The sequence below is a fragment of the Poecilia mexicana genome, unplaced genomic scaffold (genome assembly GCF_051168715.1).
Source record: "Poecilia mexicana isolate PSO_F unplaced genomic scaffold, ASM5116871v1 scaffold_20, whole genome shotgun sequence".
Classification (NCBI taxonomy): Eukaryota; Metazoa; Chordata; class Actinopteri; order Cyprinodontiformes; family Poeciliidae; genus Poecilia; species Poecilia mexicana.
In genome coordinates, this window is record NW_028263389.1 from 2,696,911 (window position 1) to 2,841,089 (window position 144,179).

General features: G+C 41.0%; 4 protein-coding genes and 1 long non-coding RNA gene across 10 annotated transcripts in view; 3 read left to right on the forward strand and 2 right to left on the reverse strand.

The window, feature by feature from the left end:
* Positions 1-819: 819 nt before the first annotated feature.
* Positions 820-25,912, reverse strand: waca (WW domain containing adaptor with coiled-coil a). 2 transcript variants are annotated; one of them, XM_088001169.1, is made up of 13 exons: positions 25,673-25,912; positions 25,443-25,473; positions 24,069-24,261; positions 14,972-15,063; positions 14,491-14,606; positions 14,285-14,400; positions 9,762-10,016; positions 7,230-7,352; positions 6,975-7,123; positions 5,920-6,044; positions 3,201-3,390; positions 2,333-2,460; positions 820-2,246 (listed from the first exon to the last, which is right to left on the reverse strand). In XM_088001169.1, exons 1-13 carry the CDS (start codon positions 25,711-25,713, stop codon positions 2,177-2,179), a joined length of 1,629 nt encoding a protein of 542 aa, XP_087857295.1. In that variant the 5' UTR covers positions 25,714-25,912; the 3' UTR covers positions 820-2,176. The 2 variants fall into 2 exon arrangements, with proteins under 2 accessions (XP_087857295.1, XP_014838664.2); XM_014983178.2 differs by having other exon boundaries at positions 3,201-3,393; positions 25,673-25,910.
* A 1,637-nt stretch (positions 25,913-27,549) lies between these two features.
* On the forward strand, positions 27,550-105,404 carry mpp7a (MAGUK p55 scaffold protein 7a). Of its 4 annotated transcripts, none has more exons than XM_088001469.1 (17): positions 27,550-27,890; positions 56,661-56,811; positions 64,200-64,318; positions 69,083-69,160; positions 71,933-72,013; positions 78,128-78,259; positions 84,650-84,731; positions 85,254-85,339; positions 85,547-85,621; positions 86,609-86,805; positions 87,322-87,386; positions 95,583-95,753; positions 98,256-98,336; positions 98,483-98,576; positions 100,627-100,735; positions 101,278-101,421; positions 102,940-105,404. In XM_088001469.1, the coding sequence occupies exons 2-17, from the start codon at positions 56,775-56,777 to the stop codon at positions 103,117-103,119; spliced, it is 1,731 nt and encodes a 576-aa protein (XP_087857595.1). In that variant the 5' UTR covers positions 27,550-27,890; positions 56,661-56,774; the 3' UTR covers positions 103,120-105,404. The 4 variants fall into 4 exon arrangements, with proteins under 4 accessions (XP_087857595.1, XP_087857598.1, XP_087857597.1 ...); XM_088001472.1 differs by lacking the exon at positions 27,550-27,890 and adding an exon at positions 28,380-28,691; XM_088001471.1 differs by lacking the exon at positions 27,550-27,890 and adding an exon at positions 50,596-50,694.
* Positions 76,280-77,412, reverse strand: LOC106908924 (uncharacterized). 2 transcript variants are annotated; one of them, XR_015761702.1, is made up of 3 exons: positions 77,203-77,383; positions 77,063-77,133; positions 76,280-76,746 (listed from the first exon to the last, which is right to left on the reverse strand). It is a non-coding gene; the product is annotated as an uncharacterized LOC106908924 (long non-coding RNA). The 2 variants fall into 2 exon arrangements; XR_015761701.1 differs by having other exon boundaries at positions 77,063-77,412.
* Positions 105,405-120,341: 14,937 nt separating the features above from the next.
* Positions 120,342-128,545, forward strand: LOC148153308 (outer dynein arm-docking complex subunit 2-like). Its single transcript, XM_088001619.1, has 6 exons — positions 120,342-120,358; positions 122,461-122,641; positions 122,722-122,783; positions 124,940-125,054; positions 127,534-127,722; positions 127,899-128,545. Exons 1-6 carry the CDS (start codon positions 120,342-120,344, stop codon positions 128,157-128,159), a joined length of 825 nt encoding a protein of 274 aa, XP_087857745.1. The 3' UTR covers positions 128,160-128,545.
* A 7,269-nt stretch (positions 128,546-135,814) lies between these two features.
* The window catches only part of mkxa (mohawk homeobox a), a 13,961-nt gene continuing 5,596 nt past the window's right edge, over positions 135,815-144,179 (forward strand). The window contains exons 1-4 of the mRNA XM_088001370.1: positions 135,815-136,036; positions 138,267-138,426; positions 140,370-140,523; positions 142,347-142,694. Of these exons, the coding sequence (XP_087857496.1) occupies positions 135,861-136,036; positions 138,267-138,426; positions 140,370-140,523; positions 142,347-142,694 (838 nt within the window). The 5' untranslated portion in view covers positions 135,815-135,860. The remainder of the gene's footprint in view (positions 136,037-138,266; positions 138,427-140,369; positions 140,524-142,346; positions 142,695-144,179) is intronic.

Sequence of the window (144,179 nt, forward strand, 5' to 3'; positions counted from 1 at the left end):
CAGGTGTCGCCAGAGGAATTGCCCCCTTTATGAAGGTGGGAAGCAACAGCGCTGCCCTGGAGAGGTACATTTTAATGTATTCACTTTACATCCGGAAACGATACATAAAGCTACAACGGCTCGTATATTCCGAATGTTATTAAAGGGGCAGCATAACGTAAAATAAACTTTATAAAGTTATTCCCTCATAAAAAACATTCCAGTAGTGTTACCTTGATTCGTTAATTCATGCTTGAGAAACCCTCTAATTTGGCAAACATTCGGGTTTGTAGAAGGCTTGATGGGATCGAGCATCGCCTTCCAGGACGAAGGTCCTCCTGGGAGCTGCAGTTTCCGCCTCAGAGCAGCCCTTCCTAGTGACTCGCCCCACACAGCTCCTTCAGACTAGCCAGCAGCAACTAGCAAACACCTGGAGGAACTATATATATGCTGAGCTTAGTATACCACCAGGTACTTCTCAGTGCAATGCTGGTGAAAACGTTAAAGGGTTAATAAGAGAGATGTGATAACTTCCTGAAGGCAGAGTAAAAAAAAAAAAAAAAAAGCAGGAGTGTCTAAGGAGATAGAGGCTCAATAAGTAAAATTTCCTTAGTCATATTTTATATACACAGCATTTTTATAGCAACTACAGGTAAGAGGCTATAAAATTATACGTGGCTGGAAGCCACACAATACTGCCCCTTTAAGAAGAGAAGCTGTTCAGGACCCAGCTCCATATTTACAGATGACAAAGAAGTGAACTCCCAAGTGTCTCTCATTAACCTGATGGCAACACAGAAAAGCTTTCCAACCAGGCACCAATAAAACATACAGACAAGCTTTAGTTTAACATGTTTATTACAATACGTACATTTCACATTTGAGCTTTGACCTCTTGCTGCCCTGCGCTGACTGAAGAGGTGCTCCACATGCACCCACCCTGGACCTGCTGAGGCCGTCCTACCGCTCCTCCACCGGGGCGCTGGTGAAAATGTGTGGCCATCATTGTGATTTTCCGCTTGTCACTACAACTCTTATAAATAAAACCTTTTTTTTAATTATTATTATTTTTTATTCCGTCTCTCTTAAAACTCCACTGTTATGTTAGCAACTGTACAAAGGAATGAAAAAAACAAGAGGTACAACCCTCAACTTGAAAAGTCAAAGAGGTGTGGGAGGGGGAAGAGAGGAACAGAAAAACAGTGGGAACCCAAAGGAGAAGAAAGTAAAGCACAACACAGAAAGGTGGGATGTGTCAGAGAAAGAGGCGTGGCGGGCGGGCAGGTAGGTGGGCGAGTGGGTCAGGAAGCCAGGGAGGGGTGGTGGAGGTTACCGGGAATGGTCCAAAGCAGCACGCCATCACATCCCACAATGGATTTTTTTTTTTTCCTTTTTGCATTTTTTTTTTTAAATAATCACTCACTTCACCAACCACCAGGCACTGATTTTTTTTTTCAGACTGGGTAATGCAGGGCCACCAGAAGCTGCTAGCAGATCACTAAGCATTGGGAGCAGGTGGAAGTCTGCCACGCCTGCACATGACAGTACCCCTCCACTCAGGGAGGCTGGAGGGAACGGGTGAGTTTACCGAGATTTGACGAGCTGAAGAGATTGTTCTGGTTGATTCCATGCCTCCAACACCTTCAAGTCAGCCTGCAGGCCACACACACACGCACGCACGCACGCGCTCACACACACCAGCTGACTCAATGGTTCAGAGATCTTGTGAAGTGACAGAGTGAAGCCGGAGATCTGCAGATGAGTTAACGTGAAGGACCGGAGGCGCCGAGGCGTTGATTAGTCTGGATGTCCAAAAAGCTTTGATAGGCATGGCTTTCCATGGCTTCAATCTACAAAACATATTTACAACATAGATAATAACATCTACAAGAAATCTACATTTTTTTTCCACCCTCCCCCACCGAGGGTTTTTCACAAAACCAGAGTCTTGTAAATCAACCCTCCTCCTCCAACAGCAGCTCCTCGGTTCTCCCTTTCAGGTCTCCCAGTCCAACGGTCCAAACCAACCCGACTCAAACTCCTCTGAGAGAGTGTGTATGTGTGTGTTTATGTGTGTGTTAAGACTGGGTTCAAGAGGAACCGAACAACTGCTTTCTTTCCAGCTTTCAACTATGTGCAATGGGTTTCCCCCTTCCCCTCAAACCCCCCAAAAACAAAACTCTCGACCCCAAAGTTCTCAGACCATGAAGGAATTTTGATTCTTCAACTTTTCAAGTTCTTTGATTTGCTGTCTCAAAAACAATATCCTGAGGGGAGAGAGATGAAGAGAGGAGAGGGTTAGACGTGTGGATGTTTTGACCGAGTCGTGACCGAGGGAGAGCGGCGGTCTCACCTCTGCTCCCGCAGCGTAGCTTGGATTTCACAGACTCTGACCAACGAGCGCAGATTCTTGAGCTCAGTGCAATTCTCGGACATGCAGATGCTGCCCATGCTGTGGGCCTCTTCACGTAGCCTGGACGCCTGGAAGAGTTCACGCCACAGGTCAGCTTGTTGGTGTTCCCCCGGGGGCCATTCCAGGGCCACTACTATTTTCCATTTACACATGTTGCCACTTGATCAGGTTATTCATGAATTCCAGGGTTTCCCCCGGTGTTTTATCAGTCTGGCAGCCCACCAGACTTTACTTGAGACCCCACCAAGCTAAGCTTTGTTTAATTCTTTTTAATGTTTCTTTTTTTTTTTTGAAGACTTTATAGTTGGTGTTTCTGTTCTTTGAAAGACATCAACAGTCCCTCATATCTGGTGAAATTTTTAAATATCAACTTTAAACTTTAGTTTAACTCAAAAACATGCTAAGCTGCTGGATGCTACCACCAGACTTAGCAAGTTTTCTAGAAGAAACCCTGAATTCAATGTCTCTTCATTTCTGTGCAGATGATTCCCAGATTTATTTGGCTGTCAACCCATCAGAGCTCCTTACTTTTAAACTTACCCTACGTCTTTCAGACATCAAAACCCAGATGTCTGATAATTATCTGTTACTCAATAATGATAAATCTGAGTTAATGGCATTTGGACCCAAGGTCAACATTTTGAGAACATTACTAAAACTAGTGAATGCTTTTCCTCTGAATATTAGACCGGGCTCTTGACTGCCTCTTTTTAAATCATTAGTTAGGATGTTTGGTTGTGAAATAAAAAAAACAACAACAAAAAAAACAAACAAAAAAAAAAAACAGAAGATTTTAGGAGGTCCTGACCTGCTTCTCTGCATGTTCTGCAGGCCACCCCTGCACATGTTTAATAAGGTTCTCATTAAAGTGGGTGGCCAGCGTGGGGGTCAGGGAGCAGGAGGGCCGCACCGCCGAGGCGCCGGGGGGAGCCGAGGCCGCGTTGGAGGCGTTGCTGCCGGAGCTGACGTGGTTGGGTCCAGGAGAGGGACTCCTCTGACTGCTGCGGTTCACAAGAGAAAACGGAAAACGTTTATGAAAAAATGTCTCCTCAAAACATCCTGCAGGTTTTATTCAGAAAACAAAGTTTTCATGAAGTTTCGGGAGGAGATTTCTGCTAAGTACTGAAGATAAGAACTTGATTTGCTGTTCACACACAATCTGAAATTACCAAAGAGGGAAAAGTTGTGGGTTATAAAAAAAAGATCCTTTTACTGCAAACTGCATAGTTTGATGCTGTGGAATAGGGAGAACTGCTACATTATCAACAATTTAAAATTTAACGTAATAGTCTGCTTTTGTTTTTCATATTTTAACTTCAAAGATCAAAGTAAAATCCTTTTTTAAAACCACGGTTTCTGCAGATTTCTCACTTTAAAATTTGTTTTAGAAAATTAATTTCTAAAACCATCTGTCAGATTTTAAAATTCTGCAAATGTATGTAGTTGGCTTCAGAGGTGAAGTTAAACCCCCCCCCCCCCAACAATTTAACATTTCATATTTGAACAAAGATTAGAACCACTATAAAATCCAGACCTGAAATCCTGTTTGTAGTTTCTGATCTTTTGGTGTCTTTGTAAAAGTTCAAAGTCATATAAGAATCAAAGCTTTGATGATAGTCTAAGCTTCAGAACTTCAAACCGATTTAAAACCCTGATCTGTGAGAATGTAGAAGCAAAAAAGGCAGCAGAACTGTCCTTTTGTAAAAATTTCTGATTTGGAGTATATTAACTGCTAAATTTTATCAGTACCTCATATACACATGTAGAATTAAAGATGAGTCAACATGTTATTTAAAACACTGTAAAATATCCCCTCAGGAGAGAAACAGATCTAAAGCTCTTTCCAGATTCATGGGCAGCAACAATCTTTATTTGTACATTCAAAATATATCTATAAAAATGGCACAGTTTGATTCTTTGGCTTTAGAAACAGTTTAGAAGATTCATGTGGAGCTAGAGAGTGAAATAATTCAGCACAGACGATGTAAAGTGCAGGCAGCAGGCTGCTACTGTGGAGCAGGTCAGCTCATGCAAAGACGGCAAAAACAGCGATGTTACACTCTGATGAACCAGGTTTCTGCTGGTATCACTCAGCACAACTACAGCTTTAAGAACAAACACCTATGCATTTAGAAATGTCTCTGCATGAGAAAACTATGCTTTCAACTCTGAAGCTAGAAACAAAGTAAACAGAACTAAAAAATAGAGTTAATAAATGTTGGAGCCTATTAAGAATTAGATAAATTTATTCTTTGCTAAATTAATTTCCACAGATTTAATGACAAATTAATGGTAGCTCACTTTTGTATATTAATTATGTATGTATTTAATTGTTCTTTTTAGACCCTCCTCCTTGTCAGTCAGGTTCGGGCAGTCATTAACAGGCAGAAACAGCTGTTGGGGCGGAGCTGATTGTTTGGTGAAGGAGTGAGGAGTGAAATGATTTTTGTACCGCAAACTATGATTTTTTGTTGAAGTCAACTCGGAGATTACTTTTTGTTATGTTTGTAAGTAAAAGAAACCTTTTTGGAAACAGGAAAGAGTCTCCGGGAGTGCTTTATTTTGTTTCGAGCGAGTCGAAACCCTCCTCCTGGACTGCTCTGGCATTTTTGTGTTTTTTGGATATTTCGAAATGCGAGAGTGGACGTAACAATAAAAGACAGAGAAAGTAATGGTGTGGGAAATCGATTGCCTTATTACGGAAACCATTACAACCGTGACCAATCTGGCTATTACATAACAAAATACTATTAGGCTTAGATAAACAATGGGGTACACCCTAGTCAGGTTGCCAGGGCGACTCAGACTCACCATAGGCCCATCACCGTAAGAAATTTTGCTGGACGATTAATTATCCCAGAAGTTATTAGGACAAATGATAATATTGTTTTGAGACAATTTTCAAGTAACATAATAGCAATGGGATAATAATACAAGAAAACATTCACAAAGATCAATACTTTAATTTCTAACATTCAACGAAGACATTTTAAATATCCTAAAAAAAATATGCAAAACAACAAATTGTGAATTATGAAGTCTGTAAATACAATTATCCTTAAAGAAAAGCCTAGATGAGACCAAAGAACCAGACTGAAGACTTTTATCATCCAGTTTTTGGTTGATAAACCCCCCAAAATCATTCATTTCCATGCAGATGGAAATGAATGAGCTGGTTTTAATTGATCATGCATTCAATTGATTTATTGCAACAAGTCTAATACACAAAACTAATGACCTGTGATTATAGGGATCAGTAATGGCTCTGGGAAGAAAGAAATAAAATAGAGTAAATAAACAGAAGCAGCAGCTCTGATGTGGCGCTGCAGAAGAGCCCAGATAAGCAAAACAAAGCAGCTTGTCTTTGTTCCACTGATGACCAGCAGGTGGTGCAACAACAGAACACATTGAGACACTGGATGAGCTCAAACAGCCCTGCCACTGGAGGTAGGAGCAGGAATGCAACAGGCAGTAAGTGAGCTAAGGTCAGGGGTCAACCAGCTGAGTTTGGCAGTGTCGGTACTGACCCTTGGCGCTGAAGTGTGCGTGGGGAGGCCGTGGTGGCGTCGTGACCGTGCGGCTTCTCGCTGGACAGCGACTGCTGAGATGTGGGCTGGGAATGAGGCGGCTGCTTCACCACTGGCGTGCTCACCTGAAACGCAAGTTGGAAACGATGCGTCAGCACAAAACGCCGACCTTAACGTCACTGGGATCAGCTGGTGTCACTGGTACTCTACCTGAACAGAACATCAGATGGCGCTGTGGTGTGGCTAGCTCCCAGCAAACACATGCTCTCTTGTTTGTGCTAAATGCCACTTTGCATAATCATATCACTATTTTTATTTCTTGTAAAGCAAGACAAAAAAATAGCACTTTTGAGTGTCCTATAAAGCACTGTATGAATTTGATGCATTATTAGTTTTCATCTTTAAAAGCAAATGAAACTTATGAAAAGGCATAAAAAAAAGTAATGTTTTAGTGACTTACTTTTAAAGATGCACCAATACGATATTAATATCGGTATTAGTCCCAATATAGAAAAAAAAATCTAGATTGATGACATTTTGTCTGACCCATAATGGAAGATCTATTCAATTTGATTCTACACTTTGTGATCTGAGCAATATCATGCTTTGTTACTTATTTTACATTATATTCAAAATTCCTAATTGCGCTTTCTGAATCATTTGAAAGGTTTGTTGCAGTTTATTTTTACATGTTGGACCAACGTAGTCAAGCTATTATTTAGTCAGTTTCAGTTTCTTTATCATTTATTTTCCATTGGCTGTTCTACTCCTAATTCCACTCAGAACAAATTAAAAGTTGTTGTTTTTACATGTTTGACCAATCTAGCTGGCTTATGAAGCTACTGGTGTTTTGAAGTGTGCTGTACTGGGGCAGAGATATCAAATCACCTTGTAATACAACACATTTCCGTCTGTGTTTAAAAAAAAAAAAAAAATAAAAGAAACATTATAAGTCAATTTAGCACTGATTTGCTGTATCAGATAGGTAAACCTTGGATATCGGTATCGGAAGTAAACAAACAAGAAAAAAAAAAAACTACGTGGATCCTACTTACTTTTGGTTGTGAGATGACGGGCTGTGCACTGAGGTGAGACTTTAAAGGGCCGACGTTCGTTTGCGGCGTGCTGATCCTGGGCGACACGTAGGATCTCGGCGATGAGGCGTCTGACGTTAAAGACATCGGTGACTGATTTGATTGTTGAGCTTTTGGGAGAAACAAAACCGTAAGGGACCCGCAACGAGCCGACGGTGCAAAAACAAGAACTGGAAGCACGGCGCTTCATTTCAGCTGACGTTCAACTTCCTTCACCTTGGTTGGAAAGCTGAGCAGCTTGGGAGAGGATAGTAGTGATGTTGAAAGCCGACGGTCCAGCTGTGAGGATCTTGTGGAGCATCGACTGTAATGACGCTTGTGTGACAGCAGCTGTGAGAACTACAGAAACGAAGAAAGAAAAACCACAAAACATGTTGGTGATGGATTAGTTTCTGAACCAATTTAAGGAAATTGTGACCGACTTATCGGTGCACTCCTTACTTCTCTTTTCTTATCTCTTTTATAATAATGTCGCCGCTACACTTTGTGAACTTCAACATCTCAGCTGCTAAAAATATAGGCTACATCAAAATTTGGCAGTAAAAGTCAACCCAACAGACCAAATCTGCAATAAGGAAATGTTCTCAGTAAGCAGTGCTTATCTGGTTAAACCAGCGAGTTGAAGATGCTGCCATCACTGTTCTGGATAAGGTCTGTGGTTATTTAGATAAAGAAAAGTCACATGTGAACAGCATTTTCATGGACTGGTCATCTGCTTTTCACACAGTTCAACCCCACATTCTTTTAAAGTGTTAAAAAAATATGAATGCAAGTAGTAATTTTATCATTCTGATTATAGAGTTTTTTAGTTTTTTTTTAAAGACGGATCACAATGAGATTGCATTAACATTTATTCCCAGTGCCATGTCTTAAACACAGGGGTTCCGCAGGGCTGTGATTTATCCCCTCTGTTATTTAAATATAAATGAGGTAAACTACAACACAAAAGCTCCTGGATAATAAAATATGCTGCTGATACGATTGATGAAGCTCCTCTGCAGGATGCTAAACACAATGCTTTCAGCAACTGACTCGTCGTCAGGTTGCTCATTTTAAATGCTACACAGTAAAAGTCTTACCCATTGGGTCCAACAGACTTCACTTCCACTTCCATGCAAATTATAAGCAGCTTCTGGCTAACTGCTGTTTATTTACTTTTTCTACATACAACAGTGCCAGTGATAAAAAAGGCAGGTAACAATTCTAGGTTTATAGCACATAGAAAACGTGTCGAGCGTTTTAGTGGTTCACACAAGTTAAACGCAACTATAAAGGCCCAGATTTATTCTGCTTTTAGATATTTGCGTTGAGTGAGACTGATGTGAGCGCATACATCTTTGTTAATAAGGAATAATGTGTGGCAGGTGCGTTTACATCTCAACACGCTCGCTCAATGTGTCTGTTCTGGCAAACTGATAAACAAATTACACCACCAGCCAATCACAGACGGGTCCTTTTCATCCAGAGTTATTCTTTACAAATCTACATTCATTCACTTGGAAAAACAACAACTGATCCCAGCCAACACAAAAACAGCAAGCGTTATTACAGAAATGAACTGATGATGTCACAAAAATTTACTATTTTTGTGACATTATTTTGTAGATCCTACAAAACAGTAGGGTTTAGAAAAACACAAGAAAACTTAATGCAATAAGTTTTGTACCCAAAGAATATTTATAAAAATATGCTCACTCCTCCTACTTCATGTTTTATTTTATTTTATTACTTTTAAATGTGACCAGCATTACATAGTTTGTCTTATGATCCCTTGGCTGATTAATTAGGATTAGTATTGTCAATAGTAACACAATTACAAAGTCAAATTTCCTGTCAACTTTAAGCATTAACACAAAAACATAGCAGGCTGCTGGTGGACTGGCCAACGCCTCTACCACCGGGATTAGCAAGTTTTCTGGGGGAAAATCCTGAAACCTAAGAGTCAAAATAAAGTTTCCCTTATGAGCAAATTGAAAAGCCATAATGCCACCAAGCAAAGGCTGACAGTGGTTTAAGTTATTTACAGAGAGTAAACATCTTGGAACGGTAACTGAACATGAAACATGAAAACAAGCTGAATCAGGGGATCAATGAGGACAGGAAACAACTCCCACCCAGATCAACCCTTCTATAAGAAAGCTACTCAGTTCGATGAAGACAGCTCTCATTCTATTCACTCACTGTTTTCATATAACAATAATAATGAATTATGTTGTACTTTTCAAACTTACTGAGAAAAATCACTTCCATTAATTGGAAAAACTATGATTTCTTCTCATTCACACACTACCAAGCTGCACTATGTGGCACATTTTCAATGCATTTCATTTGACTTGTTAAACTCTCTTATTTTAGCCACATTTCAACCAATCACAGGAGTGACTGAGCTTGAACAGGAAGTTATAAAAAGTGTAAAACTAAATCACTCATTCCTCATTAAGTGCTTGATTAAATTGCTCACCAAACAATTTTGAAGCGCTAAGAATCAGCCTTCCTTCCTCTAACTGAATCAAACATCCCACACCAGGGAGCTTTTCTCATTTAAGACATCAGATACACAAGCTTTACAACACACATTATTTCAAGTTGGATAGAAGCCAATGGTGTTAACTCCAGGGTGAAAACTAATGTTTTAAACATGCTACTCTTCCACTTGCAAAGCAAAAAGCATCACAGCAGACGTTTTGCAAACACAGGCTAAACGACATAACATAAAATTGCATCGTCAAGCTGTAACTTCTCTCTTACCCTCGTTGATTTTTGTCATGTCCACGTTGGCGTTATTGAGCTGCAGGGCCGTCTGAAGCGCTGGGAGAAGCTGGCGGAGCAGGTTGGGGTCCTGGAGGATGGGGGGTGTGGAGGACTGAAGGACTGGGGAGACGGGCACGGTGGACGCCGACGAGCCCGGTGGCGCCGATGAAGGGTTCACGCTCCCCGCACCCGAGGAGGATGACTGCGACTGGCTGGGAAGAGCCGCTGTGGGCTTCTCCACCTGAGTCGACTCTGTGGGGAGAGAAGAGGAGAAGTCTGGTTCAGGCCACCGTCTGCTGATCCACAGAGACTGGAAGACTTCAGTTGAACTGGTTGATGATGGTGGTGCTAAGGGAACAACACCAGCACCACCACATAGTATCATTTTATAGCATAATCAAATAACTAAGTTACCTTCAGTAGTTATAAAAATGTTGTATCTATGAAACATAACTTAAAAGAAGCTTGACTTCGTAAGTTAACACTTTGAAATTGGGCCTCTGTCACTTTAAGAAGCTCCTGCTCTTTCTGAAACTCCGCCTTCAGGAAGTCATTACAACATGGTTCCTCTATTAACCCTTTAACAACATTTTTTTCTTTCCACCAGGAGTTTGTTGATTGCTAGTCAAGGGAGCCTCAAACTTGGTTCTCGGTCCACTAAGATGTTTCGAACATTCGAATGGTTGCTATGGGAGATTAAAGGATTTCTCAAACATGCATGAAAAAGAAAAAAAATAAAATAAATCAATACAACGCTCCAAGCTCATTAATGTTTTTGAGCTTAACATGATGTAAAACTTAAAAAACCCAATTGTTATATAATACTGCCCCTTTAAAATTGTTTATAGAATCCACAGTAAGAATAGAACTTCTTCAACAATACTACTCAAAGTCAATGCAAGCAGTCTGACTTTTAGCCAAGTTGTTGCTTCAGAAACACAATCAGCCTGTTCTTGCTTACAGAGGCTCATCTGAACCACCAAGACAGTCAGCTGCAGCTGGAGCGACCTCAGAACGAGCCTCTGGGACCGTTTAGTTGAGAAGGTGAAGGCTAAAGTTCTGTTCTGAGACAGTTATGAGGAGTTTGGGCTCAGAGGCAGGAGAATAAGAAGAGCCCAGAGGCTAACGCTTAAACCAACACACTAACGTTTGAGAGCAACTTAAAAAGGACAGCCTGGCTCCCGAAGCTGCAGCGGTGAAGGAGTGGACATATCGGATGGTATATAATCACCCGTTGTGACATATAATTATATATATTATAACGGGTGATATATAATGGTATATATAACCTGTTTGAAAATTAGAAATGAAAGAACAGCACAGTTATGAAATTAAATCTGACCCTTATGCATTATTTGTATAAAGCAAAAAGGTCGCCGTTACTAAAACATCTGCATCATTTCACATCAGCTGGGATTTAGTTGGTAAATGTACGCTTCTGGATCAATCTGCCGCTAACAGAACAAACTAACAAGTTGTGGAGAACTAAGTCAGGAGTCTTTGTACAGCTGGCTCTCTGATTTCATGTTTGGGTGGTTGTGTGATTACGTCACAGATTTACACTGAATGTCCAAATTCTTAGAATGCCGATCGGGGAAACAGCTGATGCAGCTCTACACACCAACTTTTTGCACAAGTTGCACCTCACTTTCAGTGAATTGCGGCCAATTTTTTTAATTTATTTTGCTTTTACTTGCCACCAGTAACATTAATCTTTAGACCCATTTTTTAAATTTACCATACGTAGAGTAAATAGGAATGTTACGATATACATTTGTAGATTCATTTGGATCAGCAAAAATGTAACGTATACTCAAAAAGCATCATTTCATACAGAACCAGAGTGTAACATGTTGATTTTTTTTCATACTCATTATTACTTCCATAATTGTAGACAGTTATCAATTTTCTATTTGACTTTATGCAAGCTAAAAACTGGGTTAAACCCCATATTTGCAATATTTCCACATTTTAATTCCACTTGAATTATATAGCATCACTTAGTAATCCATCTAATTTTTTTATTTACTCTACAGAGAAATGCAATATATGTACAGAAATGGATAATCAAAGCTATTAAAACACAGAGTGAAATGAAACAACCTATATGCAATTTCTCTCCCTAAAAAAATTTAGTTAAGTCAGATCCAGCTTAAAATGCCAGCAGGTCAAAGGTCATCCATTTATAAATAACTTTCCACATTTGATGTTTTGTGCAGATTTGTAATGGAAACGCAGATTAAGGTGCTGATCTCAACTCTAAACCATCTTTAAGACAAGATTTTCTTTTACAAAATGTAAAAGAACATGACATTCTTTGCTTTGCACATAATGTTTAAGTTTTTTTTTCTCAAAATAAATAAATAAAAATCAAACTCCTTGTAAAGTCATTCAGTCCTTTGTTGAACCACAGCGCTGTGAAACCTGAACAGTAAATATGAAACTCTTCAACTGCTTTCATTCACTCCATAATGAGACACTTTTTGGATTAATAAATATTAGAAAATTGAACAAGTGGAATTTGAAAAATAATAAAAACAGATCTCACACTGTAGATTAGAAACTGAGATCACCTTACCACAGCTGCTCTAGAAATCTTCATATCTGTAGAAAACAAGACCCTGCTCTCCAAACTCTAAAACCTGAAGCCCCTCATGTGTGCTGAGAGTTTGTATTTTAGTCTGTTGACACACGGTTGTACTGATAAATCCAGAACATAGCAGCTCGTCATGTTCACTGATGTAACAACACGGCCAGCTATGAGTAAGAACCTGCTGAGATAGAGACCGCTAACTTAGTGAGCTGGTCTGGAGAAAACCGTCTCTGAAAGGGATAATCAGCGCTGGACACCATGTGGTAGCCGAGATTTAAGTGTAGCTTAACCCCGGCTCTGAGAAGTGTTACAAACAAAACAGATGACCACTAGAACAGGAAGCTAGGTAGTTAGCTAGTTTGACAGAAAGAAACCAAGAGGAAACCTAACAACTGATTAACTGCACTGGGCGTTTTCATGGGTCGTTTCCATACATTACATGTCCTGACGCTGAACGTCTTCTCGTACTCCAGGAATGCTCTTTTCACCTAGAAACACAGATCTATGCCCAACAAAACATCAGCATCCAGAATGCTTAAATTAACAACAGCCACATTTTAGAAATCAGCATTAATATCTGATTCCTGTGGTTTCAAAGCCGCCACTCCAAACTGTGTGGAATCGTGGGGGATTTTAAATGAGCTACACTCCAGACTGAAGGGAGATCGGAAAAGAATGCTGCATTTAGAAACACAACCTGCTTTCAAAAAATACAACAGCTTCACAAACCTTTGAAAACATCCTGGGATCTTTATGAAGTGAAGTCTGCAGAAAGAAAACGACACACACATGCCACATCCTAAGCAGCAGTGTGTCTGCTCTGTTCAAACTTGAAATCTGTGAATGATCAAAAATCCAGAAGAATTGTGATTCTGATCTGTCCCTTTAAGGAGAAATGCTGTAAAAGCAGCCAAACTTCCTCAGTCATGGCTGGGATTCTACATGCTGAATCCATCATTAAATTGTCCCAGAAATGACTGAGATAATGTTGTTGTTTCAAGTAATTTAAGAATTATAACAGTATAATAATGCAAGTTTGACCTCTCACAGAACACTAAATAAATCATTTTGTAAAGAACTTTCAATACTGGAACTGCAAGATATTTTAAATGATCCAAACTAAACTAAACGACCAAAACCACACAAAACAAAACCCAGAAATTAAATATATTAGAAAGTATCAAACAAAATTGCCCATCAAAAACATAATCAGAGCGGAAATTATTTAACTTTTTTTTTTTCTTTTTTTATGTTTACCTTTATAGTTTGTGTTAGTTGAAGTCATAATACCTAATTACCTGGTGATAGTTTCAAATTTCCTGTAGATGTGAAACTTTATTAACTCAAAAAACACATTAGGCCCCTGGTTACAGTTTAACCCTTCTAGACCGAACACGTCGGCAACAACAGAAAAATGTGCAGTACGGTAATTCTGTGACACTTTGCATTATCTGAAAAATAAGCAAAAAGATCCAGGCAGAGATTTGAAACTTAGGACTCTTAAACCTCTAATTCCTTAAGTCGACAGTTAACAGCCCTTGTTCCCACAGTACAACTTCTCCTCAGATCAGTCAAAAGAGAACAGAGCAACTTAACAAAGCAACATTTTGCCCAACTAAAACCACCAACTCTGAATCGAAAAGCAACCCAACGGCGAAACCTAGCATACAGCTTGGTTTGAAATTGGACCTGTCATCTTTAGAAACCTTGAAACCAAACAACATGGGTTGGATAGTGGAGGTAAAGTGTTTGTTATGAAAACCAAAAAGAACCAGCAGTTCTTTCTGCTGTCACAATCTGAATACATCACCCTTTGAGCCGCCAAAGCAAACCGTCTTCAACAAAGACTGCACAAAACAAAGCATCTGTGATGCAGGCAGATGAAAGATGGAAAGCTTGGCATTGCAGAACCAGACGCGGTACCTACTGGGTCCGGTGAAGCCGGGGGCTGCCGTGGCTTGCATGGCCTCCCTTCTGTAGTCCCTGTCCTTGGGGAAGCTGTTGACAACGGCGCTCTTTGTTGCCTCCTTTTGCCTCTGTTCCCTGCCAAACACAAAGCAACCCGCGTGAGCCGGTGACCGCGTGTGACGGACGGGACGCGCAAGAGTGCCGTGCATCCGTCGCCGCGGCTACCTCTCCAGCCACTCTTTGGGCTTCTCCCACTGGGACACCTCCGTCCTGCAGTTGTAGTAGTATTTCTTTCCGGAGGAGCTGATGTGCTCTGACCAGTCGTCGCCAGGCTCGTAGGGCTGGGTTGGGAAACGCAGAACCCAAAGGGCAGCGAGAAGAGAGAGAGAGAAAAAAAAGGCAAGAGTTCATGTTGTGACAGTCTGATGCAAGAGGCTGTAATATAATATGAGAGAAAAAGACTGTTCCTGTTACTGCTCTTCAACTTCAGTTTACACGATTCAGGATTTTTTGATTAAGATGTCATTTAGGCTTGTTTTTATTTTGCGTCAAGTAATAAAAATGTGTCTGAAATTTACTGCAAAGTGCAGAAAATGAAACTTGTTTTTTTTTTCCTTGTGAAACTATGCACTCAGAAGTCATTACTGAGATAAATTTTATAGCGGTCTGTCATCGGCTCTCGAGCTCCAGCAGCAACAATACTTACTGTGTCTGATGTCTTGCTGGGGTTAGAATGTGAGTTGGAGCTATGGAGGGAACTGTGGTTGTGGGAATTTTCTTGTGGAGAATAACTGGGTCCTGCAGCGAAACACACAGAAATTCAGCATGAATGACCGGGTCCAGTGAGGGACAAAACAGCAACACAACGCAACACAATCCAGCTGTGGTGTATTTAGCTTTATACCCTGTCCTTTCTAAAGCTCCCCGCCTTAAGCATTTCATGACACTGTAGAAATAACCTGTCATTTCATCTGCATGGTGGTGTAGTAGTGCCACTGCAGATGGGGGTGGGGGGGAAGGAGAAATAAACTTCTGCCAAAAAATAAAAAACTCAGAAATTTTGTGATTGGTCTCAGAAATTTTGTAGAACAAATTCTGAAATTTTGAGTTTAATCACAGAATTTTTTTATAGAAGAAAAAAAAAAGGAAGGAAAAACAAACAAACATTTCTGGGTTTTAAAAGTCAATTTTTTTTTAGTTTTTAAAACTTACATTTTTGTGATCTCTCAATTTGAATTTTTTTCTAGCAAATGTTTCATTTTTGGAGCTCAGAAATGTCCTTGATTTCTCAAGAGAATTTCTGACATTGATTTCCAAATTTCAGAATTTGTTTTGGGCAGAAACTTACGCCTCAATTTTTTTTCTCATCTACAATGGCCCCAATACTCATCATACTTTATAGATCTTTGATGACCATTTACTTGACAACAATTCTACATCACATTGCCTTTATTTCTTTACATTTATTTCACACATTTATTCATCTTTAATTCAGGATGCTACAGTAGAATCTGTATTTTTCAGTAAGATAAGGCAACAACTAGCTGCTTCTCTCACACTAAAGACACATTTGAGTTTACACCAGCCCTGGAACTCCAGTTTGTTTGTCTAGGAAGTCTGGTTTGTTTGTGGACATGCAAAGAATGCGTAATCAAACTCTGATTCAGACCAAACAACAGAACTCTGGTCCACCTACAAACCTGGGTCTCCGTTTGATTGAAGTGAACTCTGGTGCAGTTTGAAAGCAAATGTGAACGCCAAGCGGACTGGAGACCGCTCCAATGGTAGGAAGCGGACTAAAGCGCAGGGCATTCTGGGTAAACACAACCAAAACAAATACGAGGGTCTAGTGCTAGCGGGAGAAATGACTCAGACAAACAAGACAAAAGAGAAATCCTCCAACTCCTAAAATCTGATGCTACTCCATTTTTCTTTACATTTTGTGAAAAAGAAATTGCGTCCAATATCTTCTTTGGAGGGTTTGTGTATAATTTCCTTCAGAAGTTCTTGGTGCAGCGCCACCACAGGCGAGGAGGGGAACAGGTTTTTCAATTTGGTTGGTTTGATAGTGTAGTGAGAAAGAAAGCAGCAGCAGATGAAAGTGGAACAAATGTTGCAGTTTTGGCCCCCAATTGAATGAAGCTCCAAATCTGTTTTCCTTTTATTTCTAAAGCCATCCGATAAATCAATAGCGAGTACCTGAGAGTGACAATTCCTGTCTAGATAGAGACAAACTGCATTACATCCTGAAGCCTTTCTGACTTCAGGTTCCAAGTAGTCTGGAAATACTAAAAATATTGTCAAAACCTTCATTTTCTTATTCAGACATGAAAAGCACTCTAATAAAACTTCATTCTTACCAGACTATGAAATCTAGAAATCTATAGAAATTTACACAGAGCCAAACATGCTACTGCCTCACCATCACTGGACCAAATCAACTCTGAGCTGCTGCTGTGTTGAGGATGAAACTTATTTTATCGATGTAATCCTCACAACAGCTTCAGTTCACATTCCATTTATCCTGCTCTGCTTATTTTTGTTCAGTTTCCACCTATATTAGCAAACAGCGTATGTTTCTGCTACTTATCAAAAGGGGAACTATGTCAGGTTTCAGAATGAACGGATAAAAGCAATGTGAAGCTGGCAGGTTATGTCGTTGTCAAAAGTGGCACAATTAACCACCTTTGAGACAAAACTGTCAATTGTACCGTTATTTAACAACATGCAGGCTTCTGGTTTCAAACTCCATATGATGAAGCATCTTCAGATTCGATTGCGATTTTTAGGTTCGCCATTCAATTCAGAAATTACTTTTGTCTCATAATTAATTTTCCTGAACAAAAATAGTTTAGAGATTCTGATTAAATAATGACTTACAATAGTAAAGAAATTGAACATTTAAAACAAATTTATAAGGTTTCATATGCTCTGTGTGTTCTAATTCAGGGTCTGCAGCCTTCGGAGGACGGTGAAGGCTGCGAATATCGAAGACCAGGAGAGAAAAACTGTGAATTCGGACAGGTCTAGCCTTCTGCCAGCTGTTTAGCCTCCACTTCAGTGGAACTTATGTTGCCTATTCAACCGTGACAGCATGAAGCACAGAGCGGCAAAGGAAAAACAACAGAGCCGAAGTTTGTTTTTTTAGCCTCGCAATACTCCTGATGTCTGTATTATTTTTCAACTTTTGTAATAAAACCTGTTCCACAGTGAAAAAGAAATGTTGGTTTGATTCTAAAACGTTCAAACGTGTATATGCATATGCAACGTGTATATTGTATATGCGATCATGCAAACACTTTTTTTTCATCCTGGGTGAAAACAAATGGACCGATCGAACAATCGGAGCGTTCCGTCACTCGTTTCACGGAGGGAAGAGAAGTGGAGAGTTTGCTAACAGTTTTCCTATTTAAACACTACTCACTATTTCTACCACTAAAATATGAGCTGCAGTGCATTTTGTATTTAAAGGCACATTAAAATATTTTTTATTTTTTTCTACAAGGAATGAATAGAAGCAAATTATTCATTTTCATTTATAATACTCTCCAGATGTCAGATAAGACATTAGTTAAATAAAACTATTACATTTGAAGGCTCAACTTTAATCAGTCAAACCAATTTGCTCAGAAATAAATTAGATACTTTAGTAAACCAAACATTTTACTACTAGATGTTACATGACTGAATAATATTGGTTAGAGGTGTGCCGATCGATCGGTCACCGATCATAATCGGGCCGATTTTCGTGAAAAAGTGCATGATCGGTGATCGGCGATCATTGTCTCTTTTACCGATACCGATCATCTCATTTTGCAGCCTGCCTGTGCAGCTGGTCTCCTCTTTACTTCACTCTGCGCAAACGCGCAACAACAAATCCTAAGCGATGTGGAACTATAACGCACTGAGTGAATGGGGAAGTTTGCGTGTTGTGGGGAAAATTGAAGCACGTCAAAAATGCATCAACACAACGAAGCTAATACGACATAAAAACAATGAGATACTTGACGGAGATTGGCTACATCGAGGCTCACTGCAGTAATAAAGACATACGGAGGATCAGACAGCAGGTAAAGCAGCGCACAGCTACAAACACTCACCTGGATTAGCATGACGGTCAGAAAGCTAAACAAATAACCCGCAAAATTATTTAAGTCTTCGAGCTGCGATGTAAGACGCTGGTTCTGCTCTCCTGTTGAACCGCTGTTTCAACAGCTCCAGGTGGAGCAGCAGCTTCTCTTCTGCTCCACCTGGTAGTGACTCTCACACCGAACCTCTGTTTAAAGCTGCAGCATCTAACTTTAAAAAATACATTTTACATACGTATTAAAACTTTCGCTGTCCTAACATGAGACAGATAATCTCTGAAAAAATAATCGATCTCCTCCCTGTTCTGCATAATTACTCCACTCAGTCAGAAACAGCCAATCAGAGCTAGCAGTAATCAGCTAGCCGCCATGCTATCAGGAAGTTTTCATTCAGTAACTCTGGATTGTTTATTGTAATGGATCCTGTTTTTGCCTTTGAATGTTAAGTTTTATACTTGAACTTTTTGGCAATGTTGAGAGGTTTTATTTTGGCTCTTTGTATTATTTATCCTCTTCAGAGCCTTCATATGTTTTCAGTAGAGGTGTGCCGATCGATCGGTCACCGATCACAATCGGGCCGATTTTCGTGAAAAAGTGCATGATCGGTGATCGGCGATCATTGTCTCTTTTACCGATACCGATCACCTGCTTCTCATTTCCCAGCCTGCCTGTGCAGCTGGTCTCCTCTTTCCTTCACACTGCGCAAACGTGCAGCAACAAATCCTAAACGATGTGGAACTATGACGCACTGAGTGAATGGGGAAGTTTGCGTGTTGCGGCGGAAAATTGAAGCAGGTCAAAATGCATCAACACAACGAAGCTAATACGACATAAAAACAATGTCATACTTGACGGAGATTGGCTACATCGAGGCTCACTGCAGTAAAAAAGACATACGGAGGATCAGATAGCAGGTAAAGCAGCGCACAGCTACAAACACTCACCTGGATTAGCATGACGGTCAGAAAGCTAAACAAATAACCCGCAAAATTATTGAAGTCTTCGAGCTGCGATGTAAGACGCTGGTTCTGCTCTCCTGTTGAACCGCTGCTACGCTACAGGTAGTATTATTTCACAGACGGAGCTTCGCTTCTGCTCCACCTGGTAGTGACTCTCACACCGAACCTCTGCTTAAAGCTGCAGCATCTAACTTTAAAAAATACATTTTACATACGTATTAAAACTTTCGCTGTCCTAACATGAGACAGATAATCTCTGAAAAAATAATCGATCTCCTCCCTGTTCTGCATAATTACTCCGCTCAGTCAGAAACAGCCAATCAGAGCTAGCAGTAATCAGCTAGCCGCCATGCTATCAGGAAGTTTTCATTCAGTAACTCTGGATTGTTTATTGTAATGGATCCTGTTTTTGCCTTTGAATGTTAAGTTTTATACTTGAACTTTTTGGCAATGTTGAGAGGTTTTATTTTGGCTCTTTGCATTATTTAGCCTCTTCAGAGCCTTCATATGTCATCAGTCTGTTAAAGATAGTATTATCAATAGCAGTACAATTTGCACATTGCCTGTTTTGTTTAGTTTTCTTCTTGGAAAAAGTTATTAAAAACAAGTTTTTGTCTAAATTAATTTGAATTCATGGTTCCTTTTTCCACATAATGTAACCAGTAGTGTTTATGATAATAATAATTATGTGATCGGTATCGGTGATCGGTATCGGTGTATCGGCCCTCATGGGTGATCGGTATCGGTATCGTGAGGAAAAAACCTGATCGGCACATCCCTAGTTTTCAGTCTGTTAAAGATAGTATTATCAATACCAGTACAATTTGCACAAAGCCTGTTTTGTTTAGTTTTCTTCTTGGAAAAAGTTATTAAAAACAAGTTTTTGTCTAAATTAAGGTGAATACATGGTTCCTTTTTCCACATAATGTAACCGGTAGTGTTTATGATAAAAAATAAATAAATAATAATTATGTGATCGGTATCGGTGATCAGTATCGGTGTATCGGCCCTCATGGGTGATCGGTATCGGTATCGGCAGGAAAAAACCTGATCGGCACATCCCTAATATTGGTAGTAGTGTCATTTAAAGTGTAATATAGTAAAATAATTTGAAGCTCTTCACTGCCATTGCAGCTTTGCCTGAACACCCGATTTGGACCCGCAATGAATTATGGGAAAGTATGGGATATGGTGGGCTGTGAAGGATACACCAGATCCATCCTTCAAGTCTGCAGAAAAGAAGGACGCATTTGGAGGAGTCTTCGAATTCAGACAGGCCTCGTCGCTGCAGTATGACGTAAGCAGCCTACAAATCCGTCCTTTGAAGGATGCAGCCTCTGAATTCAGACACGACTTCTATCAAATTCACCAGTTTGTATTTAAACAAAAGCAGGTTTGTGCACCAAATTCAGTAACTTAAATTACCAGGATTAGGTTAGCTTAGTTAACTGGCTTTTCTTAAATAAAAAAAGAAAAAAAAAATTCAAAGAATTATTCAAAATAAATACGGCAGCCGAGTGGACGAGTAAAGCGATGCGCAGTATACTCACGGCAACTTAAATGCATTTGAAAATTGATTTTGGAATATTCTGAATCAATCTGGAATCCCCAGGACAAGGAGTTGCAATATTTTTTGTCATAGAATAATTTTTTCTGGACTTCTAATAAGATATAGAAAATATCTCACAATCTACTCTTGCTAATGGGCTGTTCTTTGTCAACCAAAAATGTCCTAACATCTGACTGTTTAAAATCCAAATTGCATGTCATGTAACAGATTACTGACATACAGAAATCAATGTTTTTCTGCCGTGTTTTCTATGGTTGATCAAACCAAACGTACTCCTCCTCAGAGAGAAGAAGCTGGTCAACAGGAACCATGGACAGAACCCTGACCCGCTACAAGATCTCTGATCGAGTCATTTTTCTGATTGTGACGATGTACACCTAGAACAGGAATATCCTGCAATACTGTTTATGGTCTAATGTTTCACTACACGCTGTCAAAACGCCCTCCACAACAGGTGCTTTAACAACACAATTCTAAAAATGTAAAAGTGACTGTAATTACATGGGAATTTAAAGTCATTGCCAGAGAAGCAGCTCTGAAATGGCAACAATGCTGCAGCTCATGTGGAGAGCAGCTTGCTCTCTGCATGAGTGATCCAGTCACAGAAAACCAAACATGAAAGCCACAAACTAAACTTTGATCTTCTGAGCCTGACATTCTGATTTGTGCAAATACTCAGGATTTTTATAAGATCTTAATTTTATTCCAGCAACATTCATGAAACAAAAAAGTTGTTGAATCTAAAGCAGCAGTTCTGGCTGCCTCTTTGGGGTCAATATTATTGCATAATTTCGATTTAAACTACAGGTTCAGAAAAAATATTTTTCATTTCAAGAACAAATGTTTTCCAAACTGACTTTTTCTCTTTCAAATCTCTTATCTGACACAACATGAACTTTTTACTTTCATGAACATAAAAAAAAAAAAATCCTACATCAGTTCATCCGTTTCTTCCTGTGCCTCTGCTCCATCTGGCAGACAGACGGCCCGGTTCTGGTTCTGCTGGAGGATTCTTCCTGTTAAAGGGGAGTTTTTCCTCTCCGCTGTCGCTACATGCATGCTAGCTATGAGAGAAATCAAGAACACAACGACTCTCTCCTGTGATGATGTAAACTGCTGCAAAAAACAATAAAACGTCGGGCCTCCCTCAGCTGTAGCATCACCAGCTGAAGTCACTTTGACAAGCTTGCACTAGAAAGTTAAAACTTAAAATCAATATGGGAAAATATTAAACCTTGGAATACAAACCACCAGTGTTGAATTTGATCAAAAACTTACATCAACTCACAAAAAAAGGTCTCGACTTTCAGCAACGTTTTCTGTGGATCGATAACAGGTGATGTAATAAAACACCAACCCGACTGACCATTTCTTCCCGGAGACAAAAAACCAGTAGAAATATTACTGACCGCTCACGGCAGGAAGTCAACTTCTTTGCTAAATCTCACATTATAGCCTGCTGATGTGGCATGCTAGTGCTAGCTTGATTCCTCTCAGCGTCAACCGTTTGCTGGACTGAACTTAACGCGCGTCTTCTGCTTCTCAACGCATGTCACATCACACCGCCGGGACGACAAACTCTGCTCATTCATGTAAATGTGTGTGTGTTGGGGGAAACAGTGGACTCCTCTGTCCATGCTTTCTGCTTCCCGGATGTCAAGTCCTGCCAACTAATTTTCATAAGAATCATCTTTTGCCCGTTAGATCGTCCTCATGTTCGTTCGGAGCAGAAAAGTTATAGTTTTAGGAGTCATGAATGTTGAAAATTCAACTCTGATCTGAGGAGATTCTGTTCAAATATTGGCATAAATTGTTTGTAAGAGTTTCCATAATTTTACTGCTGTTTTTATTAATATGTCCCAGAATAAATCCTACAAATATGGTTCTGTTGAAGTTTTAGATCTTACATAAACAGACTGAACAACCTTAAAACAAAACACATATTTTTAAGTACAACACAGAAACAGTGATTAGACGTTTACCGACTAAACTTGAGTTATGACAAAGTATTTTCAGTCTTTAATCTTTGCAATATATGAGTTAATAGTAATTCTGGTTTGAACTAATTTCCAGTATCAAGTCAATTTAACCAAACATCCAAAATTATAGATTTTGGATTTAACCCAGATTCAGATTCCAGAAAAAGGAACTTTAATTTATTTTTTCAGGCTCTGTCAATAACATAATACATGCAAAGACCATCGTACCTGTATGAACATGCATTGTCTGCAGCCACATGTTACTTTTCCTCCCCCACCTCCTCATTCAAACAATGAGCTCCAGTTGATTTATGAATTAAGTGTCTGCAGAAACGTCCAAATGAAGCTGAAAATGATAGCTGTTCAGGAAGTCCACACAGCGCCTGGAGGAAAGCCCGGGTTAACGAAGGCGACGAGGTACGTCAAACCACCAATTAATTCTGATCTGGGTGTTAAGAGATCGCCAGCGGAGCAGTGAGGAGCCCTGGCTGGGTGGAATTTACCTCAGCTTGGCTCAACTCAAACTGCAAGCATGGCTTCAACAACTTGGATTACAAATAAACAAATTTGAGAAAATGAGAAATGTTCAAGCCAAATAAAACCAAAACCAAATAAAATAAAATAAACCCGTCACATTAACAAATTTTGCTGGACGATAAACGGTCTCAGCAATTATTGCAATAAATGATACTATTGTTGTTTTCAGACCATTTTCAAATAATATCACCAAATAATATCACGATAACTCGGTAATAATGTAAGTGTGTCTTCTCAAAGGTTGAGAAGCTTCCACATTTTAAATATAGAAAATAAAACACAGCAAACAACAAATACAACAGGAATAAAATAGATTATGACATCTATGTAAACAAAACTGCACTTCAAAAAATAGACTGAAAATTAACGAGTTCAATTTAATTTATCATGCTTAATTAGTTCAACATTTGAATACGACTCCCTCCTAAACATTCACATTAATTACTTCCCGTTCAACTCCAAGAGATGCTGCAAAACTCAACAAAATTCTTAAAAAGTAGGTTCATCTGTGGAGTTTTTCCCCCAAAATCTGTTCTGTCGCCTACAAAAGACAAGTGGAATCAGTCACTTCATCCCACTGCGCTGGTGCGTGGCTTTAAAACCCCCCGAACTTGTGTGTGTGTGTGTGTGTGTGTGAAAGCATGTGTGTGAACACCGTCAGCCATCTCACCTCCGTCCCGTTCTCTGACGCGGTGTGTGTGGAGAGCCTTCGCCCTGCTGTGGCCCGTGCCGTCCGTGTGTTTGTTCTCCGGGCTGTCGGACCTCCTGAGCATTTTGCAAGGAGGGGTGACCTCTGTGGGGTCGCGCGTCTTCTCGTGGCGGTGTTCCCCTCCTGGATGGCTTTTGGATGAATATTTGAGAGTCTGGAGACACAAAAAGGAAGGAGCTCACTGTCATCTGGTCATCAAAGTTGCAAACAAGGGTTCCAGTTGTCACAGTGCCCCAGCCGGCTCTGTTATAATACTTTTAAATCAAGTCTGGATGGTTGTTGAAACACAGCTGAAGCAAATGGATTACAAGTCTGATACCCAGCCGTTCTCACAATACTTAGCCCGGTTTGTTTAGTGAAGAGAAGAGCGTTGTAAATTTTAATAAACTCTGACTGGTGAGCATCACTTTAACTTTTACAAATCCACTGCTGTTCTACAAACCTTTGAATATATTTTACCTTATATCAAATGCAAATATGTTTTTTTTTTTTAAATGTCTAAAATTAGGATGCTACAAGCCACAAAACATTCTCAACATGAGTCCAAAATTGAAATAATCAAGATTTCTTAAAATATTAGACCCATTAGCTGAGAGTGCTATTATTCTAGTTTTTTTTTTTTACTTTTTCACTTATATTAGTCAATCACATATTAACAGATATTGTTTTTTTTCTTTGCAACTTCCTAGTAAATTATGAATCTAAGCCTTTTGAGTTTATCTCAAATTAGCAGCTTAAATGATAGCAATCTAATTAACTCTTCAAATTTGTTGTAGATCTAAGCATAATTAAGCGTTTTCAACACTTAAATATATAATTATGATCGGCTAATTATATAATAGTAAAGGTAAACAACATTTCAAAACACTGACGACGAATTGCCTCTACTGCCAACTGAGATTTTTTTTGTGTGTGTTTTGGTTAGAAAATGTTGGTCTTAAGAAGATATTCTTACGACTCCTGTGTTAAAAGCTAAGCTGACTTTATCCTTAAAATGACAGATTGCGGTCGGGCCCTAATCGGAACAGCTAGCAAGAAGGCTAACACTACCAAGCTATCGTTAGCTTTGATCTGCAGTAAAACTCCCTCTGCCCTTTCCCTAAACCTCTTCCTTCGACGGACTCATGTCCGTATGTGTTCTATTGACATTCAATTGTTTGCGTTGTGGATATTTTCCATGCTTTGTCCCTTATTTCGGGTAGCATGCCCACTACTTTTTCGTGTTATTTTCCGCACCGACTGAGGCCCGTGCTTTCTAGAAGCCCGAGCTAGAGTGTCCATTTTAATCTTATTTGCTGCTAGCGAGCTAGCAGGCTACGGATAGCTAACAAGTACCTGATAGGGCTGAGAATCTCTTCGGTCGCACCTGAAAATAGAAAACAAAACAGTAGAGTGAGAAGCTTTCAATGCCAACGTCGAAAAACGACTTTACGAGCCTGCGGAAGCAGCACGTTCAAGTTTTAAAATACTTATTTTGGTTTCGGCAAAAATGGCGGATTGTCAACGCGTAGCTACGAGGAAAGGGGAAAAAATTAGAATAAGTAACGTAAGAGAAGGATGTTTACCCATCGCCGAGTCTCGGTTGTTTCCTTGCATACATTACCATCAATGCCGTGTTAGTGTGTTTAGAGTGGGATGTGAAAGACTTGGAAATGGCACTATGTTTTCTTGTGATTCGACGACCTGAAATCGTCTGTTGGTATATAGCAATGCTATCGGGAGCGCTGGTCTGAAGAGCGCCCTCACTCAGTCCATCTCCCACTCTGAAAACACAGCTCAACCGCTACCAGCGGAACAGAGCAGTTTAGCAGCGAGCCAGGTTGCCACGTCGGAGACAAGCACCCACATGGGATCACCTTCAGAAATCCAGCAAACGTGCATCGTGGTTTATGAATACATCTAATAACAAAGTCCAAACGTTTGCTGGGTACCTTAAATGATTCTTTATACATGCATTCATGAATACAATGCACATGCTAATGCCGTTTTTTAAATTATTATTCTTACAGCTGCAAATAAAATACGGTAAGATATAAGTTTATTGCGGAAACTTAAATATAAATAAATAAATAAATAAATAAATGTTTTGTAATTGGTTACAGTCCAAACTGGATAGCTAGAAAGTGCACTGTAAGAGCCGCAAACTTCAATTATGGGCAAACATGGCAACCTTGTTCCTGATAACTCATAACGCCCCCTCTGATGTCTATGTACTGATTTGAAACAGTAAATTTTTTTGAAAAGTTTAAATCAACACATTTTACTATTAATTATTTTTCAATTCCGTTATGACTACGAGAAAGAATACTTCTTATATAATTTGCAAAAAACGCCGAAAACAGATAGTTTCTGGTTTAATGAATGAAGCTGGCAATGAGGTTTTCCACTCCTGACATCTAGCGGTGGGATTGTGACGTTACAATCAAAATTTGTTCAATGTTTATTGAAAATAATGAAATATGTATACACTTCACTAAAGAATTTTGTAATTAATAATAATAATAATAATAATAATAATAATAATAATAATAATTTATAATTTTGTGAAGACTTCTTTGCATCCTGTTTTCTATTTTGACATATCTGTTAACAAATGTATGAAAATAGAATTAATTCTATTCTGAAAGAATAAGTTTCAAATGAGAGCTGCTTGTCATTGTTCACAAACAATGTATCTCACATCGTTTTGTAGGTTGAGAACAAAAGACGCAATTGGCTCTGGTTCGCAATGCATTAACACGAGGACCTATGAATGGGGGTTGCATCTATTGTCAGCGAAATTCCTGCAACTTGCTCACACAGGCACACCGTGTCCTTCCCCACAAATCTCCTGGGATAACAAGTTTTAAAATTCTTTCTTTCTTTCTTTCTTTCTTTCTTTCTTTCTTTCTTTCTTTCTTTCTTTCTTTCTTTCTTTCTTTCTTTCTTTCTTTCTTTCTTTTGTCTATTTACATGTCTTAAAATTGAATCGAAATAGTCAAGTAATCAAATCTGCATTAATTCCTCAAAATAAGGTCACTGCAGTTTGACCACCTGTTGGTTTTTCTCCTCAGTTGACCTCTAGAGGGAGATATTTCACCATTTTGTAACTCGAGCGCCAGAACTATACAAATTGTTGCTGTCAATTAAATTGAGTTTATTTTTATTTATTTTACAAATAGATATTATTATTATTATTATTATTATTATTATTATTATTATTATTATTATTATTATACAAATTCAATTAAAAATTCTGCATTATTAATAATAATACATATTTTTGAATGATTACACCGGCTCAAATGGCATCTTTTACAAACAAGTTACATTGTTGCAAAAGTTTGTTTTCTTTAGACATATCGAGGAGCCGTGCTAATGGATAGTAAAATCATCCAATCACAAAGAAAATGTTCTTATTAAGCCCACCTCAAATATATTTCAACCAATGAACGCTCAAGGTGGGCGGCATCTGAAAAGAAAACCCGTCACAACGCAGATCTGAGATCAGCTCTTGGAGTAGGCTTATCTCCGGCCCGACGTTGTGTGCAAATATGTAAACCGCTTCCAAGTCAGCGCGTTGGCGAAACACTTTCTCTGCCTTGGGACAGTTGGAACCGTCGAGGCGTAACATTTTAAAAGATTTTTGTCCGTGGTAGGCTGAACCGGGGATAAAATAATGGAGTGGAGAGAAACAACCAGAGACTTTAAAAGTGGGGAATGAAAAAAGAGAACGCTTCGATTTTCGAAGGAAACGCTGGAGTTGCAATACTGTGAAGAAGAAACCATTCAGCTCCGATACAAGTGAGTGGTTTACACGTTTGTTTTTACTTCTGAACTTATATTTGTAGCTGTTAGGACAGTGAAAGCAACAGACTTTCCCAGTCATTAAAAGAAAAAAAGAAAAGTTAGTCAACGTTAAAGTTTTTGAATGTGAAGCTTTGACAATGGCTCAATAAAGACGTATGTGATTTTTATTTGAGCGCTTATGTGATGCGGAGGCTAAAATAATAGTGACCGAGCATTTATTCACTACGAGGTGACCAAATGCAGAACTTCTACTGCGTATAACATTTGACTACTTATGTGCAACAAGTACATATTTTGTTTTTACACACAAAATATGAATTTGTCTTTCTTTATGAATTTAAATTATCCTAAAAAATACAACACAGGGATATTATCGTATGAAACACGTAATGTCAGTTTCCTCATGACCCAGCTCTCTACTTCCACTCCCACACCCTTCGCGCGCAGTTCCTCCACACCAGGAAGTGCACCGGGAGGGAAAACAGAACCGTGGTGCCCTGTCGTGTCAAGTGTGGAGGCACGGAGCTTGTCACTGGCTAATGACAACAAGCCTCTGACCGGTGTTCCTCCTATAGGATACCCAGCACTTGGTCAAATCCCACCGCACCCAGCTACTTCTTCAAACAAGTTCATTTGTTTTTACTTGTTTTACGACACACACGTGGTTTCTGGATAGCGGCATTCCAATTCTGCATCTGTTCACCTGAGGACAACACATTTCAGCAGCGTCCTTGTTCCAACACACCTGATTCAAATGAGGAAACTGCCTTGTCAGCCTAATTCTCCAGTGATCAGGTGTGTTCAGTGTTGCATGTGTTGTAATCAAGTCGAAATGTCTTGCATGAAACAGGCCAATGCAGATCAATAAATGTACTGTTTGTCATTATAAAAACAGTGCATTTGCATTGCACTATCTGTTTTCAAACCTCATTTGATGGTTAACCTTGTACTGTGACTGCTGGTCTTTTGAAGTGTGTTTCCATCATTTTCACATCCAGGCACCAAAATTCAGCAAGGTGTGTGTGTGTGTGTGTGTGTGTGTGTGTGTGTGTGTGTGTGTGTGTGTGTGTGTGTGTGTGTGTGTGTGTGTGTGTGTGTGTGTGTGTGTGTGAGTGAGCATACATTTTCCAATATTTCTAAATTTCCAAACACAGAAATATACTTTTAACTAAACCACGTAACTATAACTTCATGGTTTCAGACTGCTGTTTTTAGCAGCCTCTAACAGGTTTAGTTCCAGATTTTGTCATGTATTTAACTATAAGTACAACCACCTTCTTACTAGCTCTATCCAGCTTCCCTGTCTCTGCAAAAGAAAAGCATCCCCAAAAGTGTTACTACAAAGGTGCATGGTAGGAATGGTTTTCTCAGGGTGACTGTGTTAGTTTAGACTCTTTACATGTAGACCAAAATGTCGTTTTTTGGCCCCCATCTGACCAGAGCACCATTTTTCCCATGTTTGCTCTGTCCACCAAATGAGTTGTGACAAGCTTCAAATGTGAGTTCTGATCTGGATGGGAGTTCAACAATGCATTCTTCTATAAAGGAGAGGGTTGTGGAATGTATCATTAAAGGTTTTCCTGTTGACACATTCTTTTACCTGAATGAATTTCTGTTGCACGTCTTAGCTCTTTCTATAATTGGCAGGGTTGTTGGTTTAGGTTGACGGTCATAACTTGGGAGGTCTGCAATTATTCCATATTCTTAATGTTTGCAGATATCCTCCTGACTACCAGTAGTTCATTTTTGTCCTCTGTAGAGGACATTTCTAAACTTGAATATCTCCCACTCCCTGCATTCTACTGAATTAATTCCTTTTGGTATCTGGAGAGGACATTTAGGGCTTTTCAATGATACCACATATGAAGGGGTGGGACTTTTGTTCGTATCTTTTTCTAATACATAAAAATTGTGTTCATCAGTAATAATACATTCTATGGGACGAGACAAAGTAAGTGCATAAAACCTTTTATTACCTTACGAAGAATGTGGGATTTAAAAAAAATGGTGATTGGACAATATTTTTTTTCCTGGTAGTCAGGAGGATAGTGGACTAAACCTCTCCACAACTTTCGACCATGTCCGGCAGTGTTCCTTGGTCATCATAATTCTGTTTATTCTCTAACAAACCTTAGGAATGGATTTTATTTGGGGTTATCTAAGCATAGCATTTAACATACACAACAAATGTATGCCAAATTTTTCCTATTTTTATTTAAGCAATTAAAACCCCTTATTTTCTATCAATCAATCACATTTTATTTCACATTTCAGCAGCAAGGCATTTCAAAGTGCTTTACATAATTAAAATGCAAACAGCATGTGACATAGAATAAACGGTGAGAAAGAGATTTTGAGAAAGATGAAAACAGATAAAAACATTAAAACCCCCGCCCCTTTTAGGAGTTCAGTTAAACGTCGTTTAACTGGGACTCAAACCCTCTGGGACTTTAGTCAAAACCACCGTTTGACAAGGACTCCAACCTCTAGGTTTTTAGTTGAAAAGCCGTCAACTGGGACTCTAAACCCTGTAGAAATTTAGTTAAACGTCATTTAACTGGGACGTTTTCCGGGGGGCTTTACATCATTAAAACGTAGACAGTGAGAGAGAAATAAAAAGAACTTAATAAATAGATAAAAAGAAAAGATAAAAACATCAAAAACATTGAAGAATTCAATACCCACACTCTAATCCTAATTTAGCCATAAGCAACTCTAAACAGGTGGGTTTTAAGTTGAGATTTAAAGGCACCCAGTGTTTCAGCTGTTTTACAGACTCAGATTCCCACACAAAACGTAGTCGTTTGTGGTTGTAATGCAAGGAAATGTGGAAAAGTTCAAGGGATGTGAACACTTTACAGTAGTGAGAACAGCTCTGTGTTGCTGTGACTGTAGACGATAACAATAACACCTCGTTTCCACTGGTCCGGTCGGTGCAGTGTGGCGTTTGTCTGTTTCCATTGTAAAAGTGGCCCATACAACTGACCCGTTCTGTACCCTTTCTGGGCCCCGTTAACCCCGTTAAGCTGTAGGTCCATGGGTCAATGGTACCGTTAGGGTGGCGCTACTGGTGTCACACAATACAATCCATTGACTAGAGCACAAGAAATACCTGTATGCCACATTTTTCATTGCAACATTAGGTGTTTGGTGGCAAACCCACCTGGCCACTGAGAGTCCAGATGGTGGTGGAAATGCTGTCATGAATACGCCAGTCCATAAAATAGCATACTGAATCACACTAACCCATGCCATACTACTCAATGGAAATGAGGCATCAGACCCATATTTCAAACAAATATCTACACTGGTTGGTAAGAATATCAGAAAGAAGAGTATTTTCAGAAGTAGGAAAAATGTTTTTGAAAGCTTAGTTGTACTGGATATCATGTTGTTTTCTTTTCAGGTATGGTGTCCCAGTGTCTGATTATATTTTTCAGTAAAGTAATTTCTAGGTGCCTTGGTACCTTGTTGGCGATTGTAAATACAGAGATAGAGTTCTGTCATGTATGTTTGAAAGCCTCTAAGGATAAGAATGTGGAAGCCTTCATGTTTTAGCTGCTGTTCTGCTCACCCAGTTCTTCCTCTGGATCTTGACTAGAGAAAGGTGGGAGGCCTTTAGTCTGCATTCCAAGAGGGTAGAGAGAGTCTCCCAGGAGACTTTGATTGTAAGTACTTAAGTCAAGTTCATTGCTTGGGTCTGCCAGTGCGGTAAACACCCCAGCATCCTGGCATGGCTGTGATGAGTTCATTAAGCCTTACACTTAATTAAAGAGTTCACTAATGGGCGAGGGTGTTGAACTGCAAAGGTTTACTGCCTAGAAATCAGCTTGCTGGCTCTGACCTCTGTCACAGCCAGTGGCAAGAAAACACACACTTATCTGTTGGATATTTTTTTTTTTTTTTTTTTTTGTCCTCAGTGCACACAGTCCTAGAATATGTTGGGGTAGGCGGAAGTCAGGATGGGTTGTGGCCCTGAAAAAACCCCAGATAAGGATAATGTGCTCCTGCCCGTTGTCTGTACAGCTGAACAAGTGTCTCAGAACTTTGGTCCTGCATAGCTTTCATTCCCAGAATTTGCTTCCAGGTTTGGACAGTCATTGCTTGGTGTAAAAGGAGGTGTGTGAACTCAAAATTCTATCGCAGCAAGGATTAAGTTCACCCAGGGAACCTGCTGATAGAGTCAAATGCCTCCTGTCATTGCTACATCCAGGGTTATGTTGATGAGAATAATCTGAGCACCCCTGCTGCAGAACTCATGGCAAGGGAATAAAGCTAAAAGCGGGCTTCCATAACTGCTTGTCAGCAGGAAGGCCATTTTCCTGGAGCTTAAGGGTGGGTGGGATTCAGTGCTATAAGACGCCTAATCTGAGTATTAGTTTGGATCACTATCGGCTCACTATGAATCATGAGAAACTACCTTTGTCTGAAGAAAGAGGTTGACACATTACCCTTTTGAAGACTTTCATTCCATATAAACATTATATTGTTTTACCAGAACCTTCTAATAAATCCAATTTCGATTATAAATAATGTCATGAGAAGTAGGTAAAAGCTTCTCTGATCTACTGTCACTCTGGTGAAATGAAACCGTAACTATTAGTTATGTTGCTGTCTCTTTGTGAGTCTTAAAGAGCTTTTCCAGCACCAGCATGTGAGGGGTGTCTCTGAGATCTTAGTGAATTTTACTACTAGCCACAGCTAAACATGGCATCACATGAAATATGAATACCAAGAAGCTACCACTGAAGTGTATATAAAGTCTTAAATGAGACGCATGAGAAATTGTACTCTACATTCACTTGACTGAAGCCCTGAATGTTTTCTGTGACTGGACTGGCAAACTGTTTTGGTCTCTGCGAGTGATAAGTTTATGAAGGCAAATTTCAGTGAGTCTAAGCTATGTTTTGCAAGTCTGGTGCCAGAACAGTTTGGTTACTGGTACTTAGGTATACCAAAGTGTTCATAGTTATGTTTTCATACACTGCTAAAGTTTGTATTGTACTTGCAGCTTAAAATCCTTTAAATGAGATGACTTGAGACTGCAGAATAAAGTAAGACTGCTGTGTCCTTTGGCCAGTCGTTGCACTGTTGGACTGTTCCCTCACAAATAAAATACAATATCAGGTGGACTAGCGGTGGGACTTAATTCATATTTTTAATCGAGTTAATTACAGAGTCTGTACTCCCACATGTTAATCACTAACTGTGTATCAACGATGTAAGCATTTTTCATTTCAAAAATGTTTTTTCTGCTAAATTGGTAAATTGTCTTATTAGCTCACCAACAAAGATCTATTGTTTTTCATCTGTTATTTGGGTTATTCAACCATCAGATTGGATCATAGTGTTATTATACATCTTTTCATCTTTCAACTATTTCAGGAACCCCTGATCATTCATGGAACATCTTTGAAGAAATACTTTTTTAGAAATGTGGACGGTGACATTAGCATTGGGGACGTCTGTCCTTGCTGCAACATGTTTAGCACGGAGATAATATTTCAGCCTTGAATAGCTTTATGATAGGCTAACTCCTTTTTGCACAACTTGCACACAATAGTCTTTAGCCCCGTCAGAACATTTTTTTAAGCGAAAACTTACCCCAACTGTGAAACAAGACAAGCTGCTTTGTTCTCAATATCTATTGTTTGCAGATGTTGCTTGTGCATCAGATTTATTAAAAATGCACAGATATGAAGGTTCCAAACAGAACCTTTGTATTATAAAAAAATGTTATTACTTTTTTTTTACTTGTTAAAATGTATGTAATTAATTAACAGAAATAATGTGTTAAGGCCCTAGCCCTTAGCTGGATATATTCTGGTTGTGGAAAGCATGGATAGTCACTGTGAAACTAAAGAAGGTCCACTCACTGTTTCAAGATACTGTTTGCCAGCTATGCAGCCAACCGCAGACTCTTGTCTACTATGTAGCTCAAGCAATTAACCAGCCCATATCAACCTGTCATATTTGTTAGTCCATAGAGAAAACAAACAGAAAAAGGTGCAATATTCTGCATCAAAAGCATTTAGAACTGTTATTTAATTAAAAATTTCCATTTAGTTTGGTTGTTCTAGTTCAGTACTATGAATTTAATCAAGTCAGTCCAACTGTGTTTGGTTAAGTCAGTTTTTAATCTGTTGTTTTCCCCTCCTTTTCATTGGCCTTTCCAATCCATTTATTTATGTATTTATTTATCTATCCATCACACTATCCATTCATAATCACCATTATTCCCTATTGCTGCTAATCTCTGAGTCGACAGCAGAATTGGGAGCCTTCTGCTGCTCTGTGGATCCCAGATGGAGATTAAAATGATGGGCTTGTAAGGGTTTCTGTAAAGGTCACGGTTGAGGGTGATGGGCATCAGCAGTAGTGATGTTGTGTTGTGTTTTGCCCCGGCCTACCCTGCAGAGGTGTAGGGTTGCTCCCAGGTTCACCCTAGCCTCTGCAGCGCTGCGGTGGAATGAGCCCACCCAGCAGATGCTGGCTATCAGACACCAACTTTGGCAGCGTAGCAAAGTCCGGCTCATATACATGAAACTGCTGCGCTCACTGTTCATACATGCCGGCCTCCTGACTCACAGTAGGCTGTGTTTTCATGGAGAACGCAGTGGGACCGAATGAATGGCAGCAGCATGAATATAAGTGCTTGTTGTGGGGTGACCAGTCAGGCACTGAACCCTTGGAGAGAAGAGAAGATTAGGCTATAATGTGTTACTTACTGTGCTGGTCCTGACACGAATGCTCTCAAAGTGTGCTGTTCTTGTCTTGACAAAAGTTTCATTGCTGCTTTTAAGGCATGCAAAGTTATGATGTGAAATGGGCCAGTGATGTTATATATTTCTTTACTTTTCTATAGAACCTCATTCGTCTTTAATTTCATAATGAAAGGCTTTGCTGAAAGAATCAGGAATTAGTCAATTTCTTCAAATTAAAAAACACAGCATTCAACATACTTTGTCAATCTACGAAGGCTGTCTATCAGCATCTATCAAATCTGTCAATAGACTACTACTTAGTTTTCATGGCTAACGTCAAGCTTATTTGTAAAAATGCTGACTAATAAATGTTTTTAGATCATGGCTCCTGGATGTTTCCAGTATGGCAGCGCTGTGAATAATTCAGCATACTTGGGGCAAACGGAGTCAAAATAGCTCCAAAGTGTGTCCATGTTTGTTGCTCACTCCAGTAAATCACATCCGCTAATTAGTATATCTGTATAAATAACAGAAGTAGAACTGGAGTAAAGGTTGGGAAGATTTCCATTGTGACATTTTTGGTCAAGTTAAAGCTGCCAGTCAGAATTATTTCTCTTCTAAGCATACAATCAAACAGTGCTGTAGATCTTTCTTTTTAGTCTTTTTACTGTGAGTGGTTGTATCAAGTTGTGTGTGTGTGTGTGTGTGTGTGTGTGTGTGTGTGTGTCATGGTATTTGAATGTGAAATAAACTAAACCTATTTTAGCGAGGTTAACGTTGCTAACACTGAGCACAAGTCTTGATAAGTGGACAGTGAAAGTCAAGCGTACCAATCACATACATTTCTCATGACAAATTCATTCATTGTCCTCAAACCAAACTGAAAGCACAATATTTGATGACCTAGTTGGGTGTTTATCCCTGTTTCTTCTCTACCAAACCAACCAACAAACAAACAGACACCTGTTAGTGCAGCACAAAGTGGCAGTTTGGCTGATGTGCATCCTTCTGACTGCTTGCACCGATTCTCAACATTATTGCATACAAAGCAGTTCGATGCGACTTCGAGTACATGCAAACAGTTGTAGAAATGCATCTTTGCTGGGACACGTCCAGAAAATGTCCACTTGGTCGTACCTCATCCTCTGGACCAAGTATGGAGGAGAAGTTAAAACGACCAACTTTAAGTGATTTTCCACAACTTCCACACCAAAGAGAGTTGTTGTCTATGCAGCCTCGTAGCAGGTTTGTTTGATCCATTGGAAATAGATGTGGTTTTGGAGTTTCTGACCAGCCAGTCACTAGTGAGACCCACTCAAGCTGGAAATTGTCAATTCTGGACACCAACCAACTACTTTGTGCATATGTGAAGCTTGAAAAATTAAAGTTGAGGAGCAAAATATCGCTTTTTCCATCCACCTGACCTAATTTCTTATTGTTTGGATCATCTGTGGATCTATTTGTGGTTCTTGTCCTGTCAGTGATGAGCATATAGCTCTCCATTAATGGTCTAGCACAGGGGTGGGCAACTCCAGGCCTTGAGGGCTGGTCTCCTGCAACTTTTAGATGTCTCTATTTCAACACACATAATGAGGTCATTAGCAGGACTCTGGAGAACTTGACTGCACTGAGGAGGTGATTCAGCTATTGGATCCAGGTGTGTTAGACCAAAGGGACCTCTAAGAGTTGTAGGACACTGGCCCCCAAGGACCAGGATTGTCCACCCCTGGTCTAGCAGGTTACAGAATCTTTTCGCTTGTGTTGTCATTCAGAGTTTTTCTCTGCTACCTTGCATCAGTCCTGACCTCTGGCCCATGTTTTCCATCTCTGCCTTGATCTTTATAGATGACAGCAATTTGAACACAAGTTCCTGACTGTAATTTATGAAAGGGTAATTTAAGCTGACTTGCGGTTTAATGACAGATTCATGCCAACACCATCTGCCTTTTGCGTGTGACTGAGAGTGCTGCAAATGACAGAGGTCACAATATTTTCATGACAAGTTCTGATGCTGAGGTTTTGAACAACTTTTTGTCCTTTTCCAATTCAGACTTACTTTTGTCTTCACTCTGCTGCATTCCCACTTTGATCAGCATCCGTCAGCTGCTCTCTCTTTTATTCCATGACTTCCTTTGGCTTTGGATACGTTTCTACTTTTTGAGAAAAAATACAACACATAACCAATGCTTTCAGGAGATTTTGCTTGTAACTTGGTAATGTACCATGGATATGTTCTCAATAAACCCATTCTTATGAAATTAATCATTTGATGTTTCAGTTTGGGCACATTAGACCAAGGAAGAATTGCCTTTTTCTAATCATTTGGCAAGCAGTGTTTTTACACAGCATTCCAGTTTTTTTAAGAGTAAATCCTGTGTCAATGTGGGACTTCCTACTTGTTGCTATGCCTCCGGTCACCACCTCATTCCTCCACAGCCACACAGGCTGTGTGTTCATCTGTCTTTGACTACTCAACCCCTTTATTTGACTGTCCACTTGCTTATGAAATATGAAAATCTTTTTTGGTGGTCAAAAAGAAGCCTGCGCTTGGGTGTGAATACATGCTTTTGCCTCTGGTGCTAAAGGCAAGTTGTTGAGCATACATGAATATGGTTGGATGTTGATCTGCCTCCCTGGCATCCATTCATCTTTAGATCACCAGACAAAGCTATGCATGTATTCCCTTGTTGCTCGCTGAGTGAAATTAGGGGAACTGGGGAACAAATACCACTTTTAAAAACTTCTCTTGTTTCATTTATGGCTAAGTTCCTCCAAACAGTGGAAAACTGGGGTTTAAATTTTTTAGTAAAACACCTTCATTTTTTTTTCTTTATCAATACAAACAGTACTTCCTTTGTCAACCAGGTAGTTTGCTTGGCTATGCTGACCTGGTTTTCCAGCTTGGCACCAAAGTTTGCCTTCGTACAGTGAAGACATAAAACAAACACGTGCTCAACATATTTGGAACCCAACTTTGCCACAGATGTAATTTGGCATTTTCCCTTTAGTTGAAAGGCATCCTAAAATTCAAAACAGCTGTAATCTCCTGCATATTTTAGGGTGTGACGGACATCTGTGGTGTAGCCACCCGTAGCTCACCACTAATTGCTAAGTAACCTTATGTTGGTGCCTCTTGAGCTAGGGTCAGATTAAAGTGTTGTATTTTTAACTTGCTTGGCTTTGTTGGTCCTTGATAACATAAGGCAGATGGCACTCATGCAGAGATGTAGTGTGCATTGAGAGGTGGTTAGAACCACGTTAGATTTGAATAGAGTTTGAATAGATGTGCAGGGTGGAGTTGGGGCTGAGTTTGAAGGTTCACTGGGTCACATGGTTCCTTTAGTGGCTCATTGTTCAATACAGTGAAGAGCTGCTGCTTTAACATGGTGTTATGTTGCAACCATACAGAACATAGAGCCATACAACTTCAGTTATTACTGAAGACTACCCCTAACATTAAGGCGTGATTTCTTCTTATGAATTAAATGGGATTATTGCTGCTGTATATTTATTAAAAACAAAGCTTAGTTTCTCAGCTTTCCTGTTTCAGTGTTGGCAATCAGAATGTCTCTGTTTTTCTATGTCCCCAGTTTCCTCTCTGTGTTTCTGGGGTCATCAGAACTAGAAAAGAAAAAAAAACCCTCAAAACAAATCAGTTCTTTCTTTTGTGTGTTTTGAAGTGGTTCTCTCAGTGGCTGCATGCTAATCTGACTGACCATCAGCAGCTTCTCATTCAGAGAAAGACGGATACAAAGGGAAGTGACTGAGATGGACCGCAGTGAAGGGAGGGGGTTAAGGGGGGTTGCATGGAGGATGACTGGACCGTTTAGCATTCGGTGAACAGAGAAGTATTGTGTGGCAAAAGGTTATGAAAGAACAGAGTGATTTTATATACATGTATAATTTTTTTTTTTTTTTTTTTTTTTTACAGAATGAAAATAATGTAAACATTCTCGGATCTTAGGGTTACATTACTCTAGCATTACTGTAAACACCAAGTAGTGTCATGGCAAGTCTGACAGAATGCTGCTTTTCATGCCTGAGTATATTTGCTTAGTTAGCATTTCTTTAGTTTCCTCTATATTTTCATTCACGAGTGGTAGCAGTTTGTACCGTTTGGCAAGTTGTTCACTATTGTTTTCCATCAGTTCCTCATTTAATCCTAACTGCTATGCTTGAGCAGTGGTGCCTGATAAGGCTTGAAAAATGATTTACCTTTCCCGGCTGACTTGGAGAACTGCATGTGTTTACAGGGGGTCATAAAGCTCTGGAGCTCTGAGAATTTTTGTGAGTTGCTTTGTGTGTCGATTCCCAAAATAATTATTTAGCCAACATTTGTGTGTATTCAGTCATCACAGAGCATTCACCGGTCACCAGGCAGCATTTTTTTAACATCATCGTATTCCCTCTCTGAGTAAAGATAGCAGCCAGGTACTCCTCCACTAATCCCTGCAGTTATCAGGGGATTTTTAGTGTGAAGCTGAGGTCATTTCCAAGAATAATCTCTTGGAATTTTCAAAATATTTCCATGTTTTGCAGGAATGTCTACTCCCATTTTCATTCCAAGCTGTTGGAACTTCGGATTGAAGTTGTGTTTTTGTAGAGGTTTTGTTCTTCCTGAAGTTGGAAAGTTTCCTGATCTTTGAATTCCAGTCTGATTTTTAAATAGCTTTAGTTCTTTATCATAATGGAAAGTTAATCAACCTGGCAGTTCCAGTCAGGTTTGTGCAGTCGCTTATTTCACAATATGTCTAAATGTGGTTTGAAAATCCAAGTCTTCTGTGGTCAAGTCATTAGATGGCACAACAGCAAGGCTCAGTTTTAAAGGTGACTGATTACGCTTTCTTGAACATGTTAGGATATGTCTTTGGGTGATACAAAACATGCTCTTTACATATTTTGCACAAAATCATTCTTTGATAATGAGACTTAAGTCTGCTCAGTTCTACCTACTTTGAGCTCCTTTCAGAATGAGCTGTTTTAGAGCCTCTTGTCACTTTAAATCCAAATACATTGCCGCAGTCCACACTACCTCAACTCAAACTGGCTGCAAACAGATGTGCAATTACACAACTCTATCTGTGAAAAGCACAGAGGGTGGAGCAAGTGCTTTCTGAATGGTAAGTCAACAGCAAAACACTTGATTTTTCCAGAAGCCATTGTGCAAAACCAGCTGACCAAATGTACTGAAGCTCTGCTTAGTTTGCTTGATAATGGGCAATGCACTGGTGGGGTTGCTAGGCAACGGGCTAGGCTTTGCTGAGGTTGCTAGATGATGGACAGTACCTTCTGATTTGTGATATTATGTTCAGAAAGTTTTTGAAAATTTCCAGACACCAAAAAACATAAACTAACTGTGTAGACAGCTGACAGCACAAGTCTGAGCAAGACTCTATTTCAGCTTAATCAGAGTATCTGTTGTATTTAGTGCCATTTAATATCATTCCTTAATGCAAAATCAAGCGTGAAGCATAAGTCAGTGTTGCATCACATCCTGAATGGTATGCATTCAGGATGTTCATATGCAATTTCTAAATCCAACATGAATAATACTGCTGGAGATAGGAGAAAGAGAAGAAAAAATAGACAAAACATAAAACAGATGAAAGGTTAGGTTAATATACATCTACATCATCAAGCCTCTAGATTGATTTTCTTTGAGACTAAAACAGGAGATTGCTTCATAATCCATTGTTAGTTTTTATTTTAACAGAATCACTTGAAGATTAGGGCAGTACACTGAAATCAAACCCAGCTCTGGATGAATTCTGGCATGTAGTAATTGGATAGTGAGACGCTGCTTAAATTCAGAATGAGAATTTATTCTCATATCCAGAGGTATTGATTAAGGTGATGTTTCCTCCACCTGGGATTTCTGTAATATTTCACAGAAACTTATTGGAGGAGCAAGGGGAGCATTAACCAGAGAAGCAGCTCCCATTGTAACTCTGGATGGGCTGCAGAGATTCACTGCTCAGATGGAGGAATATGGTAATGGTAAATGGACTGAACTTATGTAGCGCTTTTCCAGTCATTTTGACCACTCAGCGCTTTACACTGGAGCCATATTCACACATGCTCACACATTTACACACCACAGATCGGTAGGCAATTTGGGGTTAAGTGCCTTGCCCAAGGGCACATTGACAGGAGGAAGGAGGAAGCTGGAATCGAACCTACAACCCTCTGATCGCAAGACGACTACTCTACCCACAGAGCCACAGTCACAGCAAGTCAAAACTGAAGGTTTTGCTCCAAGTCATTTAGAGAAATAATTCGGTGATGGAAATCTTAATATAACTCAATGTCCTGAACACACTTTGAACACATGGAGGTGGCAGCATCATGCTCTGTGGTTGTTTGTCTTTATCAGAGACAAGAAAGCTGTTCAGAATATGCTTTCCCCCGCTCCCCACTCTTGTTCTTATTCTTTTCCCTTTGTCTGAGTGTCTTGTAACCCACTGGACTCAGATTTCAGGGACAAAGCAGCAGGGCGACGTGAGCCAACCCGTGGTAGTAGAACGAGATACCGTTTTGCTCTAGTGGAGGAGGAAGTGCTGGCCACATGTCGCAGTGTGTGTGGAATGCACAGAAGAGCGGAGATGAGAGCACTTCAGAGTGAACGAAGGAGGCAGGGACGGTTCACACAGCGGTCTCTCTGTGCGATTACGGAGGTGCTGACAGGTGCTGCTCAGCTTCTCGGAGAGGCTGTTGTAGACAAATGGGGATTATTATTGACCTGAAAATGTCTCACAGTTCATGAAACTCTCCACCGTGGAAAGACCTGACAAAGCAGGGAACAAATAACTGAAAGAAACGGTAACTAATTACTTCAATAACAGGAAAGCTGAATGGAAGGTCTGAATAGCAAAGCAGATTTACCGACATTATTGACTCTGCGGTAGAGCTCCATAATGACCCTTTTCAGCACTTTGATAACAGTTAACTACTGAAAGGCTGGTATTTAAATGGGGTGAGTTAAATTTGGAGTTCAGGGCACCACTCTTGATTCTCAATTGAGGCATTGTTCTTCCCATTTCATGCCTCCTTCCCCCCTTCCTAGCAACCTATGCCAAGCGAGGTACCAGGAAATGGGGCTACACCCAACCATGTTTCCAGACAACGGTCCAATATGTCCACACGTCGCCTTACATGGCGAAGGAATGCGTTAATTAGTCGATCTAACTAAGAGTAGGAAAAGTAACCCAGCTAACAGGCTTTCCCATGTGATCCACTTACTCTTTAACCCTGCCTCAGGTGTGTTTAACCTGCACAAATTCCCTGCTGGAGGAAGCGTCACCTTAACTAATACCTCTGGTTCTCATTCTCTTTCTAAATTTAAGCAGTGTCTCACTCTGCCCAATTACTGCATGCAAGAACTCATCCAGAGCTGGGTTTGATTTCAGTGTACAGCCCTAATCTTCGAGTGAATCTGTTCAAATAAGAACTAACAATGGATTATGAAGCAATCTCTGGTTTTTGTCTCAAAGAAAATCAATAGAGAGCTTGGTAATGTAGAGATGCATATCGATCTAACCTTTCATTGTTTTATTCTTTACCTTATGTTTTTTTTCATCTTTCTTTTGTCTTAAGTATTATGCATGTTGGATTTAGAAACTACATATGAACATTTGAGGATGTGATGCAACACTGACTGATGCTTCATGTTTGATCTTGCGTTAAGGAATGATATTAAATGGCACTAAATACAGCAGATACTCTGATTTAGCTGAAATAGAGTCTTGCTCAGACTTGCGCTGTCAGCTATCCACACACTTAGTTTATTACTTATCTGAGAATGTTCAGTCACATGGGAACTCTCACATCGCACTTAATCCCAACATCATTTCATCTTTTAGCTTCAACCCTGTTACCGGACTCTGAACTGCCCGAAGCTCTAACCAGGCCAAAGCCTCCCTGCAGAACCCTGATCATTGCTCATTACAGAGGATATTTACATTTCTTGTTAGTTTATGTTGCTACGAGGGGTGATCAAATGAAATGCAATAATTGCAGATGTATTTAAAATTTATGCTAGGACTGAAATGTTAACTGCTGTGTTTTAGCTGAGTCACAGAATAACCTGTTTGCATCATTTCAGTGAGATTAAGGGAAGGTTTTAATATGGCTGTGGTTGCTGTTAGTACAGGGTCATCATGCAGACTGAACAATAACACCTAAAAAATTTTTTATTTTTATTTTTTTTAAAGATTGTACTTGAAAGTCTTCTTTTTAGGAGGAACTTTATTCGGAGCTGCTATGTAGAAAGAAAGGTTCAGGGCGCCCAAGAAAATCAAGCAAGTGTCAGGACTATCTTGTAAACAGGATTTAACCAAGGGATTGAGTTGCAAGTAATGCCAGCAAGTAGGTGTGTTTTAGCTTTTGTGTGTGTGTGTGCGTGTGTGTGTGTGTGTTGCAAGCACAGTGAGTTGGAGACTTTTGTTGGCTGTCCTCGTTTCAGCAGGGTCAACTATGAACTCATCTCTCTACGTGAAAAGCATGAATGATAAACCGGCATGCTTCCTTTAGCTTGTCACTTTATCATTGTTCTTGTCCCAACGTTGACCTGTGAATGACTGTTAAAATATTTTATCATACTGAGCTCTTTAGGACATCTATAAACAGGAATTTCCATAGGGAAGTAAGAGATTCCTACCTCAATCTGATCTGGTATGTAGAAGCATTCATAGACCATTGATGTATGAGTTTGCCTCACACTCAAGGGAGAAGGTCAATCATAATTTAGACCCTAAAGTTCCCTGGGGAAAAAAATTTCAAAAATCATCCTCCACAGCAGATTTTACCTTGCAATTTGGCGATAAAGAACGCTTGTTTGTTCTAGCGTAATTGAGTGCCATGTGACATGGGTAATATGCTAAGTTGCTCAGGGATCAAAACATTGAGATTTTGGCTTCAGAAATCTTAATCCCGCATGAACATATAAAATGTACCATTGAAATGTGACAAAACGTTTCTAACATTGTTGAAGCAATAAAGTTTGTGAGACGCAAAGTTTGTCTCAAAATGTTACTGAAACAAACAGAAAATGACACACTTCCATGACTCTAAAATAACTTATTTTCAAAACTCAGAAAAAAATAGATGCCCACTTCAGGTTTCTGCACTAAAAAGTGCAAGATAACACAGCAATGCCAGTATCATTTTTAGCAGTGTTTCGTTCTGTGGTTTGGCTGTGATTCTCTGCCTCCTGGAATTTTGGTGTCTTGATCGTTGAAGATGATGGGATGGAGTGTGATCTGGGCTTAATTTGCAGTGATCTGGGCATTGCTCCAAACTGTTTTGGTAAGAAAAGGAGTAGAGTGGATTTAAGTTTCAACTCTTTAGCTATAGTTATGCAGGGTTTCCCCCAGTGCATGGTAAGCCTGGAGGGCCACCAGGCTTTACTTCCCCACCCCACCAGACTTACTGTTTATTTTGAAGGGTTTTCCATACATCAGTAACAGTAACAGTAGATTGATTAAGCTAGGTTTATAATTAACTCATTTAACTGGATGTGAGGATTTGCGCACCAATTGCTCCATCCCTGCAGCCACCCACTGGACTTGCATGCTATTATTTCCAAATTATGATGCCTGTTTGTAACATTTTTTAACACAAAAAATGCGTCTGGACTGCCTTAGCGCCCCTACCACCACGCTTAGCAAACCCTTACTGCATATACATTAGTTTTTTTGTTGTTGTTTTTGGTTTTGGCTTGTGCAATTTAGCACTCCTTGTTTGGAATCTTTGTAGATCAGGAGCTTAATGTGTTACATTTTGAATGTTGGGTGTATGATTTCCACGTCTTATCCTGGTGTATTATAAGGGTGTGTTTCGGTCTCATATGGGCAAATATAATTTTTCATGTTTGAGTTTGGCAGGAAATGCATTATAAACTTACTCCACTTTAAATGCGTTTGCATTATCCCTTATGTCTGAGTCATGACATATTAAAGGTTTCATTAAGCTTTCGGGGGGAACTCCTCTGAGAAGTTCTTTTGAAGTGATTACTCCGCCCTTGAAAACAAACCCAGAGCTCAGGGTGAATGAGTAAATGCCGGGATAGCCTGGCTTTTCCTGTCTGGACTGTTGTATTGTCCTCACCTGCACCGATTCACACAAACTGAATCCTGTATGCCTTAGCCGTCTGAGCTCTAACATCACATTCTCATAGATTTTAAAGCAGCAGGTGTTTGCCAACAATAATAGCATTCAGTTTCCCATCAACATGACCACCATGTCCTGAAATACAACTTCCCAGTTTCTGCTTCCTCCTGACAGTTTATCTCTTACACTGAAAGGTCTGACCAAATGGATTTAGTGCTATTACAGCAGTGACTCTAATCCTTTGTGTAAGTCAGCTTCCCTCGGACAGTGTTGGTGTTCAGTGATACTTCTGCAGTTGTTTTAGAACTGCTGCCTTGTAGGGAGGGGAAGGGAGTGAGGCTGAAGCCACATTCAGGATGCTAGTTGGGTTTTTCTTCCAGGGAAGGAAGAATTACTCACATTATCTGTTAAACTTACACACTGTAGCACTGTATGAAGAGCTTTTTCTTTTCAGTACTACGAGTTTCTATCAAGAATGCCCGATCTTGTTGATTCATTGAGACTCCAGCTATGTTTCCAGTGTTGCTTCAGACTGTTTTCAGGGAGTTGCCAGACTTATTTAGAGTACGTTGCTTTTATAAAATCAGCATTACGCAATCCTGCATCAAATCACAGGATTCTATTGTGAGACACAGACATTGTTTCATTTGTAACTTGGCCCATAGTTTAGCTTAGATAGTTGTGTAGTCAAAGCAAAAGCAACAGTCATTAAGGCAGCTGCAGCTCCAAGTCCAGCCTGGAGATAATGGAACTACTGGCAGAACTGGTAATTATACCAGTTATCTCTTCTAAATGTACCTTCACCATGACTGACCAAACTATTTGGTCTTGACCCGTTATTGACCCTAATTACCTGAAATTAGGTATCACGCAACACAAGAGACTATTTAAAAATATGAATTCTCCCTGAATATTCTTCTGTAATCTCAAATTAAAACATACCTTAATGTGTTTGTTTGAATCACATTATGCATGGCTTACTTATTTTATTTTTTAGTCCCCCCCCCCCCCCCCAAGTAAGGATTTGAAAAAGGTGGTGTGCATTTGTATTCAGACCTCTTAAGTCTAAAACTACCTTTTAGTGCAATTACAACTTCAAATTTATTTTTGGAGTGTCCAATCCATGCTTTGTCCATCTAGAAACAAATATTTTTCCCCATTCTTAATTGCTGAATACAGATATTCCACCACTAAAGCAAGGATTTAAGCTAACCATTGGATTTTAAGGCTTCCTACAGAAAGCTCTGTGAGACGGATTACCATCATGATGTTGAATCAGAGTAACAGTGGAAGAGCAGGCGAGCTGCTTTAGAGTGCATAACTCCAAAGCTGAGCGAGTTTATGATACTTCTGGTTCGACATGACAGCACAAAAAAATTAACAAAGTAACTCGTATTAGTAAACTGAAATTACCTAAACAGCCACGGACTCTTCATCGTTATCGCTGGAGATTCATTTGAGTGTGAACAGCTCATGGTGGCTGCACCAGAGGACAGCAGCCATGTCGAGGAAAAAGCTTCATTCCCATAAAACCACCTCTCTGGGGATTAGTGAAATAATGTTCCTATTTTTAGAACGGGCTGTGACTATCGCATCTAATTTTAGTGATACTCTACCAAATTGTCTGCTTTCAGAGATGTTGATATGCTACTATTAGTGTATGATGTTATCTTTGTATTATAGTGATACTGAAGTTAATCTTTACCTCACATTGGTATGAGAACTGCACATCTAATTTGATTAACATTACAGATAGTCTGTAAATTGGTTCTTTGAACACGAGATGGGATGATGAGCTAGATGACTGAAGTTATGAGTTCTAGTTTGTAGAGTAGATGTGTTTCCATTGAAGATATAAGTGTGTAATTTGACATTTCGAAAATAAATTTGTTTAATGGAATAACTGCAATTTTAAGAAAACTTTTGCTTTTCAGTAAAACCTTCTGCTGCTAGGAGGAGATGGTTTCTTTTTCTTTTCTTTTTTTTTTTTGGCTGGATTGAAATTGATTAATTTCACAAAACTGCAATGGAAACACTTTTTGGCATCACACAAGTCACAGGATCAGTAGCCGGATTTTGCCACTGGCGAAAATCACAAAGAAGATGACAGGAAGTGGTTGGAGGATTGTGGCACGGCAGGATTTTCATTGGCTTATCGTGTGAACAACCTTATTGACGTGGGATTTTAATTTAATATCGTAACGCCGCAATTGCAAAATTGTGTTTTTTCGACATTAGCAAAATGCTGACAAAATTATTACTTATTCGTAATGGAAACGCAGCTATAGTTTCCTGGGATGAGATAGTCCACCACTTAAAATAAATAACCAGAGTTTCAATTTCTTTTAGCAGCTGTACAATTGTTGGAAAGAAATCAGAGGTATTGAAACATTATTCATTTTTAAGGAAAACTTTCATCAAAACAGTTTTAAAATGTGTGCTTAAAAAAAATCTGCATATTGAATTTTCAACTCACTCAGTCATACTGAAACAAATATGTTGTTTTTGTTTCAGTGAAATGTCATGAGCTCCTGTTATCACATTCTCACTCTCAATATTAATAACTCATTAAAAACTTGATTGTTTCTAAGTCCAAAAAAATACCGAGACTCGCATAGAATTGTAGTTTAAACTCAATTATGATCAACTCTTCAAAAATTTTAGGTTTTTTTTTCCATCATGAAATTAGATCTGCATGATACAAAATTCAGAGTTTTTATTTTATCCACCTACATGACAATATTAGCTGGTTTAAAGCAGATTTATTTCCCCACAAGACTGTCGGTTTGTACACCAGAGTGTGGCAGGTAATTAATTTTAGCACTTCTAATTATGTCCAATAAATTTTAATTGCGACGATAATGGAATGATGTTTTGTTTATTGTCCTGAACTGTCAGTAAAATGCAAGTGACTCAGCCTTGTGCCCGGTGAACACAGAGCACTGATTGGTATCTTTGCTTCTTTTTCCGTTCGCTGTTCTCCTCCTTCCTTCTCGGTTCTTTCACTCTCCAGCTCTTTTAATTATTCATCAAATAACAGGCTCACCTTCACTTCCCGCTGATGCCTTGTCCTGTAAACATACAACAGTAGGCTTGTACGTGTAAGCATGCTGCACAAGTGTCCAGAACTCACTTTACCCTGTTAGCCTCTGTGTGTTGCATCACAGCTTTCTGATCTGCTTTATCTCATCTGTCCTTCTGTCAGACCAGCTGTCTCCTTCTTTGTCTGACATGTTTCATTGCTGGCTCTGCCAGTGCACTCCAGGTAGAGCAATGCACTCATGTACTATCTGTCGAGGATGAAGGTTATTAAACCACAGGGACATTTAGGACTTACAGATTAGCGAGGCTTATGCCTCTCTGTTTTAGCCTCTGCCTGCCTCTCATCATTGGGAGTATGTCCATGTTTGTTATAGCTGAAACGTTTTCTGGAAATCCATCATATACTTAATTCTGTAAAACCTGTTTCAGAATGGATATTACACATGAGCTATTTGCTAATTTTTAATAGCTTTGTTCACACACTTTGAATGTTCCAAAGCTTTAGAAACTCAACGGCCCTCGTATCAGAGAGAAATACGGAAGAGGATTAGGACCACTGGAAAAAAAAGAAAAGAAATGACATCGATCTCAGACATTTCTTGAAAAAAAGGAAATTTCTAAGTCTGAGAAGTCTGAATTTTTCTAGAAAAATAACTAAGAACATTTTTGATTAATCTCAGTTTTATAGAAAAATAAGTATACATTTCTGTTTCAAAAGTGGAAGAAAATCAGATTTTTTTTTTTCTAGAAAATTTCTGAGATTAACCTCAACATTTGAGTTTTTGGCTGAACATTACTCCTCTGTTTTCTATCTACAGTGGCCCTGGTACACCTTCATAGGAAGACAAGCTAGAGGGATTTTAATCTCAGAAGATTAATGCCCAAATTTTCAAGTTTATTTTCTAGAAAATATCTGAGATTAATCGCAAAAACTTTGTGGGTGGAAACTTATTTATTTTTTTGTATGTAGAACGGACCTAATATGCCGTCATAACGTTCTGTCTTGATGTCCAAATTACAGAGTAGTGTTTATTTTTTCAATAACTCTATGATCAAAGTAATTGATCAGTAAAATTGAACTGTCTGTTAATCTTGTTTTGGTGAAAGTATTCAGTGGCACAAAAAGTATTCACACCTCTTCACTTCTTTATATGTTTCGTTACATTAAAATATTTATTCTAAAAACTGATTTAAGACTAGCTTTCATTATAAAGAAATACTAAATTGAGAACTAATACATGTTTTCTGACCTTTTACTTCAATATCCTTTTCTATGAGACTCAAATTTGAGGCCTATTGAATCTGACCTCCACTAATCAACCTTCAGATGCTTCTGTAACTTGATAAAAGTCAACTTGTGGAAAATACTGCTGATTCGACATGATTTGAAATGGAAGCAGCATTTGCCTCTGTTTGAGTAAATCGCATCAAGATTGCCCGAAAGCACAAAAAAGCAAAAGCAAACTGACATTGCCTGGCTGGCACCATCCCTTCTGTGAAGCATGGTGTTGGCAGCACCATAGCATGAGAACTCTTTTTTTTTTTTGGCAGGAACTGTGCGACTTGTCAACACAGCGAGTATCATGACAGCAGCGAACTGTGCTGTAAAACTGGGACTCTGTCACACAACAGAGAAAACAAAGCAGTGACGTCAGGAGCAGACTGTTAATGTCCTTGACTGGCAGAGAAGAGTCTGCTCCTAAATCTTGTTGAACATCTTGGGGAAAATACCCAAACCAGTTGTGCTAAGCTTGCAGTGAGTTAACCCAGAAAACACATCTTTCTAAAAAAGCTGTTTTTCTGTCATTATTATTGGGTGCTATGTGTTTCTCTTTAAAGAAAATACAATGATTCTGTACCGTAATAATGTGCGGGTCAACTGAAGGTGTGTGTGTTGCAGACAGAGAGAGGGAGAGAGATGCTGGAATGTGTCAGCAGAGACTGATAGCAACTGTTACTCCCCTTCTTGGTTAATGGGTCCGGGAGAGACAAAGAGCTGCTGTGTGTGCCTGGGAACCAGAGGAGAGGGATGGGGCTGTGACAAAGGAGGGGAAGAGGTGTAAAGACCAGAAACTGACCACAACGCAGAATGTCCAACCGGTGCATTCAGTGACTTACTGTGATGTGGCAGAGTTATTTTTAGAATGAAGCATTTGTTTACAGTTTGAAATGGTTAGAATCGAAGATGATCCCTTTTAGATGTTCCCGTAAATTGAGATTTAATGATTAGTTCAGACATTACAAAGACTGACACTGACAGTCTGGAGATGATGTTGGTGCTGCTGCTGATCAATACTGGCCTCTGAACGTAGACAGGAAATACACACACAAAACATACCGTTTGAAAAGCAACACTGGAAACTAACAAGGAGGCTTGTATTTCTTAAAACAGTTTCATGTTTTATTTAACAGCACTAAAGCTAACATTATTTAGTGACCATATTGCTCCATCTAGTGGTGAAATGGTGTCACTACATCTATCCAATGTGTAAGAAGAGTAAGCAACATGATATGTTGCTCCAGTGGTGTCCGTAAATCAAATTTAGGAAGTAGATAAATAGTATCTTGTCATATTTAAAACTTAAATTCATTCATAAATGGTTTCCTCCGGTGTGGTTTGATCAGAAACAATGTGCCAGGAATCAGTTTGAGAGGAATTATGTGCACTCTCACTGGTCAACTCTATGAAGATGGTTAATCTCTTTCTGTTTACATGTGAGCAGTTAGTGAAGTGAAAAGGGTGGAGTACTACGAGCCTATAGGGGAGCGGAAAATGCAACAGAAACAAAACAAAAAGAACTCGTGTTTCAGGTCTGTTCAGGTGAGCGGAGACTCCCAGCCAGGCAGGCAGGCAGGAAGGGAGGGAGGGAGGATCCGTTTTGTGGCTCTGCGTTTTAGCGCCAGTTCTTGTTGGTGAAGCCGTCTCTTCAAGAAAAAGTGATCCAGTGAGTCGCTGCGCGGGTTCTCTGCCTTTATTCTGCTTGGTCCTAGTTAGTGGTGATCCATGTTAAGAGTTTCTGTGTTCTCCTTCACATCTTTGTGCTTTGACAGGTGAGCTCCTTTATTTTCATGCTTGCTTGTGCTCGCAGCAACAAGTGTTTTGGGTTTTCATTTGTGACTTTTTGAGTGTTCTGGTTGTCCATTTGTAGGTGAAGTTTAGAAACGAACTCCAGAAAACGGGCGCGTAGATATTTTTGCTTCTCAGGCATTCTCTGTAGCACTGTGCCAAGAATGGGGAGGGAAACAAATGTCACCAGACTGTGTTTGTTTTGGTTTTGAGAGTGCCTTGAGTCGTACTGTTCCTTGAATAAACCCTGAGCTCCTGAAATACACCTATCTAGCTGTAAATTAAATTAACAACTTACCACTGATGCTCTTCCACCACTTCGCTGGGTTGGAGAGGTGACTGAAAGGAGGAGTGTTTAAGGCCCACTCTGGAAAAACAGGTCTACCTGAAATATCAATGTCTTTCAAAATTGAGCTCTTTCACGTTTTATGTTCAACCTCAAACTAAAATACATTTCCTATGGGCTGTACATAAGAGACCAGGGGTCTCCAACTGCAGGCCTGCAGGTTTACATGCAATACTGCTCCAACCCAGCCTTCATTACTTGTCCAGCGTGCCATCAAGTTTTCAATCATTGGATTCAGCAAAGCAAAGAATAAATATAATGTGGAAGGAAAATGAGAAATTAATTTTCTATGTATTCTATTTATTTAGTACACCTCTGAAATCTGGAGTGCATAATCAGCCCGCGTGAGGCATTGCTTTGAACTGTCTTTCACTGCACTAACAGACTGCAGGACTTGTCTCCAAAGATGAAGATCTTTGTCCCTGTGTTCATCTGCAAACTGCAATCTGACTTTTCATGATTCATTTGAAGTAAAGGCTTCTTCTTCCTTGCTGAGTGACCTTTCAGCCCATGCAGCCCAGCTGCACGATTCCCTTCCTGATATCTTGGCTGATTTCTTTTGACCTTTCCACCATATCAAACAAGAAAGACGTGGCCTTAAAATGGATCAACGGGTGTGACTCCAGTTAACTCAAACTATAAGAAGTTTGTGGAAGGAAGCTCAAAAAGTTTGACCCAAGTTTTGCATTTCAAAAGACAGTTTTTCAAAATTTATGTCAACTTATGAATTCAAGGAAAGTTACAAAAAGCAGTTCTAAAAAATGTTCTTGCCAATTTTTCTGGCATTTAGGAAATGGAAATAATTTTGTTAATTCTAAAGAAGCTAAAACAAGCAAAGTCTATCGTCTAATTTTGGCTGTTTAAGACAAGATGCACTCCAGAAATCACAGCCTTGTTCCATCAGCGTCCTACACCTACACCTCCTTGGTAAAGAAGGAGGAAATCATTATTTGACTAAGTGTTTTTCCACAGAACTGAGAAGAGAAAGAACAGTGCTGGCATACATTTCACTTTGCTTTCTTGTTTTTTTCTCTTCTTTTTTTTTTTACAAAAGTGTTTCCATCTCCAAATGTCATGCGGATGAGTATTGCCTGAGTAGCTAATTATATGCAGCTCTCCAGAGCAGATTGAAATGTAGTCGGAGTGTGAGCCTGTCTGTGAACAAATGTCGGTCTTCACCGCAGCTGGGTCCTCTGCAATCATCGTCTGTTGGTGTCATGGCTGGTCGGGTGATTGTGGCTGCAACTCCATCTGGTTCTGTCCAACTGACTTAGCATTCTGCGGTCGCTACAAGTGATGATCACGTACAGCAGCTGAAATGAAACCTGATTTTACATCCAGTCTGCTTCATAGCTGCCTCCATAACAAGCAGAGCTGAAGCTCAACACAGCAGATTTAAGTCAAATTCACTTTATTACGTAATCCATATTATAGATCATGTTTCATCTTTTAGCTGTTCTGTCTCCCACTTTTTTTCCGACAAACATGAGATCTGCTTGTGTGTTTGCTGCAGGGATGTGTGCTTTATTTAGCCTGCTAACATATACTGCACACCATTAATCTGATGACTTGGCATATCTTTAGTTTTGTTTCTTCCTGCTCAATCTCTCATGGCAAGCTAAGCATAGCTGGTGGCATCAACTAACTCACTCGCTCGTTGGTTACCAAGCAACAACCTGTTGAGTAACTTGCGCAGCAGCAATTTCAGGTTTCACCAACATGTCTAACTGCTTAAAAATAACATGGCGTGGAGTGAAAACTGGGTAAAACAGGAAAGGTCATATCACCAGTTTGTCAGTATTTCAAAAAACAAATCAATAATTACTGATATTGAGCAGTAGAAAACACTTATGATGCATTTTTCAGCTGTATCGTCCAGCCCTGCTTCCTCTTATCAATGCTCCCACAAAGCAGCTGCAATGTGTGGTTTAAATCAAAAGGCTTTCCCTACAAAGTAGCCTGTGAATCACTGAGTTATTTTAATTATTTGTTAGCAGACATTATTTCAACCGTATTTTAGCCTTATGTTTTTTTGCCAGACTTTTTTGTGTTTAGATTTAAAACCTAGTTTCTATATTTAGTTTTTTTTTTCCATATGTTTTAACATGTTGTTTTACTAGATCACAGCTTCTGAAATACTGAAAACATTCACTTTTGGTTTGTTGCAAAATGCTAAAAAGTAGAAGTAGACAACCTGCAACTCTTGGAGAAGGTGCAGTGGGAGGAGGAGGAGCTGCAGAAAACAATCAAAGGGCATTAGGATGAATCACTTCTGACATGACACATCATATACATGCTAACTTTTTCTGGACAAAATATTTTCCAGTTATCTCAATCAGAAGAAATATTTGTCAGAGAAATGAACTTTGCAGCAGCTTTTGCCGTCTATTCTCTTTCTTCTTGCAGAATTTCAGTCGGTTTGTTTTTCTTGGACAAAAGTTGCCTCATTTTTTTCCTTTTGATGTGCTCACACCCACCTGCTGACCAAGCCCTGGACCCATAGGACACCCCTCTGATATTATGACAGGCCAAGTCACTATCAGGTGTACAATAAAAAAAAAAGGATTCTCTCTATTTAACAGGAAACGCAAATCAACTATACGTCTTAAAATTCAGGAAATGTTGAAAGTGACAACTAGCCAACTGTATTTTCTGTCATATGGGCTTGGAGCACTTAGTTTAAAATAATGAGGCTGAATCTGATCAGCAGACGCTGAAGCTGGCAGACAGCTCGGCATCACATCTGCTTGAGCTGTAACTGGAGCAGGTGAGACGGTTCTGGGTCTGGATGGGTTTCCAGTCATGTGAAAAAGATCATCTCTGCTGTTAATGGTGGGCAAATAAAATCCATCACTCTTAGCTGACCTTCCTGTCAGCTACTTCAGGTTTAAATAGCAACATTGACCTCTCCTGTTCTGTAGTTGCTCTTCTTGTCCAGCAGTAGATGGACGGACCATGAATGTGGATCTGTTCCACCCAGTGGCAGGGACTGAAGGCGCACATGTTTTTTTTTTTTTTTTTTTTTAAAGTCCCTTAGCTACCCTGATGAGGCTCTAATTGTCTTTTGGCTGTTTGCTTTGAACACTCATCATTCCTCTGACCTGTCCATGGAGAGAAACAGGAACAGACTGAATAATAAAACTGATGTTAAGTTTTGGAACAGAGCTTTGAACTGATTGGCTCTTTCAGAAAGGTCTTGCAGGTCATTTACCTGTCGGTCCTTCACCTCCTGACCTTGTTGTCAGAGGAACTTTAACAACATCCAGCTGAGAGCCGAACACCTCCACCCATGTTGTTCCTCGGTTGGATGGACAGGCTTGTTTTGGAAAAGTGAGGAAGAAAAACAGTTTCCTCTGTGTTCCCCATGTCCCATCTCCACCACCTGGAGCTATTTTCTCTTTAAATACTGATCAGACCTTGTGTTTCACACATCAAGGTTAAGCAGGAACAGATGGGGTGTCTCCAAAAGATGTTTTGTCTCAGTTAGGACCAGAGAACTCCAAAGTCTAGTTAAAAATTAAAAACAAAAACAAAATTCCCCACTAGATGGCAGCAGTTTCATTTGCTTCTAAGACTTATATTTCAAGAAGGTGGAATACCCTTTTCCAATGTACATACCATTCCTTTATACCACATGGGAGAGTGACTTTACTTCCCCAGTGACCATCTGATCCTGTGTGATCTGAGCAGACACCGTTGGAGCGTGATGAGGGTGGAGAATGTTTCTCTAAGCCCGTCCATCATGAGCCTGTTGGGTCTTGTTAAAAGTCCCAGGTGTTCCTGAACCGGCACCGTTCCTCCTGACCTTCAGAAAGCTCCACCAGAAATGACAAATCCTTCCTCAGAGTGAAGATTATGTGGTCAAACTAAAAGTGACCAACTGATATTAGAGGGCTGTTAAACTGCTCCACTCTTCATGTCCTCTGTCCTTTGTCTTTCTCCAAGTCTGTCCTTCCAATCACCAAGTTTACAACAGAACGGTGCAGAGTCTCTCTGGGGAACACTGAACTGATTTAACATGGATCAGTTCTCTTGGCAGCAGCTCAGTGGCTGTCAGGTTTGGTCCTCTGTTCAGTATGTTGTAGTCGTGGCTTGAGGCACCGCTGCCCTTCTCTCCTCTTAACCTGTTTTATCGTTGATTACAAAGGCCTGAACTGCAGTGAACCCTGGTTTCATCAGGTTTTCCGTTTTCACTTTAGGCTCAGGCAAAGCTGTTTAAAACGCCCAAGAAATCTGGACCACAAACTGGCATGCAGTTGAAGCTGGGACTGGAACTCTGATCTAGTGCTCGAAAACCGTTTGTCAACTATGTCCTGTTTGATGATCCCACCATACTTCGCACATCTCAGTCCAGAACAACCCACTGACTTGATCACTTGCTTACTTCATCCTCTTCCTGACTGCTTTTTCTGAAAGGTTCCATCAGGGGCCCATTAGGTCCTGACTGATTTCACACCTCGATGTTTCTTGTGCACATTATATTATTTTTCACATCTTGAAGATCCCAATTTTTCCTCCAGCTGTCACAGTAAGTAGCTGAGCAGGAACATCTCTACAGTAGAGTATATGTTTTTTGGAGTTTTTATGGTTGACAGAGGTTACAGACCAACAGACAGTCATTAATTGATCTAATGGATGTTAAATGGTGCATTTGTTTGGGATGTTTCTTTTTATATGTTGCGTGGTTTAGGGTCAGCTGAACTGTGATTTCAGCTCCAGCCATGGATTGGGTTCTCTTTGAACTTGTTGTTCAAATGTGGCGAACTTCTAAAAGCACCCCAAGGCCTTGCAGCTCAACCAGGCTGTTGACGTAGGAGTCAATGTATAACGGACCATTAAGCTGCATGCTGCAAAGAGCTCAATGTCCATTTTTCCATTCCCCATTACCACATAGTGTTTTTGCTGGTTGCGTGACTATAGATGGGCAGGATTTTACGGATGAAATTAAGGCCGACCAGATCTATATTATTTCTATTGCGGCATTTTTAGATGTTCCAGTTAATCAAACTACGAAGCCACGAATCTATTATAAATAATTTGCCAATGTGGCCACAATTATCTGTGGCTGCAGGAAGGATCTCAATCAGTTACAGACTTTGAAGTGATCATCAGATTCTTCTGTTTCCACATCTGTCCGTTTATTCTCAAGTTCCTTCTCCTGAGTGAATAAGGTTCTCCTTGTTTCTGCTAGACTCTGAATGCAGTGTGTGAAGCTGAATGTGTGTTTGGGTTCAGGTGAGGTGTTTTTGACTCATGTTCACAGCAGGATGTTCTGCAGCTTTGGGGGAAACCTGTTGGACCGTAAACACCCAGGAACAACTTTGAACTTAATGTGTACATGCTCAGTCAATCTTTGGCTCACCTATAAAAGCATATAAATTTGCAACATATGTTTTTTTTTTTTTTTTTGGTCTGTGGTTGCATACTGCTGTATTGCCCCCCCTAACATGTATGCAGATGATGTGCTGTTTGACAAGCAGGCTCTTGTTTCCTTGCAGGGCTCCATGGCATAAAGGCCGTCTTCAGCTGCTCTCTGGGGTTTCTCACCACTCTGACACGCTGCTGCCATTTTCCACAGCCTGAGGGGAACCAGGAAGCTGTCGGCAGGAGACATGCCTGCCCTGGACACCGGAGCCGGCCACGAGCCAGGTACAGGACGCTCAGCAAGGAACTCATTCAGTAACACAGTTTTCTGCACAACCACACCCCAGTGCAGTATTTTTAGAAAATACATTGGCAGCAGGCAGAATTTTTTATTTTTTTTTAGCTTTACTGGAACGGTTGACTATGTTTGACAAATGTTTTTATAGAGTTGTATCCAGAAAAATGAGAAACATATCACTGGAAAATTACAGTTTAACAACAAAATTATGTGACAGACACACTTTTTTTTATTTTTATTTTTTTTTTCCCTTTCTCTATGTGCGTGTTTGTACTTTTTTACGTTATGGACTTACAATGTTTCCTGGTATATTAACCATTGTGGCTTGGGTCCAAAAACCTGTCATAAAGTGGTTGACCTGCATTGTTAAAGGTTAGAGGTTAAGGTTGGAGCAACAGTACAACATAAGTTGAGCTTAAGTTCAGTTGAGTGGATGGACAATGAATCAATAACAATTTTCATTGCGGCAGACGTGATAAATATTAGTAGATGATACGGCTGATAAAATATTCAATAATTTTGCTGAACTCTGATCCGAAACTGCTCAGCATTCTGGGGGATGTAGGCAGAGGAAAAGCTTTAGTCGCTCAACTTCTCATCGCTAACTAAGCTAGACTGGTGGCATCAACTAACTCACTTACTCTTTTTTTACCTAGCAACAGCCTGTTGAGTAATTTGCGCAGCAGCAGTTTAAGGTTTTCCCACCGTGCCTCATAACTGCTCAAAAATAAACAATGGGGTGGTGTGACCTTTCCTAGGTCACACCACCAGTAAATAGGAAAGGTCACACCACCAGTCTGTCAGTATTTCAGATATTTAAAGCAAAAAACTAATAAATAATTATTGATATCAGCTGAAATGAAACTCATGTCTCCAGCCCTAATGGTTAGGATGGTAGACTCAGGCATGAGTAGAGTTACTAAATTAAGCTGAAGTCAAATAAAAAGCTAGAATGAGGAACTTGATAAACTTGTCATTACCAGAGAGCACCAACTCTTTCCTTAGAAACTGTATCCTCCTGTCACACTTGCTTAACATTGCACACCCAAACACTTACATTACCATTTGAGTAACCCCATTTTTCCTAAACCCATAACCAACCCTAATCTTCATTTTTACTAGTAAACAACAAACACTACACATTAAAACTTAATTCACACCAAAGCCCTAACCCTAAAAACTGATTTCTGACCAGGCGTAGGTTCACAAAAAGCCTGTTGGTCTTGATAGAGATGATTATACCATGAAACAGTCCTAAAGAGGGAACTTAAACAAATGCACTCCCTTTAACAGTTGAAGAGATCATAGCCACAGCAGAACAACAACAGGATATATAGGACCTGTTCTGATGAATGCAATGTGTGTAATACTGCATTATCTCAATAGACTGACAAAAGCCCCATCATTGTGGAAATCTCTCCGGGCAAATTAGAATGCCAGACCGTCACTTTTGATTACGATCATTGTGGGCAATTACCGGCAGGGACTCAGATTTCCAAATAAACCCCATAAAGACTCCTCCAGCCCATCTCCTCTTCTTTCTCCTTGATGGTCCCGTGAAGCTGTGTTTGCAGAAGAATCTCGGTGAACTTTCTGCATGAGTAGTGAATCACTGATGAAGTCACGAGGTCTTGTGCCCCGCATTGCACCAGGACGGTCTGGTCTTAAATCGAAGAATGTACAGAACACCGGTAGTGTCACGCCTAATATCACATTATACCTCTGTCTGGATTACTGGAAGTTTCTTAGACCTCCGGCTCAGTCAGACCTCTGCTTCGGTTCGGTTCCCACTCTGGGAAATCCAGACACACAAACCCACTGCTCTGTTTGCTGCTCCTACCTGCAACTTCATTAGCTCAAAGGTTGAGTTTAAGGTTAGTTTCCCCTTTACTTTCTCATACTAATGTTGCGGCTGAGACTTTGACACCCACATCTGGTCTATGCCATTTAGTAGACACTGAGCATCCTGCTGTGAGAGTATTGGCTCCTTGTACACCCATTTCCTCTCAGCATGTTGATGTCTGTGATTCTAGTTTTGTAGTGGAGGTGGAGTCTACAGTAGATCATTCTTGCATAGATTATGTGAAAATACTTTTTTTTTTTTTTTTTTTTTTCAGGGGATGAAACTAGCAGATTTTCCAAGATGGTCTGAAACAAAGTGATCTAAATCTAGAGCTAGTCACTGTGTTTCCATTGACCAAAGTATTGTACAAATTTTAAATAAGAAAATAAATTTGCTTAATGGAAACACATCAATTTCGAAAACACTCAAGTGCTTTGATTAAAACAATAGGATGAGGTGTGTGGGTCTTTTTTTGGTTGTGTCTAAACTAGTGGATTTTGCAAAATTGCATTGGAAGCACTTTTTTTTTTTTTTACATCACAAGTTATGAGATCAACAGCCCGATGTTCCTGCTGGCAGAAAAGACGAAGGAGACGACAGGAAGTGGTAGGAACATGATATAACGGCATGCTTTTTCATTACATTTTTTTAAACAGATTTATTCACGTGATTTAATTGAAACACCGCAATTGCGAAATTGTTTTTTTATTTATTTTTTTTATTTTATTTTATCGGAATATCGGCAGAATTTTATGCACATTTGTAATGGAAATGTAACTAATATTTACAACAACAAAAAAACCACCAAACAAAACAGAAGTCATAGAAAATCCAGAGGACATGAACACTTATCTGCTGCAGGAAATGTACATATAATTCATCAATTCTTGTAAGAATGCCTCCTAAAAAATCTGATCTGTGCTTTTCGTGTCTTCTCCGTGTCAATGTTTGAACGCAGCAAAGCTTTTAGCAGACGTGCTAATATATCACTATATAAATGATTTATGCCAGCGTACAATTTGTCAAAGCAAGGGCATTGTTCACCTATATATATATATATATATATGTGTGTGTGTGTGTGTGAGAGAGAGATTTTGCAGAATCCTAATTAACCAAGTCTGACAATGAGTCACATGATGAGACTTATTTATTTGCAATATGTCCTGTAGACCATAACATTCTTAAAAATTCATATAGGACTGTAATGTGTCACACCTACTGAGCTCAAATTTAACAGATTTTGACACTAATAACCCTCACACTGGTTCTGCAGGTTGAGTGCTGCAGAACCAATTTTACAATGCAACACTAATTAAAAGCTGGAGCAGAATCGCATCAGAAAGCTCTGGTAGAGAGATCAGTCTAACTAGTGTGAGCACGTCTGGATTCAGAACAGAATGAAAAGGATGAAGGAAAGCAGAGTGTTGAAGACATGATCATAGCTCAGAAAAAGTGGAAAAATAAGACCTTTTGTTGCAGGAGCAGTCACACTGAATTGTTTTTATGACAACGTCTGACACTGCTTTACATTTATTGTATCACATGTCACCTTTTGTGAGAATGGTACATTAGGTTTTCACACGGAATAAACTCAGACTGATTAAATTTTGCAGCTCTTTCCTGATGACAAAAGTTTTGTCTGTGACAGTCGATAATTGCAAAGTGTGAACTTGTAATACGATTTACTCAGTACAAGATGCGAGTGCATTGATGGCTTTTATTTTCAGGTCTTCTTGATGCAGCTTCACTTATTGAATTAACAGTCATCGTTTTTGTTAGGTAAATTGTTGAGGTTCCTGGTGAGTCAAATGCTTATGATCCCTGAACACATGAAGCCGGGCTCCAACCTTCCCCGGTCTCTTCTAAAGACCCCGTTGGCCTTTTATTAACCTCATTAAAGCTGGCAGTGTTATTCCAAGCCGTACCTGCAGGTTCTATCAAGGTTTATGGCTCCCACACAGCAGTTAAAGGTGAGGACGCTTCAGCCACGCACAGCTGCAGAGGAGGAGGCTGAAAGACGACACATGGAAATGTTTGAACGAGACAAAGCTTTTAGCAGACATGCTAATAACCACCGGCTGGATGTGGTAAAGGAGATGGCTGTATAATGACACTGAGTAATGAGATACAGATAATCTGTAAACCACTCTGTGTCTTCATTCTGGCATAGCTATCACAGCCATACAAGTATATGGGCATGTATAGAGAAAAAATAAAAGTTTCCATCCTGACGGAAAAGAATCCCGAGCATCTGGTCTTTGGTCGGTTTTAGCTTGTTGGAGACATTTGGAGGTTTTTGGGGCCGACTTGGTCTGTGCTGAGGGGGCTGGTGGATCCTCTGGGAGCTTCAGACATTTGTCCTGGTCAGTAGCCAGCAGGCGGCTCACTGCCACACTGATACTGTACCAAAATGCTAGGATTTGTTGCCACTGGAAGAGCTCCCAGTTTCCAGTTAGATCAGAGTGGTTCTAAATTTCCACTTCATCTTTACAACTGAATAACAGTATCGTCAAAGAAAGCAGATGGATAAGAAATAAATCCAGAGAGCACAACAGAGAGGGACAGACGAAGATCAATGATATCTTTTATTTGTTTGAATATGCAGAATTCTTCTTTTTATTGAGTTATGAGAGTATTTCCTTCCTCCATCATGCTCTTCCAAACCCTACTGAGTATTAAATCACTTATTGTTGGGCTGGTCATGCTCACTTACATTACAGAGAACCTTAAAACAGCTTCTCAGTATTACACATACACAAATCATGGGACTGAGTGTTATATTTGTTTTTAGCATTTATCGACTACTTGTTCCCCCCCCAAAGGTGAAATGTGGATGCAATAACTTGATATAACCTTATTATAAAGAAGGCTTGTGTCCACAAGTTAGAATTTCTACTTGAAATCTCACAGGTTAAAATGTATACATTCAGATTTTTATAGATATAATGTGTGTATGCTGTGAAAACGTATTTACCCCTTTACAGAGTTGCTATTTTTCAACTCTGTCACTGTATGATCAAACAAATTTTAATTTTGGACATTAATACAAACACATACATGGATATGTTAGTTTTCAAATGATTATTCATTCAGAGGAGAAAAGCTATCCAAACCACCCGAGCCTCATAGGAATAAGTTATTCCCCTCTTAACCTCATAACTAGCTGTGTCATCCTTGGCAACAATGACTGACTGATAAGTCTTTACAGAAGTCTTTTAATTCAGCCGTATTGAAAGGCTTCCAAGGATGAACAATGGGTTTAAAGTGTTTTGGTTGATTGTTCTGCTGCAGAACCAAAGAGGAATTGGGCTTAAGGTTCATGTAATGATGGCTGGACATCCTCCTGCAGGAATTCCTGGTAGAGAACAAAATTCACATTTTTATCAACTATGACAAGTCACCTGGGACACAAAGCAGCCCCAAACCCCAAATCAAAGGCAATTTCGAAGAGATAAATAAACGAGTACAACATAACCAGTCCAGTTTGTTTTGACCATTGTCCGCAATAAACCTGTGTTTAGACTTTGCTCTCATGAGCTGTCCTAATCACCTCACTGTGGTTGAGTTTAAATCTGCAAGTCATTTCCTGATGGTTATTTTGAAGCCCAGTTTGAGTGAGTGTTCTACAATATCCACCAAACTGAAGACTGGAGCTGAGAAACGACCACGTACCTTCTGCTGCTCCTGAAACCACCAGCTCTCAGTCTGGTTCTCTTTAGAGGGAATTTGAAATATTTGTTCCCTCTTTATGACAGCTTGCTGATGTCTGAAAGGCCGTTTGAATTTCAGGCACGCGTTGTTCTGAGATGACTCAGATTCAGTCATGTGCTTCCTCTCACCGCCACCAACGTACTCTGTTTGGTTTCAACTCTGTAAGATTTTTTTTTTTTTTATGGGATTGTGGAAAAATGTCTGCAAAAAGTCAGAAGAGCAACAGAGATCATTTATTCCTAACACTTTCCAAAACACAGAAGCACACATCCACTTCAGTCCAAATATGAGTGTTTAAATGCAAGGAAAAATTTGTAAAGTACAATGACCATCTGTTTAATGGAAAAAGTCTCGGAATGGATGTTTCATCCGATCCTAACAGCAACTGGATTCAAAAGATGAGTGGTGGTGGGGGTTTTATTTGTTTCGGGGGCGGGGGTGTAGAGAGATTGTCGGGACAACAAATGGAAGAGAAATGCTGGATGAACCTTTTAAGTTGACATTAACAGGTGACATTCCTTGAAAAAGTTAATTACATTCTTGCACAAAATCGTTCTTGGATAACAAGATTTTAGTCTGCTCAGTTGCTTTTTTCCTTTCAGAATGAGTCGTTTTAGGGCCTCTTGTCACTTTAAATCCAAATAAGCTGCTGGCCACGCTCCCTCAAGTCCATGTTTACACTCACACATGAAAATGGCAGCAAACATGCGCAATTATACATTGGTGCATTTTTGAAAAGCAAAAGTGGAGCCTCCTGCACAAGAATGGGTAATACTTTATTTGAAGGGGTGTGCATAAGACTGACATGACACTGTCATAAACATGACATAACATCTGTCATGAACATAAAGTCTTTATGAATGTTTGACGGTTGTCATGAAGTGTCATTCGGTAAATAATGACGCTTTTAATGCAAAGTTGCTCTAAAAGTTGCATTAAAAGTCCATTAAAAGTGCCAACTTTGCAATAAATTATCATAATTTACAAAATCATGCAAACTTGGCACTTTTAATGGACTTTCAATACAACTTTTAGAGCAACTTTGCATTAAAAGCGTCATTATTTACCGAATGACACTTTATGACAACTGTCATAAACATTCATAAAGACTTCTTTATGTTCATGACAGATGTTATGTCATGTTTATGACAGTGAACAGTGACAGTGTCATGTCAGTCTTATGCACGCCCCTTCAAATAAAGTGTTTCCAAGAATGCAACAAGTGGTTTCAGGATGGAAAGTCAACAACAAAACACTTGTCTTATCCAGCAGCCATTGCACAGCAGGAAAACAAGCTGACGAAACCTGCTGGCACTCAGCTTGAGGTGCTAGGTGAGGGGCGGTGCCTGCCGGTTTGTGATGTTACATTCAGCAAGTTTCTGAAACGTCTCATTTTTTCAAACACCAAAAAACATAAACCTATTGTCAGAAAATGGTTGGGTTTTTTTATTTTTCAAGCGCTTGTGCTGTTTTTAGAAGCAATAGAAACCTAAATGGAAGTACAAAACTGTGCAACATGTGAGTTTTGCATAATGGGTCCCCTTTAACTCCTGACTTTTGCTTTTCTTGATGTGTGTTCAAGTGCTTTGGTTGTGCTTTCAGCTACTTCTTAAACCTGTGGTGTTAACAAGACAGGTCCTCTGTGAATGTATTCTCATGCCTACATTGTCATTTGATGAGGTACACATATTCATAAGTATACATAATATTCATCCTTTTAAAAAAAAAATTCTGTTGTGTATTAACAACCTGCAAGTATTCACATTTGTGAGTGATTGTTACCGCTCTGTGTGCTGACGCGTTTGTTTTCCTTCTCTTCAGGTCTGTATGCGCTGCTGGCAGCCCTGCCATCCCAGCTGCAGCCCCATATCAGCCGTCCAGAGGACAACACCTTCCTGCAGGACATGTTTGGGGAGAGAGGTCTGCACTCATTGGTGAAGGTAAAGACATACAGATCTCCTTCAGAGTTGTACTTCTATTTGGGTTTTTTAAGACTGACTCCAAGGTTCATCCTAATAGAACTTCAGCAGAGAGGTTTCATCGTTTACGAGCAATTATATCAGATTTTAGGGAAGACTTAATATTTATAGCTATGACTCATTATCTTACTTATGTAGTTCTTACCAAAATACTGTATGTTACCTTCTGGTCAGTGCCTGACTGATAGTTGCTTGGTATTTTATTGTCTCTTGTTGTTACCATCGAAGTTGAGATAGAAACAGTTCTGATCCAGACAGTATTCTGTTTCCTATGTTTTCTACTTGGTGCTGAGATGTAAAGCAGCTGTCAGTGAACCAACCCAATGTTCAGACCTCCAGACACCAAACAGTCCAACTATCTCAGCTTACAGCAGAGACTCAGTCAGAACCAACGTTCAGGAGACCCTGGCTAATGTCAGCAGCGCACTGTTAAAAAAAACATTCTCTTTCTCTTACGCTCTGCCACCAAACCTCCACAAGTTCCAACTGTTATTAGTCAAGGCAGCAACTGGGATAGTTTGCACAACTGAACGTTGCAGAGAAAACACACACATCCTGTTAATCTGACAGATTTCCCATCATGGAAACACTCAGGCCTCACCTGGTTCAGAAAGGCTCCTCAGGTTCTGCTGCTTCTGTCTGGAGGCCAAGAACCAGAGGAGGTGATGGAGATGGAGAGAGGACAGCATTCAGTCCCTGATGAGGACGCGTCTCTGGTCTCTTATCCCCGTCATCCTACTGGAGACTCTATCAGAGCTTTGGGATCAGATGATTTCATCCAGATGAATCACTTCTCCTTGTTCTCCAGACTTTTCATCAGTTCAGGAACAGAACCGACAGGAAATGGGAGCTCTGCTGTGGAGAGCTAACTAGCATAACTAAACCAACACTAGCTAAATTAGCTAGTAGATCTGATCAATATAGCCCCTCTTGATGAAAGCAGGTCGCTGAAGGAAACTTTTTATAAATTTTGCCTCACTCATTGTTCTACTGCCAAGTTCTCACTCCAGAAAAATCCACAGGAAATCTAAAGCAGTGTTCAGTTTCCACCTGCCTCAGGTGGAACTCTTTCCTCTGACCAAGTTTCTGTCAGCAGCCTTTAGGCGGCCTCTGAGATCCCTCATTTTGTGGTCAGTCCGCTTGCCATAAATCCCTCTCCTGTTAGCTGCTAATAGGCTTGGCTCCTGCTTCATTCTTCCTCTGCATCATTGATGTGGCCTCTACAGTTTGTTCTGCACAAAGTGCTGCAGACCTTTAATGATGGCTCACCTTGCTGCTGGGGATTCATGGACCCAAGTGGAAAGTTGAGACAGTTTTCAGTGAATGAGCTCATTTCCAGTCTGTAGCTGTTGGGTACCAGGCAGACCACTCGCCTCCCATATTTGACTCACCCTATGATATTCATCTCTGGAAACTCTGGAAGCCAAACACAGCCAGACCGTTTTCCCATTATGAACTTAATAAATGATTTGACCCTGTTTTCTGCTGTCATGTAGAATCACAGAACAATGAAGAAAATGTATTTTCATTTTGCTGAAACCCTCTAAGTTTTTAACGTATACAAGCAGGAACCTGCATACAGCCTGTTTTCCACCCAAAACACCTGTAAAGTGCTTATCCTGCTTTGGTCACAGGAGAGTCCATAGGTAGTTTAAAAATCCTCTGAGGTGTTTGACCTTTGACCTGAAGCAGCCCACAGCAACGCTCTGAGGTATTTTGACAAAATAAAGATGGATGTTCAGCTTCTGTTCCTTGTTGTAACGCCGTCTAATCCATCCCTCCCCAGTGTTACAGGTTTTTTTTGTTTTTTCAGACCACAGGTCGTTTTTGGAACTATTCTGTTTGTTTAGTTTTTATTCCACAGAACAGATTTTTAATCAGCAGCAGCACTGCCTCACTGTGTGGACAGAAAGTGTTCTGCTCAAAGTTTAAAAGCCATGAATGCGTCATGGACAGAAGCTTGGAAAGCCTCCTGAACAGTAAATAAAGTGTTTGCTCACAGAGGAGAAATTCCTCAGTAAGTGGAGGTGGAGGAGCAGCAAGTAGCTCAACAGATGTTCCTGGGACTGTGGTATGTTGGAGCGATGAACACACTGGCAGCCTCACTCACTCCTTTCACCAGGTTTCCTCCAGAGACAGTGATGAGGACTGATGAAGGAAGTGGAGCCGCTCCTGCAGTAGCAGAAGAGATAGAAGAGTCTTAGCGCAGGGTGGAGAACTAGAGGGTTAATCAGCAGCTACAGAGGAGCTCTGCAGATCTGACTAGCTCAGTGAAATGAAAACTGCAGTAGTCGCCCTTCAGCAGCAGCATTTAATAGAACCTCTTCCTGCCCTCATCTCTGCTTTACTGTAAATTCTTCACTTCACAGCGGCATCACAGGTCCACCTCTGTCTGCTGCAAAACAATAGAAATATAGCAGTGCATTCACACCAGCCCTGTTTAATCTGCTTTAATCAAACCCTTGTCTGTTTGTCTAGAACGTCCAGTTTGTTTGGGGAAATGTGAATGCTCAATCAAACTTTGATGTGGATCAAAAAGTGAACTCTGGTCCACCTAAAAACCTCAGCCTCAGTTCAATTGAAGTGAACTCTACTCTGCTCTAAAGCAGGAAGCAGACTACAGCACAGAGCATTCTGGGTAAATACAACCAAAACAAGCAGGAGAGTCTATAGCTAGCTAGAAATGTCTCGTGGAAATCCTACAACCGCTAAAATCTGATGCCACTCCATTTGTGTTTCTATTTTGTGAAGACGGGAACTACGGTTTTTTTGTTGACACGTTTTTTGTGTCGTTTCCTTCAGTGGTTCTTGGTGCAGCGCCACCACAGGCGAGTAGGTGAACAGGCTTTACCACAGCAGCTGAAAATGGAATAAATGTTGCAATTTTGGTCCTCAATTATAAAGAGTCGGGTTTGAAAACACTCTTAAGTTTTACTGTGTAAATAAGTGCAGTGAATCTTGCACTTTTATCATATTTTTTAGAGATTCATCTGCATGTGTGTGTTTTGTGAATCTGCTGCTGCAGACATGGAGCTCGGAGGCCCTTCTATGTCACCATGGAGCTTTCAGTATTTTCAGCTGGATGCTCCATGTCTGAAACCAGACCTACTCTGTCCACATTCTGGGCAGAGTGGGGATTTGGGGAGTTGCTGCTGGGGGTGGAAACTGGTCCCAGTCTGTTCTGTAATGAGGGCCCACAGCGACCTGCAGGCTGTCATTATAATGACTTCAGTGCTGCTTCTAAATCAGAATCCCAGAGCCATACAGCTCAGAACCACTCTGTATGGAGGATGATGTGTGATGTGCTGCTCCAGAATTCAACTTTGGACTGATAAAAGTGTTTCTGTGAGGACTATAATCAATGTTTGCACACAGTTGCATGTGTTCGCCTCCAACTTTCCATTTCAGTAACTCCTCAGAGAAACAGCTTTGTCTCTCAACATTAAACAGCTGCAGTCCTGAAGGTGATATGGAAAAAATGAGCCTGTTTACTGTGGAAATGATTAGAATGCCTCTGTGGCATATGAGTTTATAATGTGCTGCTGGAAAACTGGTTGATTTGTAAAGTGGATGCACGGGTTGTAAAAATCCACTATTGGAAAAGTATTTTGTTTGTCTAGACTTTTAAAAACACCAGGAGTTTAATTTAATTCCTTGTGCTCAAATGAGAAAGTGAGAAAATCACAACGAGCTACTAAAATAAAGCGTAGCTCAATTAATATAAGGAAAAAACTGCAAGGACAAATAATTGACAACCTATTTCTAATTATATGAAAACATTTTCACCTAATCTGTCTTGTAATTGATTTAAGGACAAAGTGGGAGGAAAGGGTTTGAAATTCTTTCTTCCACATTGGTTCCAGATGCAAGACAGAATTTTTCCACCTCACGTCAGATTGGTAACATCACGTAGTCTGTGGATTTCTGCATAAATTTGCTCAAAAATCAGTTTTAAAACTTAAAAATTTCATCTTTGCTGCTCCTGTTTGCAAGTTCACTGCAGATCCAACCACTTGGTCATCTCACCCACCGTATATATTTTTGAATAATTCTTAGCTTTTTTTTTTTTTTTTTTTTTTTTTAATTTAAGAAAATGTCAGGTAGATAAGCTAACCTAACATTGATCATTTAAGTTACAGAATTGTATGAACAAACCCTATTTTTACTTAAATATAAGCTGGTGGAATCTGATGCAGCGTTGAACCTTTTAAACAAATGTTCTATTTATTTACACTTTTTTTTTTCTCTTGTCAGTCACATCATTTAAACTAAATCTCTAGACCGTTTAAATGGAAAAAATGGCTTTCTGAATGGAAAATTGTGATCCTAAAAATCAGAATTAAGTGGAATTGCTCAACACTGAAAGATTTGCCTCTCCAATCAGGTCTCAGCTTAAAATTCGTGTTTGGGAGATTTGACTGTTGGCTAAAATGAAGCAGGTGGAAGACATGTCTACACAAGACCCCCAAAAACTGTAACATAGTCATAATTAATAATCAAAGCATCAAAACAAGTCAGAGCTTTATCAGTCAGGAATTAAAAATAAAAAACGCAAATTCTAGCTACATTAGCATCAGACCTCAAGGTGTGAAATAACTATGAACATGTATTTTCAGTCTGCTATTAGAGATGACCGTGTTTCTGAATTGAGGAAAAAATGTTTGAAGAATCTCCGCTCTCGGGCGTTTCTTCCCAAAGTTTGACATAAGTGTTTTGTTTTTGTAGATCCATGAACGGCTGCAGCATTACGAGGAGAGCAAGCCGGCTCCAGTCATGGACAGCGCCGCGGTCCTGGCCCAAGACGTAAGCTTCTTCAGCTCCTCTTCGCACCCATTTCACATGGTGATGGCTGCCGGATGGAAGGAAACACAAATGTACAATGGTTGTTTGTTGGCCTGTGATCAACTTTTAGAAAAGTTATTTGGTTTCCATGCCTAAGCCAGAAAACCAAAATTTTGAAAAGGAAAAATAAAAAAAAAAACAGTGTGAATCATAAGCCCCATTTTCTCTTTTGCCAAGTCTCCTTCCTTCCCAATTACATTTTTTTTTTCAGTTGAACTACAGACGGTTACCTTTGTGCTTCCTTGTAAATGCCCTGCAAAGCGTCTCTCTGGGATTACTGGATATCAGGCTGGAGCCCAGAGAGCATCTCTGAGCCCGCCACAGACCCGAGTCTCCTGTCGGCTCAAACATGGTGTGTTTTTAAAAAAAAAAAAAAAAAACGGATTGTTTTTCAGCCGTCACGCCGCTTCGACTGAGCTCTGCTGAAGCTGTGGCCGAGGACGAAAGAGAACGCAGAGAGATCCACGGTTTGATTCATCTCAGGCTCTGGTTTCAGCTAACAGGGGGCTGAATTTACTGGATAACACAAAGCGACACTTCAATCCTGCCTGGCTGCTCGGGGTTCATTTCTCTCTGCTGAGAGAAATGAACCAGATATAATACAGTATGAATGAAGAGATCCTGTCAAAGGTTTAATAAACTAACATCTACTGTGGGCTGAACTCTGGTCCTTTCATCACTGGATGTTCTGCTGGTTCACTCAGTTGAATTCAGTTTATCTATATGGCACCACTTCACAAGCAAGGAATGTTGGAGAAAAAAAAAACAAGAGAAAATGAAATTTCATCATTCAGACTGAATCAAAGTCAAGAACTTACATTCCAACTTGATTCTAGATTTAATCACGATAAGCAGAACTTACCATGACAGACCTAGGACCTAGTTATGAGACTCGTTGACGCTAACATAATCTTTCAGCTGCAGGCTGCAGGTTTCTTTGAGACAAAATCAAATCTGATCCTCACAAGTCTTTGAAGAAAGACCCGATGTTCAGTGAGCCACATTTAGCTGCTCTGCTTTTTGTCCAGTTGAACTGTTATTTATTTTCAGTGGATTCTGGTCTGTTTCTTTTAGGTTGGCTTTTTAATCTGTTTAATTTGGACAAGACGTTCTCCCGCTGGGGTAATGCGTGGGTAGCATTACAGAAGCTGCAGCTCTGCTTCCTGATCTGAACCCTGGCTCATATCCTTGCTCCCTTACAGAAACCTCTGGTCGGCTTCACAAAACTTTCATCGCCTTTCCTGTTGTTGCAGCAAAATCCACTGGGTGTCCTCAGTGACCTGATCTGTAGCACACAGTCAACAGAAGTTAGAGATAAGGCTAATTACTTATTGACTTTGTGGAAATGTAATCTAATTAAACTAACTTTTGCTTTTGCCTTGGTTGAAAACAGCACCTGTTTTCTGTTGATCATCCAGTCTGCTCTTTTATTGTCCCCCAGGTTTTTCCAAACCCACGTGTACTAGATTTCCTCATTCTTCAGCTTCCCTCCTCAGACCTGACTCTGACCTCTGCTGCTATTTATTAATCCAGTGTTTTCCCTTCAGGTAACGGAAACTGCTGGAAATAATGATGACGTTTCCCCTAGTGTTTTCTCCCCCAACACTTCAACCTCTGCTGCCTTGCTCCTGCAGCTGTTACTCAGAAATACTTTCTCCTTCATCTTTATGTCTGATGCTTGAATCTTCTGTCCTCCTGCTTGATGACGACACAGACAGAGAGATAATCCATGTGTCTCTTGGTGCTTTAGGTGCTAAACTTATCATCCTAATGCCAGAGAGAAACTTCTACGGTTCTTTTATTTCCTCTGGAAGGATTTAAAATCAACTCATTCTATTGAAACTACAACTAATTGTATAAACTTTTCACTAAAGATATGGGTTCTCTGCATTTTTTTCTTTGTTTTCTGCCTTGAAGCAAACACATATAAACTTTAGTATGGCAATTGGAGGTTTAATTTTAAACCTTTTCCACTGTCTGAATTGACTGCCATCACTAGACATGTGCCAGGACTTCATCTGTACCAGCTTTCCTTTGGACTTGGCTTTCGTCAGCTATAATCTCCACAACTCCTGGATGTTCCTGCTGCTCTGAAATCTTCCTGTAGTTCCAGAATCTTCCTGCTGGGAGATCGTCCTGCAGATTTCACCTTGAGCTCCTGCTTCCTCACTACAAAAGCATCCAACTAAAATATATCATGGCTTTGGCTTGGAACTCAACGTAAAAAAATATATATATATTATTTTTTAATTCAGAATTGCTCTAGAATTAGTGCCTTAACAGTGTAAAAACAAAAATTAAGCTAGAAAATAAATTGACCTGATTTGGGTGGCTTTTGTAACCACATTAAGTTCTTCATCATGAGGAATTCCAGCTTCTCACTGTGTTGTATTGTTGTTGTTTTTTTTCTGAGTTCAGGACCACGGACAGACCCCGAGAGGTGATTAGATCTGTGAGCCCCGCTGTGATGACAGCACACAGAGATGTTATTCATAAAGTGTTCAGAGAATGCCAAGTTTCCCATGAAACCCCTTTTCATAACCAGTTGTAAATCTGCAGATTAAAATCAATTTACTTCAAATTTCACCTGCTTGTAAGATGTTTGAACCTGAACTCAAACCACAGCAAGTCAAGGAAATAAATTTGTTACGTTGCTGTTTACTATACTATATCATGTATGGATATTGTCTTAAAGCTTATTTGAGTCACCGTTCTGTGTCTATTCTCTTTTAGCTTTCTGAGCAACTCGAAATAAAGTCTGCAAATGGAGACATAAAAGAACTTGCCAAGCTACTGGAAAACCCCCATGTGAAGGTAAGAACCATGCCTGCCTTTTTTTGTTAGAACTGAATAAACTGAAATGATAAATCCTTCTCTGAATGATTAAATTATTATAAAAATTGGCTAAAAAATGAGCAGCTTTGTATTTGTGTCTTTTCTGTTTTTGAGTCATCAATACTAACGTGAACCGCAAACAGCTTCAGGCCTTTTCTTTTGTTTTTTTTCTTGGCTGCAACCGCTGACCTCATTAACCAGACGCAGACGGCTCCAAAATAAATGTCCACTCCTTTTACTTTTTAATCCTGAACTCCAGCCGTTCATTAGATCCTCCAGGTGTCTCAGCCAGACAGAGCTGGCTTCACCCTGGAGGATCAGGCTTCTCACCACGTTGTCCTCAGGATTATTTGGCTCTTGCCACAAACAACACTTCACTCTGAAGTTCTGTCCCAGCAGATCACACACACACACACACACACACACACACACACACACACACACACACACACACACACACACACACACACAGATAGTCAATATGTGTGTCAGACTGTAGGGGTGTGAACAGATCAGTCATCTCCAAAGATTCGAGCTCAGAAGTAGATTTTTCAAGTCTGCACTGATGACAGGAATTCAGTTGTTTTTGATTGATTCCAAAGGAAAACTGACAGTTTCTCAGAATGTATCCTGACCTCTCCTACCGTGCTACACGGAGAGATGGTGATGATCTGCTTTGTCTATGATAACTCCAAAGAGAAAAGAGCTGACAGATGACAAATGACAATGGCTGAGGTCAATCCATCACAGCATAAAGCTGGTAAAAACCATCAGCTGTAACTGATGAGGTGAAAAAAGGTGGATGAGGCCGAGGGTCGGCTTAACACTCCCGCACAGTGAAAATAACTGTTTAAAAGATTGTGTTTCCATGGCTTCCATCCATGTTTTCATCACTTTTTTTGAAGAATATTCTCCTGTTCCCTCAAAGCTCATCAAAGTACTGCAATTTAATTTTCTGTAGATCTATGTGCTTCATATCAATATTTCCCCCAGACTGTTGTCTAATGAAAATAAAAATAAATCTAACATTTTTATCCTTCAATTAAATATGTTTCACAACATTTTCAGCCAGGCTTTATTACCTCTGCAAATGGAAATCTCATCAATCCACAGGAGTAAAGTGCCTTTATTTTTCATGGTAACGGGACGTAAAAATGTTAAAGGAAAACATCATCAGGACCACACTAGCTTTTAATCTCAGTAGTGATGAATATTTCAGCATTATATTTTCCTACTGTGTATTTATGCATATATATAATGAATCAGTTGTTTATTTCTTCCCAGTGGAACAATCACTATGACAGATTTTAAAAGTTGAGTTTAATTTATTTCTCAGTGCAATGATTTTGTTTTCCAGTCAGAAGGAAACAGTTCATCTAAAGCCATGAGGAAATCACCATTATTTGTTTTAATGTTTTACATTTATTATTAGTAAAACTTATTAGATATTTAAACTATTTATTGTTTATACATAAAAAATTACAACCCAACTCTAACAACAATAATAAGACAAACAACCGATCAGCTTGAGAATAATGACATACTCGGTATGTCTTCTGGAAGAAAAGTTCACAAGGAGACTTGGTGGTGGAATGAGGAAGTGCAAATATGGGTCCTGAGAAAGAGAGCAGCTAAGAAGAAGTGGGACAATGTGAGGACTGAAAAGAGTCACCAAGAGTACAGGGAGATGCAGTATAAAGAGAAGGTAGAGGTATCTAAGGCCAAACAAAGTACATACACCGATTTGTATAAAAGTCTGGAGAGTAAGGAGGGAAAGAAGGACTTATACAAGTTGGCGAGGCAGAGAGATCGAGATGGGAAGGATGTCCAACAGGTCAGGGTGATTAAGGACCAAGATGGAACTCTACTGACAGATGCAAAAAGTGTGATAAGGAGATGGGAGAAGTACTTTAAAAAGTTGATTAATGAAGAAAATTAGACGGTGGCAATGACTAAGAGGCAGAGCTGGAGGTAGCAGAGATGAAGATGTTGAGGTTCTCTTAGGGAGTGACAAGGATGGATAAAATCAAAAATGAATACATCAGAGGAACAGCTGATGTCAGACGTATTGGAGATAAAGTCAGAGAAGATGGTTTGGACATGTACAGAGGAGAGACGCTGAATACATCGGTAGAAAGATGCTGAGGATGGACCTGGCAGGCAAGAGACCTAGAGGAAGACCAAAGAGGAGATTTATGGATTGAGTGAAAGAGGACATGAAGGTAGTTGGTGTGAAAGAAGACGATGCGGAAGGTAGGATTACATGAAGATGGATGACTCGCTGTGGCAACCCCTAAGGGGAAAAAGCCAAAAGGAAAAGAAGAAGAAGCTTGAGAATAACGATCCCTTCATCAGAGTCTAATGGTTTTGGGGAAAGAACGCTCTCCTTGGACCAATCCGGTGCTTCCATTTGAAAGCAGAGTGGGCCGCTGACTGGGCCAAGAGGGTTTAATAACAGGATACTGCCAGGAATGCCCAGCAGGTTTTTTTAGTCAAGTTCTCTGATCTGTATTTCTAAGTTAATTATTTATTTTTAATAAAGACAATACAGATTAACAGAGATTGAACCAGATACCTGGAGAACAAGGATGGTTTTCCTTCTCTTCATCTTTCTTCTCCAGGAGTCTAACTCTAGATCTCATTGGTCAGCTAATCCACCAACTCTGAAGTATAACAACGCCCACTGACTCGTATTAGCCCAGCAGGAATGCTTCCCTCTAGAGACCTGAGTGTGTGAAACATTTGGACCCGTGTTCTGCTCCGTGTCGGTGATCAGCAGCCAGGACACGCTCCATGTGCTCCCCATTAGCATCCAGCTGCTGCAACTTCCAAGAAAGTTTTTACAGGGAATCGGTTGTGGCTCTGTTCCAAGTTAAGAGGGGAGGCGGACGGCAGATCCAGGTTTAAGGAGGATCTGTGGATGAACGTAAAACTGCAGGTTCTCTGGTTTGGTCTGTTTGACAGAGTTCAGAGATTCCAGTGGGGAAAGGCTGAGATTAGATGGAAGGAAATAAATCTGAACTTTGTTGGAAAAACAAATCTTCTGATCTAAATTTGAAACAAAGTTTGAAGATTGAATTTTTTAAATGGTTGAGGTCAAGTTGTGTTTAGGTTTGATTTTCTTGTAAATCAGAGGTCTGACTTTCAGCCAGCAGTGGAAGTGGAACAGAAAGGCTGCATAAAACAAAGCAAAAGATGTTTCCAGAACTCTAGGGGTTGATACTGATTACTAGTATGGCTGACCTGAGATCAGCTAACGTGACTGACAGTCTGTCATCATAAAGAGCCAAAACACAATTTAGATCCAACCTGGAACTAAAACAGGACCTCCAGTTTTACTGTCTATTTCACCAGAGGATGTTATGAAACTGGAGCCTGATTGGGATCCAACCTGCAGCTGGTTTCCCTGAAAAAGAGGAAAATGAAACAAAGAAGAGGAGAGCTCTGAGTCGGAAGCTGTTTTCTTCTGATGTGCAGAGATTTTCTTCCTCTCTGGATGGGACTGAGAATGTCCTGCTGCTCTATCTACATTCAGCTGCTGTTCTGGAGCTGCTCCTGGGTTTTACTGCAGATTGATCCCATTCCCATCAGCTTACCATTTGTGCTCATCTGCAGAAACAAATGTTTTCTGGTGATCAAAGAAAATGTTGATGAAATCATCCTCGGAGAGAGAAGAAAGGCCAATGAAATTCAGGAGCACATTTTATGACTGGGGGAAAGACAAAGAAGAGACAGGAATGAAGGTGTAGAGATTTAACCTGGAGCACCAACAGATAAAGAGCTTCACAGGGATAAAAGATTAAAAAAAGAAATACAACTGAACTTCCTTAGATTCTTTTACTAGACAGTTATTTTCTGTCTCTTCAGACATACCTGACAGGTTTCAGCTGTGATACCTCTGATAAAGATGGAAGTATGCCTGAAGAGACATAAGAAATAACGGTAACACTTTATTTGAAGGGGGTTGAATAAGACTGACATGACACTTTCATAAACATGACATAACACCTGTCATGAACATAAATAAGTCTTCATGAATATTTATGACTTGTCATAAAGCGTCATTCGGTAAATTATGACACTTTTAATACAAAGTCGACATTATTCAAAATGTCTTTGTAGCATATCTGTGTAACCAGTATACTATATTTCTAGATAATTAAAAATAGATCATGACCAACAAAGTCAATGGGCTAGTTCTTAGAAGTCTAGATACGGCTCAGGAAGGAGTAGACAGACTAGAAGTTGCAGATGCGAGTGCCTTGTATTCACAGTGATTAATTATTTACATTACAATAAGAAAGAAAAAAAAACATTTAAATGGCCATATTAAAATAAAAGGAAATAATACACAGAGAAAACAAATTAAATTAACAAAATTAAAAAAAACAAATCAGTTCCACAGTTCCAGTAACAAGCCACACCATTCAGTTCATAAAACCCCCCTGAACTGAGGCGGTTCAACAGGATCAGGTGAGTTTAGAGCGCCTGTTACAGTTCATATGCTGACAAAAGTCAGATCAGAGTGGGAACGATTTTGTTCATGGGCTGCAGTTCATATGCTGACAAAAGTCAGATCAGAGTGGGAACAACTTTGTTCATGGGCTGCAGGAAGCCTCCCACCAGCCTGGTGGGGAAACCAAATCTCAACACCACAGGTGAAATCCTTTAGGCTCTTGGACCTGATTCTTCAGCTCGCCATCGAACCTGGCCTGTACAATAAAGCAGGACCAGTCTCAAATATATATATATATAATCAAACATTCCAGTGTGCACACAAAAAATATAATCGGCACTCATTGCACTATGAATAATCCTAATCAATGCATTTCCAAGTACAAATTTTCTAAATAAATCTTATTCATAAAAAGTCAATAAATATGCTCCATACAAACAATGAAAAAATCATCAAGATAAATACTTTTAATATTTAAGGCATCTCATTGTTCTCCAGTTTATTTGTTCAGAGTCGCAATAGAGCATCCGAATTGATATCAATTAACGCCAAGTCTTTATAAAATGACTCACCAATTCCGCTGTTCATAAGGCATACAAGCGGTTTTGTGTTTCTTTATCCCTCAGCTTACGATCGGAGACTCCTAAAATTAGTACAATCCTATCAGCATCATACAAGGTTAAAGAAAAACAGAATGTTGCGCTTAACCGACCTGCAGCTCTGCTCTCCCAAACTTGTTCTAACCCTCCATGCTTTTTGCTCCAGCTAATATACCCAACAAATGAGCTGACGGTGGTACATGTGACTCAAACGCTCAACAATGATTGGCTGCTTAGTAAATCTCGCGAGAATTGCAGTTATATAATCAAACTACCGCGAGATTTTGGAGGGCAATAGTAGCGAACCAGAAAATGGAACTCAACATTTCACTTGGGTTACATCTTTGTTACGACAACTTGACATTAACCAGGAAATCATTACCGTTTAAAATTTACCTTTAATAACATAAAGTTACCTAATTTTTAAAGTGCAATCAGTAATACTTTTATAACAAATTTATATCAGTAATGATTTCTTGGTTAATGTCAAGTTGTCATAACAAAGACATTTTGAATAATGTCAACTTTGTATTAAAAGTGTCATAATTTACCAAATAACGCTTTATGACAACAGTCATAAATATTCATGAAGGCTTATTCATGTTCATGACAGGTGTTATGTTAGTCTTATTCACCCCCCCTTCAAATAAAGTGTTACCGAAATAACTGTGCATAGCAAAATAATCATTAAGACTGTATCATATATAGACGGAATGAATTTCATCAATAAAATTGAACTCGTTTTAATGAGAATTTCAACACATCTTTAAGTTTAAGTTCTACGTCTCACTCTTGTTTTGTTAGGCATATGAGGTGGAAATTGCCCCCAAAAATCCTTTCTATGTACCTCGGTTGAGACATGCAGTCATTAGAATGTGGATTAAAGTTCTACATTGTTCCACTTTATTTTGCTAGCTGGACCCAAGTTCAGTTAACTAAGTAGGACCAAACTAGCCATTTAAGCGAATCAATAGATTTCCAGTTTGACTGATAACTTGAACTTGTGTCTTTTTTCTCTCCCATATTTCTCTCTTCCAGAGCCTTCTGTCCGTCCATGATACAGTTGCTCAGAAGCGGTATGACCCCGAACTCCCGCCGCTGCCTGAATACCTCAATATTGAGCAGAGTTCTGTGAAGATTATAAGACTTGTCAAAAACAAGGAACCTCTTGTAAGTCACTTTTTATTGTGTGCTCAGCTTTACTGTTTACAGAAGTTAAACGTCTGAGGAAAAGTTTGGTCTCTCCAGTCGTTAATCGATTAGCTCATGGAGTCCCTTGCATCTTTTTGTTCCCTGTTGCCATCCTGAATCTATTGAGATGTTGTTGCATAAATAACCTCAGTCCTCTGATGGCATGAGTGAGGTATTTCAATGCAGTGTATGACGTATACCCCATATTTCTCTGAGATGCAGGAGGCGATTGCCTTACAGTTTTAAACCTGATGCTCAGGCCAGTAATGTGTCCCTTGCATTAGCAGACATGTTTTAAGTTAGTAGCCTGTAGCTGTTCAACCCACAGCCTCGGAGTTGTAGCACAGTAAACTAACCACGGCTGCCCTTCTGTTGGCGACGAGTATTTTTAGTCAGTCTACGCTTGACCTTTGTTCCTCCTGTGCCTCATCATTAGAACATGCGAGTCTCATTGTCCCAGACAAAACAACCATTTTCCCACTCTTTTCTCTCATTGTTTAATTTTCTCTGCACCCCTCGACTTACTGTGCGTGTCTGTGGTGTCGTTGCCATTTCAAACATTCCCAACAGCTAATTGGCTGTTTAGACACTTAGAGAAATAGACTTCTCTAATGACTGGGTTTGCTCGCATGCCATACCTCCTTTTTTCTGTAACTGTTCCAGCTTTGTCTCTATTATTGTGTTGACTGACCTCAGTGTCCTACAGCGGAATAAACACTGAGCTTACACACACATGTCCTCATTGGTCTGTCAGACGTCCATCTGTCCTCCCAGACCTTTGTTGTGTGCTGAGGTCCCGTCCGTCTTTGATCTGCAGCGGACATGTCCTGGACCCGGCCGCCTCTATTTTCACTCTGTGGTTTTCACTCTGACCGCCATCTTGGCTCCAGGCCGGCGTTCCTCTCACCACACCCTAGAAAAAGGGGAGGACGGGGGGAACACACCTCAGCCGTTGTGGCTTTCCTGCCTCCGCCTGCTGCATGTTCTCTGGAGCTGTTGGGCTCAACAACGAGGCTCGGAGGAGTTCTGGGTTTCTGTCTCACTGCACACATTGGTGAGGAAACTTCCTGGTCTAGGTTTTCCAGAGCGGGATGATGTTTCAGAAAAACATTATGGTTTTCCGAAACCATAATGTGATGTAGAGCAGCCACAGTCTCCTTCATCATCCAGCTCCTGCTGTTCCAGGAAGGGATTTGATGGGTTTCGTCTCGGTGGACTGAGAACGTCAGAAAAAAAAATTCCAATGTGTGATCTTGTAAAGTTGAGGCTGGGCCATTTCTTTTCTTGGTAATGAATGCTACATGACAGCAGTTCACAGTCCTGATTATATTCCATATCCAAGTCAGTCCTAAAATTCAGCACATTGCTATCCGCTATAAGTGTGGGTGATAAGGACTTCTTCCTATCACAATATTTTGTAGTACTATTGTAGTGACGATAAAAGTGATGAGAAGTTGTTGTTTTTTTCTTTTGGGTAACTGTATGGCTGTGACTGCATGTCACTGCAATTACACAAACACAAACATTCCAATTTGTAATATGCTTCTTTAGGCTTTTAGATAAAAGTCACATGAAGAAGTGTGATTTATATTAAATGGCAAACCATAACATTTAATCATGTTTTCAAATTTATTGATATTCATTAATATTTTAATTGAACAAATGGTTGGTAAAACAATAAAATTAACAATCTTGACAATATGGACACCTTTAGGGGTTTTAGATATTATTAAAGGGGCAGTGTTATATATATTTTAGGCATTTAGTTTCTATTTGTAGCACAATCAAGTAACTATGTTACCAGTTCTTATAAAAATGCTCTATATACATCATAGATGACTTAAAAGAAATGTGACTTTATAATTTGACACCTTAAAATTGGGCCTCTGTCTCTTTAAAAACTCCTGCTCTTTCTGAAACTCCACCTGCAGAAAGTCATCACAACATGGCTTTCCTCTATTAACCCTTTAACGATGTTTGTACCAGCATTGCCCTGAGAAGTAGGTCTTACATTGAACTCAGCTGATTCACAGTTTCAACAGGTGTTTGCCAATTGCTGCTAGCTAGTCTGAAGGAGCTGAGTGAGAGAGACGCAGGGAGGGGTGTTCTGTAATGTCGAAGCTTGGTAATGCAGCTCCAAGGAGGAGTTTTGGTCTCAAAGCTGAGCTTTTAGACTTTATATTTGCTTATATCGCTATAAAGTGAGGTGTAGAAGTGTGTCTGTCCTGCTCTTCGGATCAACCAGATATAAATAACTTGAAAAGTTAAACATGAAGTATTTATAATAATTGGACGCCTCCAGATGGGTCCCCACAGCTGCTGAGGGTCACCATGGCTACGATGTGAGAACATTAGAGGCCAACAAGCTGCTGTGGCCGACTCTGTTTCTCTCATCTGGATCCACTGGAAGTTCTGGGACTCGGATGGAGAAAACAGACTTGGAGCTTCAGGCTGTGTGTGCCCCGCTGTGTCCGCCTTCCTTCTCTACATGACTGTCTGCCGTTTCAAAGCCACTCGGTCGGTGGAGGCTCCTGTTGCTTCATTCACTTCCTGCTCAGTTCATCTTCAGTCATCCTCCCACTGACACACCATCTTCCTCTGGTTCAGTTTAACCTTTACCCATTCTGCTCATTTTGTATTTCATTGTTCTGAGATGATGGATCTGATCAAACCAGAGGCTGAAGCTGAAATATAATGTTTGTTTTGCAACAAAATATCAAATTTTAGTGTAAAATGAGCTCAGTCCATCTCTTCCTTCATCAGATCAGATCAGCATCTGAGGTTGTTCAACATCCTTAGCAGCCAGGAATGTGACGGCATTAATGTCTGACTCTGTCTGCTCTGTTTGTTGTGAACAAACATGTTGGGTTTTCCTATTATAGAGAGTCACTGGCTCCCAGTCAGTGGAAACGGGAGACTGCAGGTTCTGTGGCATCCAACTGGCATCCAGCAGACGCATCGTCCTGCCTGGCATCAGCTAGCACCAATCAATCTGTGCAGCTTCAAGGCCCAGCCATTGGCCACCTCAGCCACTGGGAACCAGTGGATCAGCTGGACTTCTCATTATGGAACCACAACTGGAAGACGTTCAGAGCCGGAGCAGCGACTGCATCTATGAACGCAGACGACATGTTGAACATTATTACTGTCTGAGCTCCAGCTGCAGGATGGATGTCTGTGGATTTTCTGTGTTTTATAATGACTTGATCATTTTGATGAGACGGTTCAGAGCTGGGATCTATCCAGTTTGGTTTTCCATGGATGGCAGTGATGGGAATGAACTGCTGGCTCTCCACGGTTTTCCATCGCTGACACTTTCAGGACAGTCGGATCAGAGCCGCTCTGGTTCCAGTTCATCTGGAGATCTGCTCTAGTCTCAGTCATCGTCTTCCTCCCTTTAACCTAAAAGCCATCCTCATTATTCTGAGCTCAGTGTGGGCTGATGTGGAGACAAAGGAAGGCTTAGAAACGAAGTGGCGTTCCAGTTTGTCTGCTGATCTTGAGAGAAGCTCCTGATTGAAACGTTGTCCAGGAAGAGACCTGATGGATGTCCATGTTTAGAAAAGGAGAATTCTTTGTTGTCTGTTTCCATCTGAATGTTGAAAGAAAAGGAACGACTCGGACTGGAAATAAATGAAGCATCTAATGAGACTCAAGCAGACGGCACACATGTTAGTGTTTTACAGACCGACCCACGAGCTTTAAAAGCAACATGTCTTCCACTTGATGGATTGCTCACAGTGTCTGTGGGGGTGAGGATACCACAGAAGAAGATGGAGAGCTCTGCTGATGTTGACTGTCTCATTTTTCTCAGCCTCGGTATTAAAATTGTGCACAAAACTTTGCCAGTATTCCACTAATGTTGAGAAAACACAATTTTGCAATTGCGTTGTTTCCATTAAATAAGAGATGCAGTTAAAATCATGTTGCGCCATCATCCCCCAACTACTTCCAGTTGTCTTGTCATTTCTGCCAATATTGACATCCAGTTGTAGACCATGTGATGCGAAGAAAGTGTTCCCATTACGATTTTGTGAAATAAATCAATTTCCATATGGTCAAAAAAAATCCTCCTCATTATTATAATTTTTTTTTTTTTTTTTAATTGGAGTGTTTCCATTAGGTGAATGTATTTTTGGAATGTCAAATTGTGCCATTATATGATCAAAGGAAACACAGTTAATGTGGCTAATTTCTCTCCACGATTTAACAGACTGAGTTTTTAAATTGTAGATAACTTTTTTTCAATTAGCGATTTTTTTTTCTTCTTTTCTTTTCAAAATTAATAATAATTCTCTCAATATGAAAATACAGCATAGACAAAGAATTGTTTGTCAGGAGATGCTCTCTATGCACTGTGTAAAAGAAGTATTTTGTAAACGTTAGATTTTTCAAGGTTTCCTATTTACAAAGAATTGGGGTTTGTAGTATTCAATTGCAAGACTCAGAATCTTTATTAAAAAAAAAAAACATCCACAGGCGGTACCGTTTCCTCTTGCTGGATGAACTCTATCTGAGCTCATCCAGCTCTCACACAGACATAAAGAGAAAACCTGTGGCTCTGTCCAGCTTCTAGCAGGGAGATGGCATTTCCACTCATCTTGCATGAATCACTGAGCTCTTCACACAGAGTCATGGCAGCAGCATGGAGACAGACAGACACGCTTGGTGAAATTCACAAACCCAAACACCCCCCACCTGTCTGAAGCAGTGAGGTGGGCTGCCAAGTGTTGTCATAAGAACTGGGTAATGACCAGTTCTAACATTAAGGTGTAAAGATTCAGAGGAGGAAGATAAATGAAGGTGCACCTTCCTGTCAGAGTCGTCTGCGGTGCATCAGATGGCAGCTTCTCCTGGAATCACTTCTGTTCCTCGTAATTATCAGAGCAAGTCTTCAATTGACTTGTTAATGATGAAAGGGAAGGTCCAGACGGGGGTTAAGGAAACAAAAAGGAAACCAGAACCGGTCTGGATGCTGACAGGGAGAAGAGTAGAGTAGCAGGGTAAGCTGTTATTGGTCATAATCCCACCTGATGGGCTGCTGGGTGAAAAGTCTCCCAACAGGGGGCGCTCTGTTACAGCACCCAGAAAATCATTATAGAACTTCATGTATCATAATAGAGATTTATCAAACTGTCCAACAGCAGATATGATTGGAGGTAGATGTATTTTTATGTCCAGGTTTCCCACTTTGTATTTGGTTCCTCCTGGTTTTTAAGATCTGCTGTGAAGGTCACCATCTTGTGTTTCCTCTGTATCAGTGTTTAGAGCTCAGCAGGAGGTCATTGTCGTTGTTCCACTTTTGCTTTAATTCACATCATGTCTAATTATCTGCGTCTCTCTGCCTCGGCCGTTCCTATTTGTTTTTCCTTGTCACTCTCAATCTAGAGGAGAACGATGTTTGTCAGATGCTCCGGTGTTCAGTTGGGTTCATGGCCGATGTTTGGAGTGGTTGTTCCGGCCGGGCGGCTGTGAGTTTAAAATGGAGCTTTGTTTGTTTTCACTGGCAGGTCAAGAAGAGTAAAGTGGTTTTAGTTGAGGCCGTGGCTGAGCTGCAGAGGTTCTAGTGTCCCTGTTTCTCCTTGGTGACCAGTGCTACAGGAATTGAAATTTATCCTGTACATTTCAATTGAAAAAAACATTTGAATTGCTGTGAAAAATTTAAAAACTAAAAAGGAAGATAATCTAGATTCATAAGTGTACACACTTCACCTTTGAATTCGAATATTAGAATTCAGTGTTCTTGTTAGAAGCTTGTCAGCATCATAAATCATAACTTGCCAGTATTCTGCCACTCTGACTTGTATTCATTCTCCAAATCTCTTAGATTCAAAGGATAACTTTTGCACCCATCCCTCTTCAAATGATCCCACAGATTTTGAACTATTTCCAAAACTTTACTGTACCTCTTACAAAGTCATTCTTCTGCTGTTTTTGACATATACTTGGACTTTAGAGTGATGATGAATGAAATCTATAGTCAGTTTCAGCTTTACAAGTGACAATGTTTTTGGTTCAACTCTGACTGAATAAAACTATTCATGATTTCACCGACCTCGGCAAAAAAAAGCCTAGTTCCACCTGATGAAAAGCCATCCAGTAGAATGATGACATCATTTTTAATTTTCACTTTTTATTACCACTCACCTTCCTGGCAGTGTCTTAGATATACTGTTTGTAAAAGCCCCTCTCGGGATGGCTGCTGTAAATTATCTCACTATAAGCATCATGATGCACGCATTGAACTGCTGCTTCCTTCTGTTTGTCTGTTATTATGTCTGTCCCCATTAAAAAAAATTAATAAAATGAAATAAATATAAACTCAGTTTGATGTGACTGATGTTAGCAGCCTCTCTGGTTCCTCTGCAGGGAGCAACAATAAGACGTGACGATGAAACAGGAGCCATCATTGTGGCCCGGATCATGAGAGGAGGAGCAGCAGACAGAAGCGGTCAGTTCTAGTTCTTCTTCTTCCTGATATTGTTCTTTCCATGTGTTTATCTGTCAGCAGGTGGAGGTGTGACAGATCCTGACTCTGCAGCAGAGAAACGATGTGTTTGTGCCGTAGATTAAATCAATCCACTCTTTAAAAGTGAACACAGACGGCAGAGCTCTGCTGCTTGTCCACATGTTTCGTGTGTGTGTGTGTGTGCGCGTGCGTGTGTGTGTGCGTGTGTGTGTGTTCGTGTGTGTATGTGTGTGTGTGTGTGTGTTCACTGCGTCCAGCCTGTGTGTGTCGACTCTGCCAGAGTCGAGCCAAAGGCAAATTTCCACACATGTCCTCAATAACATCATGATTCCTTTCCAGGCCCACTGATCACCGTCACTGTAAACATTAATCTGCCGTTCTGCACACAACCTCCGGCTCCGAACACGCTGCACTTTCACACAGTAGCTCACTTGAGTTGGAAGATTAGAATAATCAATATCAGGATGATCGTAGAGATTTAATTCTGGTGTTTTTATATGTCAGGGCTGATTCATTCTGGAGACGAAGTGAAGGAGGTCAACGGGATCCCTGTGGACGACAAGAAACCAGAGGATATCATTCGTATCCTGGTATGGCTGGTGGTTTTTTTTTATTTTTTCTTTAAATATGTAAAATTTTTCTTGTGTTTCAGCTTCTCTCACTTGGTAAACAAAGAAAAAAAAGTCTTTGTGATGGCAAAAATTGTCTTAATCTTATTAATCCCAACAGGAAATGAAATACTTAACCAAAAAAACAAAACTCTAAAATGTTTTATTTATACTTTATCCACCATCCAGGCCCAGTCACAGGGAGCCATCACTTTTAAAGTTGTCCCTGGTTTGAAGGAAGATGCATCTCTCAGAGAGCCAAAGGTCAGTATTTCATCAGTAAATCCAAGTTAGGATCATTCTTTTTGCACATGGACCCAGGCTGTCCTGGGAGTATTCCTGAGATCCTACTGCATGGGGTAACCACAAACCTTTTTGTTGGTGCTGAGCATTGATGTGCAGCTTCTACCCTTCCTGACAGTCTTAACAACTACACACTTCCAGATGAGCCCTCAACAAAACCCCCTCGCCTCCCATGTGCCAAGCCTGGCTACTTTGATGTCAGAGCATTAATTCGCCAACATGGTGACTTTCTTGGAATCCCTCTCATGTAGAGTAATGTTGTGTTGTACATAAGTTGACGACCAGGTTCTGCACATGGCGTTCCTGGGAAAAAAAAAAAAAAAAGCAGGGCAGGACACCTGGGAAAAAATAGAATAATCACCCTGTGCTTTCATGAGGAGCTTAATTATGATTAGTCATGATTAATTGATGAAATAATCATCAGCTAATTTAGTAATCTATTAATCTTTAAATGGACTACAGACACCCAAAAAAATGCAATTTTCTGGGAAAAAAAAAAAAAAATCCGAACATATTCAGAGTATTAATGAAGCCAATATTGTACCAAAAATATATACTTTTTGCATTTGAGATAAAACCACCTTTTATCTGTAAATATGTTTTAGCCAAAATTCCTCAAGTGGCATCGTTTTAGCTTCACCTGCTTCAACTTTATTGAAGGAATGCTGTACTATGCTAAATGTTTTTCTTATTTAATTAATTCCTTTCTTATCTCTATATTTTAATGTGTTTCTAATATTGCATAGAAATGAAAAATATGTAGAATGCCAATTGATTATTCTGGCTATATCTCATCTGAATAATTATTTGATCTATTGATTAATTGATTACTAATTTAATTGTCAGTTTCAGCCCTACTTTCATTAAGGTCCTCCAGATTCTGCCTCAATAACCAACTTGTTTCTCCCTTCTTGTCTCTTTTGTCTGCCCTGTTGCTGGTTTGTCCAGGTGTTTCTGCGAGCATTGTTCGACTATGATCCCAGGAACGACAGTGCCATCCCATGTAAAGAGGCTGGTCTGGGCTTCAAGAAGGGCTCCATCCTTCAAATAATGAGCCAAGAAGACGCAACATGGTGGCAGGCAAAGCTTGATGGGGATGCTAATCCCCGTGCCGGTCTGATCCCGTCCAAACAGTTCCAGGAAAGGTGAGAAACAACCTCCAGCTACAATTCCCTGATACTTCAGCCTCGTTTTCTTCCTTCTGCTGGCTGTGGACTGCCAAACATAAGCTGGATTTCCACACAGTCAGGTCCGTAATAAGTAATGACAGTAATGATAGTGACGGTACTGACGTATTTTGGGCAGCAAGGGAACGGAAACCTTCCCTTGATGTGGAACACAAGACACTGGGTAGGTTTTCTGTTGTCATTCAGAAGTCATCGAGGTTGAAATGGAAAACGTAGCCTTTCATTTCTAAACGAAGGGTAAAGTAGTTTTTGGGTACTTGACTTTAGCTAGTGTCTCCACTTCTCCTTTCATTAAGTTCTGTTTTTCTAAGTCTGTCCTGACACAATAAAGCTGCTGGTCATTGTAGAACTGCTTCTCTGAAACTTAGCAGAGAAAAGTGTAAAATATTCACCAACTGGCCATGAAAATTAGTGTTTCTACATTTTCTTTGTTTTTTTTCATGTCCTTCTTTATCCTTCTTTTTCATTTTGCAGGAGATTCGCTTTACGGCAGCCCGCTGCAACTCTGCCACTACAACGGACCCTCAGCAGGCGGCCATGTAAGCATTTACCACCTGCTGTGATTTTTACCCAACAAACCTGAACATGACAGTCTCAGTTTCACAGGGTGTGGGCGTGATGGACGTTTGTCCCACACACTTTTTCCGACAACTGTTTCATCGTTGTTAAGATGTGGTAACTTGATTTTCTGAGCTGTCTAAGCTTCAGTAGTGCGTCTTGGTTCTTCACATGTCAGGACAAACGGCTCTATGAACTGAGGTCAGATCGTTTCCTGCCTGATCTCCATCCTGCTCTGTTATCACATGGTGCTTCATTACAGCAGGAATGCTCATGTACAAGGCCAGGAGGCCATTAGACAATGTGAACCATTCCTGGTCAGATAGGCAGCAGATGAAAGCCTTGCACAGAATAATAAGGCAGCTCTGGGAAGGATTTAAGATATCTTTCTCATTCTCCTGTTGTCCTTATTGTTTGCTCTTCAAGCTCTCTCTCTACAATCACATCTCATCTAATGTGCTTTAGCTGCTAGTTCAGTGTTCTAGCTGGAGGAGGAGGGGAACATGAGAGCAGAAAATGATGTGAGCTCTAACATGTGAAGCTAGATTTTATGTGAAGGCAGAAACATTTGGTCCAAACTAAAAATGTGTCCTTAGAGATCAGAGCAGAAGTCACATGACCCTGCTCCAGCTGCTGGTTAGAGATCTTTAACCTGCTGTTGACGCAACTCAGGAGCATCTGGAGGAAATTCAAAGGCTACTTTAAATTATGGTGAAACATTTCACTGTAAGGTCCGTCTGTCTTTGATGTTAATTTTGTTGTTTTTATTTTAATCTCCACTTTATACAGTAGTACCAAATTATTTACAGACATTTTAGAAGCACATACATGTTATATTCCTTCCAAGGTTTCTGAATCTGAATGTTTTTCCTCCTTGTGAAATCACAGTGGCCACTCCACAGCCTTACTTCACAGATTGTGTCACACTAGGTAATGAACTACTGTAGATATCCACCATCTAGAGAAATAGTTGCATTAGATCCAGATTTAAATATATTGAAAAGATTGTAGTTTTGTTATTGACAGTGTGGCAGACATCTAGATTGTTATCTGAAGCAGCATTTCAAGTGATTTCAGGTTGATGAAGGTGGCAGAGTTGGAGGTAAACTTGAATCAAAGTTAATTACAGAAACTGTAGTTTGTGACCAACGTTGCTGAATCGCAGAAAAACTGAAGAGCCACCTTCATCCCTCTGCAGTCCTCCTTGTCACATAAATGCTCAGCTACATTCTTACCTCAGGCTACAGAGGTATGTTCTGTTCTTAAACACAGTGGATGAAAACATAACTTGATTCCCGAAAGTCAGCCGGCCTTTAAACTGTCTCTGCTTGTCATGGTTATGCGCATTTATCTTGTTGTTTTAAGTTTAACCAGCATGTTGTCAGCTGTTTATTACATAGAGGTAGAGTCAGTTACTCACATTAGTGAGTAACTGACCCAAACACATTACATGTAGACGTGTGGATAAAAATATCCCCAACTCTTGTGGCCGGCAGACATTACTGACTTGAACTGTTAAATCAATTTTGTTAATCTTGAGCTCATAATGAAATGTGACGTCTCTTGACACTTTATACACTTTTTGTGCACAAATAGGAAGTTTCTGGGCCACCCTCAGTTTTACCTCCAACAACATTGTCATCAGCATCAGAGGATAGAAGTAGTATCCTGAGCAGAAGCTTCACCACATCCAGCAGCCTTACCCATAATGAGAGCAAGTGTCCAAAAGGCAAATGAAGGACAACGGAGCATGGTTGTGTCCATAAAGCATGCTGCATCGCAGCTGACCAATCAGCTGCAATGATTGGTCATTGCAGCTGAATGATCATCATGTTCTATTACATGTTAAAGGGAGTGCATATTAACACAAACCTAAAAGACTGAAGAAAACCGTGCCAATGGTATCCATGCTTTGGCTGGTATGCTGCAGGTTGTAGTGGGGTCTTCATGTTGTGTGTGTGTGTGTGTGTGTGTGTGTGTGTGTGTGTGTGTGTGTGTGTGTGTGTGTGTGTGTGTGTGTGTGTGTGTGTGTGTGTGTGTGCGCGCGCGCGCGCGCATGTGTGTGTGTGTGTGTGTGTGTGTGTGTGTGGGGAGGTGCTGTATTTTGGTGAAACCCTGGCCAACATATGTTTTTTATTTGCAGCATTATGACTTATTTATTCTCTTTGTCCATTTCTTCTTTTCCCTCTGAAAGATGATGTGGAGATAGAGCTTGGTAGGTTTCTTCTCTTTTTTTCTCACCCCATTGCTCAACTGGCTTTTCATAAACTTTAGTACTTTTTAAAAGCAACTAACATTGCTTCTTTACCTTTTGGCACTCAAAGCTACTGAAATTGAAGGTACTACAACCTTTCCCTTTCCATCTCATATTTTACCCATGTACTTGCGCTGCTGTACGCGAGTCCACAGATCCCTTCTCCATCGCCAACCCCTTTATCAGTTTGGTGTTAAATGAAAGGTCACCCTCTGCTTCCCATCCTTGTGTTTCCTTCTCCTTCCTCTTCTACTTACTCAGAAAAAGAACTTTGCACCTTGTTGAAATATATTGGTTTCGAACTTGTCTAAAGATACTAATTGACAATTTTATTGATAATATAAACTTATATCAGACAAAGGGCAGGAATGAAGATCGTGACAGAGGTCATTACATTATTTAGATTTGGTTTTACATCTATGGTTATCAAAAAATGCATATCTAATAATAATAATAATAATAATCAGTTTGTCCCACTACTCTCCCCATATTGTCCCCCATATATTCCAATGAATGCATCATTTTCATTTTCCCCTTTTCACTTTGTGATTAAAGAGGTAGGTTTCTGTTGCTCTCATGATTGATTCCTATTTTTAATCAGTTGTTGTTACTCTCTTTTGGATTCTTCTTTCCTTTTCTTCCCATCACCAGAAGATGCTGATTATTGTAGCGGATTCCACTTAGGTGAGAGATTCTCATCCTGTTTTCCAGCTTATCCTCTCCTCTCTTGGTGTGATTTTTTCACTGTTGTCATAACTGTGAAAGCTACAAAATCTGTCCTAGACAAAGTCCTTCCCCATTCCTCTAGCAGCTCTCCCTTCATTCATCAACTTTGACCTCCTTTGATGTCACATGTCTTCCACAGGAAACGGTAACTTCCACTTATTGGTTGTTATGGCTGACTTATTTATCAGATATTTTATGTTATTGTTTTCAGTCTGAGGGTTAAGTTATGGAGCCACAAATCACATTCAGAGATTTGTACATTTGTACAAAAAGTCATAATATTGGCACTAATTGAAAATGAATGATTGTTTTTGCACTTTTCACTTTTAGAATCCATAATTAATCTATCTATTGTTTCATTTGGATCAAACCCTCCTAACATTAAAGAGGGTCACCCTCCATGTCTCAGCTATGCCTCAATGTTCCGTTTATTTTCCACTCTCTCCGTCTCTCTGGGGATTCGCTCTGTCACTCTACCCTTCGCACAATCTCAGTGACCTCATCGTCTCTTCTTCCTCTGTTGGGCCCAAGCGACGTCCTGCAGTGTTGTAGGTTTGCAGCTTTTCTTGAAACCCAGTAGCTCTCTGTGAGATTTAACCAAAATGAGAAAACCTCAAGAGTAGGGAAAAAAAACAGAAACCATTCTAATAACACGTCCTCTGGGTGAGTACAGCTGCGTGGCTTCTCGGCCGGTTGGATGTGGTCGTAGGATGTAACGTTGGCCCGTTCTCAAAGGTTTGAAACTCTAGAAGCAGCAGATGTTTTTCCAATGCTACTAAAGCTGAACGGCGGAATAAAGGAGGTGGTGGAAGGCGAGCAGTTCTTGTCCTCAGGTTTTAGTCTTTTTCCTTCCTTTTTTTTTTCTCTCGTCCTCTCCGGCGGTGTGGCACTCAGAGTTGTTTGTGTCAAGGTGAGGCTGAACAGATTTACTTTCCACAAGTGGAGCATTTTGCCATGATACTCCACTGGAGACACTTCATTTCTTTGGGTTTATTTCAAATGTAATTCACACAGAGATGAAAAGGAAGGGGGAAAAGTGGGGAAAGGGTTTTAAAGGAAAGGAGGTAGCGGTAGAGGAGAGAAAGTAAACATCCTTGAAGTCAGAAAGAGAAACCACAACAACAAACAACATGTGCATAAATAGCAGTTATGCCATCATCATTGTTTTTTATTCCTGCTTCTATCAATCTCTGAAAGATTCATTTTAAAAAAAAGGAGGGACTTCTGTGCTATAAAGGCACTGAACTTTAGAAACTGTGGACGACAGAATACAGTTGAACCATTAACCAGCCAACATCAATAAAAACCCTAAAAGATTCAACCTGGTTTTTCCTGTAGCCATCTTGGATTTATTTATTTTTTGTAAATATAACATTTTATTTCTTTGCTTTTGGTGTTTCCAGACTCTTTAGTGTTGGCATCATTGACTGTGGCTTTAAAGTTTCCCCAACAATCTGAGCCACTTATTTTGTCAGTGTGAGTTTTATTCTTTTTGCTAACCTAGCAGCAGCTTCTGGGTCGACCAGCATCGTTCTGAGATGAGACGTCTCTAAGCCCGTAGAGCTGCGGGATGAGACGGAGGGGAAACAGATTGCTTCTGACGCAAATAGACTTTTAGCAGCCTCATATCTGGAACATTGTTCCACCATGTAAGCCTGTAAGAGTTGGGTTGAAGACCATTTTCCTCATCCTTTGTGAGTCTCTTCTCCCCAGATAACCCAGTTTAAACACTGGGATGACCGCTGCAGAAACTGATTAAAGATGTGAAGCATCATCTGGTCTAACCCCAGCTAAACCTCCCTCTGTCAGAAGGTCAGAGTAGCTACCAGACCAGATATGTAGGCTGCTCCTGGAAACAGATGCTGGATGTATTCACAAAGATCAGAACCTGAACTTCACTTCAGTGCAGAACCATAATCATTTCTGCAGACGTCTGTTGTTACAGTTGTAGGAGGAACATTTGGAGAACTCGTACAGTAGAGTTTGGCCGGAAATGTTTGGAGAATGACTTCTTGTTTTTTTCTGTGTGGGGAAAAAAAGGTTGATGTTATGTCTGTTACAAATACAAAATGTCTGCACACTCTTTAAACCAATAGTATGTATGAATGCATGAAGAAAACATACAAGAATTAGTTTTTTCATATGCAAAATCCTTTAGATCAGGTGGGGAGCTATTTTTTTTTCCAGTCTGTAAACACAGTCTGTATCTGAATATCAGATTGGCTGCAAGAGTTTATTGGTAGCTTTGGAAGTTGTCAATATTAATCTGGAAAAATAATAATAATAATAAAAATATATTTATTTATTTATTTATTTATTTATTTATGTATTTATTTATTTATTTATTTATTGTAAGGATGGACAATGACCCACCTCAAGCTTTCCAAAATAACCCTGTACAAAATCTGACTATTCTGACTGGGTCAGAGTATCCTCACTTTCCTTAACCAGAAAAGGATTGACTGCTCATCTTGGATTTAGAACGAGTCCCTGCCTCAAGCAGAGAAGTTATAGTATCATTTGGTTTTGCTTTTGATGAGGAGTCTGGTGGGGTGTGGGAATAGATGTATTGGAGCTTCTTCTGCAAGAAGGAGGTCATTGCTTCTGATGGTCATTGTTTAAACTTTGCCTTTATCTGTTTACTTCTTCATCTATGTTTCTAGCCTCATCTAGAGTCACGACGTATGCATGACTTAAAGAATAGGATCCTGGATATGCAGTACAAACTGAGATTAGCTTCTTCTCTAGGGTTTCTGATTTGGACATGGGGTTCGGCTGGAGCCCAAAGTAGAACTTCTGCTTCTCCACAATAAATAGGTTCAGCTGATGTGATTGGAGGATCTAATCAGAATTGTTCCTAAAAGTTTCCCTTTAAATTAATCCCTTTGGCAGAATCAGAACTCACCATAGAACCATATTTTCACTCTAACCTGAGAACATTTCAAGGTTACAAGAACAGCCTGAAGAGTGCCATCTAAGGATGGATGGATGTTTCATCTCTTTTGCTGATTGTTGATAATTTCTCTCTACTTTCTATTATTTTGTGTTATGCAGAAGCACAAAGGAGATCACATATTAGAACGTTCAAGAACAGCAGTTCTCCTGTCTACCATCAGATTAGAAGAGCTGCAGGTCTTCTCTTCCTTTTCTTCCATCTTGAAATAATAATGGCTGACAGAATGGAAAGCCTCCACTCCTCCCTGGCTGCCTACCATCCCTCCTCCTCATCCTTCCAACCAGTCCTGTAATCTGGACGTGTAACAAGGCAGGAAGAGCTGCTAATGCTTCCCACATTTGGTGCCCACCACCTGGACTAAGTGTTACAGCGTCAAACCGCAGCATTGAGCCGAGAACATAACGCTCACTTCATCCCTCAATGCCATATCTGGTTATCTCCATGGATATTGTCTCCATTCAGTCTGAGGAGCAGAACCAGGATGGTTCTGGAGCCCACAGTCAGGCCCCGGGCCCCTGATGGAGGGTCCCTCACTACAGCAGCTGGTTTCACTGGGAGCTTTTTCCTCTTTGTCTCCCTTTCATTTTACCCTCACCACTCTTTGAGTGAAATAAGTTGTGATTGGAGGGAAAAAGGCTGCTTGTCGTTTACTGATGGCCTCCATGTGACGTCTGGAAGACCTGATGCTGCTCTCTGCTGTCAGGCTTTGTGACGGTTTCTCTTCAGATCAACTTTTCTTTCTGCTTCACAGTTGTGGACATTTGTTTTCCAGATCCAGGGTTGTAGTGGTTCTCAGTACGTTGGAGTCTGAGCGGGTAGTTTGTAGCTTCAGCTTACAGAGGCTGCCGGCTGCTTTCCTTACACACTTGCTAAATTTCCTACATGGCTGTGAGACATTATCAGACTGGAAACTGGGCTCAGAGGAGCTCTGGTGCTAAATGAGTAGATTACTCACAGGAGAGATGGCACAGACCATGAAAGCCACAGCTTGGCCAGAGTGGAACAAAGTCTGCCTCAGTTCAGTGTAAGACTATATCCAGGCCGCGTGCCTTCACTGCTTCTCATACACACACGAGCTTCTCCAAAAGCAGTGTTGCTGTGCTGGTGTGACTTACAGCGTGTTTCATCTGGAGCTCAGCGTTGGTCGGCAGGTCCGTCTCTTATTAAGGGACTGTTTGGAAAAGAACAAGCTGAGAAAAATGTGACTGAGCTGTTAGTCAGCAGAGAAACACAGCTGTCTGAGGATGTTGTGGAAAGTATGAGGCTGTTATTTAGTCTCTCACTTCATTTCATTTTGCTTCATTCGTTCTGCATCATGCATCTGACTTTTATTTATTACTGATTAAAATATAATGAAATCATAAAAGTGAAATAAAGTCTCAGTTAAAGGCAGCAGGCAGACAGAGAGATTTATAACTTTTCAGGTTTCAGCAACATCTAATAAATACGAATGTCTGCTTTTAATACTTTAAATCATTATGAGATCAGCGTTTGCACAATGAATCAGTCTATTAAGAAGTCTTTGTGTCGCTTTAGATACAACAGACTAAGAAATTCACTCTATATGCACATAAAGGAACAATAAAAATCCCAAAAGTGGAAAATGTGAGTGAAGCGCCTGAGTGTGATCTCCAAGCTAAGTGTTGGGCTGAGGGTTGTGCTGCATTTCCTTCACCTCCAGTAAAGATGGCTGCCATCAGAACAACCTGAGCTCCTGGACATGGAGCTGTGTGGATGCAGAAACACACACAGAACGTGAAGCTCACACCAGCAGAGGATCAGCTGGTCTGACAGCTGCACTGGAGTTTACAAAAGTTTTCATTTTGTTATGCTGCAACCACTAAAGCTAGATGCATTTTAGTGCTACATATATATATATATATATATATATATATATATATACACACACACACACACACACACACACACACACACACACACACACACACACACACACACACACACACACACATGGAAGTGGCTCAAATCAGATTTTTTTTTTTCTTTTGGGTGAAAAGATCAAAATTGGGCGGATTCAGACTTATGTGAAATCACAGAACATACGTCGGATTTGCCTGCTGTGAGAATGCAGCCTCAGACTCATTTCACAGTGTTCAGTAGTTGTGTATCAATTTAAGTTTGACAGTGACGAAACGGGAAAATTTAAAGCGACATGATAACTTTTGCATGGGATTGTAATGATGGCCTTCCTTGTGTCTGTGGTTTGTTCCTGACCTCCAGCTGGCTTCAGGAGAAGTTTCCGTCTCAGCAGGAGAGACAGGAAGACCAACAAGTCCATGTACGAGTCCAAGAAGAGCCAGATGTACGACATGGCCGACGTCCCCACCTACGAGGAGGTCGCCCCCTACTGCAGGCAGAGTGGAGCTAAACACAGGCTGGTGGTCCTAGTGGGTGAGTAAAGAGCCCGATGGTAATCAGTGAAATCACTGCTCACCTCTCACTCTGCTGCTGTTAGACTTGGCTCTGTAGAAACTGTTTTAATGAAACTCCTCAAACACTTCTAGATGTGTGACCTCTGGGAGTCCAGAAGCTCCAGATGGATGGGCCTCAGTCTTCCATGATCCAGGAGAAACACGCAGTCCTTAATTTAGCTCTCAGAGGGATAGACGGTGCAGAACTCGCATCAGTCAGTCCCATTAAACGCTTTCACCTCCTGCACCTCTCTCTCTGTGTCCTTTAAACCTGTCCAGATGATGGAACTGGTAGCACCTGCATGGAGCAGCTGCTGCTGCTAGGCTCCCCAAAGAGCTTCACAATGATGTGCCGAGGTCCTGAATTGAATTTAGTGGTTCCTCCTTCTGGGTTTGTGGTTGGAAGACGAGTGTTGGCAGTAAATGTTGGAACAATGAGCTGAGCCAGGTGCAGCAGTGAAGCTTTAAATCTCTGTCTGGACCAACTGGAGCAGCAGGGAGCTGTCGACTTCTCCTTGTTTTCCCTTTTTAGGTTTCTGATGAGAACAAAAATGAGAAGAACTTCTCAGACAAACGGAGAAACATCATTCCTGAAGTTTTCATTGGGAATCTCTTCAATGTTTCCATTAATCAAAGGAAAGCTCACACATCTGTTCCAGCAGCTTCAGTTAGATATTTCAGGAGGTTTTTTTTTAGAAACATCTAATCTTGAAGGTGGAGAACGTTTCCCTCCTTTATTTCTCTACTCCAAGCTGTCGCCTGATTGGCCAGGCCTTGGTACTCAGAGTATGGGCTTCATCAGTTCGAGCTGCTAACAAAGAGCTGAACCCGTCCCACCTGTCTTCCACAGGGTGGAGGGCAGTCTGTGGACATTTGGACACTCAGTGAAGTAGAGGAAGAAAGACTCTGCTTTCTGTCTCTCAGCTGTATAGATTAAAGGCTAAAGGTCATCAGACAGTCGAATAGTTTTATTTATCTGAGTTTACGGATTTTTAGAAGCTTACTAAATGGTATTAATCAGACTCTGGATCAGCTTGTTGCATCTGTGGAGAGAATGAAAGTGCTTGATGAGTACCTTCTGTTTTCTTCCCGTCTGCTATTAAAACGTGACACAACGGACAGAGAAAATCAAAGCTTCAGTGAAAGTTCAGGGTGTTTCTGCAGAAAGTGTTTTTTTTTTTTTTGTTTAAGACCTGCAGACGGGACACGGCAGCTTTCTCTCTAAAAGCTTTTTCCTAATGCCTGAAGGAATTTGTTCATTGAGGTTAAAGCAGCCTCTCTGACCTGACTGGAGCTGAAGAAATTAAGTCTGGGATCATTTCTAAGATGAATGCAGATGCTTATCTGGGCTTCTGCAGCTTTCAGGACAGACAGCTAATGAAAATCAGTTTTACATAATGTCAGCAGAGTTTAAAGAAATCTGATAAAGTTCAGAGCAGACATTAGCAAACAGATCCACAAACAGAACCTTTGGAGCACTTCATTAGAGCTTCTATTGATGAAAACCTGCAGCTCTCTAAGTGGAGCCACAGTATGAACGCTGCTGGGATGTCGTCTGGTTCTGATGAGAGCAGCTGAGAGGCCGGGTCATCGGGTCGGGCCTCGGTCTGTTTGGCCTGGAAGTCGTTCAGCTCTCCACAGTGAAGGCAGTTTCTCTAATGAGAGCAGTAATGCAGACTGACACTTTTAGTGCTGAAGCAAACTGTGAGCAGAGAGAGAAACCCAGGAGCACAGCTCAGAGAAAACAGCAGCACTTCTGCTTTATTGCTGGCTTTGGCTTCAGACTGGAGCTGCTGGTTCTGTTGGACCTCGTCTGTGTTGGTCCCTCTGATCCAGAGGCTCCATGTTTCCCCCTCAGCCTGTGTGTGCAGGTCTGGTTCCTGCTGGATTGACTGTTTGCACCACTGAGATAAGGATCACTACAGAGCCTCCATTACCGCGCTCTGCCACCTTCACGGCTACAACAACAGAACCCGGTTCAAAAGGCAGTGCTGCATTCCTCCCACATTCCTCAACCCAAGTCCAAACGAACTCCACTTCCTGATCTGAATAAATCAGCCGACCACTCAGCTCCTATGTGAAACTGGTTGATTTCTCTGTGGAGGAAGGAAAGCTGGAGACTTTCACTGGAACTGAGGTCAAATTCTGTTCAAGTATTAAAGCATGTCTGGTCATAATCTACAGCCGTCCAACCAGCAGGACGAGTTCAGGACCAAACGGCCCAGTTCTGAAGGGTTCTGTAGGATCAGCGTGAGGCTGCATCAGCAACAACAGAACCCGGCTGTGAACCCATCACTCATTTGACTCCTAGTCACTTTGTGCTTTTTCTCCTGTAACTTATCAAAATGTTTGCTGCTGTATTTCCTTTTTCCAGCTGAGAACTAGAAGAGCCTGAAGAATCTTCAAGGAAACAGACATTTTTTCTGCTGGTTTTGCTGAACATTTATGGGATGTTTCTGTTTTTTTTTCTTTTTCTGTCCAGGACCTTCAGGGGTCGGCATGAATGAACTCAAGAGGAAGCTGTTGATCTCAGACCCTCAGCACTTCGGTGTGACCATCCCACGTAAGTTCCCTGCAGTCGTCTGCTGCTTTTATACAACGACTCATCATGGACACATGAAAGTACTTTACACTTAAAAACATCATACAGTCACCAAAATTAACAGCAAACACAACATGAAACAACCTTTCTCTCTCTCCCTCCCCCAGATACCAGTCGGCCCAAGAAGAACCAGGAGAGTGACGGTGTGGAGTACCACTTCATCTCCAAACATCTTTTTGAGGCGGACATCCACAACAACAAGTATGCAGAGAGAGAAACCCACAGATCACAGTGGAGAAGCAAAGCCTCTGCTGAACCTCCAACTGTTTCATGTTGATCAGACTTGAAGTTCCAGATGCTGCAGGAACTCATCACATCCTGAAGTTTAAATAGAAACACAGCCTTCCTCTGCTGCTCTGTTAGAGAGTTTAACTGTGAACTGAACAATATAGAAACAAAATCAAAGCAGCACATAATGAACATGATACAGATATAGTTTATATCTTTACAGTGAAAAAAACAACAAATCAAAACCTGTTTGTCTCATAGTGATGGAATATGTTATTGTAAATTATTGATCATTGGTTGTGATTATTTTCTGCTACTTATTGCATCTATTGACATGACATGTTTATGTTTCTGCATAAACTTGTCAAAAGTCTAACATCAAACTCAGAGCCTCCAAACTCCATCAGTCCATCTCTTGTGTTTCCTCTCCTGTCCACTAGGGGCAGAGTGCCGCAGTTTGCTGTCAGCTGAGAGTCTGTAACTCAGAGTGAGCTGCTGATGACGGGGCCGGGCCCTGGGCTGGGAACTGATCTCCAGACTGTGGGCCCCAGGTCTCCGTCTGGACTTCCTCCTCTGCTCGGGGCCCTCTCTCTCTGAAACTGGCCCCGGCGCCGTCGCTCTGCCTCCATATTTGTGGCTGACTAATTAAAGTGCTAGTTGTAAAGTTCAGAAGGATGATTGATGCCTTTCTGCTGCTGGAGGGGAGAAAAAAAAGACATAGTCCTGCTGCAGGGTGGACACGCAGGACATTTGTCCACAAACACACACAGTTCCATCCAGAGTTGGACATGGAGGAAGTCTGTGGTCCTGAGTGAACGCAGACAATCCCAGCATGCAGAGAGCAGGAATGGAGGGTGGTGGCGCTGTTGGAGGAGGTGTTATATTTAGGGCATGCTGCGGTGGAGGTGGAGGCATGCGATGTTTTTCACTGAGTCGGAGGGATGAGTGGCAGAGCTGTGATGTGGGCTGGACGAGTGGAAATGTCCACTGTGAAATTACAGGCAGCTCAGTGAAGGAGAGGAGATGAACTTGTTTGTGTTGTGGCTCATTGCAGCAGCAGAACGATACTCTCAGCTCCCAAATAAGAGGCCACAACAACTGTGTGCTCAGCTTGAAGAGCTTTCCCAGAAGAAAACCTTAAACCTCATTTAAAGGGAAAGTATTATGTAAATTTGACTTTTTTTGAGGCTTACATCATGCTATAATGTCATTCCCTCATCAAAAACATACCTGAAGTGTTGCCTTGATTCTTTCACACATGTTTGAGAAATCCTTTAATCTCTTTGGGAACCATTCACCTGTGCAAAAAGCCTTGGGTGGACCTAGCTCCGCCTTCAAAGACAAAGCTCCTCCTCAGAGCAGAAGTTTCCAAGCTTCTAAGATTCCTCTTCAGAGCAACCCCTGTACCCTACTCAGCTCCTTGAGACTAGCCAGCAGAAATTAGCAAACACCTGGAGCAACTGTGCATCTACTAAGCTCATTATACGAGCTTCTTCTCAGTGAATCGCTGGTAAAAACGTTGTTAAAGGGTTAATAGAGGACAGATGTTGTGATGACTTCCTGAAGGCAGAGTTTCAAAAAGAGGAGGAGCTTCTTAAAGAGACAGAGACCCATTTTCAAGGCTTTTGTAATTACAAAGTCTAATTTCTTTTGAGTCAAATTTGACAGAGCCTTTATATAACAGCTGAAGGTAGCATAGTTACACGATTGCGTTGTAAAATGGGAATATTCTTAATAATGCCCCATTAAAATCAGAGTACAACTCTCTAAGGTGGAAAATTAACAGTAGGTCTTTTTAGATGAAATCAGTACCAAAGCATCATAGCAGCAGTATCACAGAATAACTTCCTTTCAACATCTAATAATTTCAAACAGTTTTGTTTGACCTAGTGCTCTTCATATGCTAGTTGTCTTCCAAAGTGACTGGACTAAGTTCAGATTCTCCATCTCCACCCGGGAATTTCACCTCCTTTCCATATGTGGTCCAGCTTTTCAGCTGCCGTGTTGTCCTGTCCCACCTCAGGTTTGTGGAGTACGGCGAGTACAAAGGGAATTACTACGGAACAAGTCTGGACACTCTACGGGGCGTCCTCGCCAAGAAGAAAGTGTGCCTGTTGGACGTTCAGCCTCATGTGAGTGAGATAAACCGTTCTCCTGCATCCGGAGCAGAGCTGGGAGACACGCCTGGAAAACTTGTCACGATATGAGCCTTTCATATCGGTCTGTATAGATGATTATTGATTAGTTTTTTTGTTTTAAATGTCTGAAATGCTGTCAAAACTTTCCTGTTTTAAACACAGTTTTCACTCCACTTTTTTCAAAGCTGTTTTGAGTTAAGGTGGCAGAACCTGAAACCACTGCTGGGCAGGTTACGCAACAGGTTGTCGTTAGGTAACCAGAGAATGAGTTAGTTGATGCCGCTAACCTTATTTAGCTAGCTGTGAGAGGTTCAGCGACTAAAATCGTTCCTCTGCCTCATTCCTCAGAATGCTGTGCAGTTCTGGACTGGAGTTCAGTAAAATGATTGAAAATTCTATCAAATGTGTTATCTATTGATATTGATCATGTGTCTGTTGTAAAATAAATTATTGATTTATTGTCCAGCCCTAATCCCCCTGTGACATAATCAGATCTTCTCCTTCAGCCGTTTTCCTGCTTTTCTATTTGTTCATAGGCAATAAAGCTTTTGCGGACGGCTGAGTTCAAACCCTTCGTTGTGTTTGTGAAACCTCCAAAATTGGAAAGACTGAGGGAAACGAGAAAGAACGCCAAAATCATCTCAAGCAAAGATGACAAAGGATCCGCCAGGCCCTTCACGGTAGGAGACCCAGAGTAATCTGTCAGAGCCCTTTGGCTTTACGTATTAGAATACCAAAAAGTCATCATGATGACTTTGTCTTAAAACTTTAAAATGATTGTTTTAGAAAATATGAACGTTATTTTTATATAACTAAATCCAACAACTGGTGCGAGAAACTGTAACAAACAGCAACTGAAGGCGGCGTCTCCAGAAACTGAGCTGGTCAGGAGTTAGAAGTTCTCACCAGCCTGTGTGTTTGTGTGTGTTCATGTGTTCTGCTCCCACTCAGTTTGAATCCTGCAGGGTTGTTTGTGTCTCTGAGTTTCTCAGCATGAACTTGTATCTTTGTGTGTTTCTAATTGTCTGTTGGGCAAAGTGGGTCTGCATAAAACCATATCTGTCCTCCAGTCTAAAGCTGGATGTTCCCAGTAAAACCAGAAGGCTAAATGAGTGCAGCCATGTTCCAGCTCTGCTGCTGCACTGAGGGGGTCAGGGTCACGGGGGTCAACCAGAAGCCACAAGGCTTCAGTCGGTTTAGTGAGCTGTGCAGTCGGTTCACAAGCTCCCATCTCCCGACACACACAATGCAGACTGACACAAATGTTCCCTTTCCTGTCTGTAAATTAGAGCTGTGTGTTTTGCTCTCTGCCTGTTTGGAGGAGATTTTTGAGGATGTCTTGTTTTCTGAGTGGAGTGGATATTCCTGTGTGTTGAGTGGGAGGAAAAAATGAAAATTCCTTGAAGTTTCAGAGCATTTTCTGTGGCAGGGTTCATGTGTGAGAATCATGTCATGATAGAACAATCTCTGCACTTTTGGAAATCTGTGTTCACAGCAGTGTTCTTGTTTCATTATCTTTAGTATTAAAGCTGTAATATGGAACTTTTATTTAAATTTTTTTTTTTTACATATTGTTTGAAACTGTCACATTGTAACAGTGTGACTGTTACAATGTGACAGTCACACATTGTAACTGGGAGAAAAATAGTGCCTTCTCCCAGTTCTACCTAGAAATAACCAATCAGAGCCAAGAGGAGGATTTTAGCGCTGTCAATCACCCTCGTGTGCATGCTGCTCACTCACCCTCCATCTCTCTTCCTTCCTCTCTGGTACGCTACGGTGACTTCCCAATAGCAGAGGCTGTAGTGGATGCTATGGCTAGTTAGCATAGCCATCAATGATAGCAGATAAATAGTTTTTCTGTAATGGTAAGTTGTTTCTCTGCCATTAGCACATTTAGCAGCACATACACAAATTTGACTGACATCGCAAACACCCTCCTTGCGGGTCTGATTGGTTGTTTTTGATCAGGAGCGATGCATTTCTTCAGATGGCAATAGTTCAGAGACGAGGCAGTTTGTTATCTGTCTCATAACAAACTGTCACAAGATGGTGACAGTTTTAACAAAAAAGCTAAAAACATTCCTTTTTATAAAAGTTACATTGTGCAGTTTTATGCAGATAGTTGAAGCTTTTGAAATCATCTTCATAGAGCTGATTTTCCTCCCCGTTTTCTTTCCGCCTCTGTGACTCTGCAGGAGGAGGACTTCCAGGAGATGTTGAACACCGCTGAGATGATGGAGTCTCAGTACGGCCATCTGTTTGAGAAGGTCATAGTGAATGACGACCTCACCACAGCCTTCAGCGAGCTGCAGTCAGCATTAAAGCGAGTGGAGACGGGGACTCACTGGGTTCCTGTCAGCTGGACTCACTCCTGAGACCCACACTGTCTGGGAAAGGACAAAAAGGGAAAGGTTACAACGAACAATATGCTTTTCTTTTTTTTTTTTAAGTCTCTTTTATACCAACTGATTGTGACACTACTGTGAAGAATTTAAGATGGCACAGATCAGTGTGAGGTGGACCTGCCTTATGTTTTGGGAGGATCTGGATTCAGGAAGTGTATCCGGATCACGGAACACCTACCTGGACCGATAACAATCGGTCCAACGGTTCTGCCAGCAGAACAACTAAGACTCAATCTTTAGTGTATTTAAAAAAATAAAAAATGAAACCTGTGGAAAACCAAAGGGATGTTTTTCTGCTTGGTGGACAGATTTGATAGAAGTAAAAAATAAAAAACTGATGGAAAACAGAGAACATAACAACATGTTTTCTGTCTTCTTTCTGTGCTTCAGTAACAAGTGAAAACACTGCCAGGTACTCTCTCAAGAAAGGGCAATAACTGTCATTTTATTTAAAAGAAATTAATATATTTTCTATATGCTTCCAGTACTTTTGTTGAAATACTTTTGATGACATTTTTTTTTGCCACTAAGGGAAACTTCATCCTAGCTGTAGCTCCTTGAAATCTTTTCTTTCATTGAAGTGTTTGGTTCTCGTTTCCTGTATTTTATCCAGCTCCATCCTGGATCTGTTTGAAACAGCAGCTTTCTGAAAGCATGTCCAGCAGACCAGCTTTGCCATTTATAGACCTGGTCACATTTGTCTTTAACAAGAAAGCTTCACTGTAGTTTCATTAGGGTGGAGTTTTTATTTAATTCACACAAGTGTGGTTTCAGTGAGGCTGCCAACAGCGGCTTTGCGGGACCTTCAGGATGTAGCTGCTCATGATTTTATGAGAATCACAGGTTTATTACTTGTCACTCGTTCTTACCAGCTCATGCTTATTAATTACCATTTTCTTGAATGTGTATCAATGCGATTCTTTCATTTCTTCTTAGCTGGTTTCTCAATTTTCAGTTTTCTCCTTGGCTGCTTTGGCTCAGATGAGGTCACATCTACACACACAGTGGCTTACAACACCAGTTATGTATTTATATAAAATTTAGAAATGATTGATTGTAGAGTTTATTCCTCATAATTATTGAACCATATAAAAACAATGTCCCTTGAATTCAAAATAATAGGAAAAATGGTGGTCTGTGATGCCAATACTCCACTTTTTATGGGTTTATTATTAGCCGTGTCTGTTTTCAAAGATCAGTGGTGGGAACCTCTACCACTGTTTTATGAGAAGCTGAGTTTCAGAACCACTGCTTAGCGATGGGAGATATGGCTGTAAAACTTGGTTCTGTGACTAAAAAAAAAAAAACAGAACCTCACAAACACAGATACTCTGAAAATACAACATCAGCTGCCCACTACCAACTAGACTACTTCAGGATACCAGTAACATTAAGCAGCAAATAGTTTTGCATTTTTTCATATTTTGACATGTAATAATATTTATTCATGCTCTCTGGGAACCAGCAGTTGAAATAAATATTATGCTAGCACAAGTACCACTCTTAACCAGTTTTTGGTCACATTTCTCCATTTGCAAACATCTTAAAATAAAGCTTATGTTTTCTGTGATGAATCACAATTCTTGTCACAATTATATCTCCCAATAACAATAGAGTAACAATTACCGATCTATACAACACTTGTAGACTCATGTAAGAGCCTTCAGCTAACCAATTAGCTCTGCTACTGCTAGCAATATAGGCTAGCTTGGTTCCTCTGAGGAATTTTAGTTGTTCCTGCTTGTGAACAAGAACAGTTTATGTCTAAACTCTCTTCTCCCTAAAGTAGAGCTAATTAGCTCAGTATTTTGCTGGTTGCTTAGCTAACATATTATCCTTAAACTGGACTTCAGAAACTGGGAACGAAGAGGAGAAAAGTACCTAAAATTCTAAAAAAAAATTTACTTTAGGCTTTTTTTTAGCTTTTCAGTGTCAGCTTTATTGTTAAAGCAGTGAAGTGACATCGTTAACTACTTAATGGATTCAGACAGAGGAAAATCTTTTTGTCAATTTGAAGGTAGAGATTTCTGTCTGCAGGAATTATCACCATTTCTTCTTGTCTTTTGTCACATTTAGTCGGTGCTTCCAGAGTTTTTTACTCCGTGTTGTCTTTACCTTTTTGACTCCTGTTTTATGATCAGAATCCGATTTGTACAGTCTAGAAAATCAAGGGGTTTAAATCCTTTCTGTAAATGATGTTAATCAGGCAAGTTGTATGAAATGATACATTTCTTATTAAAGAAATTTTAATTTAACTCTTCTAAAGTTGTATTCACTTTTGCATCTAACAAAGCTCTTGGAGATTTTTGAGGAGGATCATTAAAAAGGATTCCTGTGGTTTAGAGATTTGTCCCACTGAGTGTCACTGGACTCTATTTCAGAGAAAAAAAATATCCCAGTTCATGTATTTTATCTTGTAAATGAGAGCACTAGAGAGCAGTAAGTCATTCAACAAATACTTTCCGTACTTGTATACCATCCCAGCTGAATTTGAAGAACTTCATCTACATTCCAACCTCAGTTATTGTATGAATCCCGTTGGTTTATTGCATTGCAGTGCAGCTCACTGGATCTCCTGTCTCACCTCAAACATAAAACAGACTCATGCATTAAGAGCCAGACCAGAAAGCTAACAATGTTTTATGTATCACACAAGTATAAAATGGTCAAAAATAGTAAAACTCCAGTTTCATGTGAACCCCTGAAATGTAGATACAGGTACCTGTAAAAATGAATTTGCTCCCTTTTTGTGACACCTAAATCTGTCAGGACAATAAATAAATTTGTGTATCAGACAAAAGGTACCCTGAGTGAATACAACATGCAATTCTGAGATAACATATTCATATATAAAGGGGAAAATGCTTTCCAACAAAACTGAGCCATGAGCCAAAAAGCCTCTAATACTGTGTCCGTTGTCGCAGCAACAGCTGCAGGTCAAGCGTTGGCGATTACTGGAATTTGATGTTTTGCATCATATGGGTTGAATCTTGGCCCATTCTTCTTTGTAGAAAGGTTTTTGATTCAGACACATCAGAGGGTCTTTCTGCAGAAAAAGTCAGTTTAGGATCATTTTCAGAATCTGAATGCAATCCAATCTAGATTTTACATAGGACATCCCCCAAATTTTTATTTATTTTTTTTTAATTTCCTGTCTGTTTTAATCAAAGTTCATTCACAATTTAACAATGCTGTTGTCATTTCATTGTTGCAGTGGTACAGAGGGCTTGTAGACAGATATCAACACAGTTGGATTCACAATTAGTGTTAAGCTCTGTATTGTCAGAACTAAGTGGCATAAGATATTCAATAAATTTCACAAATGTTCTAATTAAGTTCTATCTGACCTTCAGTAGTCCCAGAGGTAGACTAGTGCTAACATGGTGTAGATTTAAAAAGCACACCTTAATGTTATAGTTCTGCTTTTAACCTCTTATTTGTTGTTGCCTCTATTGTCCAACTCACATAAAGTTATGTGTTAAATAACCAAGTATTTCATCTGCTCCAACTTTTCTGTGTTTTTTGACTCCGTTTCACTTTAAGGAATCTGAGCTGTGTTTTGATTCTTCCACTCAGATTGCTGTAAAAATGGTTTCTGGACTCTTCAGACATGCATTTTTTATTCCAATGAGTTTCTGATGGACTGTTATCATTGGTACTGATGGACCCTCTGGTTCTGCTTGTCAGTTATTGAAATGCTGTCAGCTTGTTCCATGAGGAGTGTGTTGCGTCGGCCCAGATGTTGCTCTTTATTTACTTCCAGTTGAAGATGACAGAAACATGTGTTCACAGATCAGGTTGGTTAATGAACAGACAGGATCGGCCACATATACCAAGGTACTTAACATGAGCGATGATGCTTTAAAACTATGTGTGTACTTTACATGTAATGAATTAAATGGCACTGCACAATATAAGCACAGGAATGGGAAGCTTTCATAAATCTTCATTTAATGCAGTGAAAGGAGGCCGTCTGGCCTTAACTGAGTTAAGATAACAAATCCCTGTTTTCCCTTTCTTCATGTTTCTCTGATGTCCTTTGAAAAGTGAGCTGCTGTGTGAGTAAAGAGCAGCCAATGACTTCCCCAGCTTGGTCATGAGCAGCCACCAAATCAAAAATCTGACGACCAGAACGCTTTAACAGAACGTGCTGGAAGTCTGAAGATTTATAAGAAGTAAAGCTCTGCTTGTATCTCAGATCCAGGAGATTCATGTTGCTGTGTAGAAAGGTCTGATGAGGCTCTTTCTTTCTGTGTGATGAATTCATATTCATCTCCATAAATCTATGGAAAGCCATTGTTTAGCAGAAGCTGGAAACAGCCAGAGAAAGAGGACAGGAGGAGAAGCAAAGGAAAAGTCTCAGTCTGAGAGAGCTGCCATAGTGGGTCTTTCAGCGTTCCCCTGATGCATTTTAGAAACCATTAAACCGAAATGTCTCCGTCTCCCGTCTCCATGTATGCTGCAATCATTTTTATTTACGGACCGTATCCTAACCAGGGCCCAGTCTGAGGAGCTCTGTCTGGATAATGTGTCTAATTGTTCAGCGTTAGCATCAGAAGGACTCCTGCTGAGAACTCTGGGCTTTTTCTTTCTGAGGCTCCTGCTGCTCTTTCTCTCTTGTTTCTCTATCCTGCCTTTTGCCCAGCCTTTCATGTGGCGACTCAGTCCATTACCTACACTTTACCACAGAAACCAGCCTAGGACGCTCTGTTTTCCTCATTTTGTGGTAAATGGACATGGAGATCATGTTGCTGACAAATGGAGCATCAGGCCTGGAGTTTCCACCACCTCTGTGTTCTCCAGTTGATCAGCCTCAGCATCACATCAAGTCTGCAGCCCTCAGATGAGCTGATGGTCATCTGAAACTGAACTGAAGAGAAACTGAGGAAGGTCAGTGATGATGGGTATCTTAGCTTTCAATTAGCAAAATGAAAGCTGCTGTTCTTCTGAGCTGCAGTTTGTCTTTGAAAATGATGGGAGTCAAATCCTGGCAGGTGTTTAACAGATGTGTATTATTCCACCTGAAGTTTGAAGATCCATCAGGGACACAAATTCCTCAATGGATCATGATGGCAGAGTAACTTACCATCATGATGCATTCAATGTTCTCTGATGCATTTCAGAAACTACTAAATATTAATATTCATCTCCAGTCTTTGCTGGTACAAACTTCAGTCAGTGTTAAACATGTTGTGCTCATGAATGTAGGAGGAAACCCAAGAGATCCATAGAAGATAAAACTTGTCACCAGTGGGACCTTTAGCTTCAGGCAAAGACCTTCTAACAACCATGAAGACTTTATGTTGTTATTGCAGAACATGTTGATGTCAGGAACTGTTTCCCCTCAATGTATCAGCAGAGTCCAGGCCTGAAGAGGTTTATGACAATCAGACAAATCTCTAAGGCCATAAAGTCAAAGTTTGACCCCTGAACCTTCAAGTTCCCTTCAACGTTTCAATCAGTTTGGTTGATGGAAGATGGTACGTATCGGGAAGAGTTCAGAGTAGCTGCATGTACTTTGACTGTTTGCTGGTATGTGGTTCTAATCAGGAACTTGTCCTGGTTTAATGGACCACCTGCCCAAAGAAAAGCATGATGGGAATTCACCTGATAATGAAAACAAACTCAATCATGACAAAAGATTCAGACCATGACCAAATGAAACAGGGCTGTGAGACTTTCTTCTTGGCTAAGAAACCCAACAAGAAGCAGAGTGATTGTGTAATGAGGCCTGTCCCTTTATGAGCTGATGTCATTTCCAGTAAAGAACCGCTGGTCCACAGAGGATGCCAGTATATTATGTGTTGAGCAGGCAGCAGACGGTGCTACCAGGTTCTGTTGAGGCCCAGCTGGTGAACAGAGAACGGATCTGTAAAAAAAAAAAATCGGTTCCATCCAACATCATAAACTGACCAATCAGTCTGACTTGTGAGAGAAACCATGTGGCTGGGTCTGAAGACAAACAAACCATAAAGTGCCAGAGACTTTTATCCTCCAGTGAGAGGACTTGTGAACCTTTGAGGTGCTGATGAGGAAGTACAGCATGAGGTCAACATGAAATGAGTGAAGAAAGAACCTTCTAATGTGTAAAAGTGCCAGAGAGAAATGTTTGGGGACTCATTAGGCAAAGGCAGCAGGACCAAAGGGAATCCTCCGAGCCGACGGTCAGAACCTCCATGTCAGGTCTCAGTAGGTGTTGATGGTAGGGAGTGGTTCTGCAGTAGATGGGGAGCTTTTCAGCTTTTGGCCATAATGACTGATGGTCCACAAGGACTGGTTTACAACCAGTTATATGATGAGGAAGTGGAGCTCTGCCTTCCAGAAACTGGAACTTTCTGAGGAGGAGAAATGTTGTCAGGCTAAAGTCTGGCTGCTTGATGCTCTGACCACTCTGCTGAGGGTCCTCATTCATCTGAAGATCCTGCTTCAAGGCTGAAACTAAGCCCTCTTCACAGGCTGCAGACAGGCTGATCAGTCCTTAGAGCTCTGGGAGTCAGCTAAAGGGCTGGCGTCTGAAAAACTCAGTCTGGATGTCTTGGTTTGTTCTACAGTTGTACAGAAATATCTTCTCACTTTCCAACTTCTTAAACAGCAAAGTGGTCAGAGAAATAGTCCCTAAGAGCTGCTTTTCTTTGTTGGAGCTCTGGACACATTCCTGTTTGGGCCTAATGGGTTACTGACAGCCATTATCTGAGGATCAGGTTTTGCCTTCTTGCCTTAGATTTCTGCCTTAAGATAGGAAAGAAATGCCTCAAGATGCTGAGCTCTACAAGGCTTTTAATGCGATCAAGCATAATGTGTTTCATGTTACTTTTAGTTTTCTCTGCTAATTATAGAAACTTTTTTAAAATTTCACCCTTGGAATTTCAGCTTCTTGGACTTAAATGACACAAATGCCTCATAAATCCAACCTGCTTCAGTAAATGTTTGAATAATTACATTGGAGCACATTGGCTATTATACAGTTGAATGCAGTTTACCATTTGCCAGTACATTTAGTTTTCTTGTAAAACACCCTTCCTGTGCAGCAGCTCAGTCGGCTCCAAGCACATCAAATGAAACGAGGTTTTAGATAGAACGGTCAGACAGAAATGTCTCCTTCTGTAAAACCAACATGGGTCAGCAGAGGACCATCAATGTTTCTCAGTCATGAATTTCTGTTCTTGCCGCCTGCTGAGGCTGATATTGCTGCATACCTGCAGCCTGCTGTGGCTGCATGTTAGTGCACAGTGTGGGGTTAACTGAGGCTCTTAAAGAAAACGACGACTAAGGGTCAAACATGTGAGTTCTGCTTTGTAGAAAATGAACTACAGCTCAGCCGACATGTAGATGGTAATAAGAGCTCACTTTGCTGACTTCTCTTCTGAAACAGGTAAAACCTGCTTGAACATTATTAAGGATCAAAGTTTAGACCTAATAGGTCAAACATCATTTTGCTAAGACCAACAAAACAACGACTGTAATCAGAACAACAGAGCTGCACTCTGCTGGCCCAGAATAAATGAGCTGATGTACAACAGAGTCGTCTCCAGGCAGAATCTGCTCTCAACTGAATGTGTCTGTTTGCAGGAAAGTCTCTTTTCCCTCTTCATGTCTTTCATAGTGATGTGTAATTATTTCCCAGCAGCAATATTCCTCTCCTTTCCTCTCACTGACTGGTCTGGCAGCAGCAGCACTGGAGCTGCACCAACATAAAGGTCTCAGGCCGAAGCTCCTAACGATGGGAGTAAAGGGAACCAGCTCTGACTCACCTCGGACTCTGACATGCTGCCCTCTTTGTCCTCCCATTAGCTTCTCTTCCCACCTTTTCCATTTCCCATCTTCCAAGCAACATCCGTCTCCATCTCAGTCTTCTCTTTTCATCCTCATGTTCTTCTCACTAAACGGGTCAAGATGAATCAGATACATCCTCACTGCAGCCTTCATGTATTTCCTACAAGGTTTTATATAAAGTGTTGTTGCCATGGTTTTATTATCGTTCTTCTATTTTTACATAAATTGACAACCTTCATTGAAACCAGCCAATCAGAGCAGCTGAAAATATTCCAGTTTATGATGATGTGATTTTCTCAAATATGTTTTGTGGTCACATGTTCACATTAAGCTCCACTTTTTCTGAAAAAGGAGTCGAGTTCTGAGCAGAACTAGAACCAGAAAAACACAAAAATGTTTAACTCCTATATGCAGAGTTTGACTTTGGGTTTCTCCACAAGTTTTATGGCCATAAATCTCACAATGCTTCTATATTTGACAAAAGTCTGTCCCCTCCAAAGAAAACAGTGGCACCGAGGCACTTTAAATACAAACGAACCACATTATTCCAAAGCCGCAATTACAGGTTTGTGTGCATAAGAAGTCCAAGCAGTGATATGAAAATCTTCTCAGAAGTATCAGGGTTTGTTTACTGAGACTCATTTAGATCAGATCTGATTGGTTCTCATGTAGCCAACAGTATGTCTCAGTTTGAAGTTGCATGCAGTTGTTTTCGTTTGGGATAAATCAGCATAATGAGAGATTCAGGAAGTTTGATGAGGAAAGGAAGTTTAGACACCAACTGTGTTTCCATTAAAAATGTGTGCATTTTAAAACGGTTGATCAAAAAACAAGTTTTGTTTTCCAAGATTGCTGTGTTTCTATTGAGCAAATTATTTTCAACATGTCAAATTGTGCAATTATGTGACTGATGGAAACGCAGCTACTATTGTTGCTGTAGATCAATATAAGAAGGTAGAAAATTTCTACATCCTTCAGTCACAAATACAGGTTTCATTTCATCTCACTGTCTGATGCATCTTTAAAATAATAACTCAGACATTCATCCAGAATCACTAAATGATCTTTCTACTATTATTAGGTTAAAAGATGCTGAGCAGCTGGACTCTGAGTACAACATATGAAACATAGTGAAGAAAGTTACCGGTCCATTTTAAAGAATCTCTCAGCCCCACTTAACCAAGTTTAAAAGGTTTTCCCATTTTCCCGTTTGTCCTAAATCACAGAGGATTGTGGGAAAGGACAGGCTGGTTTCTGGGAGTATTTTACAACTTTGGGATATGGTCACACATATCTAGCAGCTCCTTCCTACAATGACCAGAGTCACCTTCATATTTCCCTGCTTTAACCACATGAGCCCCACTGATCTGGATTTAACACAAAGCTTGTAAAACAAGTGAAGAGAAGAATGTGACTGAAAAATGACAACAGAGACCCATTCTGACTCTCCAAACCAGGAACAGGAACAGTAGTAGGAGTCTGAGCACCTTATCATCACTCTAACTGCTCACACACTCCCTCTGTGTGTGTTTCATTTGAGCCTTAATGGATTGTTGGACACACTGTGAACTAAAGCAGGCCGCAGTAGGTTTCTGTGTGTCATCCAGCAGTTTCCATGAAGTTTAATCAGAGCCTGAGCTCCTGCAGTGGAGAAACAGTATGGAGAGCAGCCTGTGTTTATTATGCTGTATTAAGTTTTAGTCACAGAACATCTAAGAGAGCAGGTGCTTCTAAACACGCTGCAGATCAGTTTTCCTTTGGAAAAGACCCAGTCTGGGAGATCTTTCCATTTAATCTCTGCTTTAACAAACAGCAATTAGGTCGGCTAAAGAGACCTGGGTTAGATATTTAAAGACCCTCGTTTCTGCTTCTGCTTCCACATTTTCACCCAGTCTTCAATCCATCTTCTTTCTTTGTTTTTCCTGTTCAAAGCCAGTCAGGTGCTCACATTAAATCATGCACTAAGTTAGTGTGTCTGAACTCTGTTGCACACAGAACTCAACATTGACTCCAGCAGCCAGTGGCACATTTTCAGAAACTCCTCCAAGTAAAATACCTGCAGGAGGAGGAAAGCTCATAAATTCACTTCTCTAACAACAACAGCATCAGAAATGATTTGTCTTGTTACTGTAGAAGAGCTGCTGCCTCTCCTCCCCTCAGGGGGAATTTCACTGATCGATTCACATTCTGACCCCATCAAGCCGATTCCTAAAAGCTGTGGAGACAAAGACACTCCACCTGCTCTGACTTTGTTGTCAACGATCTGAAAGACAGAGCTCACCTTCCTACTGGTTCAGCTGGCAGATAAAGAGCCAAACAGGTCAGCATCAGAGGAAATCAGTGATTTTACTGATAATCAGAAAGACATTCTCTGGGTCCGACATCATGACTGGAGAGGATGGTTGACAGCAGGAAGGTTGCGACAGTATGGAGACTGAAGACGTCTCCTTGTCTCTGTGGCAGATCAGTGTTTGGTTTCAGTGGTTCAAACACAGAACACCACACAGAACGTTGTGGAAAATCAGAGAACACTGAGATGAAAGACCTGCAGAAGAACTTGAACGTTCATCTTAAAGCAGGACCTTCCAGGTTGTGGTGAATAACTCTGAACTGAATGAACCTTTGGGTCTAAACAGAGAGAGTGAACACAAACAGAATATTTTCAGTCCTCAGTGTTTGTCTGCAGGACAGAGCCAAACCAGGAGCAAGAGAGGAAACAGGCTCTCAAATATGAGCTGAGGTGGACAATCTTATTGAGATAATATTTATTTATTGAATTTTTCCACGTCCTGTTGTAGCATTTCAGTCCCACATATCAAGAAGCTTGAAGTCTGCATGTCCCAGGGCAGTTCTGCTTTACAAAACACACATCCTAAGTTTTCTATGTGTGAATAAAAAGGAGTATTAAGGGAGACGCAGCTATTGTCTGGATCTGTTCCCCTTAGATTCCTTCATTGCTTTGATCCATACAGCTCACTGTCCTGTTAGTTTAGATTTTTATCTCTGCAGGATATATTAAGGCAGTTGTTTGCTGATGATTCTAGTGAAATGGAACAACAAGCACCATATCTGGGAGATATTTAGGAATCACAGTCATTCTTATGGACAGGCTCTCTTCAGGGTCTAATTGATGAAACAAAGTTGCATCATTGCAGCTCCCTCGCCTGATGGGAAAGCAGAAGCTCAAACCCACAAAGCAGCAGCCAGAGACACCAGCAGCTGATCTCCAAATATGTCTGTTTGTTGTTGAAGTTTAACCAGCAGTGCTGGACCAGAGGATCCCAGAGGATCCCAGAGGATCCCAGAGGATCCCAGAGGGGATGTTAGGTCACCTACAAATAAAATGGGTTTTGCTCAGAACTCTCCAACATCACTCTCACTTACAGCGTTTTAAAAGCATCTGGAACAGAGTTTGATTTTATTCTAGGGAGTGTTCCCTTCAGCAAACACATGGCTCTTGTCCATTTCACATATAAGAGAATTACAGAATCTTGGTTAGCCTAATAAAGTCTGCCTGTTAGTCTGTGGTTGGGTGAATTGACTTGTATGTTTCCAGTAGCGAGTCACTTTGTGTTTAATGAGAGACGATGGGCCGTGCTTGGCTCCAGCTGATGGTGAACCCAACCTGCAGACGTACATGTTCATTCTTTTCCCTGCCCTTAACAATGTGCAGCTCCTAACAGCCAATCACAGTCTGAGCTGTTCCTGCAGAAGCAGGTGTCTGTGATTAAACTGTGACCTGCTCTCCATTCAGACAGGGACATTGGCATTTTTCTACAGGCTGTAAAGTTTGTTGTTAGAACTTCAAATCCTCCAGAATCAGACCGGAAGAGCAGCAGCTCAGTTCAGACTGAGCTGGAAGCTTTTAGCTGGATTCTGAGGAATGGGAGATATTTGTCATTTAATGATTAAAGAGGGATTTGTGCTTTGGAAAGCTTTGGGAACATGTTCTTTTGTTCCAGTTCCTCAATAAAGACCCAGTCCTGATGCAGGCCTGCAGATTGTTCATAAGGGATTTTATGGGAGTTCAGGGTTTCTCGTTTGCCTCTAATAATTGCTCTGTTGTTTTCATTTAGATATTAACTCTCCTGCTGTCTTAGTGTGACTCTCAGGAGGAGCATGGAAAATGTCACGATAGAACAGTAGGGAAACGGCATTGCCCTGTCAGTCCGTCGTCAATTGGGGTCAGTGCAACCTTGCCAAACCATGCACGTGGTTTATGAAATAGAACAAGCCCAACCTAAGACACCTGAAAAACGAGAGTGGGAGAAACTACAGCGAGCTCTGTACGGCAGGAAGAAACGTGAGCCATGTCAGAGATGGAGGAATCTTGGTGTGCTGACTATATGTGGGTAAGTGAGAAGTGATGTAAGAAAAGTGGCTTTAAATCTGACCAGACTACCATGAAGAGAGCGAGGCAGTGATCCCTCTGTTAGTGCAGAGGAGCTTTGGAGCAGAAGGATGCCGAGCTCTCTCCACATCTGCTCAGCATGCCTGCCAGCAGTCACACTTTATGAAGAGATGATTGGATGCTTTATGAATATCAGTGGTAATATTCCTGATGGCTCAGTGATCGGAGTTAATAAAGACTTCATAGTGTGGGAACCATGTCTGCCCAAATACAGACACCAAACCAAGAGAAGTTGTGAAAAAAACCCAGCGATCACATCTGGTCTCTGACTGATAAATAGATCTAGAAAGAGCTGAGCTGTTGCAGCTGGAGCTTTTGATAAGTGGACACACTGGAGGAGAAACTGGCTCAAGTTGAAAGGATCTCGGTGGCTAAAAAGTACCAGCCTTGTCTCAGATTGTTAAATAATGATGATGATAAAAAATAGAAGCAGTTATAATGACTCTTATTTGAAATTATTGCAGTGCATTTCCTCTGCTGCCATTGCTAAAACTACAGGGATGCTACAATTCTAAAGCAGTGCTGACAATGGATGTCATCGTTCACAACTTTTCCTTTTGTTCACTGATTGGCTCAATAGAAATTCTACCAGAGAAATCCACTTTAATTGTAGAAAGTCCAGATGGAGCCCTGAACTCGATTAGAATCGAGTGGACTTGCGTAGGAAGGCCATGGCCAGATTATCAGAGCAATAAAAAAGCCAACACTGTACAAAACATATACATTTTCCTTTTAAGATGTTTAAGATTTCTGTAAATATGTTTTACTCTGAGCTCATCTGGTTCAAATTCTTAAAAAAAAAGAAGAAAAAACTGACCACTTTTTGTTATCCAATTATAAAGTCAAAAAATAATCTTCATATATTAGAATAGAAAAGAATAAAATAGGATATGCTTTATTGATCCCCAATATGCTTATTTGTTGAAAGCTACTCCATCTTAGTTAATAAATACAAACTTTGTAAAATATATACATACCTAAGAGTGTTAAGTTCAAAATGACTAGATATAAACAAATAAATAAGTAACAAGCAATCACATGCAATATATTAAGCAATAAATAACCTGTAAATGAGCGCAGAATTTTTTTTTTAATCAATTAGCACAGATTTGGGCATCGTAAAGCCTGATGGCAACAGGCAGAAATGACTTTCTGTGGTGCACTTTGACAAAACGAGTCTCTGGTTGAAGCTGCTCCTGTATCCGTCCAGCATATCATGGACTGGATGGCCTCATCTTGGACAGGATCCTTCTTTCTGACGCCACTGTCAGAGAGTCCAGCTCCACTCCAACGACGGGTCAATTTGTTCAGTCTGTTGGTGTCCTCCACCTTCAGCCTGCCGCCCCAGCTCACCACAGCATCCGGGATGGCACAGCCAACCACAGAGTCGTAAAACATCCTGAGCAAAGTCTGGGAGACGTTGAAGGACCTCAGCCGCCTCAGAAAGTAGAGGAGACTTGACCCTTCCTGTACACAGCATCAGTGTTCTTGACCCAGTCCAGTTTAATTTTTTTTTTTTTTTTTTTATCCATGTGGACACTCAGATATTTATAGTTCTCCACAATGTCCATGCTGACCCCCTGGATGGTAACAGTGGTCAGCGGTGACCTGATCCTCCTCAGATCCACCACCAGTTCCTTGGTCTTTGTCACATTGAGCTGCAGGTGGTTCAGCCCACACCATGTGACAACTTTAATAACATTCATTTAATAACATTTGATGTATTAATATTACATCAAACCGAAAGTGCTGAGAGTTTCACATGTTGATGGTAGAAGTATTTACCTTTAGTGTAGCATAAAGGGATGCAATGTTGTTGTACTTTAGACAATAAAATTATTTTTTTGATCCACTTAACCATCAGAGTAATCTATAGAATAATCGTTTACCAAAATAGTGAGTTGCAGCCCTAATCTAGATACGATCATTCACACATAATACATTAGAAAATTATCTCGACATTCCCTGAGTAGAATATCTTCTCACTTCAGTTGAGGAAATGTTTTGTGGAAAACTCTGCCGTCAAGATATTTCTTTTGTGAGAAGAAAATAGAAATAATGGAAGGAAATTCCCTGTCTAAAAGTAGGAATTCACTCTTTCCAAAAGGGGAACAGATTTAAGTGATTATGAAAGAGGCAACATTCAGACAAAATCAACACATTTTCTTTTAAGATTGTATCTGCTCTAGTGGCCTTTATTTGAAGTGGTCAGACAGGAAAGGTTGTGGGGAAGAAATCCAGCAGAGGTCATCGGCTCAAAACCATGACGGCCGTGTTGAGGACTAAAGCCTCCGTACATGGATCACGTCCTGTACCCTCACACCACCACGGTACCCCAAAATCAACACACTCTGCAGTGTATTTTAAAGTTTAACATCAGGACTGTGCTGATGGTTTTAGGGTTTTGTGTTTTCCTGCCGCAGAAAGATGCATGTAACTCTACACAGCATGTCCCTGCTTTCTTTCTGTCTGGAAACCCCACAGTGCAGTTATTTATGACCTTAGATCTGCAGTCATTTCATAATATAATCACCATAAATAAAACAAATAAAAAATATCTGTTTTCATTTTAGGAGCAGATCTTTTCCCTCTCACACCACAGACTGCTGATTGTTGTTTAGGAAGTGAAACACTTTCACACAGCGACACATGCATGATCTGTTTGATGTTTTAATGATGTTTATGTGGGGATATTTGCTCAGGGGTCTGAAGTGTTAGTTTTTCTACCTGGACGGCTACAGACCTGTTCCTCTATGAGGCTCATGTTGATTCTCACAACATCCAGAATCCAATCTGAAGTCAGTTTCTGACAAACATGAATTCATGTGTTTGTTTTACATGGTTCTCACTTCAATCTCCAGTTTCTAATGCATCAGTATTAAAGTACAAGCTTCGTTTCATCATCCCTGTTATAAACAGATTTATTTTAACAGGAAGGATGCAGCAGGTAGAACTAATGCTAGATTTTAAAACTTCAGTCTAATTATTGTAGAAAAAACTGAGCTGATAAAACGAGATATTTTAGGAAGACGATGTTAAATTTGTTTAAATATCAACAGAGATTTTCATTAAACTAATGAATTTAACAGTAGCTGATTGTTACAAGCTGTGTCCTCATTAAGGTTTCCTCCCTCTGCTGGCCAGAAGCAGAACTGCTGCATTGTTCTTCTCAGTTCTTCATGACTGACTGCTGCAGATCAGAACTCCACACTAACCACAGATGTTCACTCCTTCTAGCAACATGTCCAGGTCACGTGCAGAAAAGCGCTGCATAAAGGGTCACCAGTGCTTCACTGTCAGTGCTGCTCACCTCGTTCCTGCTCCACATCCTTAGTGCTGTGATTTATTGGCCTGGAGCTGCAGCAGGTCAAACTGTGTCTGCAGAATCCCAGCTGCAGCTCCAGAGGAACCCGATTACAAGAAGACCTTCATTCAGCCACGTGGAGGCTTCTGGTGTTAGCAGCTCAGGCAGAGAAACCTGAAGCAGCAACATGTTGAAGGAATCTTCATGAGGCTCATATCAAGTTCATGAAAGAAACTTTTGGTGCTGCTTTTATCCTTCAGACTAGATAAACCCTTTTTAACTACAAAGTTTCATCAAACAAAAAGTTGAAACTTTTATATAAACTGTTCCATAACAGCTAGAAGAGCTTGTTAAGAATCACTCATTTATGTACGTGATGTCACTGTTGTGCTGACCTCTAATAATTAGTGGAGCAGGCTACAGCTGAACATATTTGGGGACTTTTTATTCTTTGACTTGGTCTCAGGTTGTTCTCTCAGACGCTTGATAATCAAATTTCTAAAGACCACTCTTATGACATTTTCATAGATATGACATCCATCCATTATCCAACACGCTTGTGGGATCGTGTCATGTCCATTATGCACACTCACCCACACTTAAGGAGAATTTATAGAGATCAATCCACCTGATGATGTATGTTTTTGTGGTACCTAGAGAGAATTCCAGGCAGAAGGAAAGTCAGAAATCTTTCATCATAAGAGACTTCAGATGGTGTCGATGTTTTAAAGAATGTCGACAATCCCTCCAGACCAAAGCGTCTGAAAATGAAAACATATGATCTGTTTTCTGATTTCCCAGCTATCGCTCCTGAACATCAAATTTTTTCTTGTTTTTACAAGGTATGAAGCTGGCCCAGCAAATCCTTTGAAGAGTTAGAATGGAGGAGACAAAGGAAGCAGTAGATCCACTGCTGTTAATGGACAAATGGTTCACATTTAGGTTTTAGCTTCATGATATGGAGAACACATGTTCCTGTTGTCCTGCAGTGTCAGAGAACTGCTCTGTGAAGAAGATCTGATCACACAACTGAGATTGTGGATGTAGGTCTCCACTGATGAGCCTGTTTGAAAATAAAGATTAGATTATTGATGTTTCAAGATAATGTGTTTATTCCACACCTCTATGTTTGTTCATTGGTACTGATGATACTCACTCAGTTCTAGCTATGGGAAGAATACAACATAGGCATAACAATCAGTGAATGAGATGATATAATCCTGGAAATGTTTTTCAGGTGATAGGCTGAATTTGTAACTCTGGTGGTTCAGGTCTTTTTCCATCACCACACCCAGAATTCAAGCCTGATCACTGGTTTCTGACTGAAGCTGTGTGCTGACTCTAGATTGTTCCTCTTTAGGTCCAAAGATGATAACTTAAAGACAATAAGCATCTAAACACAATATTAAACACAGTGTCAGGTTCTGGTCTGGGAGCTTCAGTCTCTCTGCAGAATAAATGTTTCCCTCAGTGGTTACCACCATACAGCTATGTTCAAGCCTGCAGTAACAACCAAACACTTCCAGTCAAAGTGAATCAGAGAGAAACTGCACACAGACTAATTCTATGAGCACTGCATCAATCCCTTTAGCCTTGAATGTTCTCTTTCATTTTTCTTTGTTCCTGTTTGATAAACGTTGTTTTAGGCAGCAGACAAGACAGATTTTGATCTAATGAAGGGCCATTTGGAAGTGTTCAATCAGCATGGAGAACGTAGCTATGTACGCACACAACTTTACTATATATTGTCCCACCTGGAGACATGGAGATACATGTTAAAACACCATGTTAGACATACAGAACACATGTTCTCTGCCTTTCTTTTTGTGATTTTTTGGGGGGTGATAACAGATCAGAGTGACTTGAACAAATTTCTACCTGCTCACTGGAGCAGCGTTTGATACATTACTGTGTGAAAGAGGTTTAATAAGAATTAGACATTTTATCCTCGTGGGCCAATAACCTTTGGAGCCTGTCTACCTTCTGAAATAAATGGAGCAGTCTGAGATTTTCTGTCTTTGATTAAGTTAAATTCATCTTCCTGCAGACAGGATTCAGTCTTACTTTAGTGGCTGATTTATTTGGTCTAGTCAGTGTGGAGGTCATGTGGACTTGAGACAAGTAGCAGCAAATGTTAAACCTTCACTGATTTAATGAAGAAATGAAATGAGACATGATTGATGTCCTGAAACCTAAATGTGTAAAAAGCACATTGTCACAGTTTGTACTTTTTAAAGGCCTCCCACTGAACCAAGGACAAGGCTCTGAATAAAATCTGAGGACTGAGCAACAGTGAAACATTTAGTTCAGATTTTTAGCTGTGTCCAGATGTGGCCTCTTGGGTCTGTGGACAGAGGTGTTATAGACACACAGAAATGCTGTAAAAGGCTTTAACAAAAGGCTGAGGCAATAAGTTTGCAGTGGAAAGTGGAGACTGCCAAGTCTTGGAGTGTGTTTGCCAGAGCAGCAACGTTTGGGTCAAGATTGTGAAGTTTTCTTCCAGATCCTGGCTTCCTTCCATCGTAGTTCTGCTGCAGGCCGACCATGAGCAGAACATAATCTCCTCTTTAAATGATTCTTCTCTTTATCCGACTGCAGCTCAGCGTTCCCCCATGTTGGTCTCTGCTCTGATGGATTGATCTGTTTATTATATTCCTCATTGATTTAATGATTGTCAGGTTTCTGTGGTTGTTGCTGGAGATCTCAGAATCCCTGAAACGTCTTAATATCACCTGGACCTTCTGTGAAGCTCATAGTCATCACAGTAGAAAATTAATTCTCTATAATGATGAATTGGTGGAGAAAAGACTGAAGATGACGACGTGTTGTTCACACAGAAGCTCCTCTGTGGTCCCTGTCTGCTCTAACATGCTTTATGAGCCTCCAGCCATGTAGAGGCCTGTGTTTTCAGTTGGAGCTGCTTCAGGCAGCTTTGTGTCAAGTTACTCCTGCCAGAAAACAATTTCCTCAGCAGGACCTGACAGAAATAGACATGACACAGTGTTGATTTATCAAAACAAGATCATTGTAGGGTAGTGAGCTGCAGATGATACCTCAGATGATGGAGGAAGACCATTGACGTTCACGATGCTGAACTGGACTAAAGTTAACATTGGCAGCTCCTCTGTTCATTAGCAATGTTTTCACTCTGAAGAAGAGGCTGTGGTTCAGTGGACCCTGCCCAGAACCAAATGACCTTAGCCGTCTACAGTAGCTTACAGGCTATGATGCCAGCAACCGTAACTGGGAATAAAAACAGCCAGAGAAATGAACTGTGCACCAGAGGGTTGCTGAGGTTTTAGTGGAACCACAGTATATCCCTTCTGAATGTTGACTATAGTTTACTACTCTATAGCAAAGGCAAACAGGGCAAAATCACTCGGTTAAAGACGGAGGAAGAGTTTCCAAGGTTTGGTTCTGCAAAGCAAAGACGAGTGACGGCTGTGAGGAGCCGTGGGAAAATTGTTTGTCCTCCTGAGTTACAGCAAGATGCTGATGTTACTGAAGGGACAACAATCTTTACCTTTGACCCAGTCATCGGATGATCATGTAGCTCCGTACAGAGTCAGGTTCAGGAGACACACCGTTAGTCTGGCTGTCAAATCACTGGATCATTAGAATCTTTAATAAATTTGGCACCTGGGTTGAAAACTAAACTAGTTTCAGTTTTGTTTCACAGTTTCGTCTTGTCTCTCAAGAGCAACAAGATCTGTTGAACTGACTCTTGGTCCATGTTAGTTGTCCAGTTTCTGTAATAAATGAATCAAAGCACCTTAATTATATTCGAATGCAATCATCTCTTCTTCTTGTTGTTCCCTCAAAGCTTCCAGGAGTACAAAGCTCTGCAGATCCTGATTGGTCTGCTGACTGAGCAGCCTGAAGAGGTCCTGGTCAATGTAGTGGGAGCTCTGGGACAGTTTGCTCAGATACCAGCTAACAAGTCCATCATCTGCAACGGTGGGGGCATGAGGGCTCTCATTAATCTGCTCAATGGAACAAACCAGGTATATAACATTGGTTCTTCCTGCAGTTCTTGTTCAAACTCAGTTATTGGTCCAACATCTGCTCTGTGTCATTTAACCAGGCTCTACTTGTAAATGTAGCAAAGGCTGTGGGAGCTTGTGCCACAGAAAGGGACAACGTGGCGTAAGTTTATCTCTTCCTTTTCAATGTTTCATGCTCTGCTTATATTTACAGTAGATCCATGAGGCGCCTGTTAAAATGTGATTAGTGGCTTATTTCCCCTAATCAGTGAATCAGCCCAAACTCACTCCTGGCTGTTTATTGATGTCATGTGTTTTTACAAGGAAATGAGACCAATTGTAGGATGTAAACACAGCCTCATTAACCTGTCCTGGGCTGCTGCTCAGAAAGATTCCTGTAGTTTTCATTGGGAGCTGTGCAGGTAGGCGTCTCTTTCATCCTTAGCCCAATGACCGATTTTAAAAGCTTTGTTTATTGTAGCTGCTGTGTTAAATATGGTTGTGGTTTCATTCTCAGTGTTTTACTATAGCCATGCGGTCACTGAGCTGCTCAGACTAACGTGCCTAAAGCCCTGCCCCGTCCAAAACTCCACGGCTGGAAAACCCAGAGAAGCAGTCCAGAGCGGTGGCTTTCTCTCTGCATTTAACCTCAAGCATCATGGAGCTTCCATCTGCACCTCATCGCTTTTATAAACCTGTTCCAGGCTATAAGAGCTGCCTTAATTATCACTGGGCAGAAATATCACTGAACCTGTGAGTTTATGGTGTTAATTAGCTGCTTCTGCTGTGGTACAACTCTGTTACATTGGGAAACAAACAAACCCTGGGCTGGATAGAAATGAAGCCTGTCTAAATAAAGCTGCTGACTGTGGTAAACTTGACACAACCAGAGACGTCTATTACATCAGATCATCATGTTCTCCATGTTCTACATTTTTACAGCAGATCTTCCGGTCTGTCAGCCTCCATCTGTCAACAGAGCTCTTATTCAAACAACCTTTGTCTGGATGTTGGGCCCGGTGGCTTGTTTCCACACATGTTGAGTCGTTTGCAGAGCAATTAGCATAACTCACAGTAGATATTTATTCCAAACCAGAACTGACAGAAATGTTTGTCAGATCACCAGTTTTAGATGATGTATTGCTGATGATGATGTGTGATAAAACCCAATCAGCTGCAACATGTTTGTCCCTGCTGGACATCATGTTACCAACAAAGTTTCTGTTCTCAGATCAAACCTTCTGCTGGTCACCACAGTTCTTCTCTCATCATGATCCTGAATCAGGTCCATGATCACTTCCCAGTTTTCCATCAGATCCTCCTGTTGTTTTCATTCTCCACCAGTGTGTGGTTAATGGCATCACACTTCCTCCAATGAGTCCAGTGGAAGAACAAGAGTGAAGACGGATTTTTAATGCCTTCAACGTCTGTGGTCTCCCCTATAATCCGTCACTGTCAGCTGCAGCTTCATTGAAATCTGTTTCCTAGCTTCATCATGGGAAGATGGAGCCGTTTTGGAGGATGATACGAAGCTTCACTTTAATTTTTGGTCCTGGACTGAAGAGGCCCTGCAGACTGGAGTCTGATGTTCTGATCCCTCTGGACTGATTTCTGTGCAGAAGGAAGACAGATGGAGCAGAGGACGTCCCTGATGAGCGTCTGCTCATTGCAGTCATGAAGACACTGTGATTAGGGAGCGTTTAGGTCATTATGACAGCATCAGTGTGGGCTTTGTTGGTTGAAGGACACATGGGGAACATGTTCCATGTTTTTATAGCAGACAATGGAGGGTCTGTGGTGTAAATCTTTGACCTCTCAGAATCAACTCCAGTTTGAAACCAGTCATGTAAATGAGATGAAATCAAACTGCTCCTTCAGAAAATTCACTCAGACTTTCTGAAATACGGAGCCACCTGTCTCTGGTTCTGTTTGTCTTGGGAAGGAGTCAAACAGAACTCCCTTCTAATTCAGGAAAGGAGTTTCCCATATTTGCCAAAACATGAAGTTTTGGCAAACATCAAGTCAAAGTTTGTCTCAGCATCTATTTATAAATCCATGTAGGAAGAACTAAATCCAGATGTGTGCTGGTTGACCTCCGACCTGAGCTTTTCTGAGATTTTTGTGGAAAATGAGTAGAGAGTGGGTGGGCCACAGACCCTTTAAAAGATCTAAGTGGGAATAAAAAGTGCTGAAATCAATTTCTGCTTCCGTGCTGTTTAGTCATAGTCATTGTTTAATCTGCTTCTGGTCGGTCTGATGGAGACAAATCTTCACTTTGATTTGATTTTACAATGAAACGATTCTCTGTGTTTGCCTCAGAATCATTGACCAGCTTGATGGAGTCCGCCTGGTGTGGTCACTGCTAAAGAACCCCAATGCAGAAGTTCAGGCTAGTGCTGCATGGGCCATTTGTCCGTGCATCGAGAATGCAAAGGTAAAGTAAAGATACGTCTTTGTAGATCTGGGAGACATTAAGTCCATTATTGTTCCTCATCTATGCAGAATGTTTGCCTCTTAAATCATCTGGTCCACACATTTATCAATCATACATTTTCACATTAAAGGCTTGTCTCAGTCAGAAGGCAGAAGCCTGTTTCTGTCACCCAGCTTGTCTCTCAAGCTGCTGCTTCTGCTGGGAGGTCAGCAGAGGCAGAGCTGTGTCAGCAGAGGCTTACATGAACCCTGGGCTAATATGAAGCAGAGGAGCTTCCTTGGCACACTGGGACTGATGAAGTGAGGAACAGACTGAGAGAAAGTCTGTAATATCCTGTGGGTCTGATTTCCTTCCTGAAAATCTTCCCTCAACATGCTGAGAGATGGTGGACCATGCAACTTCTGTGAAGCCACTTCTACAATAAAAACACTATGAAACTGGAACAACTACATGACTATAAATGCTGCTTATATCATTTTAGCTGCTGCTATGTTTACTTCAACATTAAGAGCTTTTGTTGGTCGATTTTCTGTCATGAAAACAAAAGATCTTACCTGCATTTAGACATCACTATAACTAACACTGCATGTTATAATATATCTTTGTCTACAATATAAAGGCCAGACCATCTGCTGGAACATAATTTGTCAGACATTAGCTCAGTTTATATGGAGCTGTTTTGTTACATCAGAAGTGAAATCATGAAAAATTTTAAGACATTCAATCAGAACAGAGCGATCCGACCCACTCAGTCAGTATCAATAATCATAAACACATTAGCAGGGTTGTGGTTTTACCCTTCTCTTCTCAACAACAGGTGTTATTTGAACATCTGCATTCTAGTTTTGAGGGAGCTTCATAAAGACAGTTTCTTGGTGTTTTTATGGACGAGGCAGTGACGAGCTGAACCTGATCCAACTGCTTTATTGCCGTCTTTGTTTAGACAAAAACCCAAAATGTTGAGTTGGCAGATCGGTTGTAAATTTATGACAGAACAGTGGTATAAATGCATATAAACTGTTCTAATACTTCATGCAGTGATGTTGCTGCTCTGCAGACACAGATATCTACAGGAGCTACACCAACTGTCTGTAGGTTATTAACTGGAACTGATTTTATTCAGTAAAATGAACCAAACTACAGAGCAGCAGGTCCTTCCAATCAAGTAAACACACCCCTCTCAGTTCCACATGATGAGTTGTGTCATTAATCTGCCTGGTTGCAGAAGCACATTTAAATGCTCGGTTGATTTTTCCTTTGCATGTGAGCAGTGTAAGTCCTAGAAGTCTGATTGGTGCAGAGAAGAGCCTCAGAGCGTTCTTCTGATCTCAGCTTCATATCAAACACAACTGATAATGTGTTTTCTATTTCATTTCATCCTGAGTAAGAGTGGAGGGGGAGGTTAGCAACAAATGTCTTTCCAAGTGCAGCGTCTTAATGCGGCAGCATTAAGAACTGGGGGCCCGTCCGGGGCATGAAAGGGATTCTGGGTAGTCTGTGGCAGCTGGTGGCTTGAGAGAGCTTCCTCTGTCGCAGGGACTCCCAGCCAGCCATCATCAGTATTCCTGAGGAAAAGCTTCCTGTGTGTCGGGGGTCTGTGGCCCTGGCAGCTCCCTCACTGGCCTGCACTGTGCACACGCCTCATCCTCTGGCATGGCATCACAGGGCCCATACACTGCACTGACTCCTGATCCCAGCTCTGAGTTCCCTGGTGGAGGGAGGAACACTAAAGTACATCCAGTTCTCCCCCAGGAGTCGACAAGCCAAACTGCAAATCAGCTTCTGCTTTTTATCTTTGCTGAATTTCATCAAGTTGCTTGATTTAACCAGAAAAATGAAGAAAATCAATTGACTTTTCTGGTCGGCAGCACAGAACCATGCATCGGCTGCTGACATACAGACGATGTTGAAACAGACTTGACTTCAGTCGACTTTGTGTTTTCCATTCAGTCATCCAAAATTAATGCTTTGAAAGATATTTCATCTGCATCTTAAAAGCCCTGAACATTACAGACTGAGCCACCTTCATGTGTTCTTCTATGGCAGTGATATGGTATGTTGAGTTTTTAAACATCAGCCTGCTGCTCCAAGTTCTGCTGAAAGCAGCCTCTCTTCCTCTGTGGTTCACTCTGTTTGGTAGGAATCTCACCACAACTGGTTCAGAGACTTGCGGTACCAGGAACTCAAAGCTGGAGGGCACAGAGTCCTCACTGTGGAACAAAGTTTTACATGTTCCTTTAAATCTCTAAATCCAGTTTCAGAATCATTGGGACAAGTTATGATATAGGAAGGAAAACTCAACAAACCAAACAAACTGCAGGATAGGTTTGGACTGATTCCAGTTCTTCATCCAGATTTCCTAAATGTTATTAACTTAACCTGCCCTCCTCTCCTTTTCCACATCACTGTCCCTCCATTGCATCGTCTCCTGTGTTGACCTTCACTGAACAGCAGCTAATGTGTGTCTATGTGACTGCAGGACGCCGGGGAAATGGTTCTCTTCCTGATTGGTGGACTCAAGCTGATCATTCAGTTACTGAAGTCACCAAGCAACGAGGTGCTGACGAGCATTTTTGCCGTCATCGCCAAACTAGCCAAAGACAAGGAGATCCTGGGTGTCCTCTCTGATCGCGGGGTTGTCCCGCTGCTGGCCGGGCTGACTAGCACAGTAAGAACATGTCACTACTGACAACAAAACAGCTTTTACTGTCTGAATACCAAGATTTTGTCTGGTTTACAGTCAGGTTGAAGTTTAGCTGGTGTTTTGCTTCCAGTTTCTTCAGATATCAGCTGATCAGGAGGATGTTGTTGGTCAAAAATTTCTTCCTGTTCTCCTCTCTACAGACCGATGTCAGACTTCGCTGCCACCTGGCCGAGGCCATCGGCCACTGCTGCACGTGGAGCTCCAACAGGGCATGCTTTGTTGAACATAAAGCCGTTGGCCCTGTGGTTCATTACCTGGAGTCGAACGACAGTTCACTCCTCCTTAACACAACCATGGCCCTGTACCAACTGTCCAAAGACCCCAACAACATCATCAGCATGCATAAGGAAGGAGTCGTCCAGGTCAGTTGGGCTTCCTCTTTGACTGGATACCTTCATTAAGTCCTTATTCGTTGCTCACTTCCAGTTTCCAGTCTGTTTCACAGTCTTGAAGCTAATTTTAGCATAGCTGCATTGAGGAAAATGTGCTTTGGTCTCCTGCCGCCCTTGTTTCAGTGATGTGTGAAAAACACAGAGTAATAAACTTTGAGAGGCCGAGACTATTTTCAGAGCCTTTGACCGATGGAGCAGAAACAGTCGGTGGAAACAAGTCTCCACTTTCCAGCCATCATGGGAATTGAGAAAAGCAAACAGCTCAGTGTGTGCAAAGTGTCAACCCTGCACTGGACCCTAGATGCCATTGCAGCACAAGGCAAATGACTGTAACTGGGGGCAACTGTTGCTAAGGGCTGTTGCTGGACCTCAGGGCAGAATGCAGCAGCAATATGTTTCAGACCAAGGACTGATGGAGAAATGGCTGGGAGCTGAAACCCATCCATGGTTCTGTTTATTTTCCTCACAGTTGGTTACATCCACCAACCTTTTCATTGAGGCCATCATGTCTTCCAACTAGGAGCTCGTTCTGTATTTTCCTGCTCAACTCCACACACTCTATTTGTGTCTCACAGTAAAACAGATTGAACGTCAAGACGATGCTGTGACTGAAGTCTTATTATGAAGGATAAAATGTTCATGTTTCAGCATGTTGGTAAAACCTTTTCTGTCTGATCCTTTCATTAAATGAGGTTTTACAGAAAAACTACCACATAAAAATCCATCTGTGACCACAAGTGTGTGAAACTGCCTCCCAGTACCAACTGGACTCTAAACTCGGAGCTGGTTCTGCAGCTGAAGCCAGATGTTCCCATGTTCATTGAACTGGTTTACTTGAACTCAGAAGCAGCAGCCATGATGGTTCAGCTGAACTGAACCTCAAAGAGTTCAACCCAGTTTACAAAAGCTGCTGAAATCAAATGTGTTTAAAGTTTGAGCCGCATCAGAAACTGGATTGTTCCTTTATTTGTCTATATTAGTGTGAAACACTCCTCCTTTTTACTGTGTGTGTGTGTGTGTGCGTGTGTGTGTGTGTGTGTGTGTGTGTGTGCGTGCTTGTTATTAATGTGGCAGCTCACAGTTGCAACACTTCGCCATGAGGTATTTTTGGACTTTAAAGAGCTTAATCACCAAAGACCTTGTAGCTGCAGCAGCTCAGCATTTTATCTGAATGTCAGACATGGAAACACAACACAGATCGCCTCATTGGTCAGATTGAACTTCATCTCAGCTCTTCTGAACAGGGATGCTGATACTAACCTGTCTGAGTCCAGAGGAAACACTGTGTGGGAGCTTGTCCGTCTCCACAGCTGAGTGTGTTGCTCCAACTCTGGACTTCATGATTTAGTGAAATCATATTTTTTTCTTTTTCTGTTGGATAAATAATGAAAACAACCAGAAATGATGGAGCTGCTTCTCACAGGGGAAATGCACTCCAACCAAAACACCTGAGGGAGTAACTAGCCTCTAGGATTGATCTAATGTCCGCTCTCAGGATCTCCCACTTTCCTCTGGATGAGCCTCGTTTTGTGTTGTGTATCAAATCAAGCTGCCTTCCTCCTGGCCTGTATGTTGCCTCCAAAGTTCTGGGAATTGTTAGCTGAAGCCATACATCCATTCAGACGGATTCAGACAGCTGCTTGTGTTAAACAGTCTCTTTCATAAGCAAAGCTTTGTGAAGGAAATTGCTGAAAATTACTAAATGCAAACCGTAATTATTGGTCATTTTCAGCTGAATGTTTCCAGAGTGCAGCTTTTGCCAGGTCCTGGTGTGTATTTTAGGATTTTACTAATCTAAATGAGAAAAACGTTTGCTCTTTAGGTGCTCTGAGTTCACCTCTCACCCTGGCACGGTGTGTTTTCATCTGATTCTTCTCTCATGTTTTGTTCTTCTGGAGATTTGATCAAATGAACCAAAAGAGGAACCAGGAGTACCTGGAGATTCAGCCTCACAGTTTGTACAAAAACTATTTTCAGCTTGTGGCTGTGCTGAGCAGATGACACAGGAGCTGTGGCTACAGCTTTACTAGGACCACCATAATTTAAATCCAGAGAGGGGAACGTCTCAGAGCCTTTGACTGAAGCTTCTGTCCCTCTTGTTGTTCAGCTCTAACAGACTCTGGGTTCAGCCTGAAACTTTCCCTCCTTTTCCTTTTTGGAGACCCAGAAAAAGCAGCTCAGCATCTGTGGCTGACTGGAGGCTGCAGGGAATGTTGTTTACCTGGACTTCTGCAGCAAGTTCCCCTCGACCTGGCTGAACACAGCCGTCCGTCTGTCCTGTTTGCCTCCACAGTTGAGTGTAAAACATGGGGAAACTGGGAAGGGGGACTCCCTGGACTCCCTGGACACATCTTCAGAATTCCTGCTGCAGTTTTCAAACGCTGAGCAAGTGTTGATGTTCCTTCAGTCAGGGAATGTGTAACAAGTACTGGATTATATTCCCAGAGATCCCAACTGGGAGGGAGAGATGGAGCTGGAAGAAAGGCTGCAAAGAGAGACGTGCTTATCTTAGCCTAGCTTTGCTCTTCAGGAGACCTTATTTGGCCCCGTCTGAATAACACGCCACGAGGCTGGCAAATAAAGCAACCCTGGCACTTCTCAGGCATCCTGTTTTTCACTAAAGAGCCTTGTTTAGGGAGCTGCATGTTTTCTGGAGCTGCTGGAGGGAAATGTGCTGCTGGAGCTCTGATGAATGGGATAATAATCCTGCTAAATGTGTCATAAATAATTCTCATCTCAAGTTTACGAAGAGGATCTGACATGTTGGTCTGATGCTCACCTTCTTCCCCAAACTGATGTGATTCTAGTCGGGAAGAAGGATGTTAGCTTCTCCGTTGAATTGGACTCAGGCTGTCCATCTTTCCTTTGTTTTCCTGTCTCTGTTTATCTTTGTGTTGAAATTCATGGGAATGTTTTCTCTCTGCCCCTCAGTCTGCTGGTTATCCTCATTAATGTGGAGAGTTCATGTAACATGTAGAGAACCTGATCAGCTGGTGGAGATCAGACAGAATTTATGTTCAAGTTGCAGCTCAGCTTGTTGGAGACAGACTGAGCTCATGTTTGATTGAAAGCTGAAGACACAATGAAGAGTCTCTTTCTGCAGGGACATTTTTAAAGCATGTTTTTGAATTTAGCTCTTTGTTTCGGCTTAAAAAGATCCAAATCACTCTGAACCACATCAAGCAGAGTGAAAGTTCTTGCTGCCATCTGTCAGCGATGAGCATGTAGAATTGATGCTGTTGTTGCTATGGTTACATCCACCTGTTTATTTCAGATAAAACAATATTGACATTATCATGTGTCCTATAGAAAAACTTACTGCACACGGTTTTAAATGTTTTTTTTTTGATGGAAGAGGAAAATGTTGCAAAAAGCTCCAAGTGTTTCAGATCTGCTCCATCAGATAATCTGAAAGGAGACACATGAAAAGTTTGATCTATGTTGATGAGAGTGCTTTTATTTGTCCTCTTCTTCTGTTTACCTGGAAACTTTTGTCTTGACCTTCTTGTTTCTATCAATGACATCATCACAAGTTCATCCAAACAAACCCTTCTCTTGCTCTCCTACAGTCTGGAATCTATGATGATCAAAATAAAAGATTATTTTTGATGCTTCTTTTGCCAAATGTGTTTTAAAAGTGAAACACTTTGGAGCCCCCGTCTCTGCTTTTGTTAAGTGATCCAGAGGAGACCACAATATCTAAACAGCCACATCTGCTTCTGGGAGCTCAGTCTGCTGCCGTAGTTTATATCCATGTATACTTATATGAACAGACCCAAAGCTGCAATGCAGCGTTTATAAAAATGCAAGAAAACATTTTGGTTCTGTTGAACACACTGAGTCTATATAGCATCCAGTGATAATAGGTCATCAATGTCATTTTGTTAGCAAACAGTGGAGAAGAAATGTAGCACTGATCTGCTTTTAGGTGCAGATGTGTGCACACTCTCTGCCACTCTGCAGCAGGCCTCAGCAGCTGAAAGCATTCCGGTCAAATCAGCAGCAGTATAAGGAATGCACCAGTCACTCTGCTGGTTTTACAACAGAGCTGAAGAAGACATGAAGCGGTTACTAAAGAAGCGTTTCAGAGGCAAACTGATCAAACTCATGGGAAAAAAGACTTGGATTTAAAAAGGAGTACCGGTAAGCTGTTCATTTGGTTTTACTGGAAATGTGATCTGGTTTTGTTCGTGTATTTGAGTTAAAGAATTTGTAGTGTTTTATTGAAGGAACAATATGCACTGCTGTTTTGTAAACTGTATCTTTATTAAAATCAAACCTAGAATATGTATTCTGTGTATAAATGTGTTTCTTAAAAAAAGTTATATTCTAATTTGAATATTGTTTGACTTCATGAAGTTTAAACAAGAATTTAGCTACAACTGTGAAAAAAACATTGATGTCCTCGCGATGATTAAGACGTCATTTCTGCACAGTCAGCTAAAATTCCTCAGAAATTCCGGACTTGTAATGATTCCTGAGAATTATCACAAACACTTGATGTCTCTTGTTCTTGTTGCTGCAAAGGAAATGGCTTTTTCTGTAGGGCCAGGGTGATCTGGACAGCTTTTACACCGTGAAAATCATTATCTGCATAAAATCATTTGCAATAAAAACTCATGTGAGAGTAATATTCATGAGGACGATCATTTTCCCTTTAGTGACACTTCCCAAAGTTGGTTAGGCAACTCAACCAATTGGTCTGCGGCATGTCACAGAAAAAAAAAAATCTTTAACAAGAATCTGGATGAGAAGAAGTAAGACATTTATTAAAACCTTTGCAAAGTGCGAACAAAATTACAGAATCAGAGGAGTCTGTCAAGTCTATTCTAGCTAAAAGCTGATTCTGGCTGAGTTTTATTGGTTCTGGTCAGCAGGTTGTCACTCTTTCTGGATGTTTTCCAGTAAAGAGAAGAAAGGCTTGATTGGACAACAGGTGTGAATCCTTGATTGTTTTGCACCTAAGATTCTGTGTAGCTCATCGCAGGTTCATGTCCTGGATCACTGACCTTTGCCCCATGTCTTCTTCCTCTCGGACAGTCCTCTTTCCTTTCAATTTCCTGTGAAATACAGGCTACTAGAACCAAAAATATCCTTAAAAAACTCCAAGCTGGTCTGTGAACAGATGGGAAAGTACAAAGAATAAAAAAGTAACTGAGGAAATTCTGTTCTGTGACATTTTAAGCTGTTATTTTGGTTCATTTTTAATTGTTGCCTTTATATCTAAAGGCAACAATTGTGTCATGAAGACATATGTCATTTGTTAGAAAAAGGTTTAGTAAAGAGCTTCTGTTGTAATAGTTGAAGCTGCAGAACATCTTGGGTCTGCAAAGCTCCTCAGCAGATATCCACTGTCTCTGACATCAGAACTCTGGTGCCAGGCCTCAAAACTCATTACTTGTCCAAGCAGCCATTGAATGGATACCAAAGAAAGCAGATGCCAGTGTAATTCCTGAAGTCCAGTCTGAGATGAAACAGAGCTGTGAATAAGGATCGCCTGCAGACTCCCCGTCACCGATCCCTTTGGAGTTGGGACATCATGATTAATGTTGGTCTACCTGTTGAATGGTTTTATTCAACCACAGAGGACGACAGACAGGCAGCAGTCTGAGGTGGATTAAGATTAAAGAGAAGCTGCAGCAGGTTGCTGCTGAGCCACAGGTTTGGATAACAGAGGAGGTAACAGAAGTTCACCTCAGGCCAGAAGTCCAACCTACAATATTGTGGAAAACCTGGGCAAATAAACCCTTCCTGACCTTAATTAACCCCATTACATGACTGGGTCAATCATTGCATGTTTGCACAAAACTCTTAGTAAAAGTCAGTTCCCTCTGTTAAATGAAAATAAGCACAAATAAACAATAATTACACAGAGGCTGAACGCTTCAGATGGTTAGTCACATCCCTGGAATAACTACTCTGGATAAACCCCAAAGGAACCCACAGCTGAGAACCTCAGAACCTCTGAGTCATGGGCACATAATGTGACAGGAGTAATCAGCTGTGGCACGGCTATTTATAGTCCAACTATTCTTCTATTTGTCTGGATTTCACTGAAGTAGCAGAGAGCAGACGTGGTAACTTCAGCTTTAGGCAGATGGTCCAAAGGAAGATGGACAACTTTGTTTATGGATATAACTAAACAAATACAATTATCCTGATAATTACTAATAATTATCAGAATAACAATCCTGATAATTGTTAGTGATTAGGATCAGCAATGTTGCCAAGGAAACAACATCTTCAGCAACATTGATAATGAAGGCTACCAAACAAACTTGCTATTTTCACTGAAACTGGATTTGATTTAGAGAAATGTAGTTTTAAACTCTAACTTTTCTAAACTCCTGCAGCAGCCGGCTGAGCTACAGTGCTAATGCTAGCTAACATAAACAGGAACAAGAAATGCAGATTCAGTTACAGCTGCTGTTTTCTCTTTTTCATTTGTGAAAGTTTTAAGTTGCTCTGTCCTTCAGCTTCCAGACCAAACAAATCAAACCATGAATCTTTAGCAGCTAAAATCTATTCAACCTTTTGAGATCATAAATTCATCTCCATCAGCAGCAGCCAGCAGCTCCTAAACAGACATTATTTGTCCATTGGATCTCTAATCCTCAGTACCTTCGAGCTCAGTGGCTCAGACAGACAGCCTGCTTCTTTCAGACTCATGCCCGCCTCCCTCTCCTTCCCTCTGGGGGCCGCTGCCCCTGAACCGGCCTAAAGCAGCAGCAGGATGTTCGCAGGCTCAGCCTCTGTGCAAGGAAACATGAGCAGGCGCAGATATTCAGAGTCCCGGGCCGCCGGATAAAACCAGAGGAGGAGACGGCGGTCCGTGTGGTTGGAGCTCAGAAACTCAGGCGGGGAACATGTGAGCGGGGCATGGGCGGCTGGGAGCGGGATTATTGTTCAGCACAGCCGAGAGACGCAGGAGGGAGCCGGGGAAGGTAACTGCCACAGATCCACTCACTTGTTGAATGAAAGGACAGGTTCAGATGTTCTGAAGGCGCAGCTCCAGCTGCTTCAGCCCGACTTTGAATCAGTCACATTACTGCCAGCATCACTGTAGTTGATGTCAAGGAACTATTCCAGCTGTTTTCCACGAAGCTGCTGCTGATGGATCCGCGTCCGAGACAGATCAGCTGATGGTGATGAAGCTGCAGAGAGAAAGAAAGAGCAGGTCGTTTCTGAAGCAGGAAGTCGGTTCATTTGCTTCAAACTGTAGTTTAGAGTCGCTTTAACAGAATTCTTATGAATTTCTTCCTGTAGAATAAATGAGTTTTGCACCATCCACAGTCAGCGTGTCTCTCCGTGGGTTTTTCCCCACAGCGCAGCAGGAAAGTGGATCTAGAACCAGTAACTGTTCAGCTGTCCGCACCGACTCATCCCGGATTTATTTCTTAGCTGATTGTGCTAATTAATGCGCAATGAAAGTGCGCAGAAAGAAGCGCCTCTCCGCGTTAGAAGCGGGAGGAGACTCTGAATGAAGCAAACAGGTTGTGATTGTTTCCAGAGAGACACTGAAGTGGAGTCAGAGCGCCGCGGCTCCGCTCGCCTTTAACTCTGAAGCTGCTGCATGTGGAGGAGTTTAGATGAAGGATTTAGTTCATATGATCCTCAAACTAAATGTCATCTATTCTTCCGCAGGAGAGACGCGGGGACACCTTTTGGATTTGAGCGCAGCAGAGAGATCTGCGGACCGAGCGGCCAAAGATGAACACCGTTGTGTTTAACAAGCTGAGCAGTCAGGTCCTGTTTGAGGAGAAGGCGAAGGAAGTGGAAATGAGCAGCAGAAATTACCTGGAGGTCATCGACGGCCAACATCCAGACCTCCTCTGCAGCAGCCCGGCCATCAGAGACAGCCAGGCGGCCAGACACCGGCGGAGCGGGTATGTGAGGCTCTCTGTTCTGGTAGAAGCTGCTGCTCAGCATGCGTGGATGTGGGTCGGCTTTAGTGGGTGAAGGAACCCACGGGGGGGGGAAATCTGACAGCCTGGTCAACCTGCTGGTCACTCGTTAGCTGAGCGAGAAACGGAGAAAAACTCTCTTCAGATCTCAGGGATTAAATCTTCGGGTTTTGCGCAAATAAGCGCCGCAAATGAAACATCTAAACCAGAGACTTAAAGACTGATATGGGTTTAGATTTCAAGTAGAAATATTATTAAACTCCATCAGCAGTAGCTCAGCAGAGTTTTTATCGTGTGCATGTATTAATAAAATAATGAACATGATGGAAGTTTTTCTGTTGACGTGCGTAAATACGCATTTGCTCCAAATTTGGCTAAAATGATTTTAAGTGTCTCCGTTCAGACTGTAGTTTCTAAATATGTTCGTCCTGAGGTTGTGATGAAGAACAATAATAAACCTTTTTCTAGACTGCTGCTGATCTAATGACCATTAAAGCTGTGATCAGAATTAAGGTTAGAATAAAGACGCAGCTGATATTTGTTCAGTAGCTCGTTGCTCCAGAGACACGAGTTAGATCCGCGCCTAAAGACAAGTTATTTCATGAATCTGTTATCTAATTATTTGATTAATCTGCGAATCCAAGTATTTATTTTCTTTTCACAGAAACCATTTTATTTATTCAAAAGTAAGGTTTTGAATATTTAGCATCTAACCGTAAAAATGTAAACTAAACTTTGCTAATTAAAGTATGTATTGTGTAAAATGCGCCTCCAGCATGATGTAAATATACAGGATGAAACCCAGAATATATATGTTCAAATAAAATATGTAAAATACAAAAAATATTAAAATTTAAAAATGTATATTTAAAATATCAAATAAGATTAATTTGATCTGGAAACGAACAAAAAAAAAAAAAAAAAAAAAAAAAAAAAAACAGGCCAGTATTCAGTCCTGAGCGTAATTCCAAATGGGGAAAAAACCCCAAAGGTTTTTATTAAACTGTTAAATCAAAATGCTGTGTTGGAAACTCCTTTAAATTAAAATCATTTAGGCATTATTAATATTAAAACCAGATTAATCCAAACCGACCAGCCTCACATTAACACAGCGGCGTTAACCGAAGTTCCCCTGAGCATGTTCTGTCTCATCGACTGAATTTGTTTTTACAATTTCATACAAAACTATTTTTCTGTCAAGCTGAATAATTAGGTAGAGATTTATCAAAAGGATACATATTTAGGTCTTTAGTGAGTACGTTTGCGAAATTTTGCGCAAATTCGTAGTCCACTAGATGGAGACATCAACAGTCATCAGTGGCAATACTACATAGGCCTGTATATAGGTTGCCTGTTGTGCTATATTGAGATAAATTCAATATAGTACAATATTGACCTTTTATTGACAAAGGTCAATAAAAGTTCATCAGCTGCAGAAAACTGAGGAAATTTTATCCTCCATGTTTGTCTCATGGAGTCGATGACTGGAGCTGAGCGCAGCTGAAATATGACAGAAAGACACATGTACTGCTGGAGAGGACAAATAGTAGATCTGTGTGTAAACAGGTGGAACTTTTGCTTAAAAGATAACTATTAAATTCATAACAATTGATGCATCGCCAGACTGCTACCCCAACTCCACATCTGTTTCCAGTAAACAAATCCACCTTCAGCTCTGTGTTCTAGTTCACCACATGAAGAGCTGGTCTGAATGGATCTGACATTGTATGTCTGGAACAGGAAGCAATTAGAAGAGAAGAAAGTTTGGTTTGTTTGGATCAGCTGTTTGTGAGGCTGAAATGAGCAGAGAGAGGAAGGAGCTGCAGAAACATTCAGGATCAGGTGAAGGAATGTTCTCTAACAGAGCTCTGGGGTCAAAGGTCAGAGTGAAATGCGCTCCACGATGTTCAGGCTGATCCAGATTACAAGGAAAATATTTGGAGAACCAGAACCTCGGGCCCGCTTTGAGGTCCGACTAAAATGGGTTCCATCTGCAGCCAGTGGAGCCGTTTTGGGAGCTAAAGGAGAAGTGGAGAGCAGCACCATACTGACATCTGCAGGTTCAGGTGTTCCTCCTGTGGGTTCAGGACGTTCCTCTGATTCATCTGTCGACATTTTAGACTCGCCGTGAATTTCTGACATCTGCTTGCTGAAGCCCCGGGTGTGTCCGGTTGTTTGCCTGCGTCTAAATGCTGTCCCTGCTGGTGCACAGGGGTCGTCCCAGCGGCAGCAAAGTGCGACACAAGCGCCAGGCCCTGCAGGACATGGCGCGGCCGCTCAAGCAGTGGCTCTACAAGCACAGAGACAACCCGTACCCGACCAAGACGGAGAAAATCCTGCTGGCGCTCGGCTCACAGATGACTCTGGTCCAGGTGAGACGCTTTCTTCTGCTCTGATTCCAGTAGGAGAGAAAGAAAAGTCACAGAGACAGGAGAGTGATCAGGCTGCTGGAGTTTAGATGGTTCAGCTTTTACTGTTCCTGAATGTTTAGCAGCAGCTGAGCAGGAGTGAAGTGTTGTTTCCTCTGCCTTCCAGATCCTCCTGCAGCTTCTCCTCTCTCTGCTGAGCGTCTCAGGCTTTGATTGTTTCTTCCAAAAGCTGCAGCTCAGCTTCATCTCATGTCCCAGAGAGTCTAATAGTGTCAGAACTAAATATGTTTTGTTGAATAACAATACATTTGTCCTGCTGAATTTTTCTGTTGAAGAAGAATAGATGTTTACCTGTTTGCAAATTATTCCCATATGATTTTCTTTAGATATTCCTTAGAGGTGCACCGATTGCAGTTTTCTGATTCTGATTTTGGCTGATACTGATGTTTTTGATGTAGCAAGAAAGTTGTTGACTTGGCAACAGTGGAGTGACTACTGTTAACTGCAAACGTGAAGACATGACCTGATGTCTGTCAGTCAAGACTCTCATGGCAGAGGGAAAAAGGCGTGGTTGATTTTCAGACCTTTACTGAGATAGATAAGATCAACTTTACAGATATCAGCCAATCACTGATCTCCCCAAATTAACAAATTCGGGGCCAAATTATTGTGCACCTTCACTCTGTTCTCCTTGTTGGAAGAACCTGGTTCTGTTTTCACTTTATTGAGGATAAAAAATCTTGCTTTTTGCCTGTTAGTAAAATGAAAACAGATAGTTAGAAATCTTTAACTTCTCAGTCTTTTTCAATATTCTTGGACTGAACAAGTGATCATTTTGTCCCAAAGTGTGAACATAAACTCAGATGTGACCATGATGTCTTTCTGTCTTTCCACTGATTGCTGCTGAGAACAGCCCAGTTCTTCCACTGTTTAGTCCAGACAGACCGCTGTTCAGACTGCCAGTGGCGTTGAACGCATCACTTCCTGCGTGTTTTTCCCTGGAGAGGCCGACCTGGCAGCAGGTGTTAAACAGCAGCTAAATCTGTCATGTTGTAGCGCAGCAGTTAGCTTTGTTCCATGTCAGTGTTGTGAGATGGAGCTGATGATCCGGTGCCGTCTCCATGGTTCCTGAACTCTGTCTCCGTGGTAATATGCTGTCTCCTCTGGGACCTCCCGTCCTCATGAGGACACCGTCCCTTCCCCTCCCAGTCCTGCTGGTCAACTGGTTGCTGCTTCCTGCCTGCTGGGCTGCAGAATGAAGATGGTGGGAAATGTGATCCTGAAGGAGAGGACGTGAAAACTAAGTAGTCCAGCATGAGGCCGCCGTCCCCGGCCGTTCATAAGCAGCTTGAAATCTATTGAGCATGAAAAGTTATTCCAGTAGAACATCTAATGGTCTCCAGTCCCAGTGGAAGAAAGAGCAGCGGCTCAAGTGTCTCTTTTATTGGATCTTAAAGACAGAGATGGAAAAAACGTCTTATTGGAGGGAGGCTGGACGTGTCCAGAATGAGCAGGATGGGGACGTGTGTCTCAGTCAGAGCATTAGATCATGAAATGATGCGTTCACTGGCCATCAGCCGATTCTTTGTACACAGTAAAAAGCTGAGAGGCTTCAGTTTTCCTGCAGAACGTCTGGGATGTTCCTCTCAGCTCCGTTCAGAGAGCTGCAGCTACCTGCAGCCGGAATAAGTCTCTGTCTCTGTCTTCTGTCTCTGTCTTCTGTCTCTGTCTTCTGTCTCTGACTTCTGTCTCTGACTTCTGTCTCTGTCTTCTTTCTCGCTCCTTTTGCTGTTTTTCTCCCTGAGACTGGTAGCAGGCAGTGAGGCGTCGTCTCCACTGAGGATCAACGTTTAGTCTGGCTGTGGATGTGGACGAGTGTGGACTCTAGACATTAACATGTCCTCCTGTTTGCCGTGTGTGTCCCCTTCCTGCTTTGTCCCCCTCAGGTGTCCAACTGGTTCGCCAACGCCAGGAGACGCCTGAAGAACACGGTGAGGCAGCCGGACCTGAGCTGGGCGCTCCGGATCAAACTCTACAACAAATACGTTCAGGGCAACGCAGAGAGGCTGAGCGTCAGCAGCGACGACAGCTGCTCCCAAGGTACGCCTCACCTGCTGCTCTGAGGACAAACTGTCCAAACTGCACAAACACTTGGATCTGATTTTCTGAGCTCAGAACCAGAACACTGCATGTTCTCCTTCTATCAGTCAGAGGAGCTGACAAATGTGCAAACACAGGGTGGCTCTCACGGGAAGGTCCGGCCCGTTTTGGTGAGGAAGTGTTAGAAAGTCAAAGTTCAGTCGTCCAGCAGTGAATGAACAGAAAGTTCAGAGCGCTGTGGTGTCAGTAATCTCTCCCTCAGTGTGTGAGGAGGAGAAGCTGAGCGTGTGGCTCCCAGAGGAATGTGTGCATGGTGTTTGTGTTGTGTGTGCCGCAGGCCGCTGCACCACCAGAGGCTCCGTATATCTTCCTGACTCGTCTCCCTGTCATATTCTGGTTCTGGAGCGATCCGCAGCCCGCTCCCACTGCTGGCCCGTGTGCTGAAAGGCCCTCCATTATGTTCTGAAGCCTATGCTTTTGTTCCAGAGACTATTTCTGGGAGCAGATCTGACCCCGCTGACCGTGTCTTCATTCCTCTTACTGTCCTGAAACGGTCCAGCTTGTTTTGGAGCTGCAGCAGCAAATCCAGGCTGAAGTAAAAACTGTTTTCTGCTTGGAGTCCAGAGCAGACGTGATGTTCTGATCAGGAGAACAGTTTAATACTTTTATTGGATTAAATCAAAAGGTCAGATTGTTTGGTGACAGAGGAGATGCTGGAAGAACCATGTGGTTCTGATTAATGGAAGCTCTCATCTCAATTTGGACCAGGCTGAACCAGACGTCTAACCCGGCCAAATGACAGAACTGCAGTTCTGGCAGCGACACAATCTGAAGTGACGTGTTTCTGATTTCCCTGCTGCCAGAGAATCTCTGGGTTTTCATCAGAGTTTTGTCTTCTTCCTGTTTCTTTCATCAGGTGGGAAGCTGGGCTCTAATTCAGTCTCCTCAGCTGCAAAGCATTCTGGGAAGGATTTAATTCTGCAGGGGACAGAGGCTGAGTTCAGATAGAGGAAATGGACCAGCATTCATTACGGTTTGGTTCTGGGTCTGAAGTCTGGACTGGGCTTTCTGTTCTGGAGGCGATGCCAACATGTGGGCAGGAGCAGCAGGATGAAGTCTCCTGGTTCTGCTGTTTGAATTAAAGATTAGCTCCAAATAACCGTTTTCCTTCAGACTGGTGAACAGAACTGAGACAATAACTGAACCTGGAGTCCAACATCTGATGGAGGAAATGAGTCATTACAATGTGGACTTCCACTGATTGTTTTAGTGACTTTATGACCACATAAAAACTGATGGGACCTAAATGCAGCGACCCAGATGAAGATGGAGAGACTGGAACCAGTCAGCTCCACTGGTTTACATCACCTTATGTATATACAGGCCTTATGCTGCAGGATTTACTGTTTCTGCATCAATGTGAGACCAACAACAGATGTTCTTGAACCATAGAGAGTTCTACAACCCAACGAGTCGACTGAGCTCTTATTGTAGGTTGAGAGACTTGAAGACCAGATTCCCTTCAGGTTTTCACTGTCAGTAAATGAAGAACAGACCTGAGAGACAAACCAACAGAGATCAATTCAGACAGTTTTCCTTACTGGCTGTGGAGAGTTGAGCTTCATTTACTGTTCTATGTTGTTAACTGATCCCAGTTAGGAGTCGGGACAAGAGCCTGAATAAAAATGATGTTTATCTTGTACTACAGATCACCATGGCAACAGAAGTTTGTTCTGAAGTTTTAAGAGATTGTTCTTGTTGTGGAGAAGACTTCCTGTCCTCCACCTACAGAACAGTCATGTGAGCATGTCCTGATGTTGCAGACGGAGACAACCCTCAGAGGACACAGAGCGGTCCTCAGGATCTCACCAAGCCCTTGTACCAGAGCGTCATCAAGAAGGAGGGCTCCCCCATGGTGGGCGTGGCCATCGGCATGGACCCAGGGCTGCGTTCTGCCGTGGAGGCCGAGGACTACGTGTCTCCACCCAAGTACAAGAGCAGCCTGCTGCACCGCTACCTGAACGACTCTCTGCGGCACGTCATGGTGGCCAACGCTGTCATGGACGCTCGCAAGAGGAACCACTCTGGCTCCTTCAGCTCCAACGAGTTCGATGACGAGCTGCTGTCGCCGTCGTCCTCTGAAGCTGAGGCCCACTTCGTCTATCGAGCCGGTAAGGAGACCACTGACTCTTCCAGGAACTCTCCAACACACACCACATTCCTCATGTCTGATCTTTGTCTTCTTTCTGGACGTTTGTTTTCATCCCTGCAGCTTGTCCATTATGTCCAGCTGTCTGTCCCTCTGCAGGGTCTCTATCTCTCCTGCTAACTCTCTCTCTTCTTCCTTTAATTGAACATGTTGGATGTGTTGCTGAATTTTCTCCTCATGGTTGCTGAAATGGAGAGGCTGTTCAGGAGCTTCTTGAAGTATTTTGTAAAATTTAAAAAAGGTGCAGTTCATCTGAAACACACAAGCATATCCAGTAACCTGCACACTGTCAAACCCACACACACTGAACCACTGGTTGTCTCTGAGGCCGTCCAGAGAGGCGGGAGGAGCTTCACCTCCAGCTGACCAGGGTCTAACAGGTCAGACACACCAAGGCCATGTTGAAGACTGTCAGGCTGCTGTTTGTCCCGTCTTTGATCCTGCTGTGGCTCCAGAAGAGGGAGCAGAGCAAAATGTCCAACAGGCTTCTTGAGACTGAGAGTTGAATGTGGGACCTTTGCAGGAGTTCCTGCAGCGTTTCTGAGATGTAACCAATGAAGGTCAGCTGTGTTTGTATCGGCTGAGAACACTGGGTCTTTGTTCAGGTGGACTTCACATCCAGTAGTAACATTTTCCCTTTGTGTTGAACACGACCAGAACAAGGAGGGTCCGGATCTGAGCTGGATTGTTGGAGGGAAGAGCTGCTGTTATTGTGTCTCTTTTGGACAAAAGTGTTTCTTCTTGTCTGAGTGTGAAGCAGACAGAGTGTGTGTATCTGAAATGAATCAATGAGTCCGACAGGAACAATTAAAACCCTTTGACCTGAGCCAACATCAGGCTGTTTTCACTGCAGAAGCTTCACTCCAGCAGATTTTATCAAGACAAATCCCAGCAGGGCTGAATTCAGCTGGCCGACCTGCTGCCTTTAATAGACACTGACTGTTTTATCTCTCTGGTTATTATAATTTCTGGCCGCTGACGTCTCCCTCTTGGCCTCCCTGGACTCTGATACTTTTACACAAGTATGACTCTGTTACATGTGACAGAAGCTTATTGGGTCAAATGGAAAGATTCATTCAAAAGGGACAAGCTCCTTCTGGGAAATTAGATCTGATCCAAATTAGAATAAAAGTTGAGAAAATAAAATTTTCATTCCACATCTGACTTTTGAGGAACAAAGCAAATTAAAAACTGCAGGGAGAGAGAAATGATTTCAAGGTCAAGTTTTTCTCATTTCCTGCAGTTTTTTTTCTCCGGTTTGCTGCAAATTCCAGATATTTCTTTAGAGAACACATTCTTCTTTTACAAAGAGTTTTATGTTTTATAGCGAGAGACAAATGTGTCCCTGTGCAGCAGATTTGACATAAATCTGTTCTTCTATCACCTCCACAGAGGACACAACGTCCAAATAAATCTGATTTAAGATTACTGAAAGCTTCAAACCCAG

What these genes read in the sequence shown, in the direction of transcription:
- waca (XM_014983178.2), bottom strand. Translation starts at nt 25,713, where the DNA reads ATGGTAATGTATGCAAGGAAACAACCGAGACTCGGCGATGG. An exon ending in CAACCGAGACTCGGCGATGG is followed by an intron (nt 25,474 to 25,672) that starts GTAAACATCCTT and finishes TTCTATTTTCAG; the next exon opens with GTGCGACCGAAGAGATTCTC. An exon ending in CCGTCATCTCACAACCAAAA is followed by an intron (nt 6,045 to 6,974) that starts GTAAGTAGGATC and finishes CTTGCGTTTCAG; the next exon opens with GTGAGCACGCCAGTGGTGAA.
- mpp7a (XM_088001469.1), top strand. Translation starts at nt 56,775, where the DNA reads ATGCCTGCCCTGGACACCGGAGCCGGCCACGAGCCAG. An exon ending in CCGCGGTCCTGGCCCAAGAC is followed by an intron (nt 69,161 to 71,932) that starts GTAAGCTTCTTC and finishes ATTCTCTTTTAG; the next exon opens with CTTTCTGAGCAACTCGAAAT. An exon ending in GATCCGCCAGGCCCTTCACG is followed by an intron (nt 101,422 to 102,939) that starts GTAGGAGACCCA and finishes GTGACTCTGCAG; the next exon opens with GAGGAGGACTTCCAGGAGAT.
- LOC148153308 (XM_088001619.1), top strand. An exon ending in CGTGCATCGAGAATGCAAAG is followed by an intron (nt 125,055 to 127,533) that starts GTAAAGTAAAGA and finishes ATGTGACTGCAG; the next exon opens with GACGCCGGGGAAATGGTTCT. An exon ending in TGGCCGGGCTGACTAGCACA is followed by an intron (nt 127,723 to 127,898) that starts GTAAGAACATGT and finishes TCCTCTCTACAG; the next exon opens with ACCGATGTCAGACTTCGCTG.